Here is a 115,718-nt window from a genome sequence, read left to right on the forward strand (position 1 = left end):
AAAAGTGCTAAATCACTATCTTCCACCAAATGCTGAAAAAAATTCTACAGAGGTCAATGATACGACATGGCAGGTCATAGAATGCATTTATGTAATACTTAATTTAATGATAGAAGTCGCTAGTCGAATCATATCACTCAAAAGTTTTGTGCAGCTCAAAATTGGGATTAAGTTGCAACCTGTCGGAGTTACTCCTGCATGCCAAAGTTGTCCCCATTTTACGGTATATTTTTGGTGCAGTTCTGATGCAACTGCATGACTGCTGTCAATAAAGTACTATGTACAGTTTTATCTTTATCAGTCCGTTGTCCATTGTTGAAATACTTTGAGTTCAGATTAAAATGCCAATGAGAAAAGTTGGTGGTAGCGTAGACTTACCACCTCAAGATTGACCGTTGCTTTGCAATATCTAACATGTCGTCTACTACTAGCAAAATTGGTAGTAAAGTAGACTTACCATCATCAAGACTTCCCATTGTTTACAGAGGCCTACTTTAAGGGGGTACTACACCCCTGTCCAATTTTGTGCCTATTTTTGCATTTTTCTCAACAATTATAGAGCATTGATGACAAGTAAGATATGTATATTATAGGGGCAAAGACTACAACTACTGCACTGGAAATTTTATTTCAGCACAGACAACAGTTGTGGAGTTACAGTCAAAAATGAGGGAAAACCAATATTTGATCAATAAATCAATAACTACTTTCCTTGAGTTGCTGAATTTTCATTGCAGTAGTTGTAGTCTTTGCCCCTATAATATACATATCTTACTTGTCACCAATGCGCTATAATTTTTGAGAAAAATGCAAAAATAGGCACAACATTGGCCAGGGGTGTAGTACCCCCTTAAGTTGAGATTGGAACACAGTTGGAGATAACGTAAACTTACCACATCTAGGTTGCCCATGCATTGTTTAAATACTTAGAGTTGAGATTGTAATATCTGGCAGCAAAGTTGATGGTAACCTAAACTTAAGGTCAAGGTTGTCCATTGTTCAAATACTTTGAGATGAGATTGTAATATCTGAGAGCAAAGCTGATGGTAACGTAGACTTACCACATCAAGGTTATCCATTGTTCAAATACTTTGAGATAAGATTGTAATATCTTGTAGCAAAGTTGATGGTAATGTAGACTTACCACATTAAGGTTGTCCATTGTTCAAATACTTTGAGATGAGATCGAAATATCTGATAACAAAGTTGATGGTAACGTAGACTTACCACATCAAGGTTATCCATTGTTCAAATACTTTGAGATGAGATTGTAATATCTGAGAGCAAAGTTGATGGTAACGTAGACTTACCACATCAAGGTTGTCCATTGTTTAAATACTTTGAGATGAGATTGTAATATCTGATAGCAAAGTTGATGGTAACGTAGACTTACCACATCAAGGTTATCCATTTATCAAATACTTTGAGATGAGATTTTAATATCTGATAGCAAAGTTGATGGTAACGTAGACTTACCACATCAAGGTTAGCCATTATTCAAATACTTTTGAGATGAGATTGAAATATCTGATAGCAAAGTTGATGGTAACGTAGACTTACCATATCAAGGTTGTCCATTGTTCAAATACTTTGAGATGAGATTGTAATATCTGAGAGCAAAGCTGATGGTAACGTAGACTTACCACATCAAGGTTATCCATTATTCAAATACTTTGAGATGAGATTGTAATATCTGATAGCAAAGTTGATATTAACGTAGACTTACCATATCAAGGTTGTCCATTGTTCAAATACTTTGAGATGAGATTGTAATATCTGATAGCAAAGTTGATGGTAACGTAGACTTACCACATCAAGGTTGTCCATTGTTCAAATACTTTGAGCTGAGATTGTAATATCTGAGAGCAAAGTTGATGGTAACGTAGACTTACCATATCAAGGTTGTCCATTGTTTAAATACTTTGAGATGAGATTGTAATATCTCAGAGCAAAGTTGATGGTAACAATAGACTTACCACATCAAAGTTGTCCATTGTTCAAATACTTTGAGCTGAGATTGTAATATCTCAGAGCAAAGTTGATGGTAACGTAGACTTACCGCATCAAGGTTGTGAATTGTTCAAATACATTGAGTTGAGATTGTAATATCTGATAGCAAAGTTGATGGTAACGTAGACATACCACATCAAAGTTGTCCATTGTTCAAATACTTTGAGCTGAGATTGTAATATCTCAGAGCAAAGTTGATGGTAACGTAGACTTACCGCATCAAGGTTGTGAATTGTTCAAATACTTTGAGTTGAGATTGTAATATCTGATAGCAAAGTTGATGGTAACGTAGACTTACCACATCAAGGTTTTCCATTGTTCAAATACTTTGAGATGAGATTGTAATATCTGAGAGCAAAGCTGATGGTAAAGTAGACTTACCACGTCAAGGTTATCCATTGTTCAAATACTTTGAGATAAGATTGTAATATCTTGTAGCAAAGTTGATGGTAATGTAGACTTACCACATTAAGGTTGTCCATTGTTCAAATACTTTGAGATGAGATCGAAATATCTGATAACAAAGTTGATGGTAACGTAGACTTACCACATCAAGGTTGTCCATTGTTCAAATACTTTGAGATGAGATTGTAATATCTGAGAGCAAAGCTGATGGTAAAGTAGACTTACCACGTCAAGGTTATCCATTGTTCAAATACTTTGAGATAAGATTGTAATATCTTGTAGCAAAGTTGATGGTAATAATAGACTTACCACATTAAGGTTGTCCATTGTTCAAATACTTTGAGATGAGATCGAAATATCTGATAACAAAGTTGATGGTAACGTAGACTTACCACATCAAGGTTATCCATTGTTCAAATACTTTGAGATGAGATTGTAATATCTGAGAGCAAAGTTGATGGTAACGTAGACTTACCACATTAAGGTTGTCCATTGTTTAAATACTTTGAGATGAGATTGTAATATCTGATAGCAAAGTTGATGGTAACGTAGACTTACCACATCAAGGTTATCCATTATTCAAATACTTTGAGATGAGATTGTAATATCTGATAGCAAAGTTGATGGTAACGTAGACTTACCACATCAAGGTTAGCCATTATTCAAATACTTTTGAGATGAGATTGAAATATCTGATAGCAAAGTTGATGGTAACGTAGACTTACCATAATCAAGGTTGTCCATTGTTCAAATACTTTGAGATGAGATTGTAATATCTGAGAGCAAAGCTGATGGTAACGTAGACTTACCACATCAAGGTTATCCATTATTCAAATACTTTGAGATGAGATTGTAATATCTTGTAGCAAAGTTGATGGTAACGTAGACTTACGACATCAAGGTTGTCCATTGTTCAAATACTTTGAGATGAGATTGTAATATCTGATAGCAAAGTTGATATTAACGTAGACTTACCATATCAAGGTTATCCATTGTTCAAATACTTTGAGATGAGATTGTAATATCTGATAGCAAAGTTGATGGTAACGTAGACTTACCACATCAAGGTTGTCCATTGTTCAAATACTTTGAGCTGAGATTGTAATATCTGAGAGCAAAGTTGATGGTAACGTAGACTTACCATATCAAGGTTGTCCATTGTTTAAATACTTTGAGATGAGATTGTAATATCTCAGAGCAAAGTTGATGGTAACGTAGACTTACCACATCAAAGTTGTCCATTGTTCAAATACTTTGAGCTGAGATTGTAATATCTCAGAGCAAAGTTGATGGTAACGTAGACTTACCGCATCAAGGTTGTGAATTGTTCAAATACTTTGAGTTGAGATTGTAATATCTGATAGCAAATTTGATGGTAACGTAGACTTACCACATCAAGGTTGTCCATTGTTTAAGTACTTAGAGATGAGATAGTAATATCTGGTAGCGAACTTGACGGTAACGTAGGCTTACCACATCAAGGGTGTCCATTGCTTAAATACTTTGAGATGAGATTGTTATATCTGGTAGCAAATCAAATCTATGATATATATTCGTCGCAGTATCTCACCAGATCAAGGTTGGCCGTTATGCAAATAATTTGAAATGAGAAATAAACAAGTATTTAAAAATAACAGATTGAATATTAATAAATAATATGCTTTCATACCTATAAATAAACATGTAAAACGCGTGTTGTCAAAATGTTTCATAAGCATTTATTTTAACCAATCAGACTAACGAAGCGATTTCAAAGCCCATGATTAAGTATACAAATTCGTTCAAAAATAATACCCTCAGTTCTGTAAATGATGGTAGCTTCTCAGAATAACAGCAAGATTTGTGGTTGGCCTACATTAGATACAACTAACAAAAACAAGGTTTGGGGTAAGCTAATTCCAGAAACAATAATAAAATCAAGATTTGAGATAGGCCTATACCAGAAACAATAAAGTATTCCTGAAACATTTACACTAAATTTGAATTTTATGCCTCACACAAGAAAAATTCCTCCTACAAAATGTTAACAGACCAAACAAAACAAAACAAAAAACGGGACAAAATCAAATGTATATATGAAAATAGAAAGATTGTCATGATTTTTTTGTAGGCAATAAAACAATTTAATCTTTAAAAAAATTCATAGTTCAATCTATTATATGTTTAACTATACTTTATAGCGGACAATACAATTATATTTATATACAACAATATCATATTATATTTACTTTACGCTTACAGTAAAATCAGAACCAAATAACATGGAGCTAGCACTAGCAGCTGCATACCGACACATGCCTATATATAATTATACATTATGACAATGTTATCATGACAAAGCGATTTGATTAAAGGTATATTGCACTACTACTAATACTATCATCATCATTTCATTATTACACGAGCATGGACATGGTTCTAATGTGCGTGATTAACGACAATTTTAATTTTTCAAAATGCATTTCAGTGTATAGGCCTATATAAAATGACCCGCCCGTTCCTTGGTAAGAAAATAACCGAAGGTATGACATCAATAATTGTACACAACCCTAAACACTGTATTATTTACACAGACAAATAATTAATTTCAATTCATTTTTATCTTCTAACGAATGTGTGTTGATGGAAAATCAATTATATAATTCGATAACATTCGTTAGAAGTGAAACATTACTGGAGACATGTTACATCGAATTATTTAGGCCTATATCCACTAAAAAGTGTGTATAGCAGTTTTCAAAATTTTAAAATACTATAATAAATCACAAAATATAAATAAAAAGCAAGACCTTCAAGCATGATACGATGAACATGAATGAAAAAGAAGGGAGCATGGCCGCACTACAAAATTAATCAATTAATTAATTAAATAACTAATTAAAAACAAAATAAAGAAAAACATAAGGGACGAAATATATAAAAACCCAAGACCTTATCTTGTCAGCGCTTTCTAGGAGAAACATGGAATAAAATGTGAGGGAGCATGGAGCATGGGCCTATCTAATAGTAAAGTTTCCAATTGGGATCCCAAAAAATTGGCATGACCAAAGGGGGGGGTGGAAAATACATTTGGCAGGCCAGGGAGGGGGAAGCGATATTTGGCAAGCCGAGATGGAGGGAAGGGAACAGAGCAATTTTGGCACGCCGTTTGGAACTTATACCCCGGAGCTCATAATTGTTACACAGCCCTTTCACTCACTTTAAATTAATGAATTGGCGTACAGTACATGAACATTCAACTCGTACATGTATATTGATGGAGAAATTAGCAACGCTAAGTACCATGTTTCATACCAAAATTAGAATTACATAATTAGGAACAAATCTTATCTGCTTTGATATTGCTGTATAATGTTGAGCTGTTGCTTTAATTTTGCATTACGCATGTTACCTGTCTGCATCTTATACACTTTGCATTGGCACATGCTCTTGTTTTCCACTGGCATGCAATTAGTCATGTCCTGGGTTTTGTGTGTGCCTTTTCAAACTTTTTTTTATTAATAAAGTAATAAAAGAAATAACATAATGGGAACTGTAAGCATACTCATGATAATGACAAGCAGGTATACGCCCATGCGTTGTGCGACGGGTCGTATCGTATTACGAGGGTCATTCAAAAAGTTCTACCTCCATCATCACATCTCTTTATCTTACGTGTCAGGATATTGAAATTACCCATGATTTTACTTGGGTACAAAATAAAAGTTATTTGATGAAAATGTGATTTTTAGTTGGTTAGATATGTTGGTTAAAGCGAATACAGATTTGGTACGTCGGAAACGGTAAAAGCTGAAGTAAAAGTTTAGTAAGCATCATATTGTAGCTTTGGATAATCTACATAAAATGTTTTTAAGATGTGGTTGTCCACTTGCTTACGCAGGATTGATATTTTGTTACTATTTGAGCTCCCTGACATGCCCTGGGACTTCAAAACAAAATAAAGTACGTTTTATATGAGAAGAAAACATCGAAAGGTTCAACAGACACACAAATGTCAACTAGACTACGTTTAAGGGTAATTCGTAATTACGTCCTTATTTAGCAATTGATGCATCTTGACGTTGAAATAAGATAAGCAGTTATATACTTCAAAAATACAACAAAATGTGCATACGACTTTTTTGATTTTAACTTATGACCCAATTAATAGTACGTCTTTAACCAACAAGTGCTCACCCGATCGAAGTCAACAACATAAGAGTAAATGTGAAGGCTATAGCTATAATATTCTGAACATGTATCGGTTGTTGTGCAAAAGACACAATAGCTATAGTAAAACTGTACTATCTGCAAGCATTAGATATGCCTATTGATTAAATTATTTGAACAAAAATAAAGCAATTTAATCATTTTTAGAAAGATATCTGTAATGATTTCCATATAGATGTGGGCAACCCTATTAATCAAAATTAGTCTTTCTTTCCAGACCGTTTCCGACGTACCAAATCTGTATTCGCTTTAACTAACACATCTTAACAACCAAACATTACATTTTAATCAAATTTTATTTTGTAGCCAAGATTTAAGAGTATTATAATCATGGGTAATTTCAGCTTCCTGTTACGTAAGATAACAAATATGTGCCGATGGTGGTAGAACTTTTTGGATGACCCTCGTACAATACATACGGGGAACTAAGGGGAAATCCCATTTCAATGCCTGAAGAAATCAGAATAATGGTACATAATTGTATAGATTTAACCCCAAAGTGTGCTCAACTTCATGGAGCAAACCTTAGCGACGTCAACAGTTAAGTTTTTTTTAATTTTTAATTTTTTTTGCATGCACAAGTGCCCATAAGAAATGTTGTCAAATCCCCGGGTACCGGGTCAAATTAATCAAAATAATATGTTCGCGTCTCTGAAACTTTATACATAAATTAAATGCAGAGTCAAATGTAAAACCAGATTAGCAGCTTTGAAATAATGACCCCTGCATTTTGGTTTTATGCAAATTATGTATCTCCCCTATTGAGATCCTCTGTTGGAATCACAATCGTAATTTATTTACTTGTTTGAATTGTCATAATTAGACTGGTTCTATTTTGGAAATATGTGCTTATTTAAGGATCTAGTAGCTTCTAGTGGCAAGTTCGCGTAAAAGCTGGCAACCAAATTATTTTGTCTGGTAAAGCTATATTACCACCCAACTCCCTACATGATCATACAGGGGGTAAAACTTAAAAATGCTCCAAATTCACTGAAAAGCATGTCAAATTATTCGTCTGGGTCTAAGGATCACAAAAATGTTACATATTTGCACGTAGAACATATAGTTACCAAGTTCTGAGGCTCAACATGTCCAAGGTCAATTTGCATGTTATACAGGGGTGAAAAATTTAAATTCCTCAGATTTTCGTAAAAATAGCGCAAACTGTTCCTCAAGTTCAAGGGATTCAGGAAAAGAATAGTTTTTACTATCTGCGATGTAAAGTTTAGAAGGTAGATGATAAATAAATACATAATCCATTGAATCCTATAAATATGGAATCCTACATATCTTTTGACTCTTTGCTGTGTAACATGCTAACTAGACATCGCAGATAGTGCAAACCCATATCTTCTTTATGATTGGTCGTACACGCACAAACATTACATTTCTGGGATCCGCGAGGTCAAACACATAATTTGACATGTTTGAAAGTGTTATTGGAATAAAATTAATTTTTGCCCTTATACGATCCTATGGGGTCATTTGGGGGGCTTTTTGAGGGTCACGGGCTCAAAATATTGTTTAGCAGACAACAGATTCGAGTTCAAAATAAGCTAGTTGCCAACTTGCCGCAATAGGAACACGATTTTTTCCAAAATAGAACCAGTCTAGCCTATAGACTAATTTAATATCTGGAATAGTCTCTTCAGTAGCTAAAGAAGACCTATATAGATGCAGATCGCAAGCTACCACAGCTCTGCAAATGTTTCAGAATGCACTTGCAACAACTCAGTAGTCACACAACACAACCCAAACCTATCACAAATCAACACATCTTCAAGTTTTATCAGTATGTAAGAACTTATCAGATCTATTTGCGTGTGTCCAGTCTTGTTTTGGCTTATTTCTGTGAGTGTCCGCTGGTGCCATGGTATAATATTGTTGAGAAACTTTTTAAACCATATTTTCATGAAAACGAGAGCCATCAATAAATCAAAATGGCTGAAAATGCAGTCCGTGTATAAACTATATGACTAAAATCCAGCTGATGAATACGTTCACCCCCCGTCACGCATTGATATACACACATAATGTGTCACCATAATAACTGTTCGTGTTCCTATGGTAATGATCTGAAACTATGATAGTATACAATATAGGCAAATGTAATTTATAGCTTTCTTGTTTGCTATTCAAAGTATAATTCCGCAGCTGCATGAGCTCCGGTGCTATCACTCATAGCCATAATTAAAACTGTCTACGTGTTCCTATAGTTACTATTAAGTAGGCCTAGGCTAAGTGCTATTAACATTCTGATTTTATACTGCAACATTAATAAGCGGAAACCCTTTTTTAAACTGGTCTTGTTTGAATACAATGTTACATCCAGCGACTTCTAACAAGAATATAGTGATAACGTTATGCCCCTTGTCAATTAAATAAGAAACAAATTAACATGTGTCAGGCTAGCCTACCCGGTACCCGACACAATGTCACCTACTTTAGTGGAAAACATCAATAAAATTACTTGAGAATAATATAAATGGTTGGAACAGGTATTTTAAACGCCTAGATTTTTTTCTTAGTTATTTGATTTGTAATAAAAAAAATTGTGTTGGCCTTTTGCTTGAAACGATATAATGGAACTAGTCAGAATTTTTAGTAAATAATTGGGTTTTTTTCAGGTCCCGAGAGATGTTGTTTATAACAGAAACAGCATGTAGAAAAGAATGAACTCAGATCGCGCCAGGGAAAATATCAAAATGAGCGTGAGCTCAGATATACAGCAAAATAATTATGGTGTCAGATATGTTAACCCCTATATATCCTAACCAAAGACAAATATGTCAAAATTAAAACAAGCAGCCAGTACCTGTACTCTTTAGCTCTGATTTAAGACCTTGTTGAAATTGGTTGAGAATTAAACAAACAGTGATCTAAAACCTAAGGAAGAAACGAAATCAAAAGTTGCACTTTTGTGTTCTAATCAATAAAAGCACGACGCTAGTTTTAACGTGTTTCAACTTTGACTTCACATGTTATTATCTCATCTCAAAGTATTCACGCAGTGGACATCCTTGATGTCGCAAGTCTACGTTAGTATCAACTTTGACTTCACATGATATTATCTCATCTCAAAGTATTCACGCAGTGGGCATCCTTGATGTGGTAAGTCTACGTTAGTATCAACTTTGACTTCACATGTTACTATCTCATCTCAAAGTATTCACGCAGTGGACACCCTTGATGTGGCAAGTCTACGTTAGTATCAACTTTGACTTCACATGTTATTATCTCATCTCAAAGTATTCACGCAGTGGGCATCCTTGATGTGGTAAGTCTACGTTAGTATCAACTTTGACTTCACATGGTACTATCTCATCTCAAAGTATTCACGCAGTGGACATCCTTGATGTGGTAAGTCTACGTTAGTATCAAATTTGACTTCACATGTTACTATCTCATCTCAAAGTATTCACGCAGTGGACATCCTTGATGTGGTAAGTCTACGTTAGTATCAACTTTGACTTCACATGGTACTATCTCATCTCAAAGTATTCACGCAGTGAACACCCTTGATGTGGTAAGCCTACGTTAGTATCAACTTTGAGTTCATTATCTCATCTCAAAGTATGCACGCAGTGAACACCCTTGATGTGGTAAGTCTACGTTAGTATCAACTTTGACTTCACATGTTACTATCTCATCTCAAAGTATTCACGCAGTGAACACCCTTGATGTGGTAAGCCTACGTTAGTATCAACTTTGACTTCACATGTTACTATCGCATCTCAAAGTATTCACATAGTGGACACCCTTGATGTGGTAAGTCTACGTTAGTATCAACAAGCAGCCAGTACCTGTACTCTTAAGTTCTGATTTAAGACCATATTTGTTGAAATTGGTTGAGAATTAAAGAAACAGTGATCTAAAACAGTGACTTCACATGTTATTATCTCATCTCAAAGTATTCACGCAGTGGACATCCTTGATGTGGTAAGTCTACGTTAGTATCAACTTTGACTTCACATGTTACTATCTCATCTCAAAGTATTCACGTAGTGGACACCCTTGATGTGGCAAGTCTACGTTAGTATCAACTTTGACTTCACATGTTACGATCTCATCTCAAAGTATTCACGCAGTGAACACCCTTGATGTGGCAAGTCTACGTTAGTATCAAATTTGACTTCACATGTTACTATCTCATCTCAAAGCATTCACGCAGTGAACACCCTTGATGTGGCAAGTCTACGTTAGTATCAAATTTGACTTCACATGTTACTATCTCATCTCAAAGTATTCACGCAGTGAACACCCTTGATGTGGTAAGTCTACGTTAGTATCAACTTTGACTTCACATGTTACTATCACATCTCAAAGTATTCATCCAGTGGACACCCTTGATGTGGTAAGCCTACGTTAGTATCAACTTTGACTTCACATGCTACTATCACATCTCAAAGTATTCACGCAGTGGACATCCTTGATGTGGTAAGTCTACGTTAGTATCAACTTTGACTTCACATGTTACTATCTTATCGCAAAGTATTCACGCACGGGACACCCTTGATGTGGTAAGTCTACGTTAATATCAACTTTGACTTCACATGTTACTATCGCATATCAAAGTATTCACGCAGTGGACACCCTTGATGTGGTAAGTCTACGTTAGTATCAACTTTGACTTCACATGCTACTATCTCATCTCAAATTATTCACACAGTGGACATCCTTGATGTGGTAAGTCTACGTTAGTATCAACTTTGACTTCACATGTTACTATCACATCTCAAAGTATTCACGCAGTGGACACCCTTGATGTGATAAGTCTACATTAGTATCAACTTTAAGTTCAAATGTTAAGTATCTTTTTTTCAAACTATTAACAGAGTGGACACCCTTAATGTGGTATGTTAGTATTAACTTCGGTATCAGATATTACAATCTCATCTCAAAGTATTCACGCAGTGGACATCCTTGATGTGGTAAGTCTACGTTACTATCAACTTTGATTTCACATGTTACTATCTCATCTCAGAGTATTCACGCGGTGAACACTCGAGATGTAGTAAGTCTGCGTTAGTATCAACTTTAATTTCAAGTGTTAAGTATCTTTTTTTCAAAGTATTAACAGAGTGGACACCCTTAATGTGGTACGTTAGTATTAACTTCGCTATCAGATATTACAATCTCATCTCAAATTGATGAACATAACAGACTAACCCTAATGTGAAAAGTCCACGTTACTATTAATCTGGAAATCCAATATTCAACATCAATTTCATTACAGAGTATGGACACCCAAAGTCCATATTATTAACATCAACTATGAGCTACTATGGCATCACATACTTTAATCTCATATGTTAAAATACGATCATTATTAAGGTGGTACGGTATTCTAAGTTAGGAACAATTTTTGGCATCTCGTTCATGTTCAGGAAATATACATAATTGTATTATTATCATGATATCGTTATACGCCACCAATAGCAATGTCCATGCACTCCGCCGTGTTTTATAGAGGACGTATCTATAAACTAAAATTCCATACGACGCCCCATGCGGTAACGGCAATACCAACGATTGGCTCCCAGTGATTGAATTGTATGTTTAACCGTTATTCATACAAAAATTAAAAACAATCTTGACTCTTACCATTTTTGATGGTATTAAAAGAAATGAATGATACATCTCATTCCAACCATATACAACACATGGCAGTACATTAGGTTTATTAACACTGTCTTGATTGGATGGTGAAATCAGTCTACACAAAGCGTAAAAGTCAATCCAAAAATCCATTTCAATCTATTTTTCAATCTGTTAGATTGATTCATATCATCAACAATGATCAACCATTAAAATATTGAAATATTTCAATCGGTCAATTTTAAGAAAATAATGTAGCTATTATAGCTAAAATATGAGCCAAGATGTTACAAAACATGACAACCTTGATGTGTAAGTTTACATTACCATAGGGAATTGAAAGAACCGTCAAGCAAACGGTGATGATGAAGATGGTTGACTATGAGAAGAATTTTACATTTAGCCATGTTCACACACTGGTCGTGTCCAACACGGGCTGGCAGCATTTGGTAGATTTTATACAATTTTTAAATTAAAATTAAAATATATTTGAGGAAAGAGGGCTCACTGTTTAATGGCATTGTTGTACTCAAGTGTGCAAATACTTGAGTGCATATAAACCAGACAACCCAAAGGCCAATTCCTACTAATATTTATACTAACATCTGAAGATGGATACTTAAGTTAATAGTAAGACTTTCTATAATAAGCCCCTACTAATACTAATACCAATATTCATACTATAATATTAATATTAATACCAATAACAATAGCGTTACTAATATCCATACTTACACCAATTTATTTATTTATTATTTAACCTGACACTGTTCTCCCATGGTTCCCAGCCAATGTAAAATACTTGCACCAATCTTAGTCCTAAACCTATAAAAGCCAAACACAACATCTTTAAAGTACAAACACAACATCTTTAAAGTACCGATTTAATCCGCGTATGTCAGCTGTTTGAAAAGTAATCGCGGGATTGGGGTAGCAACTTTGACTTCACGTGTTACTATCTCATCTCAAAGTATTCACGCATGGGACACCCTTGGTGTGGTAAGTCTACGTTAGTATCAACTTTGACTTCACATGTTACTATCACATCTCAAAGTATTCACGCAGTGGACACCCTTGATGTGATAAGTCTACATTAGTATCAACTTTAAGTTCAAATGTTAAGTATCTTTTTTTCAAACTATTAACAGAGTGGACACCCTTAATGTGGTACGTTAGTATTAACTTCGCTATCAGATATTACAATCTCATCTCAAATTTATAAACATAACAGACTAACCCTAATGTGAAAAATCTACGTTACCATTCATCTGGATATCAAATATTCAAAATAAATTTCATTACAAAGTATGGACACCAGGCCAAAGGCCATATTATTAACGTCAACTATGACATACATACTACAGTAGACACCCTTGAAATTTTATACAATTTAATAAAAATATATTTGAGGAAAGAGGGCTCACTGTTTAATGACATTGTTGTACTAAAGTGTGCAAATAATTGTGTGCACATAAACCAGATAACCCAAAGCTCAAGTCCTAACCTAATACTAATATTTATATACTCACACCAATAACAATAGCATTACTATGGCAAGCCACATCATTCATAAATGCGAGTTTTGCCCGCTATACTGGCCGAGGAGCCCGCTATACTGGTCGAGGAGCCCGCTATACTGGTCGAGGAGCACGCTATACTGGTCGAGGAGCACGCTATACTGGTCGAGCAGCACGCTATACTGGTCGAGCAGCACGCTATACTAGTCGAGCAGCATACTGGTCGAGTTTCACCACGCCGAACGGCGAGTTTCACAACGCCGAACGGCGAGTTTTTCTGACGTCGATCTAAAATATTCACGTAGTATAATAATATGAAGAAATTTTTCGAATATCTGACCTGCGCAGATATCTGACCAATATGAAGGCAATATCGTGTTTTACATCCCACTGTTTTTGGGTCTAAAGTTGGACTCACTAGCTTACTGAAAATTGGTCGCTCTATGAAAAATGACAGGCCCTACATGTAGCCCTATTATCAGGTGTTGCCCTTTGAAAATGTGACTGAAGTTCTGTTTAATGTGTAATAATGGAAAATAAATTGGAAATATCATAAATGAAATTAAAGGAAAATTGTGCTGTGTTTTATTTTAAAGGTTCTGATCTCTTTTTTTTCGTATTAGGCCTATAAATTAATGTAAACATGTTCCCGCTCTTTTCTAGTTACCGGTATTCCTCTTTATCATTCTTAACCAGATAGCTCGTGATTTTTATTTATGTGGCCCTTTAAGTATCTCTTTATTTTGGTTTTAAGTGTAGGCCTATATAACATCATATAATATCATCATATACATGTAGTATTTTTCGTGAACTATAAGTATTTTAGATCGACGTCAGAAAAACTCGCGGTTCGGCGTGGTGAAACTCGCCGTTCGGCGTGGTGAAAACTCGCCGTTCGGCGTGGTGAAAACTCGCCGTTCGGCGTGGTGAAAACTCGCCGTTCGGCGTGGTGAAAATTCGACCAGTATAGCGTGCTGCTCGACTAGTATAGCGTGCTGTTCGACCAGTATAGCGTGCTCCTCGACCAGTATAGCGTGCTCCTCGACCAGTATAGCGTGCTCCTCGACCAGTATAGCGGGCTCCTCGACCAGTATAGCGGGCAAAACTCGCATTTATGAATGATGTGGCTTGCCATACATTACTAGTATCCATACTTATACCAATACAAATTACTTATACCAATCTTAGTTCTAAACCTAAAGCCAAAGACAGCATTTTTAAAGTACCGATTGAATCCATGTATATCAGCTATTATCAGCTATTTGAAAATTTAAAATCAGGACTGGGATAAACATCGACATTGAGTTCAAAATGTTACTTTCTCATCTCAAAGTATTAACGCAGTGGATACCATTGATGTGGTAAGTCTATGTTAGTATCAACTTTGACTCCACATATTATCATCTCATCTCAAATTATACAACACATGGCAGTACATTAGGTTTATTAACACTGTCTTGATTGGATGGTGAAATCAGTCTACACAAAGCGTAAAAGTCAATCCAAAAATCCATTTCAATCTATTTTTCAATCTGTTAGATTGATTCATATCATCAACAATGATCAACCATTAAAATATTGAAATATTTCAATCGGTTGATTTTAAGAGAATAGTGTAGCTATTATTATAAAATATGAGCCCAAATGTTAAAAAAACAATGAAAACCTTGATGTGTAACAAGTTTACATTACCATAGGGAACTGAAAGAACCTCAAAGCAAACGGTGATGATAAAGATGATTGACTATGAGAAGAATTTTACATTTCGCCATTTTCACACACTGGTCGTGTCCAGCATTTGGTAGATTTTATACAATTTAATAAAAATATATTTGAGGAAAGAGGGCTCACTGTTAATTATTGTTCTACTCAAGTGTGCAAATACTTGTGTGCACATAAACCAGACGACCCAAAGCTCAAGTCCTAATCTAATGCTAATATTTAGGCCTATATACTCACACTAATAACAATAGCATTACTACTACTAGTATCCATACTTATACCAATACAAAATACTTATACCAATCTTAGTTCTAAACCTAAAGCCAAGGGTGCAGAATTGCAATCGGGAATAACAATATCGGGAACAATATCCGATCTTTGCGATCAAAAACACAAAATTACAACTTTGGACGTACTATTGGCAAAAGACATTATTGCCAAACAATAAAGAATAGAACATTTTATGTCAACTTGTCAAAATATTGAAGAAATGTGCTCCCTAAACTTGTGGCGACTAGGCAAAATAATTCCCATTCAAACGTAGGCCTATGCGAAACTGAAAGACCCCAAGAGCTACCCCATATTTTTCCATTTGATCTGTCACCCAAAGACCCTTACAAGTTCAATTTGAGCAGCAACTTTCATTTACCACTGATTTTGTTACTTATTTTGAAAAAACAAAGAAATTTGTAGCCATTTAGAATTAGAAATACGCTTTTCGAGGTTTCTATGGCGCTTTTTCGGCTCTCACTAGACTATGCCATAGTCGATTTTTGATAAATAAAAGCATGTTATTCAGTTGAACTCGAAATTATACTAATATTTATTACATCAAAATACTAGTATAAAATTTTCATGAAAAAGTTTATATAATTATATTAGTGACAGTAAAAGTAAAGTGTACGTAGGCTTATATTATTGATTCTATTACCCCCACGACCCATTATTCAAAATCGCGCACTGTGATTTGTTGAAACGCGTCACGTGACAGACCATTAATTAGCGATAAAGTGTCAAGGGCAACGAACTTTATGTTCTTCTATCATCACAGCGCACAGCATAGACCCTCCCTCGGGTCCGTGGAGAACGACTGGTAATGTAGATTACATAGCATTAAAAATCAACCCAAATCAGCGCTCGATGGACTTTCGCGTTCACTTATAATACGAGTATATTTCTATATTGCTGCATGGTTGACTGTGGTGGGTGTAATTAGTGGCGTCGATTTGTGGATGAAGAGGAATGGGTTTTTGGCATTGAAGAAAATAAGGGGGGGGGGAGTTGGCATTTTTTTTCATAGGGCATTACGTAATTATTTATTGTTACATTATCCAGAGATGGAACCGAACCGAGACTGGGGGCCAGTCTACGCACAGCAGAGCGCACAACACACATGCTTATGTAGGGGAGAATGGAATGTCAGGATTGTGTAATTGTATGTGCATACCTGCTTATAGGGGAGAATGGAATGTTAGGTTGTGTTATTGGAATGTGCATACGCTTTGGCTACGCGTATGCGCTCCACCTTGAGGTAAACAACTTGAAATATTTGGGCAAAAAATTTGATATTTTCTCTTTAAATCACACTATTTTGTGGTAATAGAATAGAAATAAAGGGTGCAGCATTATCTCTTTACACGCAAATAATGTGTCCTCGGCAGTAAAACGTTTAAATAATGGGTTCGGCTGCGCCTCACCCATTATTTACGTTTTTACTGCCTCGGACACATTATTTTCATGTAAAGGATCATGCATTACCCTTTATTTCTTAAATGCAACATATCATAATGTCATAATTGTATTGGCACTTCAATACTGAAAAATTCTGATTTTAGAATCTGCCAGTTTATTAATCGCGAAATTCCAGGTTAAAAATCGACTAGGCCTATGGACTTTCAATTTTAAACGGGATTTTGAACGGGCAAAGTCCCTAACACTCTCACTCACACTGTCAATCATACTTGTTTATGAATCAAATTTAACCGCAAGCAAATACAAGACGCGCTCATGCACTTATTGACGCGTTCATACAATTACACAACACAAAGGCCGCATCTTGTGTACCATGTAGTTATTAATGGTAATGACAGGTACCCGGAGGATTTAAACCATAACGAGATCTGGGCGACCAATCACAAGCCAGATCCATTTAAAGATGCATTACATCATGGCCAATTTTAGTAGGCCAGATTTCCGACAATCTCATCCATAGAAGCTCATAGACAGCCGTGTTAAGCATGTAAACCGCAATCCAAAGTCAGTAGTCCACTTGGGAAGCTAGCAAACAAAGGGAGTAGGGTGACTGAAAAGATCAGATGTGAAAATCTATCAATTGTGCACACATTAATTAAATCAGAGTTTTAAGCTTAAATACAATATCCAGAGTATGCACTTATGGGCAAGTGGACTACGGGGTCGTCTAGGCTCTCACCCAAAGATTCCATTTAAAAGAAAGGTCACTGACCCCATATTTTTACATTTTGCTCTCACCGAATGCCAAAAATCATGCTCTCACCCAATGACCCCATATTTTTTGCATTTTGCTCTCACCGAATAGTAGTAGTAGTAGATCGTAACTCCCGCCTTTATGTAGGCGCACCCCTGATAACAGGGTAATCAAAAAGTTCACAACAATTAGAACAAAGTACAAAAAGCTACAATTGGGTAAAAAGCAGTCACACAGTAAACATGTAGCTATCTAACAATAAGTTCAGCAAATCGCAAAAGTACACAATTATTACAGTCATTATTATTATGAATGCCCCTTAGGGGTGGTGCAATAATTATGTGTACCCCCGGGGGTGAATTATAGGGGGTAAAGATTTTTGGCAGGCCAAAAGGGGGGCAAGCATTTTTGGCAGGTCGAAAGGGGGGTCAAGCGATTTTTGGCAGGTCAAAGCAATTTTTGGAACAGATATTTTGGGCACCATTTCTATATTACGCCCTAAAAAGGCGTAGGAAAACGTTACGAACACGTTCAAATATGCAAAATTTCCTGCTCGCTGCGCTCGCATTATATGTTAGGGACCGCTCATTATTTACAGGGGAGGGGGCCGGGAAAAATGTAGGGGGGTTATGTGATTTTCACTTTAACAAACGGGGGGGGGTTATGTGATTTTATTTTTCCTGATAGGGGGGTCAGGTGAAATTTAATATTAAATTATTCACTATGATTATGATTCACTACAATATTTACCTCATATTTGGCCATTTTAGCCACAAAAATGTCAATTTTTGCGCGCTTAGCGCGAATCTATTTCTGCACCATATTTTGAGTTTAGCTTCAATATGGCAACATTTTTGTGTGCTTCGCACGCATTTGTGTCTTAAACTTATTCTCTCACCAAAAGGTGCTGGATTCACATATAATAGGCCTACTTCAAGAAATGTTTCCAACCACCTCATGTCATAAATAAATCTACGCCACTGTTCATCAGTACATAGCCATATGGCAGGGTGGCAAGTCAGTCCCCTCCCCTGCTCAGTCGACAGATGTACTGTGACAAAATTTATGATTTGCATCTTCCTTTTGGTCTATTTTAGACCCTAAATTAACCCCATTTTTTAGTATCAAAATGCCAAATTGCCGCGTGCTTCGCGCACATTTATCTCAGAAAAACCATTCTGTGAGTAGATCTGCGAGGCGTGCCCTTGTAAATTCTGGTGTGTTTTTTTCATCTTGAACTTGAACACAAATCTCAAAAATGAGAGTTATAGTTCCATCCATTCTATAATTCATAAATATGAGCGCTGGGGCAGCTCCTCTGATGCTTAGAAAAAGCATAAAACTTGTATACTGGGACTAAATTAACCAAAAGTTGTGACAGCCATATATGCATCATCCTTTGGAATGATTTTAGGCTACATATTGTCCTCAATTTGGTTCATTTTAGCTTTTTTTTTCACATGCTTCGAGCGCATTTGTCCAGGTAATGTTCTTTTAGTAGCAGATCAGTGGGACGATTTGGAAATTTTCCCCCCACCCCCAGGCTCGGTGACTCTGATACATCTCTCTTTGAATTTTAGAATTGAAATAGCATATTTTCTGGGGACAGCTTGGGAAAAAACTTGGATTACAATTGTGGGGAGAGGGGTGCCTTCTATATGAAGAGCCCGAGGTGGCGATCATGTTGCCATGCCCAGGGGACATCAAAAGGTGAATCCGGCCATGGTATACCAGCAAAATGTATTTCTCGATGTGAGGGGGGGGTTACGTATTTTTTTTGGCGGCAATAGGGGGGGTTATGTAATTTTAGATGCTGCTAATAGGGGGGTTATGCATCATAAACTTATCCCTGTGTAAAATAAAATTCGACCTTTTATCACCCTAATCCTGGTTAAAAACTCTTTGCTCAACACTGATCTAGGCCAATCAATAACTGTTTGCCTATCACAAAGGCACTGGCCAATTATGACGTCAATAAGTCAATAACTGGTCATGCATTGGTCTGCTTACTTGGTTGAGTTTGGCTGGGAGGGCCACTAACTGAGGAAAAACTGTCACTCATACAAACAGGGCCGGGCGACTACGTTGAAGCAGTATCGAAGTTACGTAATGTTTATGCCAACGGGATCACGCGCCAGAGTAATGAACTACGATCGAAACAATCACCACACAAAGTACCCTATATGGTACTCGAATGATATCAAAATAGCGTGATCCGGTAACCACCCGGGTAACCAAGAGAATTACGTAACCACTTCGATGCTTACCGGATCACGCTATTTTGATATCCTTCGAGTACCATATACTTTGTGTGGTGATTGTTTCGATCGTAGTTCATTACTCTGGCGCGTGATCCCGTTGGCATAGTAACATTACGTAACTTCGATACTGAATTGCTTTTTGGACTCATGATAGAGAAAAAATGGCGATGATTGACATGTGAGTTTCTAAGGAATCGAATTTATGGTTCGCTTGTGGCGCTGTTGCAAAGTCAGAGAAAGTTTCAGGCCGTGGAAGGCATGACATCCCCATTCAATTAGTAGGGCCTACACAGATTCTTGAGTGATAGATTTGCAGAACATGTCATATAAACCCTACAACTACGTTGAAAACATGCTCTATTTTATTTTTTGAAAAGATATTAGTAATCACAACAAATTTCTGCAAATGATGATCTGAGTTTCTAAGACATTGAATTAAAAATAACACCAGGACGACATTCTAAAAAAAGTTTCCTATACCTTCAACACAGAGCCGTGTGCTGAGGTCACGCGTCAATTACAGACACACTGTGTAGCTAGCATAGGAAAATGGACAATAAGTTTACAATGGTAACTTTATAAACTCAATTTTGAAATCCTCCCGGCCCCCCCTCCCCTATAAATAATGAACGGTCCCTTAAGACAATTTAAGGTTTTAAATTCAGGTTCCCAAAGTTTTTGCTGTGTAAGGAGGGGTGGGCAAAGATTTTTTGGCACGTCGAAAGGGGGGGGCAAAGGTTTTTTGGCACGGCCAAAGGGGGGGCAAGCGATTTTGGCAGACCATTTTGAGAATTCACCCCGGGGTACACACATATTGCACCACCCCTTAGTGCGAAAGTGCCAGCCCTACACCTATATCCATTTCATATAGTGAAGTGCACCCACCCACCCCCCGTGAATCACAAGCGGCTACAGGACGACAGGTAACCTTCCGGTCAGCTATTGTTGTCACGCAGTAAATTCGTTGACCGCTATCAGGATCAATCTAATTGATCGATTGATCCAAGCTCAATATCCGCTAAATATAATAGGCCCCTAAAAATATTCTGATTGTGAATTGTTCTTTCTTTATTTTATTTCTCATCATTTATTGCTTTTCTTTTTGTTAGGCCCACACTTTATTTTCTTTTTTCTCTCTTTCATTTTCTTTATTCTTCTCATCAAATTATGTAGTTATTGTCGTTCTTAATATTTGATTTTTCATGATATAATTCGTCTTATTTTCTTCTCTTTACTGATTTGCTTTTATCTTTTTCTCTTTAGGCCCTATTCATTTCTTTATACGCATTTGCCTTTTTTGTTTACTTTATTAAATGTTTTTTCTTCCTTTTTCATTTGCATTCCACTAGTAATTCTTTATATTATTTTTCTTTATTTTAATTTAGATTTTCTATTTCTGTTCTCTTCGTCTTTCTGTCTATTTCTTCAAAAATATATTTCTTTTCTCCTTATGATTTTTATTTCTTTCTTGATTTCATAGTATTCCTTTCCTCCTGATCCTTTCCTTTTACATTTTTTCTTCATATTTCTTTATTCATTCGAAATATTTTCTTTCTTTCTCAATTTGTTCCTTTATTTCCTTTTTCATTACTTAATTGGCTTACATGTACTTTGTCTAGGCCTATATATTGTTTTTTCTATTATAATACACAATTCATTTCATTATAGACCTGTAATATTTTACTTTTTCAACCTATTAATAGACCTATATTATAGGCCTATGATCATGATGATGTATTTCAGTGTTATTTTGTTATTTTTTCTGTTATTTTTTGTATCAATGCATCGTGCCCCGACTTCCGATCGATGTAATTGAGTGGGTAACGGTCACAGGCACGGAGAAGCTTGGAGAGAGAACAATAGCTTGAGTGTTTGATTGACAAGGTTACCTGTCGTCCCGTAGCCGCTTGTCTCGAATCAATCATCCGGGCATTCATGTAGGCCTATAAATCCAATCAATCAATGAATATGTCAAATTAATCAATCTGCAAATCAATTAAATAGTTAATTAATAAAGTATTTTAATTCATCAAATAATGAATGATGCATGATGGCTCAGATGATGTGGTACAGTTTCCAGTGGTATAAAAAAAATCTCAACTATTTACGTCATCTGCTTAATTATTCATAGATACCTTGAACCAGGGGGATGACACTCACCTCATTTGCATGGCAAAATTACCCGTCTCCTCTGCAGCCAATTTGTTTTCGCTCCATCGAAATCAAGCTGGTCACGGAGGAGACTACCTTCCTTTGTGTTTGTTCATTTGTGTATGGAGAGCCTTTCTTGGAGTCCATGACTTAGGCTACTACGCTCTCAGCTAGAGTCCGACGCTGCATTGTACTAGAAATACCTTTTCTGTGAAATCGCTATAGAGCCAATCGGGAACACGTATTCAATTTATAAATATAGCATTAAATTAGTATCACATAGTGGCCTCCGTGTAGTGGAAAACCTTAATTCTTTCATCAAAAAGAAATGAAAATGACCAAAAAAACCGGATCCACCTGTACGCCTATAAAATGGGCACAGAAATTTGTCTCAAATATGAATGAATTTTAAGAAACATACGGGATATGATGAACCAATGACCTGACGCCATGATAGCAGGATCTATTAGGGGTGGTGCAATAATTATGTGTACCCCGGGGGTGAATTATAGGGGGGCAAAGATTTTTGGCAGGCCAAAAGGGGGGGGCAAGCATTTTTGGCAGGTCAAAAGGGGGGTCAAGCGATTTTGGCAGGTCGAAAGGGGGGCAAGCAATTTTTTGGCACAGATATTTTGGGCACCGTTTCTATATTACGCCCTAAAAAGGTATAGGAAAACGCTAGGAACACGTTCAAATATGCAAAATTTCCTGTTTCTGCTCTTTCGCACTATATGATAAGACAATTTAATGTTTTAAATTCAGATTCACCAAAATCTTGCATGTGTAAGGGGGGGGGCAAAAGATTTTTGGCACATCAAAGGGGCGAAGGTTTTTGCACGTCGAAAGGGGGGCAAAGATTTTTTGGCACGACCAAAAGGGGGGGGGCAAGCAATTTTTGGCAGACCATTTTGAGAATTCACCACCCCGGGGGTACACATAATTATTGCACCACCCCTTAGTTGTTTTATATACAATGCATATACCGTGTTGTCATAATACCAATATTTGGCATAATATATAACGACTAATATTTAGTATTGTAAATATGCAGTTCATATGCACAAACGAACACTGATCTTTATGATATTCAGGTTGTTGTACATCTCATATAACATGTCATATAGGAGGTCATATGTGTTGACCTTCTCCTATTGTATTTGTTCATCTGTGTATGGAGAGGATTAGCGCCATTAAACGCCATTAAAACTCCATCAGTATTAGGGCGTAGTTCAGTGAACTCACCAGATTGCTATTCCAAGTACTTTGATAAATACAGATAATATGTATTGATGGGTCGAGGCGATTGCATTGAAAACCTAATACATTATTCATAACAGTTACGTAATCAATCGATAGTGCGGACACTTTTCATTTGCAAACCACCAAAATTCGTGATCTTTTAGCGTTGGAAAAGAAACCACGTGAATAGAGTGCCCTCTCAAGAATATCAACTCTCTGCTTGAACGGTGGAAATACACGGCCAAAATCGCAAAAGAGAAGAAGTGACAGTTAGTTTGGTTGCAAACAAAGCTCTCCGTCGTTATTATGGACCGAAATAAGCTTGTTCAGAAGAAGCCCTTGCTTGGAAGGAGGGGTTAGTCTTACTTCTTGCTGAGATATTAATTTTAATTTATTTTAAATCCGAACTTGGATCACTAGTATGAAAAAGGGTGCCGAATTTTGATCTCATGATCACTGATGATCTGGTTCTGTGGGACTGTGGCTGTGCAACATCGTTGTGATCATACCACAGAAACATGACATGTTGTCTATGTCAACGCTAAGTCAGGTTTGCATCTGCGACCTCAAAAATAGCGCTAGCGTGCACAAAAGAAGGGCGAGATGGCTGAGTGGTTGAGTTTTGATACTAATTATAGAGAGTTTGTCCGTCTGTCCGCGCGCTATCGCGTGCGCGCGGAGCTATCGCGTGCTCGCAGAGTATCAACGGGCGTGTCTTGCGGAGTACCGACGGGCGAAAAGCTTGGTATCGCAAAGCATTACAGTGTGCATGTGACTAATTTACATAAAATAAAACAAACAAAGACGGGAAACAGTTGTACATTAGCAAATTTTCGGTACTAGGCGTACCTTCTTCAGGCTTTATTATAAATCGGACCAGAACCAGGTAAGGCCTATAGCCCATTATATTGATCACTATTAAAGACGCAGGCCTATATCATTGTAGTTTAAAAGGTCAGGGCGGGTATATGGGTAACGGGTGTTTGGTAATTAGAGATAGGCCTATAATGAGAACCAACCGCGAAATCTAGTATTATATAATTCTCATGGAGAGTTTAGCATAACGGCCTGCCTATTTACGCTTCCTGAAAACACTCTTGCACATAACATACAAAACCACAAATTCACTAACTTCAACTTGCACTACCGACACCATGAAAAATATTTTAATTATTACCGATCCTTCAGAATACTTGCAAATATATATTGGCAGTTTCATAAAATCCTGCTGCTGAAAATCGTAAATTCCACAATCTTCTGTCAGATCCAGGTCAGTAATCACAGATGGGCGAATCTACCAGCGTGACAAGACCAGAGATAATAAAGGATGAGAGGCCACGCCATTACAAATAGCTAGCCTGATTGGCAAGCGTAAATGCGCTGGCCAGATCTTCTACGGTCGTGTATGATGAGTAGAGACCATATATAGGGCTCTGTGGAAGAAACGGTTCCTAATTTTGAAGCCATGGATAATATATTCATTTATACGAGAACCATATTTTTGTACCAATCACAGAACAGAATTTCACCTACTCACAGCTGTCAATCATTCTTGTGAAACGTAAGCTCCGCCTAGTATCAAGGTCTTTTTCTGCGCATTGGTTGTGCGCATTAACTAGCCTCCAGCACAAATCCTGTGCACACGATCAGGTTGGATGGGCGGTTTACGCCTGCTTTACACAATAGGAACTGAACTGCGATGCATCCTAAACTGGATCGTTTCCGTGTATTCGCATTGCATGGTGGGTAATCGCCTGCCAGTTTGCGTAGCTCCACGTTCACAACAGTTTAAAATCAACACAGGTAAATCCATATAAAAATTAACATGGACACAAAATTGACATAGCTTATGTAATTCAAATAATAAAATAATAAAATGTAATATTATCATGATAGATGCACGTTTTATTAAAACTTGAAAAGATTATTAAGTCCAATAATTTGTTTGTGTTAGCTTGCACGAGTCACAAATTGGCGACCCATCACACATTTTCTGCATGTGCCGACATTAGTAACTCATAGTGAGTGACTGTCCTCAAACTAGCGCCAGTGTGTCTCAGGCCTGATAACGACCCCAGGTAATTTTATGCAGAAAGTTTTCTTGCGAACAGCTGCAGGTGACAATTAAACAATGAACACAGCTTGTTTATGTACATGCGTGGGGAGGCTTGTCGTCAGCTGGCGTGTTTTGGACATGTTCGGCGTAAAAAAGTGTTGTTTTTCTTCATGAAAAATACCAGCGATGACCAGTTTTTTGTGGGCTATTTGATTTACAGGTATGTCGGTTCGTCATAGGGTAGAAATGATAGCTGTACAATTTGTATAACATACAGTTTAACATAGGCCTAAACATTAAATGGGCACAACTCGACCTTCCGTATATGCACAAGTATGTGGAAGTGGCAGGCATACGTTAAAGTGTCAGAGCTATTCGAAAAGAGAAGGGGGACCATCCCCGGTTCTGATATATCCCTGCAATCAATCCTAGGTTCCAGAAGCGTGCATAGGTAAACATTGCACATTAAGCCCGTGCGAAATACTCAAATTGAGGTATGCAGACTATGCACGTATATAGGAAGAAGAAGAAACTTTGCAAGTGATATTCATGCGTTGTCGCAAGGTCTGAACGCTGTACCGGCATCAGCTGAAACAGAATTAAACGCATTTACGCTCTTCGAGAGCACAGGCATATAATATCTAATCTGTTGTGATACAAGTGGCTAGGATGCAGGGGTAACCTTGTCAATTAACACTTATTCTAGTCCACCGAACATGCCGAAGTTCATGACATCACCGATACATTTATCTATGATCAATCAAATCAATAGACAATTATCCCCGATCTGATTAGCCTAGAACTCTGGCCATGATAGTATTATTAAACGTCTAAGTTACTTTTACTTGGGCCAGAGGCACTTACATTGAAAAAATTGTTGAGTAAAAAATTGTTGAGTATGCAGAACAAATAAATTATTTTCATTGTGTTCCGGGGTCACTTGACATGTGTCATACCAATTCCGTATGCAACATCCAGAGATGGTGTTTGTATGTGAAACAGTCAAACGGCAGATACAGAATCAATGAAGTCACCCATAATCACCATGGTTTCATTCCACGGTCATACCTTCATCGATCACTTATCGGATCTAGATGAAGTATATGATTGACGAGGTTACCCGACTTCTAATACTTTCTTCTTCTTCTTCCAAATTAATGTCAACTTTATTAATGAAGGCTCAGACATGTAGTGTGTGTGACATGCTAACTAGTCTTAAGGGGGTACTACACCCCTGCCAAATTGTGTGCCTATTTTTGCATTTTTCTCAAAAATTATAGCGCATTGGTGACAAGTAAGATGTGTATATTATAGGGGCAAGGACTACAACTACTGCACTGGAAATGTTATTTCAGCACAAACAACAGTTGTGGAGTTACAACTTACAGTCAAAAATGAGGGAAAACCAATATTTGATCAATAAATCAATAACTACTTGCCTTGAGTTGCTGAATTTTCAGTGTGCAGTAGTTGTTATACATCGAACAACTGAATACATGCACAACGTGTGGACCAATATATTTTTGTAAACATTTTAGGCCTATAACAAAATGTATATTTTCGTACAATTGTACAACTATCGTTTCTACCCTATGACCTATAAAAGTTACCTGTTATCAAAAAAACTGCAAAAAACTGGTCATCGCAAGTATCTTTGATGCTGAAAACTAACAATATTCACACAGGGATAGGCCAAAAACCTTACCTCGATCGTAAAATCCAGCCCATGCATGTCATAAATAATCTACCAAAAAAACGTTGACAACGTAAAGAAATCAGCAAGTTTAAAAAACCCACCTCGGCTCACTTTTTGAAACTTGGTCCCATTTGTAAAAGGTACTGATTTAAACTTTATCATATTTATATAAATTTAAAACATTTCCAGAATTGTTATGTATCTTTAATGTGCAGATGCGATATTAATTTGTAAGCTTTCTGGAACGACCTGAAAGGTTATTATCTTGTTCTTGCATAATAATCATGATTAATGATTGAATTAAACAAATAACAAGCAGGCTTGTAATCTTGTTGGAAACGCTGTGTTCTGTTGAAATAAAATAAAAACACTGATTTGCTGTTGGTGCACAAAATGGGACCAAGTTTCAAAAAGTGAGCCGAGGTGGGTTTTTTAAACTTGCTGATTTCTTTACGTTGTCAACGTTTTTTGGTAGATTTCTTTTCTTTTTTATGAATGTAGCCAAGCAGCTCCAAGCTTGGAAAGTCATCAGGTTAGGAAGTGCTCCATAAAACGAAAAATAGATGTTTGAAGTTGCAATTCTTGATTCATGACAATAAATAATTAAACGAAACTTTATAGTCGTTTATTTTTAAAACTTGCTTGTCACGCGTGACTGTAATGTTAAGAGGCGTACACAATGATCAATATACATTTTAATATATTTTAATTATTCAAGGCAACGTAAATATGTAAAGAAAATGTCAGGTGGTGGCCGCATTGCATTCTCTAAATTCGGTAAATTTTCATCGTCAACCGTGTAATTGTATGGGATTATTTTGAAATTATAAAACGCTTGAAATATCACAAACAAATGGGCCTATGTTAATAAATAATATAAATACAAGCTAAAACCGTTGGGGTTCGATAATGAACCCCACAAAACTAACAAGTATATTGAAAATGCCATACGGCCGGGCGGTTTCACGAGTTGCCGGCTCGTTCATGTCATCCACCACCTGGAAAATGTATTTTTTATGAACAACACACACCCAATGTTGACAATGCCACAGAGACACAGAGAGTAAGTCCGATTTAGGCCTACTTCAAGTCGGAACTGGTAAATGCGCATTATATTTAAGCCTATACTACTGAAGCGTCTAAATCCCCCCGAGTAGGCAATATAATCGTGTTTTAATGTTTGTGGTTCTTTGTAGCCCGGCGGGGCGAGCTAGTTCGATATTCCTATTAAGCGGCGGTTGTCGGCGCTCTTTCGTGGTTTGTGGTTTTCATCAAGCCCTGCCCTCTATCGGGAGCTAATTTATAGTTTAAGCTTGTTGGATATCCATATTTCGTGGTTTCTGGTTCTTTGTAGCTATGTGGGGCAATCTAGTTGCATATCCAAATTTTGCGGTTTCTGGTTCTTTATAGCCCTGCGGGGCAATATAGTTGGATATCAATATTGAGTTGCAGTTGTTGTTGATCTTTCGCGGTTTGTGGTCTTAATTTGTTGGATATCCATATTTCAGCGGTTCGTGGTTCTTTATAATCGATAGGCCTGCGGGCAATCTAATTGGATACCCAAATTTCGTGGTTTGTGGTTCTTTGTAACCCTGCGAGGCAATCTAGTTGGATAACCCTATTAAGCGACAGTTATCGGCGATCTTTCGTGGTTTGTGGTTTTAATTTTAATCATCAAGCCCTGCCCTCTATCGGAAGCTAATTTATAGTTTAAGCTTGTTGGATATCCATATTTCGTGGCTTGTGGTTCTTTGAAGCCCTGTGGGGCAATAGTTGAATATCGAAATTCCGCGGTTTGTGGTTCTTTATAGCCCTGTGAGTAATCTAGTTGGATATCAATATTGAGCGGCAGTTGTTGGCGATCTTTCGCGGTTTGTGGTTTTAATTTTTTGGATATCCATATTTCGCGGTTTCGGGTTCTTTATAATCGATAGGACTGCGGGCTATCTGGTTGGATATCCAAATTTCGCGGTTTGTGGTTCTTTAATTGCAGCCATGCAGGGCAATCTAGTTGGATATCCCTATTAAGCGGCGGTTGTCGGCGATCTTTCGCGGTTTGTGATTTTAATTTCCTTATCAAGCCCTGCCCTCTATCGGGAGCTAATTTATAGTTTAAGCTTGTTGGATATCCATATTTCGTGGTGTGTGATTCTTTATAGCCCTGCGGGGCAATCTAGTATATATCCCAATTTCGCGGTGTGTGGTTCTTTATAACCCTGTGGGAAATCTAGTTGGATAACAATATTCGGCGGCAGTTGTTGGCGATCTTTCGCGGTTTGTGATTTTAATTTGTGACAATTTATAATATTTGTTCCAAATATAATTTCAATGTGAGCTGTGAACAGAGCCACTGATAAATGTGTTTTAAATGACGAAAATATCATGATCGTCAGGCATGGTGAAAGCATCTGGATGGTGAAAGTAAGCCCTATAGGCCTAAATGTGAATAAAAAATCAAACATGTTTGTTTGATGAAAAAAAATAAAATCACAATAGCAATGGATGTTCGAAATGGTGTTATTCTTGATTTATGACAATAAATTGGTTAATTAAACATTTTAAAAAAAGGTGATGGGGAGGTTCGAACTTGAGCAAAACTTATCAAGTGGATTAGAAGTCCATGTCCTTAACCACTTCGCCACGTGGACGTCCCGATATAACGACGTGTGAAAGTGGAGTATGTATTAATATGAATGTATGCTGTGGTCCGGAAAGAATAAAAGAATTGTGAAAAACTTGATTTTTTTGGCGAATGTGATCCAGAATTTGTATGTAGGGTGTCCAGGAAAATGCTAGGGTATATTTTGAAAGTGAATCTCAAAAAGTAGTGCGACAGTGACAGCCATGTATGGCTGTAGCAGTGACGAAAGATTCTGGATATCAGTATGATTAGCTATGATTTGCCACTAATTTTGGCTATGAAATACCGCGTGAAATAAACAAGAATGTTTGTTTATTATCAAATAATCGGACTGACTGTAAGATTGGTGTAACTTTTTGAATTAATGAGTTATTAAAATATTACACTTTGGACAGTAAATAAGATTTAGCATGGTTTTAGATATATTTTGTACCCAGTGAAAAATATCATAGAACAATAGCGTTTTGTTTCGTGTAAATATAGTCTCGCGGTGCATCTGCTATTCTTCTTTATCAGTCGTTTTTTTTTCAAACTTGCTGGTCATGCTACCGCATGACTCTAATTCATTATTTCATTGTGTAAATGTCAGTGATTGTGTCCATGTATTGTTATTGCACCTGCGAGAGCAGAAGTCATGCTGAATTTATACTCGATCGCTGGATCACCACGTGACTTCGCCTCTCAAAAACCTCTACGACCAGGTTGTTAAGCATCGAGCACGCTGACTGGCTTAGCAATTATCAAAGTAGTTTTGTAAACCAATCAGGTTAGACGTACTTTACTGGCGGGTCACATTTATTTATACCGTAAAAGGCCGTCGCGTTCATTGATTGGCTTACGATTGCAATTAATGGCTTTTGCAACCAATCACAAAACGGGTTATAAATAAATAAGGCGCCCGTCGGAAATTTTGCACACGTCCATGATGACGTCATGCCCAGTGCCACGAGGTAGCGGAGGCTTCGCTTTTTCTGCGTAAAGCGAAGCGAGTGAGTGGTATAAAGTCAGTTTCACACCTGTGATTTATGGAGCATATCATAAAATCTCTGAGCACATCCACAGCGCATTTGACAGATAAAAATGACATTTGCAATTCTGAGCAACGGGATTCCATGAAATTGAAGATTATGTAAGTTATTCTACAGGATCGGTAATAATTAACAGCTGGTCTGCTGTATTTGAAGTGCATATTGAAGTTTGTATAAGTTTGTGACTTTGTATGTTATGTGCAATACATGTAGATATTACAGGAAGCTTAAATTCGCTTCCGAAAGGTATTTGGAGTTCTGGGCACGTCACACCGGAAGTGTGATGTGACCTCGCTGGGCGTAAGTAGTTGTAGTCCTTAACCCCTATAATATACATATATCTTACTTACCACCAATGCGCTATAATAGCAAAAATAGGCAAAAAATTGGCCAGGGGTGTAGTACATGTACCCCCTTAACTTGCTTGCCAGTGTTCCCTACCTACCAAATCCGGGACCAAATCAGTTCCCATGACCAGCATAACTTACACATATTGCTGATCGTAGTGATCGCGATCAATGGGCAAATGTGATGCCTGCTAGGAATGAAAATGGCTCCAAAGCTATAGAATTCGTCACCTGAGATCGCGAATTTGAGCCCTTTTGCTTCTCAGCATGCATCACTTTTGCCTATCGATAGCTATCAGCAATATACCTTATGGTCATAGAAGTTTTTTTAGTTAGGGTTAGGTAGGAGTAAGGTTAGGGTTAGCTAGAAATCTTCCAAGTGTAAGAGACTTATTACAGTTTCTTAAACACTTGCATTTGTGATCCTATACTTTTACATTGGGATGACCATGGTCATAGTAACTGATTTGATTGCAAAATATAGCTGCTCAGCATAGGGCCATGAATGTGGTACCATTTATAAGGCCGGGGCACCCTGAACTCATGTTGCCGTTTCCCTGTGTATTCCATCTGTTCAAGGTGTGTATGAATAATTAATCAGGTAATGTATTTACCAACTGTAGGGGGTGCGAAACACTACATCCTGAGAAAGAAGCATGGCATTATGGCTGTAGCTAGTGGGGCATGAGGCAGTAGTATAATGCAAGACAGAGATAAAGAGAATTTATCGTGTCTGACGTCATCTGTCAATCAAAGTCGAGCACGGTTTGTTTACAAGTGTCGTGATGATGACTTGCTGAACGTGGCGGTATAACCGGGCGCCTTATTGTTGATTTTGCACCTTCAAACATACAAACCATCTCTAAAGTTAGGTCTTTATAGTAGGAAACTTTCTTTCGCGAAGGCACCATGTCAACAATGCCTAGAAAAGTTGCTTTTTGCCTTGTAAAAGTACGTACTTTTCCCCATTTTCTGCTATACCTTTTCTCCGATCGGCACCAGATATGTCGGCCTTCCTTTTACGCATTATTAACCTGTGAAAACCAATCAAGGATCGTAAGTGACATCAGACGCGATAAATTCTTTTTATCTTTGTCTTTCATTATAATAAATAGTATTTATTAGCGAAAAAAGTAAATGGAGAAGAAAATTTTGGGTTGCAGGCAAATAGTGTTCCTCCAAAGTTGATGGCCTGTAAATCCTTATTTGGGCCCTTATTCATTGCTAACATATTACATGTCATAAGTGATACATGTATAACCAGACAAGGTCAGCTGAACATGTTTTCATTTATTTAATTTTTTTCCTTGTAGCCTTACCGCCTCCAGGTGACATTATCCCTCTTGGAGCCAAAACGAGACCAGGTTCAACATCAGAATCAACTGATCCTCGAAGTCTTGGATCAGGATCATCTCTGTCAGAGCGTAAGAGAGAGCTGCCTATGGGAGGTGTACCTATAGCACCAAAGAAAACCAAGTTGATAAGCCCAACTTCACTTACTCCTCTGGGAAAATCTGTGGATACAGTGAGACCAAGTAGTAGTAATGTAGCCACCAAACCAGATATAAAGACCATTGATGGTAAGATTTGTTGCTGTTGTTATCATCATGATTTTTTTTACTGATATTCTGGGTTGCTTAAAGTTGTTTGCAAAGTATTGCTTCTTATGATATATTGTTTAACATTCAAACCAAATGACTTTAATGATATGAATAAACCGTAATCACTTGGTTTCGATGAGCAAAACTTGAAATGTGATTTGATCAACATTGAATCTATTTGCAGAAAAACAACTTGCACTACAGTAGTACATGTAGGAGTTACAAAAATAGAAGCATTTTCTAATCTGGACTGGGCCTGGGGGAAAGACTGCAAAATAATATGTACATGTTAAGAACCTAATAATTTTGCATAATCATTTCAAGGGGCATTTTATGTTGTTTAACTACCAGACAAGACTAGACACCATCTGTGCAAAGTATTGATGAAAATTCATGAACCTACATGTACATGTAGATATGAAAGCTGATTGCAAAGAAAGGTAATTGCAACTTGATACCAAACAGATTTGATATTCCATATCATACTACTAGCAATCTACTTAGTCAAGCGATAAGGTGGTAGACTGTAATGTATTGGAGCGAATTTTTACTTGGTGCATTCCCTGTTTGTTCTCATGGAATAATTGCTGATCATGGTTGCAATGGTTTATTGTGGTATGAATAGGGTGTGCGCTTCTTAGCTGCAAGTCCCTGATTGTTGCTAACAGGTGTGTGTCTTGGGCCACAGTGGTCAGCAAATTCCTGTAAAGTGTGCTGAGGCTTGTGGTTTAGGGTTCAAACTAAAAATAATATGAGATTGTATCATTTAAAATGTCAGCCGGATCATGGATTTTGTTTTGTCATTATTTTCAGTTCCTTCCAATGAGCTTGTTGAAAGAGTGATTGAAGCAGACAACAATGAAGATGATGACAGAATTGATGGAATCCTGTGTGGTGCCCTCAAGAAGCTGAAAAACAACAGAGCAAAGCCTGACCCAGCGATATACTTCAGCTTGATGTATCTAGCTAAAGTGAAGCCATTACTTTTTGAATCTGAAGATGTAGTCCAGGTATACTAACAAAAAAATCACATGTTATCAAAGTCTCCAATTTGTGAGACAAAACTTGCTTTGTTTTTATTTGTAAACAAAATTATCTGCCACTTTGGGCAGGTGTTGATCTGTAGCCTAGCTGTGTAATGAGAAAAATGAATAACTTTAATACTGTATGACTAATCAAACTTAAAACTTTGCTGATGATTTGTTCTTCCTCAGTGTACATGCAATCTGCTGAAACGTGATATTGGTATAAGCTTCAAGAGCAAAGGTAACCCATTGGTGTCAGTACTGGCATGCAACTTGCTTTTCCATGCATTCCTCTATGATGATAACTGGCATGAAATATTTGTCAAGGTGAGTTGGGTATTATTATAGTTTCTTGGATTAGTTTCTAAATACATGTAGTCATAATTCAGAATTTTATAAGAGAAGTTTTTCAGTGCACACAGCATACAGATTTGATAGACATAGAATATGGTCTTGGAATTGTGCTATCTTTGATGAGAACTTTACAAGAATGTATATGCCTACTGTGATAAGTCTATGAATCTGTGATAGGTAAATATTTTAAGTCTATGACTCTGTGATTGATAAATCATTTGTATTTGTTACAAAACATGGTCTACTTTCTTTCTTTAGTGAAATGATATGTTCAACCGTATTAACCATACAGGGCATGAGGGTGGTTGCATTGTACTGAATAAGATTAGCATCTCAACATTCACACTTTCTGAGTATTTCTCTAATCAACATAATTATCATACTTCTTCCTATAGGTGTACTTAGAAGATGCAATGGGAGAAAGAGTATGGATAGACCATCCACAGTGTCGTGATTTCTGCAATAATATTCAGACAGCATTTGGTACTAAGATGGCACCACGTCACTTGATGACTCCATTGGAACAGATAAGACAATCAGTAACTTATGGAGAAGGTAAATTATAGGTCTCATGAGTGTTGAATCGGGTTGAGGTCTGGTCTGATGCTCCCATACTCCCATATTCTGTAGCTATCCATTGATATGCAGCACAACATGAACATGTCACAAATATTCTGAGATATAGATGCTTGAAAAAACTTTCCAAACTTTTGTTGAGGAGTTTACATACTGTGTATGTATGGATGGAAAATCTTATCCCATTAAATACCTTTTGAGATTATTTGTGGCCTTCAGAGAAAGTTGGCTAAACCTTAGTAAACATGTTCTGTAAATGTTTTTCACTTTTTTTGTCAATATATTAGAATGGAAAGTAGAAATAAATGAGGAATTAAATTCTATAACAGCATTAATAACACTTCTGAAATAAAATACATACTAGGAATATTTATTGCTATGTTTTGATTCAGGTTCAAGTCCAAGTCGTGATGACAGTGAAGGTGGTGCTGAGTCTACCCCATATCATAGTATTGATGAAGGAGATCTGGGAAGTGACCAACCGGGTGAAGCAGTTTCAGCAAGGTTGGTGTTGCTTTTTGGTGTTACCATTGGTGGCCTGTCACAAGGAATGAGAAAATAGTCTTCATGATTAAACATGTGATTCAGCAGGACACTTGAAGCAATCAAATTGGTGTATGTTCTCTCTCTACAAGGCATGTTGGTAAAAACATCCAATACTTTCAAATTTTAAGCAACTTGGAACCACTAGGACCAGGAAGGCAACTGTACTGCCAAATTGTCTGAACAGATTAACCTGATTGCAGATGTTACTGTAGCTCATAATCGCATGGTAGCGCGAGGCCATGGGTTCGAGTCCTCGTAGCACCAACTTGTTGAACACTTGGGCAGGGTTCTTCACCCCTATTGCCTCTCCCCACCCAGGTGTACAAATGGATACCGGCTTGAATAATGCCGGGAAGGTAACAGGCTTGTTGTGGAGGAATTGTAGCGATCCCCGCAGCAATATTTCTTGGAGGAATCTGACCCAATTGCTTTGAGAGAGATATCGGCACTCTGGCCTGTAAAGACAGGTTTGTCCTCTTTACCTTTACCTTAGTGTCACTTGTTTTATCCCCTTCTGTTTGAAGATACAGCCCTCACAAAACTATTTCAGATGTCAATGGGGGTAGACTTTATCAAAATCTGAATTTTAAGCACTTTGGTGTTTTATTTTGCTGTTACAGATATAGCCTGCTCAAGGATAGCATAGAAGTGTATGTGGTAGACTTTATCAAAGACCATCTTACACGCAGACAAGGTATGGATACTCCACGTAATCTCTTACGTGTACTGACTGTTACTTGTGGCTTTCCTGAGGTCAGACAAATGGCAGCAACAAGACTGGAAATGTGGCTACAGAATCCCAAGGTACTTCTGCTTTATTTTGTTTTACGTTTGATGATAATTTGTTTGGTTTGTAAATTTGTGTTTAAATTAGGGGTTCATTCATACATTTTCATGACTAAACGGTTGTTTATGCCATGCCGCCCCAAGGGCATAAACAAACGTTTAGTCATGAAAATATATGAATGAACCCGTTCATACATACCAGAACATTTTGTGATTCTTATTTCATCAAAATAATAATTTAAAAAAAATACAAGTAGCATTATTAAAAAACATGATTTTCCTTGCATTTTCCCACCCGGCGATCTCACATCCGGGACTCGACCAATCATGCACGCTGTTACATAGCGTGTATGTATGAACATGAATGTCATGTGGAATATTAATGCTGTCATGATTACATGAGTTGTGTCTTTGTGCAAGGGAATGCATGGTGCTCAGCCAACACTACTCACTGTATATTTAGGCATGAGAATTTTAGGCTGTTGCCTGAATTCAGGCAATTTTGTCATCCAAATTTACGTCTTTTTTATTTTATTTCTACCTGTTTTGGGCCTTTCTCATGCCTGTATATTGATAGAAAGTCCAAAGTGAATTAACTTCAACAAAGTTTGCATCTGTGTAAAAGAATATGATCTCAGTCTCAAAGCGAAATATTATTGCGCTCCTCTGAGCTTGTTACATGTGTTTACACTAGCTTCCATGCTGAATGTGTTTCTTTTAGCTGACTCGTCCAGCTCAAGAATTACTGATGTCAGTATGTCTCAACTGTGATACACATGGGCAAGAAGATGTAGAGGTCATAGGTCAATTGATTAGAGTGAGACTGAAGACAAAACCACTAATTAATCACTATCTTCTCAGCATGAGGTAAGTTAAAAGTTCTCTCATAAGCAGATGTGTACCACATATTATGTGACCGAATCTGATCCACTCGGGCTGAAGTCAGAAATTTTACAAATTGAGTTACTACTGATGTTGAATCCCAAGGTCTCTTGAATACTTGGTTTCAAAGTTATGGATCTTTTATATGTCCATTTTCTCATTGTTTTTATTGTTTCCCCCCCAATTTATATCTCAGTTTCATTATTGCTGACTTTAGCCTGATTGGATCAGATCTGGACACATATGGTGCATACTTTAGATTTAGCTCCCTGATGGATTCAATCTGTGTGCTGATTGATCTGTGACTGAGCCTTGAACATGTCTAAATATGAATAATACTCTTGCAAACCTTCACAATATGCCCTTGTCCATCTGGCTGGATTTCTATAGATCTTATTTGTGATTTATCTGTTAAACACTTTGTATGCAAAGCCAACATCCAGGGATTTCCCTTCCTAAGCCATAGTTAAGTTTTGAGAAATAAAAATAATTATGATGAACACATGCAGTTGAACATGAACTTTTAAAGATGTTTATCATTTGTCAAGTATTCAATAAATTGTCATGAAAAGGTTTTTATCAGTCTCAATCAAAGTACAGTTACGTATTGAATGGCATTTCATGGCATAATCATAATTAGGGCTCATTTATTGGACCAATTCTGATTTTCAGATCAACCTGTTTAGTGATTGCAAAATCCAGGGTAAACATCGACTATTGTCTTTAGATTTTGAGCAGGCACTTTGCCCCGGACTTGCCCCCAACATCACACATGTTGCTACATTTATCAGTGACTCTAAGCTGTCAATCATACATGGCATCTATTTGCATTCATTCCAATCTAACTGCAATGACAACCACAAGGACCAAATGAGAGCTTAACATTTGCACCAACACAAAGCGCTGCAAATTTTACACATTTGTTTACACTATAGCTAGTGATCCAGTGGCTGGATCACCCATTGACGACAATGTTAAATCAGCTAACCGAAATCCAATGTAAGAAGTCCACTTGGGGAGCTAGTAAAACTGGTCAGACAAGGAGTGCATCTTTGAAAGATAAGATGTGGAAAATCAATTGTGCAAATTACCGTAACCACTCAGGTATAAGCCCACCCCCCTAGATGGGCAATTTCACTTCAAAAATGGGGGTGGGCTTATAACCGGGGAGGAGCTAGTAGTTGAATTTAAAAATAAGAAAAATCTTCCCCATTTGTATATGCCCAATGTTTCAGTAATTTCTATCATCTTTGTCAATTTTTTTACAATTTTAAGTATGGAATGTTAATTTTTAACTGATTTTGTAAATATTTGTTCTTAAATGAGAAAGAAAAGCATTGATATGATTTAAGAACTAAGCCAAAATGACTACTGGGCTTATACCCGAGTGCATCCTTGTTCCCCGAATGGTTTGAAAAACAGGGGGTGTGCTTATAGCCGAAGGTGGGCTTATACCCGAGTGGTTACGGTAATACAAATCAGGGTTTATTTATAAATAAGTTAGAGTATGTGCAAGTAGGCTACAGCGAAGTCTATTCACATCCAAGATGCCATGGTGTGAGGAGAGCAGTATCAAATGAAATTATTCACAATGCAAGTTTTGGATTAATTTTGTAACTGTTTTTGAGAAGTAATCATTTGAAATGTTTATGAAGTAATTGTAGTATGTTTTCCTTTTATTTATGTTTTCTTACAAAGGTTGTTCAGTTCTTTAGACTTCCAACAAAACTGAGTTGTATCTACGGTATACCGTAGATATTGTCTCCAAGAAGCACATAGTTAGCACCCTTGTGTTTGAATCAAATTTGAAAAAGCCATGTGGGATTGTTTCAATAATGACTGTTTTATTTGTCTCATCAGGGAGCTCCTAAACCAGCATACAGAAAACCTGAACACAGTACTAAAACACACTATATACAATGAGCTGTCCAATGCAAGGAATCCTAACAACATGGCTTTGTTGGCTGCCATCTTCCAGCACTCACCAGAAACAGCAGCTAAGGTAAGATAAACATGCATGCCTGCCAACCGTTCCGATTTAATCGGATTCGTTCCGATTTTTGAGGTCAAAGGTCACAAAAATCAAAGTTTTTGGCGACTTTGGAGAACCACTGGACCTATTCTGAAGTGCTAGGATCATAAGGATCATTCACAGTTAATTTTTAAAAAAAAAAAAAAAAATTACGAACAAATTACAGTTTGTTATTTTTATGCAAACCATTAACCAATTTTTACCTCTTCATGTAGCACATATTATAAATGCATGGAAAACCAATGCATCTATAATATGTGATACATGAAAAGGTAAACACTAGTTAATGGTTTACATATTAAGGATAACAAACTAATTTTTTCGTAATTTTTTATTCAAATTTTTTTCAAATTACCTGTGAATGATCTTAGCACTTCAGAATAGGTCCAGTGGTTCTCTGAAGTTGCCAAAAACTTTAAAAAAAATTTTGAATTAGAAAAAAAAATTTCATTAAAAAAAATAAAAAAATTTTCCAACCTTGAATAACAAGTAATTTAGGGTCTATAACTTCTTTTTTCCAAAGTTTTGTTTCACTTCTCACTTCACTCTAATTAGACACCGACCTTATTTCCAAAGGTTGGCAAGTATGCGCCGTTACGGGTGAGCGTGTGCTTCGCGCGCACCCTGTACAGATTTTTATTTTTACAATGTTGGCAGGTATGAACATGCCATATACAATGAGCTGTACGTGTACAAGGAAAAGAATCTAAATATTGTGTCTTTGCTTGCTTCCACCTTCCAGCACTTTACCAGCAACTGCAGCTAAGATAAAACAAACGCAGTCATGAGCTGGGTAACACTAAGAATCTCAACAACATGGATGTGTTAGCTCCCAGCTTCTATAATTTGTTCACCTTGTAACCAGTGAAAATCATAACATTGTGGATTGTTATAGAATGGTACACAGTTGGGTGCAGCAGCTATGCTAAGTTGTGCTTTGCATTTTGCATATCTGATGCACGCTTTTGTGAACAAATTATAGCAGTATAATAGCACTCAACTGAAAGTGCATAGGGTAAATTCAAAACCGCCAGGTAGTCAGTTTCAGTTGTTTTATTGTTTTGTGTGCTATAAATTCCTTTTTCAATTTAGAAAATCAAACCATTCTCATCAAAGGAATAACTATACATATTTTTACTCATGATCTTGCTTATTTCAATATTTCTAATTTTATTGTATAATTTTCATTATTTGTGTTTTATACTTGTTCGTAGTACTTGGCTGTAGTATTCCAAGAACTCCTCATGAATCGTGATGATTATCTTCGAGCAGTGAGGGCTCTTTTCAGAGAGATAGTCAAGTCTCTTCGCTACGATATGGATTTCCCCGCATTTTGTCGTGGACTGATGACAGAAAAGACTGACAAACAGTTCAGTGAAATGGAAGTCCAATTTAAGGTTCGTACAATTTTAATTTGCTGTTATACTTGTTTAGTATATTGTCATTACAAGTTTTGTTTTCATCTGTGCGAATGAATATAGATGATGATTATTTTGAATGATGTGATTGTTACAGGACCGTATGCTGATGTCCTTGACTGATCTGATTGCACTAGCTGCTTTACTGAGTGTGACACCATCTGTGAGGGAGGCTGTTGCAGCTTACACAAGAGGTGATAGGAAAGGTATGGTCTACATATTTAAATTTTAATTAAAATTTGTGCCATGTATCTTGACAATTTGGCCTTAATTTATAGCCTATGTGTACAAATCGTCAATAGCCTTTTTTTTCAATGAACAATATAAGCTTTGTAGATGATTTATTAGTTGTACAGTTGTACAAATCACAATTATACACATCATCGTGTTTATTTTCTAGACATGGACATATTACGTAGTTTCCAGACTCAGGCATGTGTGATGCAGAGGGATGCAATATGGTGGCTTCATACAGTCATCCCTAACATGTTTTCTGTCAATCAACAAGAATTCACACAATGGTGAGTATGTGTTTGAGTTATTGACATCTTCATGGAGACATTTGCATTGCATTGAACAAGTCAAGACCACACACATTCCTTCCAGATTGGTCAGTATTTTGCTAATCAAAGGTTCAAAACATTCTCTTGTATAGAGGCAAGCCAACTACTTGTTTGCAGCCTCATTGTGTTCACATTCATTTATCATGACATAAGTAGTTTGTCATTTTCTCATGTGTATGTTGCTTTTCTTTTGGCCAGTCTAGTTACATTCTTGATGTTCATGCATCATAAGTAAACAATGAAAAAAAAAAAAAACCCAATTAACCAACAAAAACAAAAAAACAAAACAAAAAAGAATGTCATAAGCAAATCGTAAAATGGGCATGTGTTTTATTTAGAATCAACCATTCTGTTAATGAGAGAGAATTTTCAAAACAATAATTATTCAAAAATATTAAAGCACTATTTAGCAAAGGTTGAGTTTGCCATATTTTCGTCTCTCAAAATGTGACATTTGCTTTTACAATTACAGTGTTCACAAGGTTTTATTCATGGAGAATGCTGATGCTTATTGCAGTAAAGACAACTGGCCACCAGAATCAGACAGGGGGTAAGTCACTCCAAATGTAACACAGGAATATTTATTTGATACTGTAACATTTCATTGGTCAGTGGTACCACCTTCCAAATGTGATATTCTCACCCACTCTACAATTGTGCATGCTCACAGGGGCAGTGAGTAAGTGGATGTGGTTATTACATCAATTTTGGCATCTACTGTTTCATTTTACCCTGTTTACTGATGCACCATTACACTTAGATTTACAGCCGAACGTATACGAACAATTCATATGGAATATGTTTTGGGGAAGAGAATTAAAATAGAGTTGCTTCAAATTGATTTATTGGTTGCTTAATTTAAGGATAAGGTTAAATTACAGGGGAAAGAAGAATTACGCATCGCACACTAGCACAATTAAACATGAATTTACAAATGGAAACATGACATGCATAGGCAGATATACCAGAGTAAAAACTCCAGACATACCTGCCTGTGCGGGGACTTGAACCCCATACCTCTCGCTTGTCGGGCCAGCATGCTATCCACTGAGCTACACATACTGTCCCTGATAAACAGGACTCAAAAGTCTGGTACTTATGGATATGAGCAGTCAGGGTAACCAGTATAAACAACACATTACATACCAGTGTACGAGATCAATTAATGATGCTTACCCCCCCAGCCTAATATAATCATACAAACAAGGGAAGAAGTTTACGCATCATACACTGGAATATGGAAACATGAAACATTACAAACTAGCACACAAGATCAAATTAATTATGCTTAATCGTTTTTCTTAATATATCAATATACAGGGAAAGAAGAATTACAGTCAAAATTTCATTTGAATGAATACAGCAGATTGTGATTGTAAATTTAAAGGACAAAATGTGGGTGGACAAAAATACTATTCAAACCAATCAAAAGTCGTCGGAAATACCAACCATTACAGGACTTGATTAAGATGGTGTTCTTATGATTTTAGCATATGTTTACATTATAAAAACTTGCAATGCATGCTGGAATTTGTGTAACAGGTTGTCCAAAATAGGGTTGAACGGTGAACGCTGCCAACTAATCAGGAGTGATTGTACAAGGGTGATTGTCATGCTGTTCATTCAAATGAAATTCTTACTATAGTCACAATTTCAATGTCACACATATATAACCACTACACTGACATGCGATGGAGTCTACAAGTCTTTCAAATAATTGCTGGCCATTATGGAATGTACCCATCACATACATGTTGATTACACAGCATACTAAGCATACTGTTATGTTTTTGCAGGAGCCCAATTGGTCAGTTCTGCAAAGGTTCCAGCTGCACTGTATGCCTGTGTGTTGCTAATTGCGAAGTTGCATGTGTACCAAGTGCTCCATAATGAACACAATTTAGTTGAAAGACCTGTAGGCTTACTACTGTATCATTCATGTTATGGTAAAAATATACTTGACTGTACAAGTACAACTTTGTTAATTTTTAGTCAAGAAGCAAAACAACTGTTGGCTTATTTTATTTAGACATTTACACTACACTTATAATGTTTTAGGACTGCTTTTAAGGTCAAACAGATCTGAATGGTTTTGCTATCTTTCTTGGAAACACTAGTTACCAACCATGTATAATGTTCTTTGTGATATTCTCTCTTGATATAGATTGTTGCTATCCTTACTGTCGGAAGTACCAGTACAAGAAGACACACTAATGAGAATCCTGGTGATAGGCCTTTCAAAAGAACTTCCACTCACAGCTGGAGAATCACTGGATTTGGCAGATAAACTAGTCAAGAGAGCAGCTGTATTGTATGCAGAAGGTATGGTTAAAGTTGGAGTTGTATTTGTGTGTGTGCTTCTGTGTCCATGCATATGTGCTTGCATGAGTGTGTAAGAATCCTGGTGATAGCCCTATAAAGAAATGTAAGTAGGCTCCTCTGTTGTTTCCTCTGTTGTAGCTCTCAGTCTTTTGGTAGCCTTCCACTGTCTCTTGGCCCTGTCTCTGCATAACTCTCCAATGATGGATCGAATAAATCTCCCTGGGTTGGTCCCAAACTCCGGGCAATTAGAATAATGATGAAAGATGATACCTGTGGAAAGAAAAAACCAACTGACATCATGAATATGTTGCATTCGGATCATGAAAAATCAAGCTCTGTATAACACTCCCAAGCATCATGCTGTGGGAAATCTAAGTGGAGTGTCTTACCATATTCAACCTAAATAGTTCTCTGGGGGTTAAAGTAAGGCATTTTGAGGTTATATCGTTTTATGCCATTCCAACTGGACATTTTCCATGCAAAATAGTGCTACAATTCAATATAATAGAATAGGAACTGCAAAATAAATATTTCAATCAATCAAACTTGATGACCAGATTTTTCTTTTGTGATTTGTCACCTACTTTGATGAAGAAAAAAGTAAAGTGAAAAGGGGCGCTTAAACAACTGTAAGTTAGAAAGGTTCTCAGGAGGTGGTAATTAGGGAAGGAGCACTTACAGCACTAATTAGAGAAGGGGTGGGTGCCAACTAGGTTTGTTTGTTTGTTTGTTTTATTTTTTCTTTTGCCTGGATTACTCATTCAGTTGATGTTTTAAGGTATCCTCTGTTCTTCCATGAGGCTCAAATACAGCCATTGTTTTATCTGTCAGAATTAAGTTTTTATATTTGCAAACAAACATTGAAAGGCACAGGATGGATTATTGAAGAGATTCATCAGGAATACAATATTCAGATTTCAAAGTTTTTCTTTGCAAAATTCCAATAAAAAACTCACATTTTCCAGACAGTTTCGGCAATCCAGCCTGTTGCCTTTATCACCATAAATCTGACTCATTGAGATGATTGTAAATCTGTTGAGATATTTGGGGGGAATAGGGTCCCCCTTGCCCCCTGGCCTGTAACCTAGTAACCAAAATTAATTAGTGGTAGGCCTTATTTGTCCAAAATTTTGTGCGCTCCACTGCCCTCGTCTAAGATATTCTCGGGTGGGGGTAGGGGTACCAATTTTGTTTCTTGCCCCGGGCGCTACCAACCCTAGTTACACCACTGTCCAGATACTAATTCCTTCCACATTTGTTAGCGTGACAACAGAATCAAATGATTGTAGAGCCGTTTTCAATCTAAACCATCCGCTCTCTACCGAGTATTATTTTTGTTTAAAAGGTATCTGATGTTAAAAAGGATATAATAACCATCTGAGATCACAATATTGTTGATGAAATCGCAATCGTAATTTGGCATAGGCTGGTGAGAATTAAGTTGTGTGCGCACTTGATGAAATGGGAATCAGAAAAGCAGCCTGGTGCATGGACTAGGTATATATTGCTGGCAGGGATGAGATTTTCTGTGGATTCCACAATTTACCAATCTCATCCCTGTGTATAGTATGGGCACAAATGTTTGTAGACCTACACAAATGTTGCTGTAATGGTAACTGCATTAACACTAAACTGGCAAGTAACCAGTCTAATTGGCCTGCATTCTGGAGGAGGCAATGGCCTAGTCCTTTAGGAATTTGTCCCTGTTGGAGGGGATCCAAAAAGGATCCAGAAAGAGCAGATATTTTCATACATTTATTCTTTCAGCTGCTAGTCTCCCTCTGTCACCAACTGGTTATGCGCAATTATGCTAATAACTAAAAATTGGGCAAACCAATCTGGAGAATAATTTTCCCCTTTGTAAGCCTCATGCAAAATGGCGAAGTCATCAGCTCAGATTGAATTAAATGATAACACTTACTCTCTATCTCTGTGACCAACTTCTCATCAAGTTTGCGCACATGTCCATCCTTCAAGGATCCTTTGGTTGTTTTTCCATTCACCGTACATTCAACCAGATCATTATCAGAAAACACCTCGCTTGCAAGGGCGCGTATTGATAGGCGCACCCTGCCCCTTATCACTGCTTTGTTGATTTTCCATTGGGGGATAATACCTGTGATCTGTAAAGTGAACAAAGAAACTATAAGTTTACTGAGTGTCTGAATGCTTTGATTTCACTTATGTATTCAGTCCTAATATGCTGATCAAGTTCTAGTGTAGAGCTTCAAACTAGTAGCATACATGAATGGGAATTGTTACATTATATAATTCTTCCTTTCATAGATGTTGCCAGTTTGAAGCTGTACGGTACCTCTATCTAATATGGAAGAAGTGTGCTAGCAGGGTGAACAATAGCTGTACAAACTACAGAGCTGAGGATTTTAACCATGGACATTGAGATCATACTCACATCATTGGTGCTCAATGTTTATTGTGAGGAACTTCTTTAAGTACTGACTTTCCTAGATTTCATCAGATAATTGTTTAATATTTTTAAGGTAGTACTACACCCCTTGATAAATTTGTGACTATTTTTGCATTTTTCTCAAAACACACTGCACACTGGTAACAAAAGTTATGTATATTATAGGGGCAAGGAATCCAGTTACTACACTGGAATTTCAGTGACTCAAGACAAGTGGTACATTATTTATGATAAGAAAAGAGGTACTGCTAGAATGAACCGCATTTCTTAACATATCTAATGAATCACTTGTCTTGAATCACTGAAATTTCAGTGAGGTAATTGGATTCCTTGCTCCTATAATATACATACCTTTTGTTACCATTGTTTAGTTATTTTTTGAGAAAAATGCAAAATAAATCACAAAGTTTATCAGGGGGGAGCACACAAAGCTATTTGGAATTGTCTCCAAGGTATGACACTATTGAAGGCAGACTCATTTCTACACTGGTTGTAGGATCAATATTTAGTAACCACAAACTTGTGTTCATGCTAGGCTTGATCATCATGCTCTTAATATAGGAAGACAGATGCTTGATTAAAGAATTTGCTAGTCAAACCAATGTCCACTTTTGACCAAAAGCAGAGGAATAAGTTCTAAACTAGGCTTTAAATTCCTACCGGATAAATGCTTTGTAGATTTACTGGTGAGGTCTTGACTACGGTGTTGATTGCAGTAGGTGGTGGACTTGTGATACCAGTGGTGATCTGTGAAAATACAGCAAATATAAACCATTATAGCATCCTGAAAATACTGTTGCTGTGAAAAAAACAAAATCTTATCCCACTAGTATCATTGCTAGAATTCATATTATTTTTTATTATTAATAACAAATAATAGGAATTCTAGCAACTCTTGTCACTAGAGAAGCAGCAGCGTTCGAAATAGGGCCGGTCAGCCAGCCACTGGCCTGTAACTTTTTGGATTGGCCGGTAACTTTTCTGACTGGCATCTCAGTTGCTGGTCCGGCTGGCCGGTAACTTTTTGAGGTCAAGCCCGGCTGGCCTGTAACTTTTTGAGGCATATTTCGAACACTGAGAAGCAGGCAAAATATAATTTGTAATCTTGGATCTACATTGTATATGGGTCTTTTCACAGAAAACCAACATACTAGTCATCCAAGAATTCAATTATCATTTATGAAGAATATGTAGTACCAATTTCAAATGCATGGAAAGAGATAAATTTCATTGCTATATTGTACATTGATTTCATTTTATGACTTGCATGATTATCAATGTGTTACTTTTAGGCCATTGTAAAAAAACTACATTTCTTATGACAACTGTAGTTGATAAATTTAAGAAAATCACTTTTATTAAAGCCATATTTAGTGAATTGGTACACAGCGATGCCCTCAATTTTACTTGAATTTCTACTTTTTGCACAATTGTAATGAATGCCCAATGGTGTACTAAAATGCCACATGCAGACTAAAGCCCGAAGTGCGCTAATTACAGTAAAATTTAAGTTTTTATATTAAATCCGGAGATCTTCGATTTTATGCTTGCTTGATTAAAGAATTTGCTATGTCAAATCAATGTCTGCTTTTAACCAAAAGCAGAGGAATAAGTTCTAAACTATAATTAAATTAAGTAATTCTTGGCCAAACTGGAACACTGTGAACGCCAGTGGCTCCGCGATAAACACACGCGAATATAGCGTGGTACAGAAGAAAGTATACACGCGCCTTACACTGCGTACACTGCATGGACGCAGCGCGCATGTTCCAGTTTGGCCAAGAATTGCCTAATTTTATTATAGGCTTTAAATTCCTACCGGATAAATGCTTTGTAGATTTACTGGTGAGGTGTTGACTACGGTGTTCATTGCAGTAGGTGGTGGACTTGTGATACCAGTGGCGATCTGTTTGAAAGTGAAAACACAGCAAATGTAAACCATTATAGCATCCTGAAAATACTGTTGCTATAAAAAAATCTTATCCCACTAGTATCATAAGATTGCTAGAATTCATATTATTTGTCAATGCTTGTCACTAGAGAAACAGGCAAAATATAATTTGCAATCTTGGACCTATATGGATCTTTTCACAGAAAACAACCAAACTAGTCATTTGAGAATTCAATTCTCATTTACGAAGAATGCGTAGTACCAATTTCATATGTCTTGTTAATTCGCCCCAGCTGTGTGTAGCTACGCCAATATTCATGATAATAATACGATCGGTGAGCATACATTGTAGGCGCTGGAATAAAATAGCAATTTTCTTTGTTTTATCACATTTGTTTGTCTCAAAATTAAAAAGGGACAATGTGATCAGTGAAAACTAACATTTAATAGGAATCTATTCTTTATGCAAATCGCACATTATTGCTTTAATGAAAAATAGTCCCAATCCACCGAAAAGCAAATTCATAAATTTGAATTGCCCATAATTTTTTTTTTTTTTTCAATTAATTATTGTAATGGTGTGCTATGTGAAATATTTTTTTAATTTTTCATAGGTACATGTCTCTAGTAAATAGTTAGGTGTTTATTAATCTTACCGGTTGTGGTACTCTATTCAGAGATGTGGGTGCAGTGATGGCATGGGCAGGTGGTTGTGTCCTGAACTCTGTACGCAAGGTGGATACAAGTGAAATCAATTGTCTGGTAGACTCTTTTAATTCCATTATTGCCCTCTCCGTATCTACAGGGTAAAATAGATTGAAATCGGTCATGATTAATTGATAGTCAGTCATTATTTGTGCTGTATGTGTTTTGTTTGGTTTGCTAGGATTTTTAAATTTCTGGTCTATGCATGATCTGGTCCATGGAGGCCAAAGACGGCAAATTTAAAATTGAGATAAAGGCAAAAAAATATAGTAAAAAAACAATAAAATACCTAAGAAAATAGACATTGCAAAACGTCACAACTTTAGAACCAAGAATGCTAGACCCTTGGTGTTTTCAGTATATTATGATAGCCTAATGTTTGTATAAGGTAATAGTTATAGTAACTCCATTTTCCAAAATGCCTCCTTTGGCCTCCATGGACCAGATTGTGTCACATATTAAGTATGACCGAAAATAAACTTACTGAAATATTCTCTGGATGAAACATACATGTAGTGTGTCATCCCTGGTGTGCAAAGCTAAAATCAACTTGAATGCCGGCTAAACTGACAGCTAGCTGATAGTCAAACTACATTTTCCAGAAGAGTCCGTATTTGTTTCAACTTTATTAATTGCTAAACTTTAATTTAATGTTTCAAATAGTACTTTTAAATAGCCACTATTGGCAATATGACAATAAGATTGGTCATAAACTCATTAATTTGTAGGCATATAATTCTACAAACGCTTAGGAAAAAGCAAATAATATTTGTGTAAATATTTGGCTCACAGCTTTAAAATTCAAAAGCTTTGCAGCAGCACCTAGAGACTTGCAGCTTTTGCCCCAGGGTTCATAATATAACATATACCTGTGCAAATTGATTTGAGGATGCTGACTGTAAAGCTGCTGCATGTAAAATTGTTAATTAGGAGGATTTTGTGATCCTAGCATCCTCTTTTTATGACATTTTTCAGTAGATATCCATGAAAAAGCTTATTCCCAAAATTTCAGTTGATTCCGATTTTGCATTTATGAGTTATGCATGATTTATGTGTAATACACATATTGTGTATTACACTGCTCCATAGGCCACTGTAGTAATTTCGTTCTGGTTTACCAGAACGAATTTCAAATTTGGCGATATTTTTGCTAAATGGATGAATCTGCATGTAATATTGGGTACATGAACATTATGTAGCCAGAGGTATCCAGTGGTATTAAAATCTCAACTTTTTTTGAGAAAAGTGGGGGGATGAGGTTGTGGATCACAAAATGCCCTTTTAAGGAATAGCCTGAGGAATACATTGCACTGGTTTTCAACAAGATCAAATTGAGCAAATTTGACATTTGGCAGCATCAAAATTCTCTGATTTTAACTATAACTCAAATCATTCCTCAAAAAGAAGTCATATAGAAAATAGTTTATGGAATGATGTGGGCCATAGTGGTCAGCGACAACTTTTAAACAGTTGCAATTATAACTATTATTTAATCAATTTAGTTGTGCAACCCTACCTATGTGTTATACCAGGAAAGGTTATACATCCACAAGGTCTACTTACTCTACTAAACTACTAATAAAAGGTACAAGGATTTATATACTTCATTAATATATTCTTGTTCATTGATTGGTTAAAAGTGGATCATAATATGACCAAAAATAGTTCTACCATCAATACTCCTATCCGTAAATAATACCTCCAAGCCGTAAATAGTATTTTCAATGTCCGGATGAGCCGTAAATAGTACCTCCAAGCCGTAAATAGTACTTTTGAGTTTGACCATGCCTTCCGCGTGCGCGCATTAGATGCGACTGAACAGTTCACGCACACGAAACTGCCTAGTGTGATTTAGCGCTGCTGTAATTGGTTAGCCCGAATTTTAGCCTATTCGATTCATTTGAAGGTTATAGGTTGTGCTTAAATTGGTCGTGCTGGTTCACTCAGGATAGAAGCTGGACAGTCAAAACGTCAAATAATCTTCTTTTAACCAATCAATGAACAAAGAACATAATAATGAAATATATAAAACAAATATGTACTGCCTTTATTCGAAGTTCTGGTTTAAACTATGGTCCCTCGTTGAGATATCGTTTTTCCTCATAATTGAGGCTGCACTTTAAAGGAAGGAAGCTGTTTGGATTTTTGATATGTCATACTCATAGGCTTTATGTTATGATCATTTTGATCAGTGGTTCGTAACAAAGAAAGCGTGAGCCAGTTGACCTAGTAACGGTCATAATATAACATGCACTATGTCAGCGAATATGTATGCATAGTTGATTGAAACATAAAGTATTTATGTTCTAATAATAGTACACACTCCACAATACTGAAAGTTGAGCCCCAGATTTCATAATCGCACCAAATTTAATTTACCCATTAAATTATCGATCATCCCACTTTTTTCTTTTACACAAATTCTGTATCAAAATCATACTGCATGTAACAAAATTATCCACCCGTTCATAGTAGGCCAGGGATTTTCAGGCGAGCTCACAGGTACCCGCCCGAGAATACATTACCCGGTGCCCGAAATTAATTTTTTTTTTTTTTTTTTTAAGTTCGGTTTTTTTTCCCAGTTTTGTAGTGACCTAGGACCTAGACCTAAATGCTAGGATCAGTCATGGTGGACCTAAAAAAAAAAATTGCATGATGTTTTGTGTTTTTATTATGAAAATTGATAATTTGTATTCATGTCATACTCTATTAATGATATCAAAATGCATTCAAATTCAATGCATTTTTATATCATAAATATTTAAGAGTATAACTTAGAAAAAAAAATTTTATTGCAATTTCGGGTACCCGGTTACCCGTCCGAAAAATGTGCCGGGTATCCGGGCACAAAATTACCAGAAAATCACACCCCTAGTTCATAGCAATGTTATTGCTTATCTATAATTATGATTGAATCATATCCATATGATATGACTATCAATATATGATATCATATTGACCAAAATTACGTCTATCCGCTTTATAGATCTGTGTTAACCTGGTCTGTCAAACAATTTTGAAAACATTCTTTGCATTAGCAAATAATTTAGGTTTAATTAAATATTAATAATTTTAAATAAATGAATGAAAAGATTGTGAGATCCATTCATTGTAGCTTACCTGGATTAGACCATATACATGTACCTCCATGATTAGACGAGCTTTGACTCTGCTCTTCTGGGTCATGTTCTGTTGCGTTGGATGGCTTACACCTTGATGCCACCAGACCAGCACGTTTTCTCATGCGGTAGTAGGTTGTCCTTGGGATTTCCATTGATTTGTCTTCCTGGTACAATTTGTATTGTCTCCGTGAATTTCCTTGATTTCCACTGCCAGGTTGGGAATGTGTCATGTTTACAAGCTTAGTGTTAAACTGCTGTTGTAACCAGTAATTTGTTGTAGTCCTTACTATTGTTGAAGGTCTAATTAGTATGTATGTCACCGGAGGGTTGATATGAAAGTGAAGTGTAACTAAAATTAAGAATGGCTCAGCATCTGTTGCATAGTAACAATCAAAACACTAAAATTTACTCATGAATATTCATACTTAGCTCAATCACTAAGCTTAATCTTGTTTGAGGAAGAGACTCTATTCATAAGTTGACAATAAACCCATATTGTTGAACAAAAATTATTTTACTCAATAGTCACTAATTTATCAATACACACTTTATCAATACACACTTATCAATACACACTTGAAATTGACTAAGGACACTTAACTTGTAATATAATAGACTTCCTCTACTTGTTCCTCATGGATTTATCCCTACTTATCTAATTGACCAATAAAGACAGTTATAAGTGATATCAAGTGGTCATATGTCAATCAGATATCTTTGCACTAATAGGATTTTCAAAAATATATCCATTGTATGCAATGCATACCAATACAAATATAAAAAGGAAGCGAAAAATAAATAAGTAATAGATAAAATTAAAATAAATGTAATAAAAACTGAGCAAAAAATACATCATTATTATGTACATAATAGATAGGCCTAAATAATAATAAGAAAATAAAAACTGAACTAATATAGCAATAAGCTGAGATTAAATAAAAGCTAAAAACTCAATAACTTAAGTAAAATATTAATAATGAAGTTATATCAGGAAGTTACACCATGTTTTTGGATGTTTTTTTGTGTGTAGATTTTCCAGTACTTGAAGTGACCAGATCTTCTCAGCTGATGGATGCTGTACTCAACCTGTGTGCTTACCATCATCCTGAAAATATTACTTTGCCACAAGGGTGAGTACAAGAGAAACCTTCTCATACATATGTATCCAAGCAATGTAAAACACAATCACTGCAATTTAAGTTAACAAATATGTCAAATTGTGTGGTCATTGCATAGTGACCAAAATAGCGTATCCACTACATTTTTGGCAAAGACAAAAGTGAACGATATGAAAACATTTACAAAGCCTTGAAGGTTCTACCTCATTAAAATATGCATTCCCCTGCTTGATTTATGGATTAAAGGGTCTTGTCAGAGTGTCGTAAGCAATGAACTAAACAGGCGAATGCATTCTTTACTACGTGGAGTTATTTTTAATTACTATACTAAAAGTTTCAGTTTTGCAATATGGATGTTTTTACATTTGTACCTTACAAGTGACTTTTTCATTTTCATTATGTGCTTACACAGGTACCAACCTCCTAATTTGGCAATATCCAGCTTGTATTGGAAAAGCTGGGTCCTATTAGCTATCATCTCAGCCTTCAACCCATCAAATATAGGTAAGTACTGATGAGGTCATTGGATTTCTTATCTGTTCATTTACTTTTGCAAATATGAACCATATTGTTACAGTTATTGTAGTTTTCAGAGATGTGATGTATTGAATCTTTTTATCCATCATATTTTCTCCTGTATTTAGGTAGTATTGCTTGGGAGCAGTATCCTATGCTGAGATGCTTTATGGAGATGGTCATGACAAAGTAAGTGCATCAATTGTTAAATTGTTTCAAACAAGTTTGCGTATTACATGGGAAGAAATAATATTTGAACTAAAGAGAATTTTTTGGTGAACACTAGAATATCCCTACTGATAGCAAAGATGTACACAAAATTTAACTAAGAATGGCATAAAATGTAAAACTAGAAAATGGAGTCATATTCGTATCTAGCCCAGGTAAAATAGGGTAACAAGTTACAGATATCAGAGATGTAAGTTTCCAAGAGTGATCTTGATTTTAAGATTTTTTAATTGTTCCTTCCCTGTACAAATGTATAAGGAAATCCATTATATATATCTTAGTTTAGGTGTTTCCTGCAGGTCCATAATGACTTGTAAGACTTGTGAAAAAATGATACTTTGATATTGTTAATGTTTTTCTATTGCAGCAATTTCAAGTTTCCACCACCCACCATGGCGTCTGATGAGGATATGAAGAACAGGGAACTTCAGGTGAGGTTGTCACCATTATAGCCAAACTTGTACTATCCTTTGAACCTAAACATATTTTGTTACATCTTGATTCAAAACAATCATAGATGTGGATTCGATATCTCCTTCAAACAAGAAGAGATGAAACTGACAAAAAAAAATCCAACTATTATGTGGTTTGTGGTATCAAATCTACCTGATACATTTGAGCAAAACTTATCAAATTGTTCAGGAAATTTAACATAATAAAATATTTATATATGTGTAATTTTTTTTGTCTTGCACAGATCATCCAGCTAGAGAAGCAGGGCATTTTGGAGTTTGAGAACCACCTAGCAAAGAAGCAGATTACAGAAGGAAACAGTCTCCTGCTGGCTCAAGTTATGCATATGGATCCAAAGTAAGTATCTTCATTACCCAAATGTTTACATTTTCAGCTTAACAGGTCATTATATTGCAATTCTTGAGATATAAGTACAATTAGTACATGTATCTCCCAAAATATGAAAATGCAACTTGAACCAGAAAATTAGCAGAACTAACTGTTCTATTTTAAATATTTGACAGATTCTTTTTGAAGATGAGGATAAGTTTAACTGCAAATAGTATTTACCAGAAAGCCAAGTCAAGAGTTATCATCAGACTACTTAACCATCAGTGATCATTGTTTGTTTTACCTAGATCCATATTCCGTTTTTTTGTTTGTTTTTTTATGTAAGTGAGATAAGATGTGTTGATAAAATGGGAGAGGGGGTATTTTGATTGAGAGGGGGAGAAAGGGGAGGGGTGTAGCATGAAGGAAATAAGGTGTCAGTGGGATGGGTGGAATGGGGTGGGGGCATCTAAGATTTAGTTTAGGGGTGTTACCTGTGTGTGATATATTTTGTGGGGGAATTGTTTTGCTTTGTGCGGGGAGGCAGGTGGAGCATTAGGGGAGGGTTTTGGTGTATTGGTGGGGTGAGCAAGGGTAGAGTTGTGGACAAAATGAGTTTGAGGAAACAGATGCTATTTATGTGCAATATGTTACTTTTATTACATTGTTTCTCTTTTGATTTGTTTTTGTCGTAGGGGTATAGCAAGAAGACCTCCTTCCCAAGTGTTGGAACAGTTAACCAACCTGAACAAAGTGCTAGGCTTGGGTCATATGCTGTGTCGTAGTCGATCACCAGACTTCCTCCTAGATATCATCCAACGCCAGGGGACATCACAGTCCATGCCTTGGTTGGCAGAATTAGTCAATTCTGCTGAGGGTTCATTAGATGTACTACCAGTACAGTGTCTTTGTGAGTTCTTGCTGCATGATAATCAGGAGTTTACCTTTGGAGCTAGTCAGTCAGATGAAGGAAAGAGAAAACAGGTTGGTACAGATGTATTGTGTAAATAAATGGGTTGTTTTTAAACTTATCTGATTTAGTGAGCAGTAACTACCTTGTCAATTTATTCTTTAACCTTATCGACTCGTGCTAGACATGGTGACATATATACTGGTTAGATACAGATCAGAAGCTTTCATGTTTGAAGTAGTTTAGTTTGACATAAGATACTTGAGTTGTTCATGTGTTTTACCAACTTCATATCATTTCAAATCCACTTAATCCCTCTATATTAATTTCAGAAAATTCACAAACAAGAGCAGCTTCTCTCCCGTCTGCAAACTCTGGTGTGGGGAGACGATGCCCAGCCTCAGGTCACTTGTGAAGTTCTGGATTACTTCTTAAGAAGACTTAGTTCCCAGCAGCCTTCATCAGGTCAACTAGCAGCCAAGGTAGGTGAAATGCAAGACACTGTAGAATTGAATAGATTGTGCCGTATACATTTATTTTCTGTACTAGTCCGAAATATCCACAAACCCTAATAAAATACCAAAATGTTTGACTCCCTGTTATGACATTTTCAGTAAAATTTATTCTGGAAAATTGGAAGAGCCCAGATTCACTTTTCCAGAAACTTGTATCAGATATGGTCAAACATCTTCAACAGACAGGGGGTTATACCACACATTAAATGCTATTAACAGCAATATACCGTAAAACCTCGTCTACAAGCATATAATAGAGTGCTTCTGATGAAAGCTAAATTAATCCAGGCGCCATTATGGAATTTGAGCACATAAATTACAGATCCAAGCATATAAATACAAGTATTAATGTAAGACCAATTTATCGTATTGGCATATTTACGCATATATCATCTTATTTTTAATTAAGATGATACATGCATACATGCAGATGATACATGCATACATGCTTAAAAGCGTTCATCAAAAACACTATGTATGCCTGTAGACGAGTTTTTACAGTATCTGGGCAAATACTGATGTTCACTGTACAAAATTGACCAACACAATTAACACACCATTTTATATATTAAAAGGAAGTTTTCTTTTTACATTAATTTTATCAGGGCTTATCCATGGTTCTAACCAAACCTACTGAGGATGATGATGAGCTATCAGACCAGGATGATGACTCCATGGATACAGATGAGACGCACTCATTGCTGTGTGCATCCTTGCTAGCATCTCATAGGTGGCTGTTGAAAGCAATGCCATCCCTCCCTCACTTTGATGCTGTTCGTGGAGCTGCTACTTCTGCTCTACGTGGGGCTTGTCAAGTGGAGACAGATCCAAGGGCACTCAGTGCCTATGTGGTGTTTTTATCACTTCATGCACCAGTTTCTGATCTCAATGATCTTGCTGTGGTAAGAAAGCATTGCATGAAGTAATAGTGGTTTATTTTAAATTTCTTTTTATTTGTACATTCAGTGTAACTATTCTTCCGCATATGTTTACCCATTTCTCAATATTTCTCTTTTTACGCTTGTATATGAAATCACAAGGCAATACTTATGGTAATTTATGTTATTGTACAGGATCTAGCTCAATTGATTGTAGAGAGGCCAACGATAGTCGGATGTGTGCTGCCTCGTGAGAGTTACAGTGAGATGGCTGATATGACATTAGCGGCAATGATAAGGCTGTTTAGTAGACATTTACAGAAAGCACTCAAGACACAGGACGAGGGATATAGCTGGGTAAGTTAGCAGCAATTGAAAGTCATTAATGCTGGAAGTGATTGAGCAAATGCTACCAGCAGACTTATTGACTGGTCTAATTTGACACTGGTTATGTTAGCGTATGCTATCTATGGACAAATGGGAGGTTGATGCAAAAATAAAATAAATGAAAGGTAAAAAAAGCTGTTTCACAGATTATTGATTGATCTGTGAGACAGTTATTTTTAAAGTTTTTTTGATCATCAATCTTCTTCTTTAACCTACTGTTAAAGCTACCTAGTAGTAGATCCTCCCTATCAACATTGATATTTTCCTGTAACACAGCTTAAAAGCTACTATTTCTGACATATATCATTGTATATTTTGTTGTTGTTTCAGTCTGATACACAGGACCAGATATTTTTACACTGGGCTAGTGGTGAGTCAGCACAAATGCATATCCTGGTTGTCCATGCTATGGTTATACTACTCACATATGGGGAGCCTAGAGGTTAGTACATGAATCATTGAAAGACAGTTTTGGGCTGCATATATTTGAGTGATATTTACAAGTCTTCTTGCATCTTACTAAATTTTGTTAGCACTTAGTGAGATTCGCAAAGATTAGCAATCAAGATTTCATGAAAAATTGAAGATAGTGTGCGAGTAGTCAAGAATGATGTGTCAAAGTATTAAGTCATACCATATTACTGATGGCAAATTTGGGTTTGGAACATAATAAGTTTGGAAACTAATGCCCATAAGCAGGGACAAGCGATTTGCGCGGAACTTTCTTTCCGCGCAATTTAGGGATACATGATTTGCACTGAAAAAAAAGTTCCGCGCAATTCCGTGCAATTTGCTATTTTTTCCGCGCAAATCGCCTGTCCCTGCCCATAAGTAAACCAACTTGTTACTACTGTGCAGATTTTCAATTTTCAATTGTTTGATTTTCAGTGGAGAGTGATTTCAGCATACTGCTCAATGCCTGGTTTCCAGAGAATAGTCCTCCACCGTCGGCTTATCTTGTAGACACCTCAGAGGAAGCATTGCTCCTTCCTGATTGGTTGAAGCTTCGTATGATCAGATCCAATGTGAGCAGTCTGGTAGACGCAGCTCTACAGGATCTAGAGCCTGCTCAGCTGGTGTTGTTTATACAGTCCTTTGGGATTCCAGTGGCAAGTATGAGGTGAGAAGGGATGTATTTCAAGCCAATGTAGTTCAGACTTTGGCATTAAAGGCCATCATTATTGTTGCCTTCATTGTTGCTATATTACACACAAACAATATTGGGGTATACGAGTGGATATTCAATATAATATTGGGGTAATTCTGATATTTTATATTAGTGAGGACACCCACACAACTTGGCTACTGAAAATTTCATTGTCTTCAGCTGGGTGGTATTGAATTGACTGTAAGATACCAGTTTTATGTGCACATATGCCTCTGCTCTCCTCTTGACATGCACTGATCATAATGTGACACAATCTGGTCCATGAGGTCCAAAGGCAGCAAATTTGAAATTGAGATAAAGGTAAAAATATGGAGTAAAAAAAAACCAAAATACATAAGAAAATAAATATTAAAAAACTTCATAACTTTAGAACCAAGTATGCTATACCTTTGGTGTTTTCAGTAAATGATAGCCTATTGTATGTATAATGTAAGAATTACAGTAACTCAATTTTCAAAACTGCCTCCTTTGGCCCCCATGGACCAGATCGTGTCACATATATGGAATTGGTCCTTGAAACTCTAATGCGCATTTATACTAATGTCTTATCTATTACAGTAAGCTCCTAGCTCACCTTGATGCAGCTGTTCAGCAAGAACCACAAGCCATGGAACAGGCTGTAGTAGACAAAGGTTATATGGCACAGCTGGTGGAAGTACAGCAAATGAGAGGTGCTACTGGAGGCAAAGAATTCCACAAACTACTCACACAGGAGGAAGAGGATGTCAAAGAGATACCTAAGATTAAAGGTCAGTATTGATTGCATTTTGACATTGGTAGTTTATTTAGGGGTAGGCGATTATTCTTCTGCAACCCACGGAGAAATACATAAAATTGAAGCGACAGTTCTTATTTTATATTTCTTACAGTATGACTGTTACTATATCTTTGTATTGTTCATTCAATTTTCAAAATTTCACAAATGAGTATCTATTAGTCCAGAAAACCTAAATCAGTGTTACAGGTGACACAACTTACCTTGCTAACCACATCCTTATTCAGATCATTCTCCAACTTGAATTCCAGTCACAAGAGCCCCGTTTTTACAGACCTTTGATTCCTTAAAATGCTGGAACTTTTTTTATAACTAAAATTAGAAATTTTCCCTCAAAGGTAATAATTATTTCCCAGGATTTGGAATAACAGAAGAATAGACACCATTAGTCCCTGGTAAATAAATGTATCTTTTTTTTTGTACAGAAGACGATGTTGAAATGAAGACAGAAGAGCTTGTAAAGAAAGATGGCAGCCTTGTGAAAAAAGAACCTGATGCAGACGTTGATTGGCAAGCTGTGATCAAAAAGGTTGGTCATTAGATATGCAAAACATTAATTTTATCAAGAAAATAGTGTTATACAGGGTGTCCCAGAATGATTTGTACCGTGTTTGCAAAAATAACTAAAAATAGAAGACGGGCAGTGTATCTATTTTTGATACCAGCATTATAATGTTGGATATGTCTCCTACTTATTCTGTTAATTTCAGCACGCTACCTTTATTTGTTTTGGCGTGGCATGCAATAATGTAAAATCGATGAAAAACGACTCGGATACCTTTGAAAAATGGCACGATACGATTAAATGAAGAACGTGGGATGTTTGGCACAGCATTTCGACGACAACTACTGTTGGGGTTGCGCCTTAAAGCCCGCCTTAAAGCTTGCCGGACAGCTGCAATGTTCGCTCTAGTTCTTGCAGTCTTACGAGCACCTGAAGCTTCACTCTGCCGATTCCTGACAGTTCCGTGCTCGTCAAACTTCTTTACGTTATACACTATCGCCTAATGAATCTTCTTTGCGTCTCAACATAGCTGCGGTTTGCCAGTAAGTTTTTGAAAGAAATCCACGCTGCTGTACAGTAAATTGAGGAGCCGACTTTTCTGTACCACAACCAGTTCGATCTCTGCAAGCATTTCAAATGACATGGACCTCACACCACAATAACTATATTTAAAACTACCGCCAAAGAGAGAATGGGATTAGGCCACAAATCCTTAATTCCATATAATGATTGCTTCGTAACGTCATAAATAATAGATAGATATCGGCTATTTAGTGGAAATATGAACAGGGCACAACTAAAATACCTGCATAACTTTTTCCAAATAACTTTGTGCTGAACGGTTAGTAATGTTACGGATTTTCAAAATAGCTTGCGTTGTCAAAACTTAGAATTCACCATTTTTACGCAATCTTCTATAACTTCTAATAGAAACGCCCAATTTTAAAAACTAAAAAATCTGAGAAAGCTAACTATATGTAGAACTTAAAATGCAAAACAATATGACCATTCAACATGCCCTTCATACCTAAAAAATTCCATCTTTCCCGGTACAGATCATTCTGGGACACCCTGTACAAGGTTCAAAACTGTTCAACTGTTCTTACTCTTTCGATGATACTCATCAACACCCCAGGTGGGGTCAAACGATGAGGAATTGTGTTGTGCGCTACGAGGACTGCTTTACATGCCACAGAAGTGGTCTTTGGTGCTTTGTTTAAATAACTTGGAGTCTTGTTGTTGCGTTAAAGAAGCTGGGAGTGAATTCCAGTCCTTAATTGTTCTGGGATAATATGAATATTTATATACATCCTTTTGACTTGTAGTTCTTGCTAACAGAGTTAATAATATTCAGTGAGATTAACCCAGGCATACCTGTATGTAATTAACCTGTGCTCTACATAAGGTGTGGTTAGACATGATGCCTCATATGCCTTGCTAAAACAATCAAGTATGTACATTAGAATAGTTTTTATATAACTAATACAAAGTTTCTTGTCATTTGATTGGCCGACTACTATTAATTATTTTTGCTATTTTTAGCGGCTAGCTGCAAAAGGACTATTGCACTCTGCATCCATGCAATATTTATTTTTCCATTGAACGGATGTGGAGATACCATAGCGTCGCTGACAGATGCGCGAGCGTATAGCGTGAGGTTTCCACCTGGACTCACCAATACTAGGTGCAGGTGTTGCTCCTAAAATAAATATGAATTTAGATACTTTTTAATTTATTTTGTTTTCCTGGTTATTTATAAAATTTAAGTGGAAGCAAGAGAGCCTCGTTGAATGGAACAGTCCATATTTCACCTAATGAAAATATTCTTACCATTGAACTCATAAACATTCAATATTTGTATACCATTCCCCTTTTCAAATCTGGGGTTTTAACAAGAGTTAATTATCTGGCATAACATCAATTTGGAAATGTGGCAATACTGGAAGCAGAAAAAGAACATTCAGCAAAGTTATGCAATACCTGTTCTTAATGTTGAAATTTTGAGTAACTCAATAGAATCTTTCACATTTTATTCAGTGGGTCTTATGGTTCTTGGTATATAAGTGGTAATATTAACACTCTCCCATTTTACTACCCATTTCACTTCTATATAGGTGTTTGAAACAGGACCTACATCTCAGTTAGAAAATGGCCAGGCTTTCAGACAACTACAACAGGTAATGCATTAATGATGTAGTGTTAAATTGATAACAAGAAATATTAGAGTTCATTATTTAAATATCGGAGAGACCATGAACAGATGTTACAGCAACCATCAGACTCTGTGAAGAACTATACTGATTTTATAATTTTGGCTTGTTTTGCATTGGCTGCAAAACCAAATTTTTCCTTTTTATGATTGGAAGTAAACACAGATTAGTAGCTGTTGTTCTTGACCTACCAATGCTCACCATTCTGACATTAGACTGTCCATAAATGTTTGCTTAGCAGGTGAAGGGGAGAATTGGTAAGAGAAATTACAATGGGTGAAACTGAAGGCTGATCCTATTTTAGAAATTTATCATTGTGCACTTAGTCTCAGACCATGCCTACAAGTCAAACACAAATGTTGTGCCACACTTGAAGTGCACAGCTTCTATCAATGTTAAAAGTTGTAAAATAACAAATTGTTTTATGTATACCTTACAGCAAATGCTCACTGATATCCAGAAATTGAGGAAGACTCAAGGGTCACATCCAGGCAAATTTAATGACATCTTATCAGCTTTGTCCAGCATCATTAGCACTATGGGAATAGACAAGTTTGGTGCAGCTCTCATGGCTTATCAACAGTTTGCTGTGCCATTATTTAGTATACTTCTAGCTAGAGAGGTAAGTAATTCAGATATGTGGCAGTGATGATAACAGTACTATTGATTTGAACTTGAGTTTCCTTAGTGTTACACACAGGGCAATTTTGAGTCGGTACTCTTTGGGTCTAATCTCTGTGGTGGCAAGAGTAATACCGTAAAATTTGATAGTTAGCATATGTACTTACTATCAAGCGCTTTTGAAAACATGAAATTGTACCAAAGTCTGGCACTTTACCAACTGAGCTAATGGGGTTGAGACACACATTTGCTGGTTTACTTGTTCGTATATAACTATGTGTATTGATGATTTGCTCAAAACCCTTAAACACTTTTCTGGATGGGGCTCTTCATGTTTGCATGTTTTAAAAGCGCTTGATAGTAAGCACATATGCTAACTATCGAGTTTTTACCGTAGTGTTTAGTTGAATTACTTGAAATGTGGAATGTGAATAAACAATACAAAACATGAAATTAACAGCCCCATCATATGTATTAGACTCCATAACATAAGGAATTGGAAGTAAATCATGCATGCAAATATAAAGAAGAATGCAAAAACATAAAGAACAAATAATGGGAAATCACATGTGTATTTGTATTCTTGAGCAAGGAAGTAATGCTTAATGTTTATTTAATGAACATGCTTTGGCATTTGCCTATATGATTGCAGGATATTCTGAAGAAATCACATCGTCCTTCAGACGGTAACCTCCTGAATATTGTGAACGCACTGATAGGCTCCATGGCAACACATACAGGCCAACTTGTCAGTACATTACACAGGTGTCAACAATCTTTATCAAGCACTCAGACAACTGCTCCAGGTGAGTAACATAAGTGATGTGGAAGAGGTGTGTTATCAAATAAACACAATTGAGTGTAGTTAAGTGAAAAAAGAGGAAAAGAGAAAGGAGGTGTTTGCTTAGTGGAATATCTATGTTCAGGGCTCGGGCACCCACCTTTGTACAGTATTTTTTGAGGGACCTGAGAGTGCATCAGACACACCAAATTGCATACTGAAAATGAGGAATGTCCTGATGATATCAAATAATTTTGATTTTTTTTTTTAATTTGCGATATAATACAAATTTTATGGTCAAGAAATTTGCACTTGAAAAAGTGTAGTAAAAGCAATTAAATGCTGTTTTTTCATTCATTGGGAACAAGCAATTATGTGCAAGAACATATTCCCTCTTCTGACTTTCTTGAATCTTAATGATTTGAAACTATTTTTATTGCAGTGGAGAAGAATTTGGGGGAGTTGTCAAATCCTGGTACAGCTAAAGAGAAGAGAAGAGAATTGATAAAGCAAGTGGTGAGAGAAGTCAAGAAGACAAATGTGAAGGAAGCAGACTTAGAAAATGGTAAATTGTCCTTGTGACATTACATGCTGTGATTTCCTTGTGAATTATGTGTCTACACTTTGTTGCACTTCAAGTTTAGTAGCGACGTATGTGCTTTTATGTGGTTGTATGCGAATACACTACCCTTTGTATGGGTGTGTTTACGCTTTACAAGATTAGGTTAGCATCCATGATGAAATACTTCAACCAGCAAAGTCACAACCTACTTGAGTACCGAAGTGAAACAGACTTAATGTCCCGTAGCTTATTTATCCAAACTCTCTGATCATTGCCCTCTTGGCTAGTTGTATACTTGTGTGTAATGAATAAGATGTTGGATGACTCAATAAGGTAGATGAGGTGCTTCATTCACAGTTAGGTCATCATTTAACTGATCATTGCCTGAAAGAGGGCATGTTTCTTCATCTGTTACTCATTCATATGGCAATCATGCAATGTCTGCTAAACTGTGGAATGATTTGCCTTTACCTTATAAGAACTTATCAACTATTGTACAATTTAAAATTCAATTGAAAAACTTATTTGTTCACAATATCCTACGGATGCTGCTTTGCCATGGTATTGCTTGATATATATTGTATTATTTCATATGTATTACTTGATAGCAGTTTCTGTTTGTTATTTGATGTCAGCGCCCTGAGTCTCTGCGTAATGTAAAACTTATAAATGTGGTTGTATTATTATTATGTTACAGCTGTGCACTTATGCTGACATCAGGGGTTTCTCCCAGTCGCTTAATTATGAAAAAACGTTTTATGATTTTATACAATGGTTTCAGATGATGATAATAGAAGAGTCTATAGAAAAAATCTCAAAACCATTTGTAAAAATTGCACTTTTGTTTTGTTTGTTATCATCAGCATGTAGAGAACTGCTTGCCAATGATAGTGATCAATTAGAATACCTCCTAGATGCCTGCATGACAAGACAATGTACAGCAGCAGGAAGCAGCAGAACAGGTGAAGCCAAACTAAGGATTCAAATGATGACAAGGCTTCTACATCATCAGCAACAAGATCCTCAACATGTCAGTCATGTTAAGAAGGAAGATGTGAAGAAAGAAGATGAACCAAAGCAGTTACCAAGGTAATTTTAAAATGAAAAGGGTCAAATTCTGGTGCAATTATTCTAGTTAAATAGAAACCACTGAAGTTACCACCTTAATTTTGTCTTCTCTTCAGCTGGGTGCATGACCTAGGATCAAGTTGTTTATTTCCAAGTTCAGCCGACAAGGAAGTTTTGTGATAACGGAATAACTTGTAACAATTCAATTCTAATGTCTGAGAATGGTTGCTCAGCTTTCAGCCAAACAGCTTTGACCTCTGCTCAAAACAACAAGGTTCTCAGTCCAAAAGTGCAGTTTTGTTTGTCAAAATTGTGTTGGCTGATCGAATGATTTGTGCAGAATTGTTGCCACATGGAACATGCTTGCCTTTGCTGTGCTTTGCAACTGGTTTCATCAGGGTTATGTTCATGGTACTCTTGATTTTGTTTGCTTTGTATATGTGATGTAATACCCCAGTTGTGTGGCAGCCATTTGGTTGTCCATTATCGATTATCCCTAATGTCATAGGGAAAATTGTTGCGAGGTGAAAATTTGACAGATACATGTAGCTCTAACTTGCCACCAAAACATAGGATAGTTACAATGCGGTGCTTCAGAAAATACAACATCAAGCAACTATATAAACAAAACTATATTATCAATTTGAATGGAATATTTCTGAAGAGATTCAAGAGGGTGAGGATGTCATATCTTGAAGGCAGACCTTCATTACGCTCCTGCTTATAACAGATATTGTTAAATTGACTATGAGCATTTTCTGCAGTGGCATATAACTTGGAAACAAATCTCTCACAATCTGCCAAGATCCACCAAGCTGACTTGATAAACATCATTACTAAGACATACCTTGTAGATGTAGAGTTGTGTCCTGTCAAGGTGTGAAACCAAGGTACTGTATCGCAGGCCGCTCAACTAAGTTGTCCAACTGTGTAATACACAGGGGTAAACCTCAAGGTATCCTTTGTGCCTGTTTGAAACCATAGTTCTTTACCATACATATTGATGAAATGAGAGACACACAAAATGATAACATCAGTATTAGGTGATATGATTACAACCCTCTGGTGGTCATTTGATGTATATCAGGCGTGGAAAAAAAGTCTGGTATCCGCTTCCTCATGATCAGATAAGAGCACACTTGCACTAATACAGCTTCCATGAATGACTTTCACTGCCTGATGGCTGTCTTTGAACCCCCCACTTATTACTAACTGCTGGCCTTCTGTTAGCTTCTCCTGACCTATCTGAGTCCATGAGGTTGTTAAGAAGGTGCACATGTATGATTGTTTCTTTATGAGGTTTTGAGATTTACATCTGCCACTCTTTGTGTATAGGTGTTCCCAAGCCTTGAGTCTTTATTTCTGGTGATGAAGATGTACCCCATTTGCCCCTCTCCTGCCTTTATTGATGTAAACGACATCCACTCTTTGACATCTGGAACCAAATAACAATGTACAAAACAATAACGGTAATTTCTAATACTAATAAATTTTATAGCATGAATGAAATGCTTGATAAATAAATATGCTACAAAAATACTTGAATATCTCATTTAATATCAGTGTTATCAAAAACTTTCATTGATGGTTCCACTACTCCTTTTTTCAATGTCATGAAAATGAGGAATATTATCCTGAGTTCACTACCCAATATAAGTAACCTACAGAGAACATAATGTGATCTTGAGGTAAACATCAATGCCATTATATTATATTTTGTCAGCTATCCTATCAAGGTTACTCTTGAGATTAGTCTGTAATATTTTTGGATCTGGTGAACTGACTAAAAGAGTTGTATCATCTGCATACATTACGTACTTACAATTAACAGATTCTGGTAAAGAATTAACAAAAATAAAATAAATAACAAGGGACCCAATATTGATCCTTGTGGTATCCCAATATTAGTATCTTTAAAATCAGAGAGAGTAGAATTTATATTGACAGCTTGGGATCTACCACTCAGATACGATTTTAACCAGTCCAGTGACATGCCAGTGATACCATATGAATACAATTTATCAAATAAAAGATCATGATTTTCCGTGTCAAAGTCTTTTTTAAGATCTAAGAAAATTGACCCGGTTACTTTACCATCATTCATGTTATTCAGGATATAATCAGTTACATCTAGAAGAGCAGTATTAGTACTGTGATTAAGTCTAAAACTTGACTGACATGGATTTAAAATATTGTTTAATATAAGGTAGTTGTACAGTTGATGATGGCCTCCTGGCCCTCGACCTCGGGTTCTTCTGGTTGTTGCAGCGCATCCAATCTGTCATGAATTGTATCTGTCATGTTGTTGGGTACCATAAATTCACCAAACAGTGAGCCAATGGTATTGTCAAAGTGTGTTTTTCTTCTGATTAAATCAATTTACAATTGATGTTTTTCTATTTCCATCCTACTGAATGTTCTGATCCTTACATTTATTTTGTTTCAGCTCCAAACGACTCCTCTCTTCAACAGCAGGTCTACTCATTGATTGGTTAGCACTCCTGGACCCAGAGGTTACCCAAGCATGTCCTGACCTCCAACAAGAGGTCATGTTTGCATCAGCAATGTCCAGTAGCAGTAGAGACAAAATGGCAGAATGTAGTGAAAGCAAGAGACCAGGGAGTGCATATCTATTAGCATTACTGACACACCAGGCTAGCTGGTATACACTACACAGGTGTATTGATCAATTACTAGGAAGGAACAGGGTAGATAAAAGGTAAGGTATTAGTTATTGAAACTGTGAAACAAAAATATGAGAGACAATGAATTAGTTCAATTACCCTGAAAAACATATATTATAGGCTCAAACAACTGTTTGATTTAGGGCTTTGTTGCATTTATACATGTTGAAGGTATTTTATTTTTATGATTATATTTTCTCCAGGTTAAATGCTACAGCAGTTCTTGATTTCTTGTGGGCCTGTATACATATTCCTAAAATATGGCAAGGCAGGGATGCAAAGGCTTCAAAGGTTTGTACAATTGACTTACTTGAAACTAGTAGGAAGTAAATATGTATATTGTATAACTAAATTATTATGCTCACTGCAGTTTTCCATGAATATATGTTTTCAGAAAGTGCTCTGTTGAATATGGCATTATAGTAATGCCAACAAAATAACTCATAGTTCAGGTCCAGATCAAGCTATAATGTTGGCAGTGAGTTTGGATTAAATGATCTGATCTTTCTTTTGGAATGCTTCCTTTGACAATACTAATAAAGTATACACATTTTGTGTAGTGTTGGTCATTTCTTAAGTACTGAAAACTAATGACAAATGAGATTGGCATATCATTTCAATAGATTGGTGCTTTGGCAGAGTGGCCTTACTAGGAAGTGCCAAGTCAACAATCCAGGATATTGTCACGCTGGATGACATCATCGGGGTTGATGTAGTAGGTCTGTGGAGTTCACAGATATAATCTTTGTAGTATATATGATGGGATATATTTCTATTAGATTGCTGAATCCAGTAATTCATTACATACATTTTCTTGTCAACAGAGGCACTCAGAAGAGAATATCCTGTGCTTGACACCAGACCAGCTCTGTGCTGTGGCAGACTACATAGTCAATGAAGCCGAGTCAGAACAGCAGAAAGAGGTCAAAGTGGAAGGGTCATATGCCACCATAGAAGCAAGACTGTCATTACTACTCAATTGTTGCCATGGTAACACTGTAGGATTAGATCAGTTAGTGCGGTATATGAATAAGTGTGGCAGTAACACTGAAAGGTGAGTTGGCAATGCATGGAGGGCATCCAGGGTTAGAAGATGGGCGTGTATGACAGGTAGCCATGATACTTGTAGATGGTCCAATAACCATTTTGAAGGGGAGGAAACCTAGCAAAATTTCATGAGTAGTAGATACAAGTACACACATGTTCATCTTGTGTGATGATTGGGAATTAAATTAATTGGGAAACTTAACATATATGTGACCCGATTTAGTTCGCTCAGGCCAATATTGGCAAATACAAAACTTGGAAAAGAAATAGGTTACGGTTATAGTTAGTCATAGTTAGATTATGAACATGTAAAAATATTGTAACTTTGCAACCAAATCAGTTATAAAGATGTGGTTTTGACTGCTAGAATGGGAATGTTTTACTTCGTATAATCCTGATAATAACTGAATTTTGTTGAAAAATATGACTTGAGACTGATTGGACTGGATTGGGTCACATGTGACTTGAGCTGATGCAACCAGACCAAAGGAGGTAATGTTGACAATTGAGTTATTATCATCATTGACTTGTCCAGGAAACCAAGCATTACTTATGCAACTTTGCTTGTATCTCAATTTCACAAATGTCACCTTTGACCTGATTAGATCAAAGGTGAGATGTTGTTTCACATTTTCCTATTTTGGTTCTTAACATTCCTTGGGAATAAAACAGGCATTGTTTATAGAAATTGTGCATAATAATTGTCAATGCACTTGGCTAGATATCTTTTCTGTAAGCAATTCATGCTCTTAATTTGTTAATGCAACCCTTAATTTTCAACATTGTGGATGCCACTTTTCAGGATAAAAACCTGATTTCAGAATTTTTGAATTGTTCCTTGAAAATACAGATATTCCTTTTTTCTAATATTTTAGGAGTTTCTGTTGCAACCAATTTACATCCATGTAATTATAGAATTGTAAATGATGAAGTAGTATATGTACCCTTTGTAGTGATGATGACTTAATTAACTAAGGGACCACTATTTAGCAAAGTTCATAAGGAAATTTATTTATTTATTTATTTTTATTTTTATTTTACAAATTCGGCTAAAATACATCAAAAAGCAAAGTAAAATTACGCAATACATACAAAAGGAAACAAAAGTAAAATAGACCCAATGGGCTAGCCAGGAAGAGTCAGAAGCATCAAGACACTGTCACCAAAAGGTGTGACTCCTCCAACTCATTGGGCCAATTACATAAAAAGATATACTATTGCACTGTTTAAACATATTGTGTGTACATCCACATCACAAGGATGCACCCGCCAGCCATCACACGTGCCTCCCCCACCTACCAGCCAGGAACAAAAACCAGACCCATGCCACGTGGAGGCCACTCCAAATCATCCCCAAGCCACAATGCCTACATGAAGAAATACAGAAAACATTCCCAAACCAGGCAACCCGGGGACGACCCCAAGCGACCGGGACCCGGGACGAGTCCGGCATCCACCCAAGGCCAACAAATGAAAAGAGACACATGCAGCAGCCGACAAGCCCACCCTCCCGATATGGATGTACACATTATTACATTATTACAAGCCATGTTGAAATTTAAGCCATGTTGAAATTTAAAGAGACCAATGCAGTCTTTTAATTCATGATTTCCCTTGCAACTTTGAAGGTCTGATTAATTTGAATATGTATCTCTTGTTTGTTTGTGTTTAGTGCAAGGTCACCGATGTACCAGCAGCTATTATTGGAATTATACCTACAAGTGCCAGAGTCTATTCAAAGCATACCAGGGGGCAGCTTGGCTATACAACCTAATGTGTCTAGTAATGTGCCTAGCTCTGTAGATGGTCTTTCACACAGGTAAGCACCACTGGCTGGCATACTGGGAGATCTGGGAGCCTATCTATAATAAATCGTACATGTTTAGCAAAGTGGTTCATGCAGCACACAACATAGGAACTGTTTTAGTTTGTTTTTTAACAAATATATACATTGCATGGACTAATCAAATAATATTTGAGTTTGGGTGAACTTATGAGTATACCAGTGCTGTACGGTGCGACTAAATTGGTCGCATTGGCGACTAACATTTTGCCCATGCGACCAAAAGTCAAATTCTTACCGCCAATGGCGACTAAACATTTCATATGTTAGTCGCCAGGGCTAATCAATATTTACCTCACAGACTAAACAAAAAATATACAGTGATGATGAGTGATCCATAAAGTATCCATTTAATGCTCATTTTGTACACAAAAATCGACTGGCATTCGGGTGAATTGGCACATATTTTTCAGTGAAACACGAAAGTGTTCAACACTTCCGGTAGGGGTAATCATTAATATTCATCATTCCCGGGATTCCCCGTGACCCCGCGAGCATGTACTGTTCAGCACGTACACTGCACAACGGTGCTGTGCCTCACTACTGTGCATGTCGTGCTGTGTCACACAATGAATATTCAGCGCACGTGGCTAGACAGGCTGACATCGTGAAGTGTACATGTGCTACACAGTGAGCCAATGCAGAGTGTACGGTCGAGTGTTTTGCATGTGAATACATCGAGGGTGTGCTGGTTTATTTATGTTGTGTGATAGGCTGAAAGTTTATCAGGAGTAGGAGTTTAATAATGGCAACGAAGCGGACATTGTTGGATTTTTTTGGAGGCAAATCGGGAAATACTGTTGCTCCGGAAGTTCGTGTTGAAACTGATGATGGAAGCAGTGGGGGAAATCCGGAAATGCAGATTCTTCTACCCAACCCGCTCAACCTAAACGACGTAAATTCCAACCAACATGGGCCGATAACTTTGATTGGTTGGAGTATGATGAAGCCAAGGACAAGATGGGTTGTAAATACTGCCGGGCGTATCCCAAATTAGCAGGCAGAAGTGATTTGGTTTCAGGATCTACATCGTTCAAACGTGAAACTCTAAATAAACATTCTGGAAGTAAACATCATCAACAGTGTGTGGATGCCTTTCGTAGACCAACTGTATCTAAATTGGCGGTAGCTGTTGTATTTGTGAAGCAAAATTAAATCACGGAGGAGAAGATTGATTATGAGCTCAATGGCGACCAACTGTTGAAGCTTTTAATCGCCAGCAAATGCAAAATGTGTGCATACCGTACCATCCAATAGTATGAATGTATGCCTATGAATATATGCATTCTGGAAAACATTATTTTTTACTTGTGAGCAAAATTGATGGGCGCCTAAATTTATAAAGTTAGGCGCCATTGGCTCCTAAATCAGTTTTTGCACCGTACAGCACTGGAGTATACTTATATCATGAAAGGGAGATACGTTTCAATACACGTCTGGGTTCCAGTTAAAAGCTTTTTAAAGCAACAGTGTTCTTCTCTTTTTCCATTCAACTGTAAACCCTAACACCCATAAATACCACGATGAAAACCACTGCGCATACCTGAATCCCAGGGTCTGTGATGATGTAATCACCCTAAGTGCTATATGCTCACGGAATCGCCGGTTGGTGATTGTGTGCATGGCATGGGGGGTCAAAGGTTTGAATCCCGGGGGTGCCAAGTAATTTCTTTCTTCATCTTCTCTCCTTTTTTGTTTCTTCTTTAACTTCCAATAGCAAAAAGAAGGGTTGGGTGTTAGGGTTAAAGAATAAATTGTATCAGTTGCCATTTTTTTGTGTCATTGAAAGCAAAATAAAACTTGAATTGACATTTCAAGAAATTGACAGGGTGTTTAATCAATTTGACTTCCTCCACCAGGTTATTAAGTGTTCTTGCAGACTGTAAAGTAGGAAATGACAATAGACAGAGGGTTGATGATGCCAATGTGGCATGTCGTAAACTAGCTGCAGCCCATCCTGTTGTGATGATTAGGTAAGTGTTCATGCATTGTGAGCGCAGGGTTGCCAAAAAATTTCAGCCCAAATCGCAGGTCAAATAATCGAAAAGTCGCCTAATTTTTCTGTTTACCATTGGTTTCTATGCGGCAGGAAACTACAGTACAGGAAGTAGAGGGAGCCAATGTTGATAAGTTGCCCAATTTTTTCTTAACCATTGGTTTCTATGGGACAGGAAATTGTCATAAGTCGCGGGGAAAATCTTCAAAAGTAGCCCAATTGGGCTACCAAATCGCAGATTTGGCAACCCTTTGTGAGCGTGTGTAATTGTAGACTTGAAAATTGTTGACACACAGGATTTGTTTCACCTAAACATGGACAATCTTCAGTTGACAAGGCCTACTACATCAAAGGTTGAAATGGAAATAAATGAATATTGATGGCAATAAATTAAAATGAATGAAGATACAAAGAATATAAAGTACAACTAAGGCTGCACTAGCAGATATAGGTATATGGTACTTGATTGGAGAAAACAACATTGGTCAACAGTTTCCTGTGATATATTGTATGCAAGAGGTCCTTTTTTTGATAATATTTTTGATGTATTGTATGTATGTAATTGAATTTTACAGGCAACTTTCTATGATTGGTGTTCTCCTACAAGGGCGCATTCATCTCAACTTCCGAGAGTTTAAAGCCCGAGGTCATCTAGGATTCTTTCATCACATCCTTGGTATTTTTGATCTACTAGAGCCTACATTATTTGATCAAGATTCTCAGTCATTGCATGCTGTATTAGAAGCATACTTCCAGTTATTACAGGTATGATTCGGCATGCATGCCACTCTTTGTTTCCCACAAAACCTGAGCATTAGAATAACTAGATATGTTATTGGATGACATGAAACAAACTCAAACTTAATATTCTAAAACTGACTTTTTCATAGCTGCATCCCACATAACATGCATTGTCATCTCGATACCACAATGTATTTTCCCAAGTATTAATGTATTGGGCATTCATGAATTGGATATTGCTTTCAGGCATATAGTGTCGTCAAAATTTCTTGGGTTTTTTTTTGTGTGTGTGATATTTAGAGTAAGATTTTGAGAAAATAACATATTCCTTGTGACTTAACATAATCATTGTAGCATACGAGTCGTAGGAATACAATGCATACTAATTTGATTCAGCAACAAAATAATATTTACATGGAAAAACATTTTAACAGCTAGCCATAGAAAAAACTCACAAGGAGTTAGCTTATCAAGCTATGGCACCTTTCATAAATGGAACAAGTATATGTAAACTAGTAAAACCCATAAAGTGAGAAGAAACATACAGAGATTGACTGGTTACATGAAAACAAGACAAGGCATTTAGACTAGGGCACACATCTTCCATCATTGTAGGTCTACTGTACATCATTTTAATTTTTCAACAGTGCTATGATCTAATCAATTTGCTTGTGATTATTTAATTTTAGCGCTATGGTGCACCAAAACGCTTCTTGGATACCTTGGTGAAGAAGTTCATTAAATTACTGTACAGATATACATGCCATAGCCCTACCAAAGCACAACCACTCATGCAGCAATATGCATCGGTACTAAGGTAAGCTGAACATTCAGTCAGCACGTAAATATACCTCCGCTCCCCCTGTGTGGCAGGTAGTACTGGGTTATGTTGTATCATCAGCAAGAATTTGTACAGAACCAAAATGGTAGAATACAAGTTCTTGACCTGTCACCTGACCATGTCTTTTGTGAGATGAGGATACATCTATTCCCCCAATCCAAAGTTGTAACACTTTAACCATCATAATTAGACACTGACAGATGAACTCATACCTATTTGGGAAAAAATAACAAGAATTTAGGGAACCTGTTAGTTTGAATTTACATGTGGAATTGTAATGTGTAACCTCGTCATTCCCCTTGGAATGCATACTTGAATATATGGTAAAATTCACTGCTAAAATGTGTCCCACTTAGGGCTAAGCCCTAAGTGGGGCTGTGCAATAATTATATGACCCCTCCCCCTAGAATTAAGCTGTGGTATTACTTTTCCAGTTGGTGTTGCCTTTATTCCTCAATAGAGGTGATGCTATGGAATCTGTTTAACACGGCTGTGTACTCAAGACGTTGTTTCTTTCGCAAAATTGAGCTTTTTTGATATTTGTTACTTTGTTATGTTTTTTATAAATACAGGGAAAGAAAATCCAGATTTATAAACTCCAGCTGCGCTATTTTATGGATTTTATTTCACTATTTCATTCGTGTTTGCAATTTTAAAAGAGAGAAAATCTTTGTTGTATCAGCGGGTGACACGCGCAACAACAACGCATCGCGCATGCGTGTCGCGCAATTTGTTAACGCACAGATACGCTTACGATACGCGACGCTTATCTGCATGCGTGGCGCATCCTTTGGAAACACTAATTTCAAGTGGTCAAATGGCTCCGTTTTAGCTGATAAAATGTGGGTTTTTTCAAGTTCTTTTCCTCGATTTGAATATCAAGTTATGAATGGATTTCGCTCAAACTTCTCAACGGGCTGTGGATTTACCCGATGTTCACATAATATAAGGTAGAAAAACAAAAACTGCCGCATTCTCCTGTGAGATTCGATGAAAGGGCAAAATGTGACCACTTTAAACTTTAACGGCCATTATTTCAATGTTCATTTTCTCGGTAAAATGACGATTTAGGTACACGATAACTCAATAAATACAGCATCTATAGGTAAGCAAATATGATCATTGTAAAAAGCATGATCGACTCAAGAAACGGTTTTCTCATTTTTTTATATTTTGGTCTATTTCCGATTTTAGGCATCATTTTGTGCAAATAGGCGTTTGTGAATTTTAAAAGTTCAATTTGATGCCTTATATGGTCAATATCTCAAAAATTAAGGCCAATATCAAAAAAATTAAAAAAACCGTTTTTGGAATGGAGCCTCAAGATTGAGCTAAAAACAAAATAAAATATTTTGGAAAGAGCGTTTTTTTGTTATGATGTACCTAACAAATATTGCCAAAAACTCACTTTTTTGTGATTTTCTTCATAATTGTTGTTTTTACCCCAAATCTGTATTTATATTAAGATTTATTGATGTCTTGCCTTTATAAAAATGTATACTTTTATATGTCTTGCGCGAATAATTACAAAGTTATTGCACTTTTACTACATGCATGTCTGAGAGTACACAGCCACCTTAAATGGAAATAAATCAGGGAAATCAAGATACTAATAACTAAGATAATCAGAAAGTGACTCAGTTGGCCACATACAATTCATTTCTCTGGCTCAGAGCATGTTATTTCACATTTGGGACAGGATAGCATCAATATCTATCCAAAACATATTTACAGATGCCGCCATATAATGTTAGTTTTGATTACCTTACTTGCATAGTTGTTGTATACACACCTCACTCATGGTACATTATCATCTGACACACAGTGTAAATTTTGAGTGATGCAGAATGACACAGAAAACTAAAGCATCTCACAGACTTTCAAAATGATTGTAATTGTACGATTGTAATTGATGTTGTATATAACATTTCCATCTCTACTTCTCATCTGATAGCTCTCTAACCCAGGTACATCCAGACCTGTTACAACTCAAGTCCCTCTTGGCAGGCATCACTTTGACAGGCACCTCTAAGGACCAATCAGGAGCCAGTATGAAAGCCGCACCCATAGCAACCAGTACAATGGATGACATTCCAGGAGTAGGGTCAAGGGAAGATACATATTCTCCTGTCCCTGGTTCTTTACCGTCAGATACAACTTGGGAACCAGAGGATATTGTGCCTTATGCAGAGAGACTGAGCAAAGAGAGTGATTTGGAAGGTATGTCATTGGTATTTTAAGATGCAGATAATTTGGACTCTGACTAGTTTATAAGCGGAAGAGTATGATTGTTGAGAAAGACAAGAAAACTGTTAATCGCTACCAAACCATGTAATCCTTATTTGTGACGTGTCATGTCAAAAGGAGATACTTTTGGGCAGGTTATCAATTTTGAGGTTTTTACATATCTTAAATATAGAGATATTTGCTCCAGAACACCGTTTTCCCCAATGAAATCGGACATTCATAAGTGAAGATATTGAGTTTGTAAGTTATGGTATTATAAAATTAGAAATTGAGATACTGGCCTTTAAAAATATTATTGACAATGTTGAGAGTAGGAATTACCTCAAAAATGTCTCAAAAAATACAAGATGCCAGTTATATTCCGGTCTGAAACTATCAGACAATATTTGTAACATTAATAACATCACAAATTCGCAACAAAACCAAATTATGAAAAAATCACCCTCGGGCAGATTTTTGGCTATTTCTCCATTTACGATCCTGCCCAAAAGTGTCTCCTTTTGACATGACACGTCACATTTATTTGCCATGTCATTCATGAAGTGCAAATGTGGTTTGTGAGAAATAATTTTAAATTTGACTTCCTGAAAAATTTGAATTTGTGATAAATTTGATTTCCTGATAAAAGTTTGAATTTTTATATATATTAGTTGCATGCTGAAGAGCCTAAATATGAACTTAACAAAGCTACCAATCTGAAAGTTATTTTACTTGATGAATACAATTTGCTTTCTCTCCACCACTTTCTTCCCTCATATCAACATTTACCGGAATTTATTATGTGTATTACAGAAATTGCCAATACATTATCAGACTTGGAGGAGACTTCATTTAAAAATCCTGATATCTTACAACATTTTGTGGTAAGTAATTGTAGCCCTTATATCACGGGACAAATAATAAAGTTTAATTAAAAAAATTTGTATTGGTTTATATGGGGCAAGAAATGTTCAAAAGTTGCGAGGAAAATCTTCAAAAGTCACCCAATTGTGCTACCAAATCGCAGGATTGGCAACCCTAATTATATGGCCAACTCGATCTAACGCCAAGATAAAATCAAGAAAAATTCAATAAACTTAGTTTAAATCATTTCTATCAAGGCTCCCTCTTGGTCTGAGGAAACATTTAATTGGGGGGGGGGGGGTGATTGATAGAAAGAATATCATTATCTGCAAGATAATTAAGAATAAGGTCACAAATGAGTCTCTCAAGCAGGCCTCAAAATACCTTTCTCTCCACTGGGACTGCTTTGTTTTGTCAAGTTTGTTTGTATGTTTGTTTTGTGAATGTAAAAGTGACTGCTGCTGGTTGGGAGTAATGTACATGAATTTGGTGAAATGACGCATTTGCTGCACATGCAGCTAATAAAGAGAATTTGTAAACAGGGTTCCCAATATGTCTGATCTAATGTGGGTGTAAAAATGTTCATTTATTTTCTAGACTGAATTATCGAGACTTTTGACATCACCTCACAAAGATTGTAGACAACAAGCCTTCACACTGGTTATACGCTACATCAGACATGATCCAAGGTAAGATATGTGTTGAGGTGTATGTATTGTATAGTGCAAATTCTTTTAAGCAGTCATTGCGTAGTATGTGTGTGATGTCAATCATGTGCATCAGACCCTGATCAAAATTATGTGCTGGACGGTTAGTAGTACATTTATTTTGGAAAAGGGATTCACTCTTCTGATTTTATGCGTTTGTTTCTTTGTATGTGCTTTTTGTGAGATACCCAACTTTAAATATTTAACACTTTAAAAAGTGTTTTAAAGAAACAATTTTATATAGATAAAATTGATTTAATCTAGGTATATCTTGCTATCAGAATTTCTTGATAAAGACTTATTTCAAAACTAATTTGTTTATTTTACCCTTTGTAATGACTTTGTCACATTGCAGTGTTGCCAGTAAGTTCCTGCCAGCCTATTTGGACACTCTAAACAGTGATGTACAAGAAGTAATCCAAACAGCTCTCAAAAACCTACCCGAGTTCACATTACTCTGTCAAGGTAACTAGAAACATTTAAATGGTAGGGGGATTATGCAAGAGTGATGCACAGTTTGTTTGTTACATTATTTACACAATGCACATTAAAAGGTAAATATGCTGTGCTGTAATGCACTACTGTAAAACCTCGTCTACAAACATAATTATAGAGTGCTTCTGATAAAAACTAAGTTAATCCAGGCGCCATTATGGAGTTTGAGCAAATGAATTACAGATCCAAGCATATACAAACAAGTATTATTGTAACACCAATTCTTGTTGAGCACTATCAGGATGCCCTTATACATTATATAAGCCTTTGTCAGTGCTTAGGAGTCTTATTGCAGCACATTCATCGGAATATATCAAGGCAATTCACCTTAACTCGCTTTTGAACATTATAATCAGAAACACCGTTTCTTTCCATTGAGGCTTAAGTATCCATTTCAGTGCAGTGTCTCAAAGCATCTGTAAATCTGCACTTGTCTCTCCACAATGAAAACAGATAGTTAAAACATAGGTAGACTACCAAAAGCCCGCAAGTCCAGAATGGTATAGACCCTTACCTATATTGTGCTTTTATTTGTCCACAGAACATGCTGAGCTTATTCTGCAGCGAGCTTTTAGTGTTGGTGTGAATAGTAAGCTAGACTCTGTACCTCTGATAGCCGAGACTATGCAACTACTCAGTATGGACAGCTCTACCACAGCAGCAGCAGCCACATCAAAATAAAGGACATGTAATAGGCTAGTCTATGGCACCAAATAAAATCACTGTGGAAAGTGTATTGTTGCCTTCAATGTGCACTTGTGCTGAGCATCACAACTGAAATAATGACTCAATGAATTGATCAGTAAAGGTTGTACAACTAATTTGTGGCCATAGTGCAACATTTGGTTCACAAGCACCTTCTTGGCATAGTTGGAATCTTTGAGAAACTGACCAGTTGCACTCATGTAGTGGCATCTTACGCTGTGTATGTTACATGTACACGATGGGTTATGTTCTGTGAAGACCTGTAGTGAAATCATGTGGGAATGTTACTTAGGAATGGATGTATACATGTTACATTGAGTGTATGAATGAATGATAGATATTTTACAAGGTCACAACATCATTAATGAAATAGAATTATTTTAAACTTCAAATCAAAGTTTTGCATTCAGTTTTTGGTAGTGTGACAGATTCATGAACATTCACCTAATATAGAGTTATCCACTTTACTCATGCGTGACCTCTAACAAAAGGCGCTGGTTCCCGTAGTATTCCTCATTCAAACAAATTCAATGCACAACCTCGGAGTTACCTGCATGACTTTGGCGGGCTATTTTGAAGCAGTCATGGTTGCACATGCAGGTACTTCTAAACAAGGTATAGCAGTCGCTGATAGGATAGGATGCAGATAACCTCTATTGTTGATCCATTTAATTACATCAAAATTGGGTCACATACAAAGGTAGTTTGTGCTCAAGCATCACAGTTCTATTTCATAGATGACCTCTCCCTCCCTCCCTCCTTCAATCTTTTGGGTTATTCCTTAACAACGTACACATGCTTTTAATAAACACATTTAAGTCCACTTGTACGTTTATTCCAGTGGTTCTTGATGTAAGCATGGTCTAAGAGAAACAGTGGGCTCTCCATTATAAAACTCGATTATAGTTACAGTGGCAACTCGTTAACACGAACCCTCTTAACATGAAGTTCATGATAACAAGAAGTATGTTTTACATTCCCAAGCATACATTTCACATGTTATTAGAACTGGATAACACGAACTCCTGATAACAAGAAGTAAAATTTGAATTCCGCACAACTTCGTGTTAATGAGTTTCCATGTATTTGGGAGCATGCTATCTAGATGGAATAAATTATAAAGCAACTAATGGACATACATCTTTGAATTATCAAGCCATTCCATTAACTTTGAGTTGTTGAAGGTTTATTCTTATATTATTTATGTGCATACCGCAAATTGAGTATTGTTTCAAAGACTTAGCATGTACAGAAACGTGTAGTCAACTATATGCACAATTTTGGAACCTAGGATTGTCGTTGCAAAGAATTCTGTGTACTGTGTATTGGTGACCTTTGTTGTGCTGATCACAGTGGAGGGATGAGGGAGAGGCTTAGGAAAAATCCTTGATGTCTTGATTTGATAAACCTGACTGGAACATTTTGAAGGAAACTGGAGAACAATTTCAAGCATTATGTTTTGATGAATCCAAGTGTGTGAAAATATTGGATCCAAAACATTATAATGATAAAATTGGATACTTTACGCCCAATATTTATTGGTCTCGCTATTAGTTTTAAAATATTGGACTCGAGTATGTCTCGTCCAATATTTTAAAACTCATAGCTCGACCAATAAGTATGGGCTCAATCGATCCAATTTTATATCAACATTTGGTGGAAGTTTACCACCAGGTGGGCTTGACCACAAAAACCTGGTTTTTAAACTAATGCCTTCAACCAATCAGTGATAGACTACAGCACCTTTACTAAGACCGCTTGGCCACTTCGCCGATTTAAACAATTGAATCCAAATTAGTGCAAAGAAAAAGAAAATCATGAATGCTTGATGCAGGTAACTGGTGTTGGTCACCTGTTTCATGCCAATGTAATACAGTCATGGATTTTGTACAATTTGAATGTTTCAGACTCTTTGTTAACAAAATGCAGCCAACAAAATGTCTGAGACTGGTCAACATGGTATTGCTGTATTAGGTCGAATTATTCATTATAATGTATGACAATCTAGGAATTACACAAAATTGTAATTCTTTTGTATTTTATAAAATCATGTTTATTTTCATCACTGTAATAAATAATTCTGAAACACAAAATAAACCGAGTCATGTTTTTGTCATAAATTAATTTTATTTCAGTTGTACACAACACAGTGCATATTTAAATATTTTACATCAAGGTGAATCTATATAGTACAAACATACCCTAATATGTGACGTGTCATGTCAAAAGGAGACACTTTTGGGCAGGATCGTAAATGGAGAAATAGGCAAAAATGTGCCCGGTAGTGATTTTTTCACAATTTGGGTTTGTTGCGAATTTGTGATGTTATTAATGTTTAAAATATTGTCTGGTAGTTTCAGACCGGAATATAACTGACATCTTGTATTTTTGAGACCTTTTCAAGGTAATTCCTACTCTCAACATTGTCAATAATATTTTTAAAGGCCGATATCTCAATTTCCAATTTTTGTAATACCATAACTTACAAACTCAATATCTTCGCTTAGGAATGTCCGATTTCATTGGGGAAACGGCGTTGTGGAGCAAAATATCTCTATATTTAAGAGATGTAAAAACCTTAAAATTGCTAACCTGCCCAAAAGTGTCTCCTTTTGACATGACACGTCACATATGAGTGCAAGAAAGATTGATATCTGCTATAACTTATTTAAAGGAAGATGTTCAAAATCAATATTGCTGCTATTTCAACTGGATTGAGTGACTTTAATCGTCAGCCTGCTACACTAATTGCCTAAGTCATTTTTTGTAATTTTGAGAACAAAGAATAATGTGGTTCAAGCATACATCAGCTACGCAATCACTCTAATGATTTCGGATTAGTCATGTTTCATTATATTGTATCATTATCATTTGTTCTTGTGCAAAAATTGGTTAATAAATGTTTAAATGCATGCTTGAACCATATTTTGTACTTTGTTCTCAAAATTACAAAAAATGACTAAAGCAATGAGCGTAGCAGGCTGACGTAATGCCATTCTTCCTCTGAGAAGTTGATTGTAGCTTTGTTATCCATGTCAAAATGTTGCATGTTAATGAATGTGGCTGTATGTGTACTTACTTCTATATCTGAGAAAGTAAAGAGGCAGTCCTTCCACAGAAAAGTATGCATATTGATATATCAGTGAGCCAACCCGATACACATGGGCTGGTAGGAGAACCATCATTAGGCTTTAAAAAATGCTGTCTCAAAGCGCCCGCTTGTTTTTCTTTGAGCTGAAACAACAAATTCATTTATTCCCTTTTTTGCCGTAAAATCATGAAATTTTAAGAAATATTATGAAAATTTTTATTTTATTTGATACTCGCATTGTTTAGGTTTAAAACAATTGATATTTGTACTTCAGTTGTGTAAACGATCTTTATAAAATCAACCCTGCATTCGGTTTTGAAACTGCCAAGGGCTTTGAGACATTATTTTTTTAGCCTTTCGCGTAAATGACTTTCCCTAGGCTTGGGTTAGGATTATAAACAAGTTAAGAAAGTGCCCGATCAACCAGAAACGAATTACGGAATCATTTCAAAACCAAAATCTTTTAACATTTCATTTATTTATTCATAATTTCAATACCATTTTGGGGGCAGTTATCACAATCTTTCTTGCACTCAAAATAGACCAAATTACTGAATACATTTGTGTGATTATCATACAACTGATTCTAATACAAGTACCAAAATTGGTAAAGATATAATTCCATCCTTAGAGGAATGTATGTCACTCAAGGTAGGAGGTGAAATGAAATAGTGTACCTCTGGATTACTGTATTCTTAAATAAATGATTCTACGTTTGTAACACTTATGCTTTAATGCAGATTATCATTCAATTTTGGTCTGTTACTAACAAACTGAGGTACGCTATTTTGCCCCAATGTGTGACAATTCAATATGACATATTTTCCTTGGCTATATAAATTCTAATCACTCCCTTTATAACCTCTTTAGGGACATAAAAAAATACTGACATGTAGGATTTGGACTTGTGATCTTTGGTTTGATAGTCTTAAAAAATAGCATTTCGGTTTTATCAAGTTTTGTTCGGTTGTACATCCACTCTGTACTGGAAAAAAAAAGTAAACATGGTAAAAGAGTTCATATTTTGGTAAACCAGATATAATAATTGTTTCCAGGGTTAAACACTGTTTGTTATGGAATAATGCAAAATATTAAATACAAGTAGTCTTAATAATCGGAAATTAATATTTTCTTATAGACCATTTATATAATTAACACCTTCCTGCTGTTGATGGGGTGGACATTGATATTACATACTATATCACATACTATAAAACAACAAAACATAGGTCAAAAAAGTATCACATTATAAAATAACAAAATAATCCTCCTAACTTGCTCTCTCTTTAGCTACCCTATAATATGTAATGTCGATCTTCACCCGACCAACTGCAGTAATGTGTCGATTGACAATTACAGGAATGGTCTATTGTCAACCCAAAATAATTTTTACCAAAACAAGTATATTTTTGTTTAATACTGCAAAAATGGCCAATCTTTACCAAATTTGTATCAAATTTCACATTACTAAATTTAGTGTCCACAAGCTTTATTGAAATGTGTTTTATTTGCCTGCAATAAATACAAGCAAATTATGAAGTGGTAAATTTTGGCATAAGGATGAGGAACGGCATGATGATGAGGAACAAAACATCATCTAGAAATATTTGTGCATCAAAGAGACATTACTTCATTGTAATTAAAGGAGCTGTGTGAGCTTTTATGAAGAGGATGTCCTCATTTTTGTCAATAACAGAGTTTTGTATGCAAATGTAGCCCGATAGCTTAAAGGATCTTCTGCAAAAACTGTTTTAGAAATATGTCAAATTTTTAGTGACCATGAATTAATTGTCTGGATCCAGTCACTCAATACCCGCTACACATTACCAAAACCAATGTTTGGTATATTACATGCAATTATTGCTAACAATTTACTTAAAATCGTACATATCAGAAAACTTTTTCAGTAAGAAGGTGAAAGAAACATTTCAATGATTCAGTGGGCTCCACTAAAAATGATTCAAGCCAAATAAAACTGACTTGAATCTCACACAACCCAATTATGTAAACCAGTGTCTCTCTTTATATTAAAGATCAACTTGTAATACAAAAGTTAAGAAAATACTTCATGCATGGCAGTCATATGTGTGATACTGTTGCTTCAATATTTGCAGTATAATTTAATACTAAAATACAAATGAAGAGCTTGGTTCCAAACCAAGTTAAATCTACAAACCATTGATATTGATATTGCAATGGGTTGTGATAGTAATTTCAATTGGATGCACCATTACAAAGCAAACAGTGGGTGGATGCACAGTAACAATACTGTGTGAGGCCTTTGATTCCCAAATGAGAACAATTATAGTCTGCATATTGTTAAGCATCATTGTCGTGGTAAATAATGGCTTGATGATAGTACAACTGATTGTTGCTGATGTCAAACTTGTCAAAGTAATTGTGATTGTATCACACAAGTAAATGAGAAACGTGTGGTCGTGGACCATGGATTGGAAACAAGCTCTTCAAATATAAACTACTTACTTATTGAATTCAATATTGATTTGCAGATATGAGTAGCACTGTAGCAGTGGGATCAAAGTGCCAACATTCATTTATATTTATACAACAAATATTAAAATTCTATTTCACAAATATGCAATAATTATTTGACCTTATTAAACAGAATCCATTGTAAGGTAACAACGAGTGGATAATTATAGGAAGTTCTAGTCACACCCACAGCTCCCTAATGTCATGTAGGAGCCAGTATTTTATACAGGTGTATCGGGAGAAAATCTGGATTTTCCCCATCTGAAATTTCCCCCTGCCACTTTTTAGTCGCAAAGGTATATATAGTTACTTGCTTTGAAACCTACTTCACAGCATAATACTGCACACCATGACACAACCGTCCAGCATTATATGCAAATCTGCCATGGATCAATGTTGAAGGCAAGATAAGAAGTTGAGGACGATTTACTTAGCAATAACAACTTTTAGAGAAAAAACACCTTACGTAAGTGCTTGTATGAGGTAGATAGGATTGTTTACAAAAATTCCTTAGATATAGCCTACAGGCAGGCAATTCTCTATTTTCTAAAAACATGTAAATATTACTTGAAACAGTTAAAATACAATGTGTGCTATAAATTATACAGTAGGCACTTCAAGTAGCACATTCTGTCAAGCAATGGCTGTAAATACATACTTTATAAACACTGAGCAATCACCACATATTCAATTTAGTTTTATGTGCCTACCAACTGTGACAATTTTACCTGAGATAAACATAACTATGAAGGAACTGTAGCCACATCTTCCATACAGAGTATGTGTGACCCTGTCTGACGTTGCTCAGTATAGAAAAGACCAATTATTGCTTAACTGGTTTGATACAGTGTGCAAGATAAAAGTTCAGAGCAAAATTTAGAGCTTGATAGTGTACAATACATGTAATTCAGAAACTTGATAGTGTACAATACATGTAATTCAGAAACTTATGTCCCCTTGTTGAGAATCATGCCAGAAAACATTTCAGACAGTGTGGCACATAACTGTACATAAGCTATTAACATTCATCTGCACATTGAAATTATTGTTACTAAAAAGTATATTGACAACAAAGTCTTGATAAACATAAATAAGGAAGCACACATGGATATAATACATCAAAGTACCCTGAATAACTGGCCTCTTATCCTGCTATAATATAGACATCCAACAGTTGACGATTTGCCCATTGCCCAAATATGTATTTTGATTTTAACCTCTAAATATCTCACACTGCACATAATCACTGCACAATCAAGCATGTGCATCAGCTGCGGTATGTTTTGAGCAAGAAATTGATGTTTAGCTTGTACATCTGTCAAAATCTGTGTGTCGAAAAATGATGAACATTCACACTTTTCTTTCCATTACTGTCATATTATGCAGATTACAGACAGAAAGCTACCCAAAGGTGAGCTATTTGAGCTGTTTTGAGAAAAAAGATTGATCTGTTTAATAGCTGAGGTGTTAGTTCAATATGTTGGGAAAATATTTTTGCTGATGACCCCATGTTGACATTGGCTAAATAAGCTGTATTTTCACCTGTAAGGGTAAAAATTAGTGATATTTCTTGCCCACTGTTTTATGTGTGATGTACTTAGAAGTTACATCAAGATACATTATGGACAATATGGCAAAAGTTTACTTTACTCTTCAAGTACATCATTTCTGGAATATTGTGCATTCATTCTATGCCACACTTTTAGTCATGTCATGACTTGTGACTCAACTAAAACGGATGTGACTCAACTCTGCTAAATTTATCAATTTTCCCCATTAAAATTGTACAATGGCTGGACTGACTCGGCCAGAAAATAGGTCTGATGATGAATTTTCATGACTTGCCAAGTCTGCATGAACACACCTGCACACCGTGTGCTATGGTGTGCACACCATCAACTGATCCAAAATTCCTTTTTCCATATTTTGTTTACTTCCTAGGAGTGGCCATGGGTGATCTTGGTGTGAGAAAACTTGATATTGCAGCATGTAATTGGCTTGCTTTCTGAGCTTCTTCTTCTTGTAACCTGCCAAATTCCATGTCTTGTAATCTCAGTTTTTCTTTTAAGGTGTCTGCCTCTGCCTCCAGGGAATGCATCTCACTACGGTAACGACGAGCTTGGTCTAAAGAAAGATAATTATATAGAATTGTCAGAAAAACAAAAAAATTACTGTTAAAGGTTTATTTTGTTTTGTTTCGTTTTGCTTCTTGATGTCTCTCAAAGTCATGATGGCATTGTGAAAGAGTACGATTATCATCACTTTTCTGTTTTGGTATTTTGCTAATATAGTGTTCCAGTTCAAGTTCAATTTTATGTAGATGTACATGTATGTTTGTAAACACAAAGTGAGGTCCTGATTGCCAATTGAAGTAACAGAACCTCATTGGCTGTTTGAGCAAAGTTGCACAGCGTGCTTCATCTCTTTGATTCTGTTGTCTCATGTAAATATTGTAAATGAGTTTAGCATACATGTTTGTGTTTATGAGATATTCAGAGTTAAAATACTGCAATCATCTATAGTGGGAATTCCAATTGAATGAACGCAGCTTTCAATAGCGTGACGAATTTTTGCGTACACTGCGCGATATACGCCAGCGTGCAGCGACTGTGCGTGAGTAACGCGAAGTAAATCAACCATGCCAACGCACTCGTGATTGGTTAGCATTGTATCCAAGGTCGTATGCGTTAGCGTTGTAGTTTGAAATATGTGATATAAGATCGCGGTTGGATCGAGTGCAGCTGTTGAAAGCTGCGTTCATTCAATTGGAATTCTTACTATAGTTGAATTGGTACTGTGGTTCTTGAGTGGTGTCAAATACAGAACCTTTCCTTCCATTCACTTTGTTACTTAAGAGATATAAGACCAGTTTAAACATAAATAAACTGTTCTGGTTTCTCTTACATTACCTCAATATTTAGATTAAATTTAACATAAATTATTCATCTTGCAGAACAATGAAGAATAAGACAGAAAACACACACCTCCAAATACACCATGAACTATGTTAGATTTTATAACAAGTTCCAATCATATAATGTCACCTTCCCATGATGTACTTACCTGAGAGTTGTTTTTCCAAAGTATCACACCTGTCCTTAGTGTCTTCCAACTCTTGCAATTGATGTTGTAATTTACTAAGTTGTTTACTGTGTTGTATTTCAACTTTGTTTACTTCAGCTAATAACTCATTGTTTTTGCCAGCTACTTCCTGTAATAACACAAATAGATGGATTAGTCAATGGGGGTAAACCTGTGAAAAATCTTTTGAAAAAGCACTCATCCAATAACAAAAAAAACCCTGAATAATGGTGCTAGCGTATATCTCAGCGACGTGGACACAAAACACATCAAGGATCAATAAATGATACAAGGAGATACCTTTAATATACGAACAACTGGAAAGAAAAAGAGCAAGGTACACCAACTTAATGTGGGGAAACAGGTAAAATACAGACTAGACGGTATCCAGCAGGGGGACAAAAACAGCAAATGTAGGCATTAGAAGTAGGTTAAGTTTGATAGCCAAAAATTACCAGTTCCAAAGGCACACAGAAGTGCTAAACCTGCCAAAACAACATGGTTCAATGGGAATACAAAAGTGCACTAGAACAAGTGCTGAAAATTACTGTGCACATAAAACCCTAACTTACCCGATTCAGCTCTTCCAGTTTGCGTTTGAGTGATTCAATCTCCAGTGTTGCATTGCTGTGTTTGGCTTGCAATTCACTTACTAACTGTGTCTGTTGGGAACTGTGTTGTTGTAAGTCATCCTTACTGTTTTGCAGAAGTCGGATTTTGTCTTCAAGATGCTTGCTGCGCTGTTGCTGCAAATTGAGAACAGAAAACATGTTAAGCCATTATGGGTAGGCCTATTGTTTGCCTTTACCTGAAGATTGTTTGTCATTTTTGTTTGTGTGTCTATCTGCCACCTGTCAGGTATCAGTCATTTTCATTTGATTGTTATTTTGCTTGACTTAATTTGTTATACTCATCCCCAACTACAATGTATTAGGGGACAAATTCTGCACTTGGTTTGCAATGATTTTAAGAAGTCCCTTCTCAGAAGTTTATTCTTTTTCCCCATTTTGTAATGTCGCCATTAGGAGGAATGTCAGCAGGCAGATGCATGCTAAAAATTGATTGAATAAACAAACACAAATTAAAAACACTCTTTTCTCAAGTTTTCAAATTAATAAGCAAATTAAAATCCATGATGGTGGTGGGGATGGGGTTGTTCGGAGAAGCTTACCTCTTCTTCTTTGACTCTCTTCTTTGTTTCCAATATTTGTTCTTCCAGGACTAATCTCTCATTGAGATGACTTGTTTTTACTTGACTCAGCTCCTCCTCCAGGTTTCTCCGATGTTGTTCAAGTTTGACTATTCGCTCCTTGTATGCCCTCTCGCTATCCTCCATTGTCTGTCGTAACCTAGACAACTCTCCATCACGACGATGTTCAATATCTCGTATAATATCTCTTTGCCTTTGTTTCTCATTCTGCATCCTCTCTGTGAATGAATACAAAGTGCAATAAGTAACAAATAAAACCATTTCATAAGTACCACAACTTTCAAGTATTACATATGGCCCTAAATATGTTGCCCTAGCAGGCCACAAGACTAGTTGAGACACAAAATATAATGTGATCATAGCAAATAAATTTATTTAGGGAAAAGAAATATGTGATGTAATCAAGCAAAATCAGTCTGAAGTCAGACATATTCAATTTTCTTTTAGGATTGTAAACAGCATTTGCAAAGCTACATTTTGACAAAAATCCATTAAATTTGGGCAACCAGTTCAAAAGGTGTGAGCAGTTAAAGAGTTTCCAAAACAATAGGAAACAAAAGGAAATGCTTCCTTTGTTTGGCTATATCTCAAAATCAATATTTCTGACTTCCGATTGATTTTGCTTGATCACATCACATAAAATAAAATGGAAAGGAATCTTGAATAAACTGATATATACTAAATTATTCTAAATTGAGAGAGTGAGGTAATCAGAACCAGTGGGTTAGAAATCCAGTGTTGTAGTCCTCGAGTACTGTCCTCGGCCTCGAGGACTCCTCGAGACAGGTTTTGAAGTCCTTGGTCCTCGGACATGTAGTCCTTGGCCTCGGACGTGTAGTCCTTGGCCTTGGCCTTGGCCTTGAACCTCAAAGTCCTTGGTCCTCGACAACAAGGACCGGACAAGGACAGGCAAAATCATCAAAAATGCAGGCAAATGTTTAAAGAGTGGAAGAGTACAATCTCATGATCTGCTGTTTAGTTATAAATTAAAACTATTTAGAGAAACATGACAAGGATAGCTTTTATTGTACCTGATTGAAATACAAAACAGTTTGTCAATATTTTGGTACACTCTTAACTATCATCTTTGCTCTTTGCAAAACATGCACATGGAGGCCAAATATGTGGTTTTATATAAAAATTCCACTCGGCTTATGATTCCTAAAATAGGAATATCGAATAGACACAAGAGGTTCTTTAGATATTTTAAGAAACTCATTGGACGCTACTGTAGGGCATGTTTCGATTACCGGGTAGGCCTAACTGTGATCAAATGAATTTCATCTATTTTGGGCTAATCTCATCAGCTCACAGAATTAAATGCGGATCAAACACATAAGTGTGTTATATTATAATCTTCAATACTTGTCTAGATAAGGGAACAACCCAAAAGTCCTATTAACGAAAAGTCCTTCCATTAGGGGGTTGAAAAGTCAGATTATGTTTGTATAAAAAGTCGTTAAAACATCGGTCAAAGTTGATCTTTAAGGATTTAATATAAAATTTCAGTATTTTCTGAAGTAGGCCTACAATATTAAAATTTTACAGTGGTTGCTTCAAAATGATTTAAAATCAATATAGTGTAGTGTGTAGAGTACTCGCAACCTGTAATTTGTAAGTTAATTTTGTCATTGTTTGTAAGCAGCTGATTCTTTTTTATTTGAAAATCAAGCAAGTCCTAATTATTATTTTTTTCGTGCCAAAAAGGTACGAAGAAAATATCCTAGCATTGTCGCACCCCCATCCACCATAGCGATGGCACTGTATCCTATGCATACAGGTTGAGTTTTTGATAATTGACACTTCATGTTAGAGGGGAGGGTGGAGGGGTTAGCGTTCTAGCTTAAAGGACTTCCGCTTATAGGACTTCATCAAACTTTTGGGTTGTTCTCTAAGACTAAGAAACAAATCGATATAATGAACAAGTTGGGTTTTGTTGGTTGAAACTAGGATAAAGAGTTCATTTTAAGCATGTTTATTTTATAAAGTTCTATAGATATGCTTACTGTGCAGCGTTATTTAAAGTGCACCACTTGACATGTGACGTCATTGCCCGGCAGTATGCGCATGCATTATGGCACTTTCCATTGTTCTTTGCCCTGCAGTGTGCGTGCGCATCGTAGTTTGCTCAGGGCATGTGTATTTTAAATCTCCCACCACATTTCAGATAGCACAAAAGCCATTGAACAGTGAAGCGGTTCGTTCGAGCATATCGAAAAGACCAATCCTCGCCTTTGTTGATAAACATTCATGTCAAGTGGTCTATAAAATTGCCTTATGTTGACGACAATATGACTCCCGATTGGGCGTGGTTTAGTATGGTTCATTATTATGAAAGTCCTTGGTCCTTGGCCTTGGCCTCGGAGACAAAAGTCCTTGGCCTCGGAGGGTTGTCCTTGGCCTCGGACACCATGTCCTTGGCCTTGGCCTTGGCCTCGGACACCAAGTCCTTGGCCTTGGCCTTGGCCTCGGACATGAGGTCCTCGACTACAACACTGAAAACTTAGAATATGTTCAAAAGTTTCTATAATTACTCCACTGCATGATGGTCTTATTGTGTAAAACAACTACCGTATTTCGTCAAATAGTCGCCCCCTCAAATAAACGCCCCCACCACTTTTTTCAACCTAGATGTTTCAAAAATGCCGATATTTCCATGCTATCTTGTGTAGTAAGCTTACCAAGTTGCATATGGTCGATAATAGCGCCAATAATTGGCGAAAATCTGGATCAGAAACCCGAAAGTGAGCCAGAAGTCAGTGTTTCTAGTTCATAGTTTGTCATTTTAGCGTGTGTTTTTAGTTTACCTAATGATTTTAACGGGAATTATCGTTCTAAAATTGACCTTGAATAAACGCCCCTTTGGGAAAATCGAGGCGTTTATTTGATTTAAATACTGGTAATTTAAAAGAAATGAAAATGATTATCGTAGATCAAGAAACACAAGTAACACTGTGAACTAAACATTGTCTCTCTTGATATCCACTTTATTTGCTTCCAAATAGTACCCTCAAAAGTTCTGGTCCAAAGCAAACTGTGACACATGGGACTACAACTGATTGCTTGAATCGGGCTATTCCATTTAAAATCCATACTACCCCTGTGGATGATTTTGGAAATATCTGCCACAGGGGAAATATGAATTTTAGCTCCCATTTGAAACTCACCCTCCCTCTGTAGATTATTCAGGTTAAATCTTTCTCAGAGGGTGTAAGAGATTCAATTAGAGCTGCCTAATGTGTTCATCCCATTTGAAATTCATATTCCCCCTGTGATGTATATATCCAAAATCCAGGGGTAGTGTGCATTTTAAATGGAATGGCCCAATTTGGTCATTATCATCTCCTCTCTCAAAAGATAACATAATGACTCTATTGCATGATGCATTCTATATCTAGGGTCTTCAATCTGTGTCAGATAGTGAACTTTGATTTCCACTCTTTTCCTCTATGCTCCAGATTCTACAGACAAAATAGTTTATATGTAATAGTTTAAAACACTTTTTCTCACAAGTTCAAATTTTTTTAAATTTATGTAAAACCATAGTAAAGCCAGTTTCAAAACAAATGAAAATTGTTTATGGTACTTTGTGGACCACGAGTAACACTGTGAACTAAAAATTATCTCTTTTGATATGCACTTTATTTGCTTCCCATGATAAGCATTGTGTGCAGCTGCAAAGTATGTACATAGTGAACATTGTCACCTTTTAATAATATTATCAGGTATATCATGGTTGCCTTATTCACTGATTTATAGCCCAATTTTAAGAAGTTCATATCTTGAGGGTTTATTTAGAAAGTTAGCATCAAGTCACATACTTTATATGCAGTTTGATACTTTGCCAGATTTCTTTATGAAGAGCCAAACAAATTTGAGTATCTTTTGAACTCTTATTTTATCCAATATTTACTTATCATGATGATTTAATGATAAGGTCGTTTAACTTATTGGTGATATTAATTATGCATTTAGCAAATCTTGTGTTTGGTACATTTATCACACAATGTCAGCTGTTGGACTTTGCTTACAGTATAGAGTGCACACATTAAAATAATCAGTTGTATCTGGGAGTGTGCATTTCAAGTATTAATTCAACAGTCATCCAGAAATGATTAACTTGGACATTTTGGCTGATTTCTCCAGGTTAACTTTCTCAAAGCTAATTCTACTAGCTTTTTGATTTCCTGTCAAAGTAGACTCATGTTACACCAGACCAGAACACCTAGTCTACTATCTGTTGTCTTCCAGGCTTAGCTAAAGACACTTCAAAAATGGCAGCAGGATTTTCAAATTTTCAACTGAAAGAAAATTTCAAGGAAGAATTTTTGACGTGTTCAATATGTGCAGAACCATACGACCATGAAGATCACACAGCCAAATGTCTACCTTGTCTGCATACTTTCTGCAAGTCGTGTCTCAGCCGCCATGTTGGAAAAGCATCCAAATTCAAGTGTCCAAATTGCAGAAGTACCATCAAATTGTCTGCGGCAGGAAATGTTGATAGTCTGCCAAGCAATTTTGTTGTTGAAAACCTGCGAGGTTATCAGGATATTTTTAATCAGGATGTTGTGTGCGCAAATTGTGATGAAGGATATAATGCTGTGAGTTTCTGTCATGATTGTGGTTTGTTCCTCTGTCAGAAATGTTTGGAGAATCATCAAAAGATGCGTAATCTTCGTCATCACTCAATATCAACTATGAAAGAGTTGCAAGAAAAACAGCCTAATGTGTTGCCGCAACAAGAAAGATGCAAAAAGCACCCCAAGCAGGAATTGATTCTGTACTGTATGGAAGAAGGATGTGAAATAGCTGTATGCCCGACATGTGCCCTTACCCATCACCGTAGTCATAATCTTGTTGATGTACCAGTTGCTATGGAAACAGTGGTAAATAAACTTCAGGAATTGTCCAAAAGTGTGAGTGAACAGAACAAAATTTTGATTGCTAATAAGGAATCAATCCATGCTGCACAAGAGCGAATGAAAGCACAATTCAATGAGAGACAGAAAGAAATAAGCAAAATAGAAGAGAATCTTTGCGAAATAGTTAAATCAAGATGCAACAAAGCTAGTACCACTTTGAGTCAACTCTACCAGGCAGAGATGAAATGTTTAACTGACAAAGCAGAGCGTGCTGATTCGGTATCAACACAAATGGCTAATGCTTGTGACTTTGCTGATAGAGCTTGTAGTACCAGTCATCCTATTCAGTTACTTACTTCTCAGAAGCAAATAAATCAGCGGCTACAAGAATTGCTTGCAACAAAGCTACCTAGAGGGCAGAGTAAACATGTGGACTTTGTTTTTTCTGAGCAGCATCACGCAGGAATGAATCGGCTTGAACTCTTATTAGAATGTGTGTGCGATGTGGACAAACGGCTCTGTACTATGATGAAACCAAATAAGGACAGTGCTGATGATGATAATGAACTACAACTCATTGAACCCGGTCTTTGTACAGTCTCTATTGAAGAGAACCCACAGCCATACAAAGAATGCAAAGCTATTCTACACACGGTAGATGCAAATGGACACAACGTGACAACTGGGGGTGCTATTGTTGATGCAAAGCTGCATGTGCAATTGATACCAGGCAAGAAACGTCGCTGCTCAGTACAAGACAATAAGAACGGGACATACACTATTACCTACATACCATTCTTGGATGGCAATGACTTGATCATAAGTATTAACGGTGTTGCTATCAGGAAAACCCCACTTAGGATTTGGATTGATGGAGGCAAGTTTGGATCAAAATGAATGGAAAACTGCTCATGAACGAAAACACCTTAAACTGCTTCTTGTGTAAAAAACTACTTTAGACTCACCTTTCACAAAGTAAAAGTTAATCACAATTGCATATATTAGTTGATTTTATTTAAAACAAACTCATAGTGACCATAGTGACCATAAAAACAAATAAAAACATCCGTCTCTCAACACGCGATATTCAAAATTCTCTGGCATCATCGCAATTGTCGAGTGCAATGATGTCCCAATAATATAATGAAGGTTAACAACAATTGAGAACAAATTTACCCATTATGTCATTGCACTTAGACAATTTCGGCATGGGAATTTTGAATATCGTGTGTTGAGAGTGACTGTTTTTATTTGTTTTTAAGGTCTATATGAGTTTGTTTTAAATAAAACCATGTGGTTCATGCTTGATAATTATTTTTCTAACATATAAGGCATAATGTTATGATTGCCAGGGCGGATATGCCCTTTAAGAGGTGGGCAAATCTTTTTTATCACTCCTGTACCTCAGCAATAACAAAAGGTCCAGCTGGAAGAAGTTTGACCCCATTCAGCTCTCCGCAGTTATGCCATTGAGTGTCTGTGGTTTATTGATTTTATCTTAACGCTGTTACATAATCATGTATGTGGAATCATTTATATTTGTGTGGTGTGAATAACAAGGGTAGTCTTTTATGCAATCATAAACAAATTTCATCAAAATAATCCATATATGGGGTAAACCATTAACTTTCAAAACATACTGATCACCCCTCGTAATCCAGAATTGTGGTACAAGTCTCACCTTCAGTCTGGGCAGCGTGTACTTTGTTCTCTGCATGACTGGATGTAAGCTCCTCTTTAAGCTCATAGATCTGTTCTTGTTGAGTTTCACATTTTTTCTCCAATTCATCTAGTCTAGATTCCAATTGAGACACCCTGTCTCTTGCTGCTGTTAAATCACGCTGAAGAGCGCCCTCACTGCTAGCTCTCTCCTGGGAATAAAAGCAAGTTTAAAGTTTAAGACTAATTTTTGTCTCGCCTGATAAGGCAGGAGACTATATAATCACTTTTCCGTATGTAGGGGTGTGTGTGGGGGTGTGTGTGCGTGTGTGACAAATTTGATTAAAGTTTTGGTTTTCGCCTATTTTCTCGGAGACTAGAGTCGACGTTTCTCAAACTTGGTGGGTGGGTGCATCTTGACCCGAGACAAAACCGGTTTGTATTGGTTAGTGGGTCAAGGTCACTGAGGACCTCTAGAGGTCATCTGAGGTCAAATTAGTAAAAACTGTCGTATGGGCATGAAACTTGGTAGGTACAGTCAACATTTCAAGCCAAATTTTTTGAAGGTCATTTCAAGGTCACCAGGGGTCATCCGAGGTCAAATTAGTAAAAACTGTCGGATGGGCATGAAACTTGGTGGGTACAGTCAACATTTAAAGCCAAATTTTTGGAAGGTCATTTCGGGGTCACCAGGGGTCATCTGAGGTCAAATTAGTAAAAACTGTCAGATGTGCATGAAACTTGGTGGGTACAGTCAACATTTAAAGCCAAATTTTTGGAAGGTCATTTCGAGGTCACCAGGGGTCATCTGAGGTCAAATTAGTAAAAACTGTTGATGGACATGAAACTTGGTGGGTACAGTCAACATTTAAAGCCAAATTTTTGGAAGATCATTTCGAGGCCACCAGGGGTCATCTGAGGTCAAATTAGTACAAACTGTTGTGTGGGTATGAAACTTAGTGGATACAGTCAACATTTAGAGCCAAAGTTTTGGAAGGTCATTTCAGGGTCACCAGGGGTCAAATTAGTAAAAACTGTTGCATGGGCATGAAACTTGGTGGGCACAGTCACCATCAGCCAGATAATCGTGCCTAGCCGATAACCGCCAAATTCATTTACCTCTACCAAAAGTAATCACAAAAGCAGGCGGTTTAAAAGCAGGCGAGACTCGTGGTTCGAGAACCGCCTTTGTTTATACTTATTCTTCAAATTTGTTTTCTATCTCAAATTCCCATTTGTAATTGGTATTAATCGCAGTAGAAATAACATAATAAGAGGATTAACTACCATAGCAATAGATGAATACAGTTTTTGCACTACAACGTTCATGCTGTACCTATGCATTGAACTATAGATGTCAAAGAACAGTGATAAATACCTGGATCGTAATTTTATAGAATATTCATATCATGCTGATCACTTGCACCTGTAAGATAAGTAATTAGTACCTTTGAAAAGAGCGGTATTGTTTTCAATCTATGATTGCAGACATCAGGTGAGTGCAACCTGCTTGTAGTGCAGGGCGATATATTCAAAAATTGTATTCAACTATTGCTATGGTTTTTAATCCTCTTATTACGTTATATGTATAAATATGTATAGTTTGTACTTCTGTTGTATTAATAAATGTAATAAATTAAGACTGCTGCAAAATTTTTTTTAACTCAACGGTTGTTGTTTACTATTATGTATAACATCCGCTTGGAATTGGTTATAAATTGCCAATTTAAAAACACTGAAAACCAACCTATCTTTTTTAAATTATGCCACATTGACAATCTAATTGCAGACTTCCTATAGCATATTGGCTATATGGAATCTAAAGAATGATCTTTCTGTTAAATCCACAGAATTAAAACCAGAGAACCAGGACTCGACCGCCATCTTGATACAGGCATGGAGCAAAAATTGGGGTATTCGGTTTCCCTCGGAATGCGCTTTCGAGGCATTCGTTGTCATGCAAGCGCGACATGGATGATGGGCGCATTTGAGAGACGCACTTGATGCGACATGCACTTGAGTACCAAGACGCTTCAGATGAGGCGCAGAATAGTTTTCGCTCGTCTCCAGCGTGCCGTCGGCAAGGACCGAATACCCCAATTTTCTCCCCATAGCTGACGGCTCGATTGTACGTGGCGGTATAGGGAGTCCCGGTTCTCCTTCTCTAATTCTGTGGTTAAATCATATCTGGTTATGTCAACATAATGAGTCTGACAATCAAAGTTCAAGGTGATTATACAGTCCACATAAACTACCAACAAAAATGACATAATCATATATTTGAATTATACAAATCCTTAATACATACACACACATAAACACTACTCCTGAGGATATTGTGTGTGGGGTTGCAGGTGTTTGAGCAAAGCATAAAACTCTCACTCCAATGCATGATTTGACATTATGACACAACTATATAGTTGCTGTAGCATGCACCCTAAATTAATGGGTGGTCTAAAAAGGCCAGTGCTACCATGTGTGTATACACCATATACTGCCAATGCTGATTAACCAATGATTATGACTAGATTAAATCAAACACAAATTTGTTTTTTGATCAACTCTGTTTGTCTAATTACTGAGCATTGGCGTAATTACAAAAACTCAGTTTGTCTTATTTAGCCAAATGCTTAGTAATTTAAAAACAACTTAGGTTTTTGATTGATAAACTTAGTTTACATGAACTCAGGTTTTAATAAACTCAGTATATTGATCAACTTTTTTCACTGTTTTTCACTTGATAGATTGAGCCTATTGAGAAACTTTTTCAAATTACTGAGTATAAACAAGTAACTTACCCCTTTTCCATGTGTAATTCCTTTTGATGGGTAGTTACCAGATGTGCATTCTCTTCTCGAGATTGCTCAAGCATTTCACTCAAGTCATGTGACCTCTGTTCAGCCAATGCCAATTCAGCTTCTGTTTTTGATAATCTACAAATTAAACAATACATGATCAGAACAGGGAAGAACACAAAATAAGGGACAAGGTTTTTAATAGTGCCGTCGTCGACATGCCTTATGTCGACATAATGTCGACGTCGGCACGTATCCCGACATGTCGACATCAAAAAAAAATTCTAAAAAAAAAAAAAAAAATTTTTTAATTTTCAAAAATATTAATTTGGCCAGAAAAGTAAGTTATAGGCCCAAAATTACTTGTTATTCAAGGTTGGATACCAGAGAAATACTGCTACTAAAAATTTTAAAAAATGCCAATTTTTTCTTACAAAGTTGGATAAATTTGTTTATTTTGATTACCTTTGCTTCTATTGAACAGTCAGGGACACATTGAATTAGTATGCATTGCTAGCTGTTCCCCGGGGGTGCCAGTTGAACCGTCAATGAAGTCATCACCGACCAAAATTTCGCGGTAAAAGGGTATCTTTTTAAGCATAGGCCACGTCCCGCGTGGGACGCGAAAAGGGTCTCAATTTTGGTGTTTTCTGGAAAAAGGGTACCTTTTTACAATAGATATGTCGACGTTTTGGGTTCATGAAAAATCAAAGTCCAGCATTTGACGTCAGCCGCTGTTTTCGTTCCTGATTACATTTTACATGAATCTGTATTAATTTATTGGATAATTTATGACCTTAGAAAGTGCAGACAGTGTGCCTGCAATGAAATTATAACAGAAATTGTATGTAAAGGGATTGGAAATACACTAGGTAAATATTGCTTTCTACCTTCGTCAGTGAAAAGGGTCATTGGGACATGTAAGGTCAGTGATATGGGTACCTTTGTTTGCACCATGGCTGTGGTCAGTGATTTGGGTATCCTTTTTTCATAGCAGGTCAGTGGTAAGGGTTACCTTTCAGCCCTTGGGCATGTCAGTGTTTTGGGTGAAAAATAAAAGTGTCTGGTCAGTGATGACAACATGCAATGGTATATGAGTGGCACCCCCGGGAGCTGTTCAATAGAAGCAAAAGTAATTAAAATATACAAATGTATCCAACTTTGTAAAAAAATTTTTTTTTTTTTTTTTTTTAGAATTTTTTATGTCGACACACTGTCGACGTCGGTATACGAATTTTATCGACATGTCGACATTAAAAAACGGTGCCGACGACGGCACTAGTTTTTAATACTATATAAAATAATTGCTCCAGTCAGCCATACTCGCTAGAGCACATGGTTATACAATTGTGTTTCCCTCGAATAGTTTGTTGAGGAAGATGAAAAAGAGGACTAACATGTGCCCTCCATAACAGAAACCACTTTTGATAGGAAAAGGGCTAAATTTATTAGTTCTTCCATTAATGGAGAGCCAAAGAAAACAAATCCCAATTTGAAACAAAATAGCCTCTACTCACTTGGCTGCAAGAGCATTGAATGCAGTTTTGCGTTCTTCAAGTGCTTCCTGTAGCTGTCCTATCTTGCGTGCTGTCTCCCTGTGTGTGCGACTTAACTGGTCATTCTGTTGGTCAATCCTCTGCAACAAGTCACCCGTCTAAAGGTAGGTATGAAAGTCATTAACATCAAAAGCAAATTTAATATACTTGGGTGAGCCAAGACAATTTACAAAAAGTGAAAATGTACTGATATCTTGAAGTGTAATTGTAACACAACTTAATAGGGGCTAAGACGTTTCTTTCCTTGCATATCTAAGGTAAAAATAATTTGTCTATTGGATTTTTTTTATCTGGAAGAGGTTGGACAAGTGTATTTATTACTTAGGATTGTCACAATCACAGTTGAATAGCTTATAGTCCATTTGGCTTCCTCAAGAGAGTGATGCCAGTGTGTGCTCCAGTGCCTGAGCTGACTCAAAGAACTGGTAAGTTTACATCAAAAGCATTACATCTGTACATCCACAAAGTAAGTTCGATAAAGTACTGACGTCACTGTCTCGAGGAAGGCAAAAACATGAGATATTTCACTTCAAATCCCCACTTCAGCCAAATTTGCTGTGCCCTTCTATATTTATTTTGACATACAACAATGTGAACTGAAAGCCTATAGATAATAGCATCAGTGTTCATCCCCATCTCAATGACTCATCAGCTCAGTTGGTAGAGCATCAGTACAGTGATCCAAAGTCCGCAGGTTCAAATCCTGGATGGTCAATGAATTTTTTCCCTGGCTGACATTAAAACCTGTTTCCATCTTACTTGTTGTCTCTTATCTGATTTGAGTTGTCTGATTTCTCTGGTCATAATTTCCTCTCTAGTTTGGTGATGTGAAGACAGACTAGCTCTGTCTGTATTGTGTAGTCTGGCAACATCTACAAAGAATCAATAACAATGCACGCATATCAGAGATATACATAATTAACCCCCTGAGCACTATCTGCCGATCTATCATTGACTCTGATTGGTCAATTACATGATATTTTCACTTTAATCACCAATCAAAATGGAGCTTTGCAAATAATTCACCCCAATTTTTTTGTTTGGTGAAATTATTCTAACAATGTTGCTGATTGGGCCAATTGATAATGAAAACTTCTTTTTGACCAATCGGCAGGTAGTTCTCATGGGGTTAAGCAGGTTGTTGCATAGCAAAATACTACAGCGATTTATGTTTATAAACTGTTATATGCGTAAAAAAATTGAAATTTGCAACATTCTTATGTTGTGGCCATGATTCTGATAGTTGACTTATGTTCGACAAAAGAGTTTTAATTTCTTGAATAAATCAATCAGATGTGTTGTCTAATTATTTAAAGATAATCAAACACATTCTGATCATGATCCTCACTTAAAGTATTGTATAATATGCCGACAGAATAATGCAAAAATTTAATTGTCATCTAATGATAATATAGTGAATCAAAATGTGACAACTTTGCTTGGTCCTAATAGATGGCCTCATAAAATTAGAATGGTTTGTATTGATCTGTTCCTACCTATTGCCTTGTGTACATCTTGTGGTATGTTATTGCCAGCCAGCTCCAACTCAGTGATGTTTTTATTATATTGCATTGCACCTATCAATGATCGACCACCAACTATACCAATATTATTCCACCTTAAATCTGTAAAAAAATATATGTGTGTATAAAAGAATCACAGATCACAAGATAAGGGCTGTCTTACACCAGCTTTCAGAGAAGAACTGCACTCTCTTGATTGGGTCGACATGCATGTCCAATTAATGAGCGACATATATAGACCCGGGGGGGGGGGCACTCACATTTCCCAGCTATACGGGTATGTGCCGCGGCGGCGACCCCCCTTTTTCAGAGCCACTGGCCGTTCCTTAGACCCTCTGAATTCATTGTTTGCCCGCTCTGAAGCCCCAAAATTTTTCTAGCCGTTCCATAGACCCTCAGATCATCGATTTCCGCTCTCATCGGCATCTTGAGAGACGTGTTTTCTGTCCTACTATTTCAAGCCCAAAAGCAGACCCAAAAGCTACTTTATGAGCCCAAAAACTTCAAAGGGAATTTTCCATTAATTTCTTCCCCATTGAAACACATTGTAAGGAATAAGGTGAACTTTGGGTGGGATTTTGGGCTCCTTTAGTAGTGGCAACACTGGTTGACTGATAATAAATAAACATTGCAGCAATGCCGATCGCGAGAGTCCAGCTGGTGAACATTTAGCTAGAAATAAATGATTTTGAGATCTCTTTTTGGAATAAAATTGCCAAATATGAGGAAAAGTCCCTTAATAATTATGTACACATCCTTGCAGCTCTCCATAAACAATGAATTAAAAGGTAATTTACGATCTACTGGTCTAGTAAAATCGGGAGTGGAATGGCTGTCAAATTCTGCACACTTCACTCAATCATCTCATGGTATAAGCATGACAGTTCAATGTAGTCTAAATGTTTTTCTATTCGGCACTGAAAAAAATAATTCTTGTGGGTTTGTTTTTATGGTGGGCTTTTGTAATGCTGCTATAATTATCAGTAGGCTAATAGCATAGATTGTAGGTCTACAGGGTCTAGTAATTTTGATTTGAATGCTGTTTTGCTTTGTTGAGGTTTCCATCGTAATGGGCCAAACCAGACTTATTTTGCATTAATGATTTTCCTGATTAATAATTTAATGCACAATTCAAAGTGAAATCGATTCCTTCAAAAATCTGTGGCAAAAACGCAACAAAATTGAACCCTGGTTTGGCCTGCGGGTTTAGTTTCGGAGATTTTTCAGATTTTGGCGGCCAATCAGTTCCCAAGACCCCCCTTTTGGCCAGTCAATCAGTTCCCAAGACCCCCCTTTTTGACCGGCCAATCAGTTCCCTAGACCCTCCTTTTTGGCTGGCCGATCAGTTCCTTAGACCTCAAGTTGAAACTGGCGGTGGCACACCCTACCAAAAAAAATTCGAGTGCCCCCCGGGATATAGACCAGCTGCGTTTCTTTCATGTGCACCAGTCTGTGCCAAACCAAGGTTTGCCATTTAACTAGCCAATCAGATTACCGGTCTGTAGTGTGATTGAATCAGCCAATCAGAACCCCACTTCTGTGTGCTTTACACTATGTACATGTATGCTCACCACAAGCAAGAGAGTGCAGTTCTACTCTGAAAATTGGAGTAAAATCTATGTGGCAGTCAAAAAAGTTTGCTGACAGTTTCATTAGGTACACTGACATCCTGAGTAAACAAGACCATATTACAAAAACCTCACTGGGTATGAAACCCCTTGCAGCAACTGCTACAAGTACATATGCTGTGGAAACAATTCAAGGAATTTTGAGCCTTGACGATGAAAAGGCCAGTATCCAAATATATATCACAACCAAAAGAATCTGACAACCAATTCTAAAACTCTGCTTTTATCATGGATATTGAACTTCAATGATGCAGTGATTCATTTTATAAGTTATAGCATGTACATAATCATGTACATATAATCTTGTATCAATTGCAACCAAAGACATATTGGGTATATATATCGTTGTTGCTTTTTGCACAAAGACTGTGAGTAATTCACTAACTTTATTTGTTGGGAATAGCCATCTTTTCTATGATCTCAGTGTTTTTGAATGTTTCAAAAGTAGAAACATTCTACTTTTGCCCATGAGGAGTTTCTACATTTTGAAACATTCAAAATAGCATTTTAAACAATTGATTTACAATTACTGACATACCAAGAGCTTTTAAAATAGTATTTCTCTGTAATGAAGCAGCCAAATCTGCAGCGGATTCATGACTGAGTTGATTGTTACGTAAATCTAGCATCTCCAGGCTATTGTTCGCTGCTAGACCGTCTGTGAATGCAGCAAATCTTGTTGAATCTAGCCCCAAACAATTCCATTCTAAGCACAAACTATGCAAGAAAGAAGAAAAGAAAAATACAAATTTTACACACCACTTACAATGTATAAGCTTAAAGGCCCATTCAGTGATTTGCTCATCCGGACGATCATAAAAATCATCAACGTTTGTCATTGTCATAAATATGTAAACATAGTCTGCTAGTGGTTCAGCCGAAAGCCGTGTATTTAAGACAAAAATAAGGAATTTACATAAATCTGTAATTTAGATACTGACAGTATCTAAATTAGCTACATGTATTCAAATGGGGTTTCAACTTCGTTAATACTGCTGTTTTCTTTGTGCTTTGCCAAATTTTTCATTTCAAAAATACCAAATGACAATTTGAATGATGTATCCTTCACTTTTAAGCAATTTATAAACAATTTTAATTTTTTTACACTTTCGCTGGGATTACTGAATGGGTCTTTAATTCAAATAGAAAATTGAGGTTTGTCCATCATATGTAAAAATAGTAGGACAACAGAGCGATTTTGAATTAATGTTGTAATTATAACTTTAAATCCACAATAGAGCTCCACCATTTTTTTCAAAATCAGTACCCCCCAAATAATAACTGGCTACAGGCCTGTTCCTGACAGTTGTTACTATTGATAATTTTTTTCAAAGAATAACAAAATTATAATTTGACCAAAATTGCATATTATCCCTTTGCTCTTTGAGTTTAACACTTACTGTTTCAATGTGTGATTCTGTCTTATTAGCTTTCCCAATACTTCTGCTGCTGCACCTCTCATATTATTGCCTTTGAGATCCAGCCTCTGTACACATACATTGGAACACAAACCATGCAGGAAAAGCTTGGCACCTGAATAAAACAAAGCAAAAATGTGATATGGTTTAATCTTTCACAGAAACATTTTGAACATCATCACAAAATTGATATTGTTTGCCTCCGGTGGCTCTTTCTAAGAACTTTCTTCTTGGCCAACAAGAAGGAAAGAATAATTTATTTATCATTTATCGTATTAGTAAATTTTGTGGGACACAAATTGAAAGGTAAAGGTGAGAATTAAAATAATCATTATTTGAAGTAAGCAAAAGGGGTTCTATAACAAGTATATTTAAGAGGCACTTATTTTCCAGCTGTTTTGAGGAACAAAATGTATGTTTTTGTGCCAATCGGCAAGACTTAAATTTCTCTTGAGTGCACGTCTGGTCAGCTTGAGTGCTGGTTACTGCCGACCAGTGCCAACCAGTGTAACTACAATGGTAACAATCCTGAAAAGAAGTACACCTGTGAGACTGTAAAGGATTCTAATCTTTCATTGTTAGTTACTGTTGTAGAGAGCATGTGAAATTTAATTGGTAAGCTGATACATTGTAGCCTACACCAAGCAAAGTGTTCACAGTTCTCAAAACTATATTTGCACAGATCTTTCGCACTGCCCGCTTTGGGCCGTTTATGGCATAAACATGACGTCGGGTTCTGATTGGCTAATTGAATCATGTCATCATCATATCAGCACCTCATTCGCTGATCAATCTGCGTAGCGCGACTCAGGTGTGATTTTACACAATCGGTCGGCCAGTGTGATAGGTTTATAACTATCACTCATATTTTATTACACTTTTAAAACTCAGTTTAACATTTTTAGGCAAATGTTTATGCCTGTAATCATGTATCATTTCAAAGTGACAGTTCAAGTTGAGGTAAGGCACTGGAATTCAATTGAATATAGAGTGAAGATTACTATAACTTTGTTTCTGCTGGAAAACACAAGACACTTACCTTCATCACCTATCATACAGTCGGCCAGCTTGACTTGGACAATGGTCCGATCTGAAGCAAGAGCTGCACCCAAAACTGAGCATGTTTGTGTTGTTAATGAAGTAGTTGACAAATCCAAGCATTTTCCTGAAGTTTTACGTTGTGTGGCAACTGATTTTGAAGAGTGTGATCTATGGAGTACATCTTGACCTTTACGAAGCTGAGCTACAACACTCTCCTGGGGATCAATTCTGTTTTCTCTACACAATCTGACAAAGTTGCTTCGAAATTCATCCATACTTTATCTAGCACATCTAAAAGCAAGCAAACAATCAGAATTTTATTTAAATGTTATAACAATTTGTTATACAGCTATGTACCATGAGGGATTTAGAATTTAGGAGGAATTTTTAATTTATTCACCTTTTATGGCCATGTGTCTTAGGGGGCTGTTATTTTCTTCATAAGGGGGGTCATGAATATGTCAGTGACCAGAGTCAATTTTTACGACCTATCTATATTGTGGACTAAAATTTTTATGACCCCCTGGCTGGTTAAAAATGTTTTGAAAAACTTACTGTAAGTGCAAAGAATGCAAACATTTTGAATGTACAAAATGCGCGCGGATTGTGTGATTGTAAAGCTAAAAGAATGTGCATGTAGCATGCAAAAATTTTGAGTCACTACCGCTTAATAATTTTATACCCTCTTATTTTTGGTGTAAACAAATTAAGACCCCCCTATTTCGGTAACATCCTGCTATCTCTAAGGACCGCATGCCTAAGGTTTGTCATCTCTAAGGTTCGCAATCACTAATTACAAAAAAGGCTAGTACTTAAAGGTTTGATATTACTAATTACAACTGATATAAGGTTCTTTACTTCTAGGGTTCGATATCACTAATTTCAAATAAAGATTTGCTATCTCTAATTTCAATAAGGTTAGCTCTCTAATTTCCGATAAGGTTCACTATCTCTAATTTCAAATAAGGTTCGCTGTCTCTAATTTCGAATAGGGTACACTATATCTAATTTTAGAGAGAGAGAAACCTAAAATTAGAGAGAGCGAAATTAAAGGAAATGTACAGCAATTACAACATTATGTCTTATGTTAGAAAAATAATTATCAAGCACGAATCACATGGTTTTATTTGAAACAACTCATATTGACCATAAAAACAAATAAAAACAGATGGCTCTCAACACGCTATATTCAAAATTCCTGTGCTGAAATTGTCTAGAGCAATGACATGATCATGGTTATTTGTGCTCATTTGTCGTCAGCCTTCACTGTATTACTGGGACATCATGCATTAAATCAAATGTTGGCTGAATGTTTTTGATGAAAGTCAACTTTGCTACGTGGAAAACGCTATGGTAAAACGGTTTTCAATTTTGGCTTTCTTTACTCAATGGCTTTAATTTGATATAAAATGATGCGGTTTGATAGCAAATTTGAATTCACCTTTTATAATAAATATTATAAATTAGTTAGATCCAGATAGATATTCAAACAAATAAAATTAAAAATACATTTCTAATCAAGAGAGGGTAGCATTCATAACATTATTTTACTAACCCCTTTCACCCATAAATACCACAAAATACATGATGATAACCATGGCGCATGCATGAATCCCAGGCGATGCAATGATGCAAGTGCTATATGCTCAGGGAATCTGTGGCTACCAGCCAGTGATCATGTGCTTGGCATGCCAGGGTCAAAGGTTCAAATCCCGGGGGATGGGGGTACCAAGTGACTTCTTTGTTCAGGTTTAGCCTTAGTACCTCCAGTTAATTTTTTATTTCTTCTGTGGTCCAGCTATGCGCTGGTGATCGGCGATCGCGTAGAAGAGACAAGGTCGCCTACTTCGCGCCATGGCGACACCGACAACCAATGGGTCAACTGTCTTGTTGTCAAGAGCGTTGATCAGCCAATCAGCGCGATTGTTTATCTCTTCTGTGTTTACGCTCGTGTACATGTACGCTCGACACACGGTTGGCACAGCTCAGACCACGGAGAATCTTTGCGAGAATGGATTCTTGCTAAATTTCTGACCCTGCACAGAAGTAATAACTGTAAATATGTTGTTTTGGTTTTGTGTTTTTTTTTAATTTTGTAAGGGCATTTTTAATCGACTATCATCAAGGCACTGACAGAGACGATCAATTAATAGATATTGATCGGGCAAGTCATATTCAGTGGTAACTATCGATCAACATTCAGGAATTATCATCTAGTTGATATCGAACGTTTTGCGTCATGACAGAATTAAAATGTGTGAGCGTGACTTCCATTACTATAACTAGGGGTGGTGCAATAATTATGTGTACCCCCCGGGGTGGTGAATTATACATGTAGGGGGCAAAGATTTTTTGGTAGGCCAAAAGGGGGGCGATTTTTGGCACATATATTTTGGGCACTGTTTCTATTTTACGCCCTAAAAAGGTGCAAGAAAATGCTAGGAACATGTTCAAATATGCAAAATTTCCTGGTCACTGTGCTCGCATTATATGATAGGACAATTTAAAGTTTTAAATTTTGGTTCTCCAAAATCTTGCACGTGTAGGCCTAAGGGCGGGGGAAAAGGTTTTTTGGCACGTCAAAAGGGGGTCAAAGGTTTTTTGTTGGCAAGGCCAATGGGGGGGGGGCATGCGATTTTTGGCAGATCATTTTGTTTTTGAGAATTCACCACCCGGGAGGGGGGTACACATAATTATTGCACCACCCCTACTTGTCTATGAATGTGGTACATACATGTACATGTACTACATGTACAATGCATCGTATTCTCTCAATCGGGGCCACGACCCGTCACATCCATTCATGCGTGTGAAAACAACTTTATCGCATATTTTTATTTGCAGAGAGTCGAACCTTGCACAATAGTGTAATAGCTTGTGACACACTCCAGAGTTCAGTGAATGCAAATGTTGTTTTCACTCTAGGGACCGTTCATTATTTCCACCGGAGGGGGGCGGGAGAATACATGGGGGGTCAGATGGTTTTTGTCAGGCAAAAAGGGGGGTCAGATGGTTTTTTAGTTATTGAAAGGGGGGTCAGATGGTTTTGCATCTCAAAAATCCTGGAGCTTCCGGGGGCTTCGCCCCCTGGACCCCCATCTGGAACATTGCCCCTGGACCCCTGACCATTAGATTTGTGCTTTGCATGTCGGCCGACACTTTGGTCCTAGTCCGGACTTAAGTCGGGCCTCACCTGTTTTTCATGAGTAGTGAACACACACAAACCACAGCCACCCTAGCCCTATGGATGGGGTGTACATGTATGTGTGCATGTTTTCTCTCTTTCAAGAGTTTAATGAATTAGAAAGTTCCATGAAAGAAATTTTAGATATTTTTATATAGTCAAAATATTTATTAAAATATGTATAATTATCAATTATTTCATTAACGATAACAGTAATGATTCTGGGAAGTGACAGATAAATCTAAATAATTTTGTGGATATGTTGGATATTATGACAACAAATTTTGAATCAAATTTGAGATCTATTTTGACATTTTTAGATAATCATTTCACATTTTACATGGATCTAATTGGACCTTCTGTGTCCAAGTTTGAGCCGAACCGAGTCTGTTTGTGTCGAGTCCGCAAAGCGTGGACTTGAATCCGATCAATACATCACCATAGGAGTAGATCCCCCAATATTTTGCCAGGGGGATGCTCCATACAATCATTCCCCCAATGTTGACGCCTGAATATAGGTTTCTGACCACATATTTGCCCATTTTAGCCCCAAAAGTGTAAATTTCTGCTCGCTTCACGCACATTTATTCCACTTTTGCACCATATTTCATCAGTTTAGCTTCAAAATATCAAAAATTTCCACGCGCTTCGCGCGCATTTGTACCATAAACTTATTTTGTCCCCAAAAGGGGCTGGATTCACTATACTTCACGAATATTTTTCCAACCCCATCCCCCCCATGCCAAAAAGAAATCTACACCACTCTACATCACTGATTTATGGTAAGATGTCACAAACTACTTTTTATTCCTTTTAATATACTGATGAAGAAGATTTTGCAACTCATTCATTTTACACCAAAGGGGGCTATGTACTGCACCCAGTATCAACATGTATGACAAGTTAATGCATATACTTACAATTTAAGAGATTGAAAATTAATAAATCAGCTTGATAGTTTATTAGGGGGTACTACACCCCTGTCCAATTTTGTGCCTATTTTTGCATTTTTCTCAAAAATTTTAACGCATTGGTGACAAGTAAGATATGTATATTATAGGGGCAAGGACTACAACTACTACACTGAAAATTCAGTAACTCAAGGCAAGTAGTTATTGATTTATTGATCAAATACTGGTTTTCCCTCATTTTGGACTGTAACTCCACAACAGTACTATTGTCTGTGTTGAAATACAATTTCCAGTGCAGTAGTTGTAGTCCTTGTCCCTATAATATACATATCTTACTTGTCACCAATGCGCTATAATTTTTGAGAAAAACACAAAAATAGGCATAAAATTGGACAGGGGTGTAGTACCCCCTTAAACTCATTTGATTTTTTATATTCTGTATGATTGAAATAAATTACAACTTAAAAAATGAAATAAATTCGTTTTACAGCCATTTTAGCCTAATTACATAAAACTAATGAATTATAATAATTTTGACCCCAAGTTTCCAAACCTGCCACTTGAAAGATTGTTCTTGGTGCAAAAAACTGTAGTCGTATGGATAATATCACTGGTTTGTTCAGGGACCTGTGGTATTGAAGTACATGTTCATGTACTAGCTGGAGCAGAGGGTGGCAGTTTGAACCAAAAACTGTGTACATGCATGTGAAATAAATAATATTTTAGAAAAATAAATAAAACAAGTTAAAATACCCTGTGGGGTTCTACCTAGTTGAAGGTATATGAGGATGTACCACGATTTTGGGGTCCTTTTCAGCAATTTTGGTATATTGATGGGTGGCTATTCAGTAAAGACCAATATTTGGAGAAAAGTGCCCAATTACTGCAATTAGGGTAAATGTAGGTGATTTTTGTGAAAAATTGGTATACTGATAGCCGGGTGGCAAAAACAGTAAAGGCATAATTTTCCAGCCTGATATGTGGTAGTGACGTGGCGTGATGCGTTGAGGCAGCTGATCCATGCGCGCATCTATTGCGCGTCATTGCGAGTGTGCATACGTCAGCGCTTTAAGTGTCCACTAGCTACTTGAAGCTGTGCCTATAAATGAAATGCACACTGACATCACTGCTACATGGTGATGAAAAATGGTACCGATCGCGAAAGTCAGCATTCAAAGGTCTGTGTGGCACATCCCTGTAACCAAAATTACAAAGACCCCACTCCTCCGCAGCAATACTTTCTATTTTGGTTGGGGGGTCATATGATTTTCATGTAGCTCGGAGGGGGGTCATATGGTTTTATTATCGGAGAAGGGGGGGTCATATAGTTTTCGGCAGTGACTTTCTGTCTGCTCCCGGCCCCCCCTCCGGTAGAAATAATGAACGGTCCCCTAGTGCTACATGTATTGTCATCAAGCCGGTTCATGCCCGGATGTCCGACCGACAGAATACCGGGCACAGCGTCATATCCCTATATCTTCGTGTCAAATTTTGTGGCGATTTTGTTCGAGATAGGCCAAGCGACTCAGGCTAAGCATAGTACGACTATCATATGAGATACCGCCAAGTTCTATTCTACACGTTATATACGATTTGCGCATGCTCTAGTATCCCATATGGTGTTGCTATTAAGGAAATTCGATTTGTTTTCAGTTAAACCCAGGTTTTGTTTTTAAATACACTAACTCAGTGAACTTGAAATTAAATACACTATTTGCTGTTTTACATTGCTGTTTGCTCTGGATACATTTTTAAATTGTGATATATTTAATTTTGAGAATTACAATTATATTTAAAGGAACACATTTAGCCCATTAACCTAAAATCCAGGTGCTTGTATTATAATATTCGATCACACATGTATATCACAATGCATATGTTATTTATGTAAACTTTCTTTATCTATGTCAATAATAGAATATTGATTTCACCAACGGAGTATGGACCTTGTATGAAAAATATTTATAACATAGGGTGTTGACGCTGTGCCGGGCAGAATACGTACGAATCAAATATGAATTTGTCCCGGGAATTTGTATAATTATATAGGTATCCCAGGCAAACCTTAGTTAACACATTTGCTAGTCAGCGAAATTCGCCGAGACCGGGGCCCAAACACAATGCATATTTACATAGAAATTTGAATTTTTTTCGAGAATAGGTCGGTGAAGGAAACCTACATAAATATGTTTTCTATACTTCACTTGACCCAAATATATGATTTTTATGGTGATAATCAAGTCGCACATGGAATTACAGAGGATTTTGATAGCAGTTCCATTAAAAAAGCTGCTATTGCCATGAGACTAAGATCTAGAAACACCCCCGAAATGCCGTTTTGGGGAATTTTGCTAGCTGAATCTTTTTGATGAAAGTCAGTCTTTGACAAGATGTAACTTTGCTACGGAAAATGCTATGAAAAAAAGGTTTTCAGTTTTGGCTTTGTTTACTCAAGGGCTTTAATTTGATATATAAAATGATGCAGTTTGATGGCAAATTTGAATTCACCTAGCATACCTATTAATAATAAACTTCACTGAAGAACTTCAGACATAATTGTTATCATGTTATTTTGTCGAGTAAAACAAGTTTAATAAAATACCTGATTGTTAATCCGACATCTATGACAAACCCTTGGCTCAAATCATAATAGTAAATACAGTGAAATCAAGAGCCCGATCAAGAGTAGGTTTGAATTCTTCTTTTTTACCGTTTATTAAAAAAATCGATTTGCTGCTCTATTTGCTTGTTTCTAAATTATAATAAAGATTTTTAGGGACAACAACTACGGTTAATAATAGCATTTAAGAAATTGTACCTTTCGCAAAGTTGTATTGAAAAAAATATAATTCCTTTGTCACAAATTCATAGAATCTTTTGCGAATCTAATGAGAATTACCAAGTTAAGAGTTAAAGTAAATTGTTTTAGGAAATAATGTTGATAAGATATAGTAACACTCACTGGACAGCTCGTGGTTCAATCAATCAAACATTTTGCAGCTCGTGATAAAACAACGAAAATAAAACCAGAGCGGTTACCGCACCATAGCTGAACCTTTAAATTCATTTTGGTGATGCATATTAAATCCAACTAGACTTAGCTGTGGTCTAAGACCACGAACACAGCCGTGTTGTGACCCCTTAATGACCTTTGACCCCAAAATATATGAAAACCACATAGACATTGGCTAATGTCAATATATGTGTGCACGTGGCATCACTTTGCCATGTTTTTGTGGCAGAAGGGCATTTTGAAGGTTTTTGTCTCAGACCGGAAGTGACCCCTTAATGACCTTTTACCCCAAATAAAAAAATACCACGTATATACTGAGTAACATCAATTCATGTGTGCATGTACCGTCTCTGTGCTATATTTTTCTTGGCTGATAAAGTTTTTTGAAGTTATTTCGTTTTATACCGGAAGTGACCCCTTAATGACCTTTGACCCCAAATTTGTGTACACCCCATAGACACTGGGTAATAACAATGCATGTGTGTAAGTGGCATCACTGTCCTACGTAATTTGTGGGAGAAGATGCATTTTAAAGGTATTTCGTTTTATACCGGAAATGACCCTTTAATGACCTTTGACCCCAAAAAAAAAAATACCATATATACATTGGGTAAATATAATTCATGTGTAAACATACCATCACTCTCCTATGTTTTTCTTAGCTAATAAAATTTTTTGAAGATATTTCGATTTATACCGGAAGTAACCCCTTAATGACCTTTGACCCCAAATCTGTGTACACCCCATAGACACTAGGTAATAGCAATGCATGTGTGAAAGTGGCGTCACTGTCCTACATAATCTGTGGAAGAAGATGCATTTTAAAGGTATTTCGTTTTATACCGGAAATGACCCCTTAATGAGATTTGACCTCAAATAAAAAAAATACCACATATACATTGGGTGACTGAAGATCATATGCGAACATACCGTTACTGTCCCATGTTTTACTTAGCTAATAAAAATTTTTGAAGGTTTTTCGTTTTATACCGGAAGTGACCCCTTAATGACCTTTGACCCCAAATCTGTGTACACCACATAGACACTGGGTAATACCAATTCATGTGTGCAAGTGGCGTTGCTGTCATACGTAAGTCGTGGGAGAAGATGCATTTTTAGTTGAAATCACGTTTTTGACCCCTATGACCTCTGCATGACCTTTGACCCCACAAGTTTCATGTGACATGTAGGGGCACGGTCCATGATCATTGTGACCAAGTTCGGTCAAAATCGATGTAAGCATGTGAGTGCTAGAGCAAATGTAAAGGTTGACAGAAGAAGAAAGAAGATCCTGTAAGAAAAAAGACACAGCCGTGACTAACGTCACGGCTGTGTAATAACATTGAAACTTTTGGTTGAAAAAAAAGTTCACCTGGACTTTTGATTTTGTGCCATTTCGGCCATTTTGGATAATTTATGGCAAATATTTTCTAAAAGCATGATTTCAGTGCCTCGGTTTGAAGAAATAATTTATGCTATTGACAAGAAACCCCTTGATACTTTCACAATATGCTTGTTTCATGTTTGCATATATATTAAAATAAAGAAATATAAAAAGGTAAATATAATGCTTTTTTGCTCCCATTGCTATTTTTGGACTTTGTCATTTTATTTCGTTCCAATGACCGGTCAGAATGGGAAACTTTGAAAATTCACAATTCGAAAAGTTTTTGACCGATTTTGACCATTTAACCCGGGATTTAACCACCAAAATACTTCTGCTGATGAGTTCTTTCCAGAAAACAATCTTTTGTAGCAATAGGGGCAACATGTAATTTTGATGGTCATCCCTACTAAGGCGCTGGTTATATGTTGATACAGGATAGCGGCGCAGTGCAGCGTGGGTTCGAGCCCCACCTCTGCATGCCGAAATTTAATTTCCTTTTTTTTTTTATTTCATATTATGTTAGGGAAATGTGGGGGAGAATTTATGTATGGCATGGAGTGGTGTGTGTGAAACGTATAAAGTCTACTAGACTCTTGGTGACAGTTTTGTAGTGGTCACTTGTCACCCCCGGCAAGTTGTCGGGTATTAGTATTAAGCCTATTATAGCTGAGTAAAATCTGGTGGGGCAAAATGGGACATTAGGTGGACCAATTTCCCCCAAAAAAAGCGGCTTTGGAAAACAATGAGGTATAGATATGACCATGATACAGCATGGCAAGTGAATGCTATACTATGTGGTCTTGAGTCTGATTTTGACTTGCTCCATCCCCAGCTATCCCCGGGAATACCATGCCATGAAGATTAAAGATGATTTCTGCTTTCTATAAGATTTGTCCAAGTCACAGGCCTGTAACCAGGGGGCGGGGGGAGGGGGGGGGGGCGACCGCCCAATCCAAAAATGACACGGTCCCTTTTTTTGACCTAAAGCCCCATCTGCGAGCGAAAAAAATTGCGGTTTTTTTATGCCTTTATGGTCAAAAAAGGTCCACATTTTTGGGAAAAAGTCCGCCCAGTCCAAAAAGGTCCAAATTTTGAAGGAAAAAAAGTCCACTTTTTCAAAATCAGCCCCCCCCCTAAAAAGTGAAGTCACTTAAAAGGGCATTGTGATCCACAGCATCATACCCGCCACTTTTCTCAAAAAAGTTGAGATTTTTATATCACTGGAAACATAATAATGTTTATGTACAAAAAAATTCTTGCAGATTAATTCGTTTAGCAAAGATATCGTGAAATTTGAATTTCGTTCTGGTATGTGCAAATCCCAATTATTTTATTAAACAATCCGACCTCCAGTTAAAACTCTTTTTGGAGTATTTAGGAGGAAGCACTACCAAGTACCAAGACCAAATAACTTTGGACAATCACAAAATATAGGCATAGGCCTATTGGACAAAATATAAAATAAGCCTTGGACAGAATAACTTTGCAAGCTTTGGACAATATATAAATGGGACAAAATAACACTTGGACCAAATATTTTTGGAAAAAATATATTTGGACGCAAAATAATTGGACCAATGATATTTTTGGACAAAATATAAATGGGACAAAATAACACTTAGACACCAAATTTTTTTTTTTGACAAAATATATTTGGACAAAATAAAATTGGACACATAGGTAGGGCCTAATTGGACATAGAAATAAGTTGGACAAAATAACTTTGGACAAAGCGATTGGCCAAAATAACCTGATTTTTGGCAGGCCGAGATGGGGGAAAGCAATTTTGGCATGCTGGAGGAGGGAGAGCCAGTAATTTTTGGCGACCAATTTGAAAAATTTATCGGGGGGGGCTTAAAAGACACAGCCCCAGCTGTATGAGTGCACTACACTAAATCCTTCCGCATTTGGTGTAACCCTTCATAGTTCCGGTAAAAAATAGCGCCTATGCGAAATATATCGGCGTCCCAAGGGAACCAAATTTGAGTGACTCTTGGTTGTTTTGATAAAAACGATAGAATAGGAGCTCAACATTACAAATCTGTTCAGAAAATGTTCCGAATCGAATGTACATGGGCAATAGGCCCTCGGAACAATATCATGGCCGGAACT

General features: G+C 36.7%; 3 protein-coding genes across 4 annotated transcripts; 1 reads left to right on the plus strand and 2 right to left on the minus strand.

The window, feature by feature from the left end:
* Positions 1 to 23,815: 23,815 nt before the first annotated feature.
* On the plus strand, positions 23,816 to 79,838 carry LOC140151481 (integrator complex subunit 1-like). Of its 2 annotated transcripts, none has more exons than XM_072173836.1 (44): positions 23,816 to 23,913; positions 32,640 to 32,906; positions 33,741 to 33,937; positions 34,142 to 34,279; positions 34,702 to 34,861; positions 35,275 to 35,386; positions 36,049 to 36,232; positions 36,936 to 37,081; positions 38,957 to 39,098; positions 40,343 to 40,525; positions 40,644 to 40,752; positions 40,947 to 41,067; positions 41,582 to 41,659; positions 43,274 to 43,431; positions 52,608 to 52,707; positions 53,108 to 53,199; positions 53,340 to 53,400; positions 53,807 to 53,870; positions 54,137 to 54,249; positions 54,918 to 55,206; positions 55,465 to 55,614; positions 56,253 to 56,549; positions 56,721 to 56,882; positions 57,243 to 57,354; positions 57,801 to 58,032; positions 58,639 to 58,829; positions 59,281 to 59,384; positions 61,475 to 61,537; positions 62,010 to 62,192; positions 62,844 to 62,997; positions 63,415 to 63,537; positions 64,398 to 64,623; positions 67,049 to 67,321; positions 67,490 to 67,577; positions 68,111 to 68,340; positions 70,006 to 70,152; positions 72,036 to 72,149; positions 72,748 to 72,937; positions 73,603 to 73,730; positions 75,709 to 75,974; positions 76,794 to 76,864; positions 77,442 to 77,533; positions 77,907 to 78,016; positions 78,588 to 79,838. In XM_072173836.1, the coding sequence occupies exons 1-44, from the start codon at positions 23,865 to 23,867 to the stop codon at positions 78,725 to 78,727; spliced, it is 6,609 nt and encodes a 2,202-aa protein (XP_072029937.1). In that variant the 5' UTR covers positions 23,816 to 23,864; the 3' UTR covers positions 78,728 to 79,838. The 2 variants fall into 2 exon arrangements, with proteins under 2 accessions (XP_072029937.1, XP_072029946.1); XM_072173845.1 differs by having other exon boundaries at positions 59,284 to 59,384.
* On the minus strand, positions 43,415 to 51,881 carry LOC140151496 (uncharacterized). Its single transcript, XM_072173857.1, has 5 exons — positions 51,576 to 51,881; positions 48,407 to 48,549; positions 46,520 to 46,606; positions 45,353 to 45,554; positions 43,415 to 43,701 (listed from the first exon to the last, which is right to left on the minus strand). The coding sequence occupies exons 1-5, from the start codon at positions 51,805 to 51,807 to the stop codon at positions 43,523 to 43,525; spliced, it is 843 nt and encodes a 280-aa protein (XP_072029958.1). The 5' UTR covers positions 51,808 to 51,881; the 3' UTR covers positions 43,415 to 43,522.
* A 5,934-nt stretch (positions 79,839 to 85,772) lies between the features above and the next one.
* Positions 85,773 to 111,941, minus strand: LOC140151506 (leucine-rich repeat-containing protein 45-like). Its single transcript, XM_072173869.1, has 13 exons — positions 111,809 to 111,941; positions 105,110 to 105,402; positions 104,053 to 104,185; positions 103,191 to 103,369; positions 100,998 to 101,126; positions 100,261 to 100,373; positions 99,463 to 99,599; positions 97,948 to 98,083; positions 95,173 to 95,362; positions 88,588 to 88,844; positions 87,989 to 88,162; positions 87,399 to 87,546; positions 85,773 to 86,459 (listed from the first exon to the last, which is right to left on the minus strand). The coding sequence occupies exons 2-13, from the start codon at positions 105,384 to 105,386 to the stop codon at positions 86,266 to 86,268; spliced, it is 2,067 nt and encodes a 688-aa protein (XP_072029970.1). The 5' UTR covers positions 105,387 to 105,402; positions 111,809 to 111,941; the 3' UTR covers positions 85,773 to 86,265.
* Positions 111,942 to 115,718: the final 3,777 nt, after the last annotated feature.

Source organism: Amphiura filiformis, chromosome 1 (assembly GCF_039555335.1).
Source record: "Amphiura filiformis chromosome 1, Afil_fr2py, whole genome shotgun sequence".
NCBI lineage: Eukaryota > Metazoa > Echinodermata > Ophiuroidea > Amphilepidida > Amphiuridae > Amphiura > Amphiura filiformis.

Bases quoted from the DNA above. Each gene is read 5' to 3' on its own strand.
- LOC140151481 (XM_072173836.1), top strand. From the start codon at position 23,865: ATGGACCGAAATAAGCTTGTTCAGAAGAAGCCCTTGCTTGGAAGGAGG. The intron at 53,871-54,136 runs GTGAGGTTGTCA...TGTCTTGCACAG, and splicing joins TGAAGAACAGGGAACTTCAG to ATCATCCAGCTAGAGAAGCA. The intron at 72,938-73,602 runs GTATGATTCGGC...ATTTAATTTTAG, and splicing joins CATACTTCCAGTTATTACAG to CGCTATGGTGCACCAAAACG.
- LOC140151496 (XM_072173857.1), bottom strand. From the start codon at position 51,807: ATGACACATTCCCAACCTGGCAGTGGAAATCAAGGAAATTCACGGAGA. The intron at 45,555-46,519 runs GTAGGAATTTAA...TTCACTTTACAG, and splicing joins ATCTACAAAGCATTTATCCG to ATCACAGGTATTATCCCCCA. The intron at 43,702-45,352 runs GTAAGTGTTATC...TTCTTTCCACAG, and splicing joins GTTGGTCACAGAGATAGAGA to GTATCATCTTTCATCATTAT.
- LOC140151506 (XM_072173869.1), bottom strand. From the start codon at position 105,386: ATGGATGAATTTCGAAGCAACTTTGTCAGATTGTGTAGAGAAAACAGA. The intron at 104,186-105,109 runs GTAAGTGTCTTG...TGTTTTATTCAG, and splicing joins CTGTATGATAGGTGATGAAG to GTGCCAAGCTTTTCCTGCAT. The intron at 103,370-104,052 runs GTAAGTGTTAAA...TTTCTTGCATAG, and splicing joins CAGAATCACACATTGAAACA to TTTGTGCTTAGAATGGAATT.